Source organism: Anopheles stephensi, chromosome 2 (assembly GCF_013141755.1).
Source record: "Anopheles stephensi strain Indian chromosome 2, UCI_ANSTEP_V1.0, whole genome shotgun sequence".
In the NCBI taxonomy this organism is placed as follows: Eukaryota; Metazoa; Arthropoda; class Insecta; order Diptera; family Culicidae; genus Anopheles; species Anopheles stephensi.
The window spans coordinates 996,022-1,130,090 of record NC_050202.1 but is presented as its reverse complement, the minus strand read 5'-3'; the positions used below and the strand labels follow the sequence as shown (position 1 = coordinate 1,130,090).

The 134,069-nt window shown below is 46.2% G+C and overlaps 7 protein-coding genes and 1 long non-coding RNA gene across 18 annotated transcripts in view; 4 read left to right on the top strand and 4 right to left on the bottom strand.

Annotated features, from left to right (window-relative positions):
- Positions 1–6,698: 6,698 nt before the first annotated feature.
- Positions 6,699–7,556, bottom strand: LOC118508407. The gene is made up of 2 exons (XR_004905788.1): positions 7,449–7,556; positions 6,699–7,343 (listed from the first exon to the last, which is right to left on the bottom strand). It is a non-coding gene; the product is annotated as an uncharacterized LOC118508407 (long non-coding RNA).
- Positions 7,557–14,624: 7,068 nt separating this feature from the next.
- On the top strand, positions 14,625–15,745 carry LOC118508403 (enhancer of split malpha protein-like). The gene has a single exon (XM_036048164.1). The coding sequence runs from the start codon at positions 14,818–14,820 to the stop codon at positions 15,361–15,363; it is 546 nt and encodes a 181-aa protein (XP_035904057.1). The 5' UTR covers positions 14,625–14,817; the 3' UTR covers positions 15,364–15,745.
- Positions 15,746–22,297: 6,552 nt separating this feature from the next.
- On the top strand, positions 22,298–24,331 carry LOC118508392 (enhancer of split mbeta protein-like). Its single transcript, XM_036048142.1, has one exon. The coding sequence runs from the start codon at positions 22,732–22,734 to the stop codon at positions 23,461–23,463; it is 732 nt and encodes a 243-aa protein (XP_035904035.1). The 5' UTR covers positions 22,298–22,731; the 3' UTR covers positions 23,464–24,331.
- A 3,739-nt stretch (positions 24,332–28,070) lies between these two features.
- On the top strand, positions 28,071–45,111 carry LOC118508391 (hemicentin-2). 8 transcript variants are annotated; one of them, XR_004905787.1, is made up of 20 exons: positions 28,071–28,368; positions 32,030–32,390; positions 34,842–35,165; positions 35,244–35,411; positions 35,473–35,631; positions 35,700–35,776; positions 35,845–35,943; positions 36,012–36,171; positions 36,258–36,548; positions 36,616–37,433; positions 37,504–37,633; positions 37,694–37,948; positions 38,022–38,282; positions 38,354–38,494; positions 39,415–39,472; positions 40,466–40,593; positions 41,026–41,271; positions 41,560–41,654; positions 43,958–44,430; positions 44,727–45,110. XR_004905787.1 is itself a non-coding variant. In XM_036048134.1 (20 exons), exons 2-20 carry the CDS (start codon positions 32,327–32,329, stop codon positions 43,528–43,530), a joined length of 4,929 nt encoding a protein of 1,642 aa, XP_035904027.1. In that variant the 5' UTR covers positions 28,071–28,368; positions 32,030–32,326; the 3' UTR covers positions 43,531–43,569. The 8 variants fall into 8 exon arrangements, 7 of the variants coding, with proteins under 7 accessions (XP_035904027.1, XP_035904034.1, XP_035904033.1 ...); XM_036048134.1 differs by lacking the exons at positions 43,958–44,430; positions 44,727–45,110 and adding exons at positions 42,004–42,777; positions 42,850–43,569; XM_036048138.1 differs by lacking the exons at positions 43,958–44,430; positions 44,727–45,110 and adding exons at positions 42,004–42,777; positions 42,850–43,569 and having other exon boundaries at positions 28,072–28,291.
- A 3,569-nt stretch (positions 45,112–48,680) lies between these two features.
- LOC118503515 (UNC93-like protein) lies at positions 48,681–50,840 on the top strand. Its single transcript, XM_036036867.1, has 7 exons — positions 48,681–49,110; positions 49,175–49,467; positions 49,544–49,775; positions 49,844–50,003; positions 50,079–50,343; positions 50,413–50,575; positions 50,646–50,840. Exons 1-7 carry the CDS (start codon positions 48,857–48,859, stop codon positions 50,737–50,739), a joined length of 1,461 nt encoding a protein of 486 aa, XP_035892760.1. The 5' UTR covers positions 48,681–48,856; the 3' UTR covers positions 50,740–50,840.
- A 279-nt stretch (positions 50,841–51,119) lies between these two features.
- LOC118507399 (POU domain, class 6, transcription factor 2) lies at positions 51,120–103,172 on the bottom strand. Of its 4 annotated transcripts, XM_036045853.1 has the most exons (11): positions 101,922–103,169; positions 96,534–96,790; positions 58,146–58,380; positions 57,776–58,054; positions 56,909–57,701; positions 56,384–56,841; positions 55,227–55,407; positions 54,571–54,627; positions 53,336–53,419; positions 53,006–53,154; positions 51,120–52,940 (listed from the first exon to the last, which is right to left on the bottom strand). In XM_036045853.1, the coding sequence occupies exons 2-11, from the start codon at positions 96,723–96,725 to the stop codon at positions 52,804–52,806; spliced, it is 2,565 nt and encodes an 854-aa protein (XP_035901746.1). In that variant the 5' UTR covers positions 96,726–96,790; positions 101,922–103,169; the 3' UTR covers positions 51,120–52,803. The 4 variants fall into 4 exon arrangements, with proteins under 4 accessions (XP_035901746.1, XP_035901749.1, XP_035901747.1 ...); XM_036045856.1 differs by lacking the exon at positions 96,534–96,790 and having other exon boundaries at positions 101,922–103,172; XM_036045854.1 differs by lacking the exon at positions 53,336–53,419 and having other exon boundaries at positions 101,922–103,171.
- Positions 103,173–124,564: 21,392 nt separating this feature from the next.
- On the bottom strand, positions 124,565–127,356 carry LOC118503599 (transcription factor HES-1-like). The gene is made up of 3 exons (XM_036037052.1): positions 126,955–127,356; positions 125,878–125,973; positions 124,565–125,795 (listed from the first exon to the last, which is right to left on the bottom strand). Exons 1-3 carry the CDS (start codon positions 127,048–127,050, stop codon positions 124,854–124,856), a joined length of 1,134 nt encoding a protein of 377 aa, XP_035892945.1. The 5' UTR covers positions 127,051–127,356; the 3' UTR covers positions 124,565–124,853.
- A 4,667-nt stretch (positions 127,357–132,023) lies between these two features.
- Positions 132,024–134,069, bottom strand: part of LOC118504735 (rab-like protein 6) — a 3,491-nt gene continuing 1,445 nt past the window's right edge. The window contains exons 3-4 of the mRNA XM_036039610.1: positions 133,512–134,069; positions 132,024–133,436 (exon numbers count right to left, since the gene is read on the bottom strand). The exon at positions 133,512–134,069 is cut by the window's right edge and continues 291 nt beyond it. Of these exons, the coding sequence (XP_035895503.1) occupies positions 133,215–133,436; positions 133,512–134,069 (780 nt within the window). The 3' untranslated portion in view covers positions 132,024–133,214. The remainder of the gene's footprint in view (positions 133,437–133,511) is intronic.

Sequence of the window (134,069 nt, the reverse complement as noted above, 5' to 3'; positions counted from 1 at the left end):
TGATTTTGTGAGATTGCTGCCTATTCGGAACGGATTCATAGAGCTCACCAAGCCTGAAGGCACGCAGCTATTAGAGGCACAGCTTACATGATATTCCTGCTTTCGGACGAAAGATTCGATGGCTCAGGGAAATTGTGCAGTTTTGGGCCCGAAAATGTCTTCTATTTGAGCATCGCTTCCTCATAAGAACTCGTCTCGGCCAACCATTGCTGGCTTCTTTGACTGTTTCGAAGACACTGACCACGCCAGAATGGCTTTATCCAAAAATGATTACTGCATAGAACAGCTCGATCATCCTACGAAGGAGCAAAACTGCGTTTGGCACTTGATCGAATTTCAACACCTACCTGGCAACAAAACTCCCTCACGAGATATAACTACCGATAACGATTTCGCCCAAGACAAGCAACGCTGGGTCAGCACATGAATTCGTCTAAACAATCCTCCCCATCAGTCTGGACAGTTCGAAAAGAGTAAAAAACGTATGAAACAACCCCTGTCCCGACTCGACCAAACAAGCCTTGGTGGGAGGAACGGCGAGGAAAGAAGGAAGCCCGGGAGGAGAGGATGGTCAATCTCACCCATCCACCCACATGCATCGTACAACAAAACCAACCAGTCCACAGTGTCTCTCTCTCCCATTATCCCACCTCACCCACCCCATACATAGGTCAACGAGCATCATCGGCAGCATAAAGCGAAGTCAATTGCCTCGTGCCGTCGGAGCTCGTGCCATCCGCTTCACGGGGAGCTGGGACGTCCAACGGCGACCGGATTCGAAAACAGCGCACTCCCGCCGCGCTCTTCTCCGCGCGCTTAAGCACACCCACCAAGAAGAACCCCCAATAAAAGCGGGTAAGGTGGTGACCGATTGAAGCATGCCAAACACGCTTTTCGTATCGTTAATGTTGCTGCCACCAACCCGCCGCTCCTCACGATCAATACTGTGCTGCTTGTTAGGGAGAAAGAATGGAAGAGGTTGGAAGGGGGAATGGGTGAAGGTAAAGGAGGGGGTGAGGAAAACCGGGTCCGGCGAGCGGGCTTTGGAACGTGCGAAACAGACGAAGACTCTGAAAGCAACTTTGAATACGACGATCACATTCGCTCGCTCGCTCTTTCACGCGGCTTCTCTCTCGCTCGCGCGCGCCAGAGTGCGCAAGCGTGCTGGAATTGTCAGTTGGTTTTAAATATCAAAACATAAAATAATTATTAAGTTCAAGCATGCACGAGTATGTATGAATGTCGTGTAGACACAGGGAGGGGAAGGGAACAGATGGAACGGCCCCGGGAAGGGTGGAAAAAGGGCGCAAAAGTGGTACGCGCAGCCTATTCATAATAAAATCATTCGGCTTTTCTTTCACTCACTCAGGCTCAGCACGGGTGCACAGGCTGGGTCTCGTGTTTCGCGTCGTGTTATTGCTTCTCCACCACCCCAGCTTCTTCCGCTCGGCTTCGTTCCTCCTTACCGTACCGTATGCCCCTGCTTCCATTAGTGTGCGGGGCCCAAAACAGAAACGGAGAAGAGAAGAAGAAAAAAAAACAAACCGCATCAATATATGCGGAGAACGCGTTCGTGGGAAACTTTGCGCTCGGAAGACATTTTCCCACGAGTTTGAACTGTGGCTGGGGCAAGCAGCAGCCAGTTGGGCCCGTGCTGCACAGGCTTTTAACATGTCTCCGGTCGTGAGGAAAGGCGGAGGCTGGGGAGAGAAAAGCGCAGAGGAGAGTGATGAATAAAGAGGATTGAAAAGGGAAACACACAGCAACGTGCTCGCCGCGGTATTAACAGATGGCTGGCATCAAGCCTTCCCGCTCTCGGTGCTATCTCGTTTCAGCGCGTTGCCGACGCCGAGCGCATCGGTATCACGTGTTGAGCTCGAGCCAATTTAGCTTAATAAAACTATAATGTGCTGTCCGGCCGCGCAAGGGAGTGTGTGTGCGAGTGAGTACGCTGCCAAGCGCCAGTGTGTGTGCGAGTGAAACGGTGGTGCAGGACAGTAAAAAAAACTCAGTGGCACAAGCGCGAGTTTTTGTTTCGTTCTATCGTTCGCTCTCGTTCTAACGCGTGGAATATGCTGTGCCTACTGCGATGTGTGACGCGAGATTTTTTATTGCCTCTTCTTTGGGCCTCTGCCTCTGCCTGGCTTCTTTCCTCGCTACCTCTTTCATCTTCTTTCACGCACAGTCGTCCACACGTTCCCGGTAGCACGATTTAATGGATATTGTTTTGCTTGCTCTTTCGCGCTCCAGCGCCAAGCAGCAATCCTTTCTTCCGTGTGGCTGTTTTTGTCGGTTTGGCGTGGATTTGCTTTTCACGAACGGCGGGGGCTTTTTTAGACCGCTTCCTCTATCTTTTTGCGGCTAATGGAGCTACTCGCCTTTACTTAAAGAAAAGTACCCAGACAAGGAAAAGAAGATTAAATACGCGCGAGAGAGTGAGGCTGCATGCTACGGATAAGTAGCCAATGTGTTGCAAGTACGAAAGAATTAAAATCATTCACACAGGAGGAAAAAAAGAACCCCACACACACACACCCTTCTAAGGAAAGCTAAAGGAAGCAAAGAAATTTTGAAGCAAAAGAAAAGAGGTGGAATCGGCTCGCAAATGCGCATAATTAGTGTCGCTGGTTAGGAATGGATCCTTTTTTTTTTCCTTTATGCTCCTTTTCCGTTTTTTCAAACCCGGGTTAACGATTGAGACAGCTCAACGAGAGATGCGTTAGCACGATGCGTAATTGTTGGCGCAATATGCGCAACGATCGATGACGCATCTCTGGAACTTCATATACACCGTGCTCAGGACGGATGACGAAAACGGAACGGCCGTTAAGGATAAGATAGCGCTCGATTGTCGTCGCATGTTTCGGGGAAGGCTGTCGAAATGTGATACAGGGTATATAGGAAGATGGGCTCGGGGTGCTTATCTGATCACTTGTTGGCGTGAAACTTAAAACGTGGACCAACGGCAAACAAGTCGACTGAGATAAGCCGACAGGAATGTGGTTGTTTGTAGAGTGTTTTTTAAGGAGAACAATCCTTGAACTATTGGCTCTGTGTGGTAGGGTGTGGTATTTTCCCCCAAAAAAAGGATAATCAATAACTGTTATACTTAAGGATTTGAAGGATTAGAACATTAGGATATTAGAAACAAATATCGAAGAACAAATGATCAGGACGCAGGAAATAAAAATGGCTCCAAGTATATGAAGTGTTCGACTCCAAGGCCCACAGGTCCTCTAGTACTTGAACTACGGTCGTCTTCTATCTGAAAATCCCCTGCAACTCGTTGATTTATGTAGGACTCTGAAGATATAAAGTTGATCGTACGTTTTTAGAATAGCGGGAACATTATCTTTACTACCCTTACCCATATAAACTAATAAAAAATGTTAAAAACAATCTTTATGTGCGTTAACGCAGAAGGACCTCGGCTTTCTAGTTGGAGTCTCGCTCTCAGTCTCCTGATTTGTTAATCCTGTCCACGATCATTCTAACTAGTTTGTTAGGCTTGAAGAAAAGGGAATTGAGATGACCCTTGTCTAGGCAGACAAAAGCACCGAAGGAATTCCCAATCATCCAAACCTATTGGATCCGATCCTTGCTGATGCGTCTTGTAAGAAACGAAAACCAGACCCACCTCATACACTTGACACCGCTACGCTGCACATTTCGATTGTGAGTTCTCTCCCGCAGGCTTTCCACTCCTGCAGGGGCTTGTTTCCTAACAAATAAATTACCATTCCGTGCCCTTTGTCTGTCTCGTTGCCAGTCGAACCTCTGACAGGTTCGATAAGGGCGGAAAGTGTCAGGTTCGGGACCGTTCCTCTTGTTACCACTTGCTGCGTTTTTAGCTTCGTAGGTAGTCCGCTTTCGGTGTACCGGCGAGGCAACGACGGAGGTTTATTGGAGTGTTTAGAAATTAAGAAGAAGGTATTAATTATACGGCTAGACATTCGGAGGGACCAATGGAAATGTTGTAATTTGTGACTCTGTTGGTCTGGGGGTCGCTTGTGTCTTGGTAAAGTACCTCAACATTTTACTCACCCATCTTTGGCGCTGGCAAACCGCTGGAAGTGTTTTTTTGTGAATCCTCAAAATAAACCGCACAGCAACACTCACTGCAGAAGGAAACTTTGTAGCGTCGATAATGGCGTCACATAAAAAGCACACACGCACTCACATCCTGCCTCAAAACGTGTCTCCAAAACATAAAAGCGACGTGTTAAAGATGGGCAGCAGCAAAAACCACATTTTAAAACATTTCTCACGGCATCCAACCATCCAAGTGACGAGGACAAAGGATGAAAGGAACGAGCTAAAGACAACCCAAAACAAAACAAAAATGTAATTCCTTAAGTGGAGCAACAAATTTGCATGCATTTAAAGGCACGAACAAGGGGGCAACGTCGAAGAAGGACTCTCATTAAAAGTTAGAATAACAATTTGCACCCAAATATGAAGCCGAAGTGTGTCCAACGATGCTACCTTTTTGCTCCCGCTTTCCAGTTCCGTGGTGTTATTTGGCTATCACTTCTCATCTTCTTTTTCAGGCCTGTTGGCTTTAACCGGGGTAACGGTCGGTCCGCTGAAAACCTGTCGTCAATCGTTGGGCGCAGCTCGATCATAATATCCTTGTAAAAAAAGGCAACAGCAAACGGGAGCATTTGCATCCATTTTTGCCGATGCGTCACTATCGCTTTGACCAGCGAAGGTATGGCTTGTACGAATCTCGTCAGGCGAATCGTTTATATTATGCATGTCTAACCCTTGAAGCCACCGTCTTGAAGATGCCAATTAATATTGAACCATCGATAAGATCTTCTGTTTATACAGCCAAAATCCAAGTCAAACCGATTAATGAAGGTGGCAGAACAAATACAAGAAGAGCGATCTTCAGCGCTTCAATAGAACACCTCACCGGCAAAAGCAGCTCCAATCGATCTCTCCTGCTCCAATCCAATCAAAGTACCTTCTTTACATACAATTACCTCCTGCGCTTGTTTTAGCTCAAAGTAGCCCCTGCACTCACTCATTCTCCAAGGGTTAGCTAATGAGCATCGCTCGCCGGATCGGCAGCAAACCCCAACCCAGAGCACCAGGACCCATCTCTTGCCCTGCGCAAAAAAAGCATCTCGTGCCGTGTCCAAATTGGCCAAACGCCAGGTGCATCTTGCTGCATTTTCCCACTCGCTTTCGCTATTCGGAGCCCGGCCCCAAAACAGGGCACCGGGACGAGGGAAGGCTTTATTTAGTAGTTGCTATTTTCTGCAAACTTTTCTGTTTTGTTGCATATCTTCCGCGGCCTTTAAGAAAAAGGCGAGAAGTAACGCAAAGGAGTAAAGCCAAACTGAAAAAAAGGAGCACAAAAATAAAGATGCGATGGAGATGGGGAGCGGTTGAAGACGGGGAGCACAAAAAATCTTTCCAGAGCGTGGGAAACTGCGCCAGCGCACGGTTCTCACAAAATAAATAATAACAGTGATAAAAACAAGCGCTGGAACAAGTCAAGAACGCCCGAAAAAACACCTGCTCTGCCTTGTGAGCGTGTGGTGGAGTAAGGATTGGGGAGTATGGGAGGGACGATTGGGGCGTTTTGTTTTTTTTTTGCGAGATCTTGGGCATCTTCATCAAGGGCAGGACAACGCGGATTTTCGGCAGATCTCCGAAAAACAGACGCCAGTGAGTGATGGACTGATGGGGGTGGGAGGATAGTGCGATAGCTGCCGGAGATGATACTGACGTCGGTTCCGAAAATTTGCTACAAATTTCGTACAAAAAGGAATCGGCATCGTTATTTGTTTATTGTTTGGGAGCACGGTATTGGGGGTGAGTTTCTGATGATTGCGCCAGCCAACGTCATTGGATCGGAAGCGGAAGATCCCCTACCCTTTGGGTGGGTTTTTTTGTTGGGGGGTTAGATCCATTCGAATCGATCATTCCGTACCGGTGGATGCCTCATCGTCAGGCGTGTTGAAACGTGTTTGAGCGTGTCGGGAACACGGACAAGGCAAGCAAGCAAACAAACCATCAACAGGGTGCCCTTTCGGGCGGTTGGCACGTGTTGTGGTTCGGTGGCGTATAAAGCAATCACATACCGAACGGATTCGATGTGTTAATGTCGATCACACACCTTTAGCTGTAGCATGCATAGTTATGTTACTCCAAGATATTCATAGATTTTAATTATTTTGAATAAGTCACTCCTTACCTTTGGAGAGATAATTCGGAGAAAAAAAAGTTGTACTAATTAGGAAAAATAAATTATTTCCGCATAAGCCCTTTCCTCGGAGAACTCCCTCATTAGGATGGAAAAGAGATAAACATTATAATTTCCGAAACCAGGTCTTCTGCGGCTTGCTCAGGTCTTCGCGTCAACCGTCCGGTTTAAATTCCAATTCCATTCACACCTGTGCCACCGGGGGCCACTTTCACTCGTTCACACAGATTTTCTGAATAATTATAATTGCGTTTCCACGGTTAATAATCCTCGAGTTCTCCTTGTTTGCCAGTTCGCCAACTCGCAGTGTCTCGGAGGATTAGCACCTGCATGGGGCCCCTGCTAGGACACGCAAGGAGGACGCGCAATAAAATAAAACTACCAGCTACTTTCCCATCAAAAGCTCATCGAAATCACATCCAAGTAGCTGATGACGGATCCCAACTGACCCAATCAAACGGAAAAAAGAAGGTTTGGCGTGTTAATTTTTTTGGAGGAAGATTTATTTTGGTAAAAATGTTTTAAAAGCTGAACCATCCTTAACCAGAGGAACAAAAAACTAACAACAACGGAGGCTGTCCAATTTGACCGGTGTCCCTTCTTTTTATTATCGGGTCAGCAGTTATTGTAGCGGCCAATTCGAACGATTAGATTCGAGGGTTTTGGTAAACTTTTCTCTTGAAGGGTGTGTTGCTGTTTGGTCCTTTCTCAGGAGCTTGATCTTTGACCGTAAACGATCACGCTTGAAGCTGTTCATGGCGGTGGACAAGGATAACATGATTCATGCGTTCCCAGCTCCGTAACCTTTTTCGATCCTGTCTATCTGCCCAATCTTCAACTAACCGTGCCGTGTAACCGTAACTGTCGATTTATAAGGCGAACAAATTTCATAGTTTCCAATGAGCTTAAATTAGGGCTTTAGCAGGCTGTTACTTACGGTTACAGTCCTAATGAAAAGGAATCCAACACACAAACACAACAATTGAATAATGGCAATAAGAAAGAGGAGAAAAACACCAAACCCCGGAGGACCTGGCAAATAGGAATCAGCTTTTCCTTTCTTCACTTACCAACTCCCAGCAAAAAGGAAACAAAAACATTGAAGCATTTTTACACATTCTATTCGCTAACCAAAGAAAAAAAGTGAAAAGATAAATAAAAAGCGGAGAAAAGATTGTGATAATACCCCGAGGAGAAACCTCGGAACAGAATGGAAAACACTGAAACGTACGGTTTCCTGACTTTCCTGCGCAATTGATCGATTAGGACCATAGGGTTTCTAACGTTGTTCGGTGCATTCAACACGTCCCCGGCCTAATTTTCAGGCTGGACTTTGGATCTATTCTTTTACCGTGTTCTACCTTTTTCCTTTTCTCGGGCTAGAGCTAGGAGGAGGAAAAAAGTGGTTGAAAAATTACACCCTCAAGTAGGTCCGGTGGACTGCTGAAGGAGAAGCACCCGAGATAATGAACACACAAAACGACACAAAACCCACCAGAAATGGAATGGTGGGCAACAGTGGAAGCAAGAAGGAACCCAAATTGGACAGGATCGAACAAGTCGAGTCATAATTTTCCCGAGAATGTTTTAAAATGTTTCCTTTTTTTTTGTTGCTCGGTTGTTGCAGACCGTCATTCTTTTCGTTGCCCGTTTTTATTTTCCACCTTCTATTCTACGCGTTTGAATGCGTTTTTGTTGTTGCTGTGTTGTGTGTAGTTCTTCGGTTCTATGCGCTCAGTACTGTTCGAATGGTGCTCGTCCTTTCTTGGCCAACATTATTGACTTCTAATTCGGCGTAACGTGAAAAGGGATCGGGAAGTGCCAAGCCCCTATTATCCCGGGTCGAAAGGCGAACTCCGATGGAAAATGCTCCGAAAAGGAAAATAAATGAACGAAACAATTGGTCCGAGAATGCCGAGAGCAGAAAGGAGCAGCAGCAACACGGCAGCAACACGGCAGACAGAATCACAATCGGGGCCGATCTCGGGAATGGTAGATTACCCATTTTAGTACGTGCCACGGAAGCCTTCCCGGGCCTCTGCAGTGGAAGCAGAAGCAGAAGCAACGAACACGACCGACCAGCAAAAAGCGACGGATCGAGCGGGCGATCGAGCGGGCAGCGTCAGGAGATCTCGGTCGGTTTGCTTTCGATCTTGAACACGTGCACCCGGGCAGGCCAGAATCTTTGTGTTTTTTATTGTTGTTGTTGCCTCTTTTTCATCGGTATTTCTGCAGCCGACGGATGACTCGTCGAGGAGCCGAGGAGCGAGGTTAAGCGGAGGACGTGATCTGTGTGTGTTGTAACATGCAACGTGTGAGAATGGGTTCCATCTTCTTAATTTTGGAGGGTTTTTTATGCTTAAGAAGGAGTTGGTGAAGTTGTGAGGAGAGACGATACAAGGAGACGAGGAGGAGGATGCGTGCGGGATGCGTTTCAAGTTTGCTCATGTTCAGTAAGTCGAGACCCTCGGGGAAGAAGGATAAAAAAATGCATACAATTTTGAAGACCCAAAAAAGGAATCGAATGCTGAGCACAGGGTGATCTTGACTGTGGCGAAGAGTTTAAAAAAAATTAGGAACGTTAAAGCTCACCATGTGGGTAGTGACAAGCATGGTGAAATTATTTGCATAAGTTGTACAAGTCGCACAGAAATTGTTTAATAACTTACTCTTAGTCTAGCTTACTTAATTTGCTAAGAGATCCTGATCTGTTACAAAAGCCCTCACAACTATTATTAATCGAACGTCGTCCTTTGCCAATCAGATATCTAGGATATTCTGCGAATCATCTTGAGTTGAGTACAGGCAAAAAAGAAATTAAGAAATTGGTCGTTAGGTGTCATTCTGATGACATAACGGACTTCTAGAGCCTGGCGAGTTGAATTCTCTATCCAGTATTGAGATCTTTTCCCCTTTTTTAAGTTAAAGACATATCTTGTACGCTGATCAAATGAAAGGCAGTTTCTAATGCTAGATCCTTGAACTTTACTCAAAGTGGTGCCTGAGTTCTGATGTGATCTTCCTGCAATTCTTTTAATTTTTTGGTACCTAGCAAGATAAATATATGTCAAAAATTAAAGGATAAAATCTTAGTGTTTTATGAATTGCATCAACATATCTCCAAATTATGGGTTTAGTTTTGTTTGATATTGTAACAAAAAATATTATTTGAAGCTAAAATTGAAACATTTAAGTCACTTTCTCAAAGACTTGTCCCAGTTTAAAATTCCTTCACACTTGTCCTACCCAATTCCTTTACAGATTTATGATGAAATTATGATGCAGATTCACATGCCATCACCCTAACCTGTCCCTAGAGTTCTGGAAAATCCACCGTTCCTATCAGGTTTTCCAAAGCCGTCGTTGCATTTCCGAAAAACCTGCAGAAAACCTGTGACAGACACCCTGTGTGCCTGTGAGGTCGTCGAGCACACCCATCATCATCGTCACCGTCTCGTCGCCATCACACTCCTCCTCATGGCGATGGTGGTGCCGCATAACATATAACCAATATATATTTTTGTACCGTTCGTTCTGTCCTACCCTTCGCACCGTTCATCCTTTTAACTGCGTGCACGTGTTCAATGAAAGTGTGGGAAAATATATCGAAAAATCCGTCCTCCAGACCCAGTGCTGCAGTGTTTTATTATAGTTTCTTCTGTTCGCTTTTGCTCCTTTTCGCGGTTCGTCTCCCCGCGCTCCCTCCCGTTCTCTCCGGTCGTCCTCACTCAGGGGAAAAAAATGGATAATTCTTCTGCTCATCGATCCCTTATTACTCCTTATTAGATCTTCCTTCAGCATGACCGTGAACGATCTTCATCACGATCCTGTTTCTTCCACCCCCTGGTCCCTTCCCGCAATCCTCCTCCACACTCGTCCGAAAGTGACCAATCACGGGGAACCGAAGAAAACTGTAAACGGAGACGCTATGGAAAAGCGGACCGCCGGAGTACTGAAAGCAAAACGCAGAAAACCCAACAAAGCCTACAAATAAAAACAGTGCGGGCTAGGTAGGGATGGCTAAGAAGCGAAGAAGCAGAGAAGAGGAGACAACAGCTAGACACAAACATCATAAAACAACGCTCAACGCCGACAGCGACGGATAGAATTACCTCCGAGGGCTTCGGAGCCCGGGCATGGATGTGTACGGTTTGAAGAAGGATAAGATTGTCGATCCTTTCGGACGGGACTTGGGCAAACATCGATCAACAAGGATCACAACCACAGCAAGGGACGTGACTAAGGGCGTTCGTTTTTTTTCCCTTCCCGGACGAAGGGCGACGGGATCGGCGAGAGGTGGTGGTCGGGATAATAAGCCAACGAAAAGCGGACACTTGTTCGCATCGGAGCCTGGGAAAGTTTCAACCAACCACTCGGACGAGCGAAGGCGAGGCATAGAATTAGTGCGGGTGTAAATTGGGACGGAAAACCCCCGCCGGGATCGGGTAAGGCAAGGATCCTTGCTGGTTATGGTTGCGGTCCGGTTCCCTCCAACAAGGCTCTCAAGTTCCTGTTCCCGGGTTTCCAGGTCCCTTTCGCCTTCACGTGTTCATGCTTTACGCTTCATCAGGATCTGCCTCTTTCGTGTTTCTGGTTTGTTTCAAATTTGAATCCTTACTCTGAGCCGTATCTCCCGTCATCCGAGACGGACCCGACCGATCCCGGGGACAAACAGTGCTCGCATAGTGCACACCATTAAATTGTCAACTTGTTTTTATTGCATCGTTCGTTTGCGTTTTGTTTGAACGGTTTTTCCCACCATTCGAGGCAAGTGGCGGACGTCTAGGCAAAGGACATGGAAATTGTTTAAACAATTCCTTTGCTTGGAACGTACGTGATTCTAGCAATTACCCTGGCAGGGACCGAGGAAGGGACGGGAAGTGCCAGGGTACTGTTGGCTTTTCACTTGACACGAACCTGAGAGACGGTGTTCTCAACAGAACCAATTGATTTGCGTTGCTTTCCGACCCGTTCGCCCGTCACGGACGTGATTTGTTGGCGTGGGTTCATGTTGCTGGTGGTTAAACCCACCTAAAGAGCACTTAATCAGCGCGCTTATAACGTGCCTGTGGGTCACCAAATATTGACAGCTGCATGTGTGTTTTTTTCCCCGAGACTCTTGGGCCACTAGGAAATTGAGCATTAATTTCGGGGCATTTCGGGAGGGTTGTAAACTTTATTGCTTTGGCCCCCTACTTGCTTGTCACGTACATGTACGCGTCTGCTTACACACTTGTTACGCTTGTTTTCCTCGGGAGCAATGTGACGGTTGAAGGGAAACGATTGTTTTCCCAGGATCGAGGGTGAAGATCGGTGAATGTGTTTTCCATTTTTTTTTCTGGGGAAAAGTCGACAGACGTGCCTCACAGGGCCGAGAATGTTTTACAGATGGCTCATTATGCACTGCATTCTTGAGCACACGTTGTAACAAGTGGATCTAGCGTTTAGGAAAAAAAATCTCGTAAATAATCGAATGTTTGTCTGGGTTCGCGCTGCGTTAGCTTGGCTTGGGGTATAAAGGTTCTAAACAGTCAATAAATAAACATTCCAAAACGGCACATAGGGCTAATGAAGTCCTGCAGATGTAGAATTATTTGTAACAAGAGTATAAATTTAAAATGACAATTTAAAATATCAATGAAGAGCCAAACAAAACATAATTTTGGGTTAATGAATTGTTCTATAATGATAGAATGGGAGAATTATTAGGCTCTCGAAGCAAAGCAAGAAAGCATTGCTGTTTGTTGTTCATGTTTTAAGCTCATAACTCGTAATTCCACAATAATTTTGTTTTCTTAAAAAGGCGTGCTACCTTCCAAAAAGGATCATTGCTGTACACGCACTTAAATCCCACACGAGTTTCCCACCCTTTTCTTAATCCTTCCGTACAGCCGACACGTACCCGCAACGAGTGATCCTAGCGTGGATGCCCCGGTGTGTGGGAATTCACACCTCGTCAGGTTCGCCTGCTCGGTGGTTCGGGAAAAACCTGTCGTCGACCAACGTTCAACCACCTTTTTTCCCCCACCGAGTGAACGAACCAATGCAACGCACGTGTTTGGAGGGGTGGGTTCTGCTGCGTACCATCGGAACCTTGGGAAATTCCCTGCCAAGTGCGGACCCCTGTAGGAATGCTCCGAGGGGACCACAAGCAAAGTGAGAGAAAAACAAATGAACGGTTTGTGTGTTGAAGCTCAATTCCTCCCTCTTTTGGGTGAGGTTAAACTCCATGTATCAATATATACTATTGGACATCGATGACAAGAGCCGAACCGATGCGTGAGAAAAGGTTGTGTGATCCTTCTTGAGCATAAGAAATGGGTCAGGATAATGATACGGTAACCAGGATAATCGATTACGAGAGCGAAAGCGAGCGAACATCACAGCCGTTAGCGGTGATAAAAAGTAAACATCCAAGGATTCTCACAGCATCTTCGGTTTTAGGTGAGGGACAATCAGAACTCTGCTCGGACACTTGTCATCCAGCGCTATCCTTATCCCTTACGCCTACCTCTCTATCCTTGTGGGAACTATTGTGGTGTGGGAAATAAAATAAAAATTAATCAAAAACCCCTCGGGTCGCATTATTACGACCGTTGCATCTTCACCTATCGATGCACTTGCGCCTTTTCCTGAGAAAAAAAAGTCCTGGGAAAGGAGGCTTAACCTTCCCGGGAGTTTGTTGTCGCACAACCCGACACAACAACAAAACGTGCGGAGAAGCAAAATAACACACTCCGAACAGCTCAAACCTCGACCCGGATCGCTTCTCCAGTGTCTTGCTGCATCGTTCCTTGCGAAGGATAATGATCGATACCGTACGGGATCGAGCGAACGGATAAAAGCATCAACTATAAAAAAAACACGTGCAACAAACGCAGAGCAGAGAGGAAAAAAACATCCCAGAAAATGAATAAAACCGTTGCGAAGGCATCAACAACAGCCGAGAAGCAGCCGAAATTGTAATACATTACCATTTTCCAGCAACAACGAAAAAAAAACCAGAAAACTCCTTCTGAAAAAACACACACACACAGCCTATAAACCCACCAGTAGCCCAAAATCTGACCAAAACGCTTCCCGATTCGATTACCGCTTTACGATGAGAAATTAACCAAAAATGAAATGCACAAGAATACGCCGGGCGACGGAATACGGACCAGAAAGTAACAGAATGTCTGTAAACGTGGTGTAAAAAGGGAATGTCGAGAAAGGGAGAAGGAAAATAACACCCGTAAATGATTATCGTTGTGCCAAAAAGGAGTCTAATTGATCATGAATGAAAGTGGAGGGACAGAGCGGCGAAGCGGAGGAAGGATCAAGGGAGGACGAACTCAAAACAACTCACCAACAACAGACACACACACACACGGCGAATGAAGAAAGAAAAAAAACTCCCAATGGTGATCCGTTGTTCGATCGACGGGATGAGAAGTGCACGTGTTCGCATCTTGAAGGAACCCGATTGCGATCCTCGATTTTTCCCAGGCTCCGTGAATAGGCCGCAACAAAGCCAGGACTCCCGAAGGGCTTTCTTTCGATCACAGGCCCAAGATTGTGTTGTTGTTGTCCTGCGCTTAATGTTGCAGTGGTGGGTTTTATCTTCCGTGTTCCCGTCGCCGGGCCAATCCGCTCGCCCACCACCATCATCATCGCCGTCATCTCTGCTAGCGAGCGAGAGGGCAGGCTCAGCAGCAGCATCCTTGCGCGAACGAGAAGACCAAGAGGGACGAAGCGTTAACCGAAAATATAATCACCCTCGCTAGCCATCTGCCCGCTTTTTAAAGGCTGCTTTTTCCGTGTAAAAAGTGTCTGTGGGAAACTGTAAAAGATTTGAGTTCCCACGATTTCACGAAAAATCGCTCCGCTCCTTTTGCGCTGTGCGTTGTCCTCCTTCCTTTGCGCGATCCTCCCGCACGTACCCGCACTTGTCCTTGTCCCCGCAGGCCCACGGAGGGTGTGTTATTGAATTACGTGCAGGTCCTTTCCCGTACAGCGCAAGAAAAAAGGGTCCTTTCCCCCGATTCGCCCTTCCGCCGCCATTCCGTCGCACCCTCCCTGAATGCCCTCAACCAAAGCTATAGGGAAGGGATTTAGTCCGTGTGCGTGTGTGTTTTTTGCTTTTTTTCCCTTCTGCTCGGTGCTTGTTTGTTTCTCTTCTCGGTCCGTTCTCAGATTCCATGTTCGGGTTCGCGTTTTGGGTTCCGTTCCCATGGAAAGCCGGACCGAACACCTGCCTGCAACGGCGTGTCCTGATTCGTCCGTTTTTCCCGAACCTACGCACTGTCTGTGTTGGTGTGCTCTCGTTCACTTGCTCGCATGGGATGCGATGGTGGTGTTGGTGGTGGCAGACGGTGGCCGGAGGGTTGGGAAGGTTCGGCTCACTATATAAGCCCGGGACGAGCCGAAATTCTACATCAAACGCATTCGATCAGCTCAGCAGCGAACAGCTCAAACAAGTTCGATAAAAACGACTCTCGTTTTTACACACACTCAAGCTCGATAACGAGAAGTAAACAAGTTTGCGAGACAGCGCAACGTGATAAGTGATCAGAAACGCGAAGTTTACCTTGTGATAACAACCAACAAACAAACTCAACATGCATTCGTACGCCGTGAACAACAACGCCGCCGCTAACCTGGCCGCCTGCAGCAACAACAGCATCAACGAGAACCGCTACAACAGCGAGAAGTTGGCGAAATCATCGGCCGTCTACCGGTTGAAGAAGATCCTGAAGCCGCTGGTGACCCTGCTCAAGAGCAAAAGCCACAAGACCACGTCAGTGAAGTCGAGCAACGTCGATCAACGCCGCTCCATCATCAGCTACATAGATGACTTCGACTGTGACTACGACAACTCGGCCAACGAGCGTCTGGAGGCGGAACTGGTGGCCGAACTCGAACAGTGCCACGCCACCGATGCTGCCATCCTTGTGCTGGAGGAGCAACAGCTCCGTCTGCAGCCCGTTGTCCCCGAGGAACTGTACGTTCCGGTGCACTTTGCCCGCACCGAAGCCGGCACCTTCTTCTGGACGACGATGCCGGCCCGTGAAGTTGACGAAGACCTGATCCAACCGGCCCACTGCTACAGCGAGGAAAAACAGTACGCCCAGCAGGCTTACGCCGACCGTTGGGCTCAAGCCTAAGAGCTCGGAACAACCAACCGGGTGACCAACTCGCTCCACCGTTGCAATGATCTCCAGTGACAACACAAAGCAGCAAAGGTGGAGCTGGAAGGAACAACAAACTCACGATCTCTTCCGGGTGCTTCAGGAGCACCGTCCCCGCGACCGTCTTGCTTGCAGCCTGGCCAGCAAGAGTGCGTGCAAATGGGGAAGCCTGCAAACCGACGATGATGATGGTACAGCTTTAATAGGTTTAGTCTAGGGTCCGTAGCTTTCTTCGTACTTGTGATAGTAGGGTTAAAACGTGTCTTCCAACATTGTGATTGATCAACGTGTCTTCCAATTTTGTTTTGTAAGCAAAATCTGATAGATGATATTAATACAAAAACGCCTAAAACAAAAAAAAACTTTACTTGTCTTATTATTGCTTTTCGGGGAGGGGTTTTGGGGTTGAATGGGGAGTTCGGGAAGGGTTGCCTTTGGTCTTATTTTCAGCGAGACTCGAGCAACAGGTTGTTGTGATGCAATTTGTCCGAATTTTCAGGGTGAACAGTGTGACGTCAACAGGGTAGCAGCAGTGGCAGCTACAGGTTGTTTACAAACAAATACGCTTTTTTGTGTGTATTGTGATGCGCGGTTGCTCTCTTGCGCATTCATTGGCCTTTTTGCTTTGGCTGTGGAGAAAGACTTGAACGAGCGCTAAGCGAGGATAAGGTCAGCTAATTGCGCGAGTAATTGGGCAGGGTTTTGTTTCCTGTTGTCAATTAGAAAACGATATTCCAACTAGCTTTCACCAGTCCACTCTAGCTGGATTCCTATAAGAAAAGCCAGTAATCGTTTCTTGGAATTTTTCTGGGTGTTCCATTCCTTCTTAGGAGTTCCATTTGGGATTTAGGACCCGCCATTCCGGACTGTATACTTACCGCTCCAGGAATTTTCTTGTCCACGGCTCGTCGGCGTTGGCGGCATTTCTTGCGCTTATTCCTGTGAAATCTTACTCCTATTTGGGCGGGCCGGTATGATCGCTAAGTCCTTCCTAGAAATTCCGGCCCTAGCAAGGGGAAAGGCCGAGAGAACGGGCAAGAAAGGAAGCAACAAACAAAAAAGCGGAAAGGTCCTGAAACAACAAAAATGGACCTTTAGGATCTTTAGGGTTTCCTTCTTTTTGTGAAGCTACAATCCCACTCGTCCATTACCGCAGTTCATGCGTGCATAATGCACTTGACAGGTCCTTTTTCGGAGACATGGCCTGTTACTTGGTCGTAATCGATTTTCTCCGAATGCGCTTGCGTTGGTGGGAATGGCCGACCGTTTCTGACCGGGCGAGGAGATGTTTACACATGTGCATTTGGTGATAATTTGCCGGTATGGAACGAACGCTGCATTAGCGTTGTTTGAAGAGGATCGGTGGTTTAATATTTATTATCAGCATTTGAGATAAAATAGCGTTTAACAAGATTTTTTTGTGCGATTGGTGAGCTGGAAAACTTGCAACTAAGCCGTGTAGTTTTCAAAGCTCGAATTGGATTCAGTTTTCTATACTGGAACTAGACTAAGAGGTCAATAAAGTAGGTCAATAGAAGAACTTACATCCATTCGATCTGACTCTAGGTGGATAGTTAGTTCTGCTTACGGAAGTACGATCCTAAGGTGCCGCTAACCACTGGAACACTAGGCGGCTCCACGCAGGACTGACTAACTAAGGGTAAAATAAACTCGAGGAAGTCGGAACTGCCAGGTCAAGATCCCCAACGGTTTTGATGCTAAAGAAGATGAACCAAAAAAATAATTTAAAAATAAAATAAAATCAAGTTTTTTCATTCCTCCAGATTAACGCAGTTTGGAAATAGCACCTTTTTTCTAATGGAAAACAAATGTTGATGCATATTAAACCATTCCAATAGTAAACCAATTGACTACAGCGTTGAGTGACAAATCGTGTCAATAAGAACACAAATATGCGTTAATAGCGCGCCTTCAAGAACATGCTCAGAGATGAAGAAGGACGACGATGTACAAGGTTTGTGATGTTTACTGCTTATTAGGATAGCTCCATTATCGGTGTTCCTTTTGTGGTCCGTATTCCTCGCCGTGTTATCCTTAGAGGCGCGTTACAAATGTGTTTTTGTTAACTTCACCATAACCTCACAAAGCAATAAACATAAATATTAACCTGCCGGTAGAGCTTCATAGAGGAACGTTTCGTTTTTCTTTAAACTCATTATCTTATTGCTCCGATATTGAAAATTGTAAATAAACATCCGAAAATCGATTAATTAATTCATTAAACAAATGTTTATTGCTAATGTTAAAACCAATCCCCGCTTTAGGTAGACACACCTCAAAGACAACAACAAATCGCCAGACAACCTCACCCCAAAATGGACGCAATTTAGCACCTCGGTGTGGTGAATAAAAGCGCCGGCCGGAACATGGCGCAAACACTGTTAAACGCGCAATCTAATTCCCTCCAAACGGGGGCTACCCCATCATGTGCCGGTGCCGTTACATCATTTCCCTACTTAAGTCGCTCGCGCGGGCGCGCACGCTCGGCGATCCACGTGCGAGGCGAATTCGGGACAAGTTGGGTAGTAGCAGCTCACCCAAAAAGGAGTCTAACGATGAAAAGTGGGAGCCTCCATTTAATGCTTGTCTTCGCAAGCACCCTATCAACGGCAGCCACAGCAGCATCATCAACAACAACAACGCAACCAATTAAAACCGATCACCGGGGCGATAATAAAAACACATACGCCACGTACCAACCGCTCATCCCTTTTTGCGCCCTGTTTTCTCACCATCCCTTGTGCGGCATGTGCGAAGGGACCGTGAGAGCGTAGTAGCCGACACAGCCATCACCGCCACATGTGGTGTGTGTGCGTTGGCGAGCCGGGTTGCGAAGGAAGCGAGAAGGAGGAAAGACAGAGAGAGAGAGAAACAGAGAGAGAAGGAGCAAAAGTACTCTCGGACCATGTTGAAAATCATTTCGCTTGGTCTGCACCTGCCGCCGTTTCCCACGGATCGGATCGGTTTCGGACGGACGGTCTCGGACGGATCAGAACGTCATCGCCGGCTCGCTGCCGGTGTGGCGTATCGCGCGCGCTAGCGTCCCACGGTCCCACGGAAAGCTGCGCCTGGGTGTGCGCTTTTTTATCAGGGTTGTTTGTTATGTTGTTTTGGCTTTTTTTTTACTTCTGCCTCCATCCTCTTCTTGCTTCTGTTTATGCTGCGAGCGATGCGTGGACGGTGGTGGCACATGTACGAACACGTTCCGCGCCTCGCTCGAGCGTGTATGTGTGTACGTGCGGTTATCGTCCAACATTGCAAAATTGACTCCCTCCCCAAATGGCCCCCATGGGTGGTGGAAAATGGGCGCGACGGAATCGGCTCAATTCACTTCACTCGCCAGCGCTCCGCGAAGCTCCTCTTGATGGATGAGTTCGACAAACAGCAGCGTCCGCGCGCGCTCGTGCGTGTGTGTGTGGTTGGATCAAGGTGGAGCAGAAAGGGTAACTTGATCGTGAATCATAATAAACACGCGCTGCGGCTGCTTGCTTTTCATTGATGAATCGCCCTCACGGCGCAGTTCCAGCTCGCCGACCCGAGTATTTTTTTTTTTGCCTGGGTTTTGTTCGCGGTGGATAAGCGTCGGAAGATGAGAGGAGGAAAACGAGAGAAAGAAAGGATGATGAAACAGGCTGCAAAAACGCATGTTGTCAATCGGCAAATCGGTTGCATTGTAGCACGCGTTTGTGGCTGGCGCCAGGGCCCTGAGATGCAAATATTTAAATTGTTTCGCGGTTAGTTGATGCATTGCGTTTTTTCTTTCTTCTCTTGGTTGCGTTTGCTGTGGTCTTATTCTGTTTTGTTTTCTTCACCTTAGTCACTATTGTTTGCTGATTGTTTTTCAATTTTAATTTGTTGAGTTATGTTTAGTTCTGCAGACTTTTCATATTTTTTTGTTCCGGTTTCTTCTTTGTACTGTGCCTTTCATTTGAAGATACTTCTTATTTTTCTCTTGATTTCCTGTTCTACTATCATTTCATACAACTTTCAGTTTTCGCTTCAAAATTTCCTCCTTAGAGTTTGTCCTTATATGGAAAAAAAAACAGAAGTTCCCTCAGTCAACCCTCATTCCAATGCATATATAAACTTCCCTTCTGTAAGTATTCCCCCAAACCCATTTTTGGTTGACCCTCGTTTTCATTGCACTGCATCGCTTATCGTGGCACGCATGCATGCTGGCTGGCACGTTTAGACACACTTTCTGGCAGGAGCCTAGAAATAGTGGCGATCAGCCGTCTTACGGGCACCCCTAATTCTTAGCATGCTGCCGGCGGCACCTTGACTTTCGCGTGCACGATTGCGCACACGTACGCAGTCACACGGGGACCCGATTCTTGGATGCACCCTACCAGACGTAACGTAACGGACATTTTTCCGAACCCCTTGCACTGAAATGATTACGCCAGGAATGCTTAATTGTGCGACTTCTACTGCTAGCGGGAAGGCGACTCAAGTTTCTTGTGGCAACGGGCCTTCCACGCGCTAGGGTCAACAGCAGTTCGTTAGAAGAATAGGCCAGGACTCCTTAAAGTACAACCCTAGCTAGCAAGGATCAAATCGGAGCGATGTGTTCCGGGTGATGCTGGTTTTGGCTTTCCCTTTGCAACGAATATTTAGCTAAGACATTGCGCATTAAAGAATTTGTTTGCGCATCTGACGAGTTCCGAAGGGATAGTTGTGCAAAAACACAGTTGCAAGGGGGAAACGTCGTACTACGTTTTGGAAATGTTCATTTAATCTGTTTGTGAGCAACGGCATTTATTTTTAAAGCTGAACCATTAATAATTCTTGGGACAGTTTTTTTGTGTGAATAATGACAGGAACTTGAGGATGCTGTCTAGAACTTTAAGGACAAAAACGCAAGACTTACTTGTTAAATATATTTCAGTTTATGTCCAGACACATATCCGAAGTAATAAATGCAATTTTCTAAACGTATAGTCTCTGGAAAATTCACATCCTGCAGCAATTCGGGACTGTATTACCTTTACTAAACTGTATCTTGAATAAGTATGAGATCGAATCAGAGGGCTTCACTATGTTCTTTCATCTACAAAAAGCAATAAATTATGGAGACAAAACAACACCCATATCAGGAACCTTCTATCCGGATATTGCAACATGTGTTCTCCAAGAACCCTAACGCTCAAGAATCTCCACCCAGACATCGCTACACCCAAACATGAATCGATTCCAAAAATCCACCACGGTCATAAAAATTCCTCCCAGCGACACATTCATTCGATCGCGGACTTCGAACGCCAACACATTACGCAAACGGACACGTGCTGTATCGGATCGCGCTGAGCGTGTGCGAGCGCGCGCGCACGCTGTATCGCGACAAGAAACCCGCTTCCGAAATCGCCCACTTCCTAACATCACCCAACACGGCTCGGGCTCAGGTCAATCGCACGGGTACCCGCGTCGCATGCCGTCTCGTGGCTGCCGCGTGCTGTCCCCGTGCTGCGTTTTGGGCGCACGGACCCAAGGAACAACGACCAAACGACGAGTCGGTGGCCTTGGAATGGATGACCTTTGGCATGCCGGAAATAGAGAAATCCACGCTGGGATCTGGCTCGGGGTTAATTCGTTTGGCGCCGTCGGTCTCCCGCACTTCGGATAAGCCACCGGACGGGAACCGAAAGAATCTTTACTGCCAGCAACTGCGGCTTCCGGATCCGGAATTCTGGACGGGGCCACGGGCCAAGGCACGGGTCTCCACGATCGCCACGATCTCTCGAACCACGAGCCCAGCGTGCACGCGCGATCAGCGCATTTACAATGAAGCGATGAACGAAAGCGTAAAGATAGAACAACAACAAAAACGCAGGCAGGCATCCTCCAACAGCAAAAACGGGAAGCTCGTGTCAAACACACGCTTACGGCAGCGGCAGCAAGTCCGTCGGGGGGTATGATGATCGGATCGAAGCAAAATCGTGTTGGTTCCCACCGTTTTTCCAAAAAGCCCCGGCTCGAGATCGGAAACTGGCCCAACCATCTTGAGTATCTTGGTGGAGAGAACGGAGCAGGAAAGGCAGGAGGGGACAGAAGTCTTAGCGCGCACGCGGAGTTTTGGCCTGTGCCGCATGCGCCCCGGCACTTCCTTTCCCAGTAATTCAAAGCCAACAGCCAGCCCGGACGATGGTGCGGTCGGGTGCAAGGGGAGGAAAAGCGATGCGAGGATGTGGAAAGAAAGAAGCAAAAAAAGCCCGCGCACAAACTGATATGAAAAATACTCGGTCCGGCTCCCACGGTCGCAATCGAGCACGCACTCGATCGTGGGGTTGTTTGTACGGTTTCCTACTCTTCTGCAAGACCCGTGCGCACGTTAAGAAGGCGGCCGGGTGAGCGAGACCGCACGAGCAACTGATACATATATTTCCCGCACACCAAACCTCCGCCCGTTACCCTCCACCCTTCGCTGAGGCCAACCCCTAAGACTAGGGGATGAAGAAGTTGGTCCGAAGAAAGCATGGGGCGAGTAAGCGAGAGAGAACGAGAGAGAGAGAGAGCGAGAGAAAATGAGAAAGAAGCACGCATGCATGCATGCATACATTCATGTCTGGGCTAAGCACCCCTGGGCCGGGCCCCGGCCTGTGTCCGACCCCTGCGAGCCCACGAGCGCGGACCCGTGCGAACGAACGAGCGTAGAATGAGAGGGACCCGAAACATAAAAGCGACAGATGGTTACGATTCTCCGCCGTGTATATGTACACAGCAGCATAGCAGCAGCAGCAACACATTTGCAGGTGGTGCCGTTCCAGCGTGTGGGAACGACGATGCGAGCGAGTTTCCCACGGATCCGAACCAGCCAGCCAGCCAGCCAGCAGCAGCAGCAGCAGCACGGAAAGAAGGGTCTTGCGTCGTCGCATGCTGCCTCTCCGCGCCAACCCATCCGGGGCCCACGAACCGGCGGCAGTATATAAGCGCTCGGTGGTGGAAATTTCGATATCATTTCCATTCATTCGTCCGAACAGAGAGGACACATCCCTCAGAGCCACAGCTCAACAGAAGTCACTGTTTCGATTTCGTAAAATACGCCACGATTACACGAAGTTGACGTTTTGTGCATCAAAACATCAACAAAGTACAAAAGCAGAGAGTGAGAACGAGAACGAAACAAGCGCGCATTTAACAGTGACGGTTGGAGTTAAGCAAAGTGACGAATCGGAAGATTGAGAATAACGGTTTGTGCAAGTGCAAGTGCAGAAGTTAAAGAGACAAACCGACTTGAGTGAAAGTGTGTGCCTGTCTGTGCGTCCGTGTGACAAGCAATTGTGGTTAAGCCAAGCAAACAAAACAACAAACACACACACACACAAAATGGATTACGCAAATATGGTGTCAGAGTCGGCAGGACTCAACGGTAAACTGCAGTCCTCGCTGGAACCGCTATCCCGCACCTACCAGTACCGGAAGGTGATGAAGCCAATGCTGGAGCGAAAGCGCCGTGCCCGCATCAACCGGTGTCTGGACGAGCTGAAGGAGCTGATGGTGTCTGCCCTACAGTCCGAGGGCGAAAATGTGGCCAAGCTGGAGAAGGCCGACATTCTGGAGCTGACCGTCCGTCACCTGCACAAACTGCGCCGCCAGCAGCGTCTTGCCGCAAACCCCGTCCTGGATGCGGACCGTTTCCGGGCCGGATTCACCCACGCCGCCAACGAAGTGTCCCGCTGTCTCGCGTCGACGCCCGGCGTTGACATCAAGCTCGGCACGAAGCTGATGACACACCTCGGCCATCGGCTGAACGATCTCGACAAGGTGTCCCCACTGTCCGTGCATGTGGAGTCCGCCGGTTCCAACGCCGCCGGTTCCCGCAGCCCATCCGCCTCGCCCCCGATCTCACCGTTCTCGGCCGCCTCCTCCACGTCCGGGGATGTGCCCATGTACCAGATGCCGCTCACCCCGCAGTCGTACCGCAGCGAAGAGTCCGGACTGCTCGCACCGTCCACCACACCGTCGCCGAACCCGAGCGAATGTGACGACCACCACCATACCGGAGGTCTGCTCAAGATCCAACAGTCGGCCGGTGAATCCGTGTGGCGGCCGTGGTAATGCAACCACTGCAAGCAGCAGCAGCAGCATCCAAACAACGAAGTGGTGAAAACGAAACCAAAACTCGAACTCGAATCCATCGATCTCAACCGAAAAACCGGAACCACAATAGGGCGGAAGCAGTTGGATTTTGCGCAATGAAGTGTGGGAGGACAAGCAACGGTTTGCAGCTTTAAATAGTGTATTAGGGAACTTAGTACGTAAGGATCGCTCGGGCCGGGCGCTCTACGGCGCCAGCTCGTTTACTTAGGCCAGTGTGTGTGAGCGCATTTTTTTTTATTAATCGCTTGAGAAGGAGTTAACGTTTTTTTTTTTCATTTAGCATTTGTTCTTGTTAGTTGAATTTGTTGCGAAGAACAATATTCATTGTGATATTAATGTGTACGCGTCGATTAGCAAGCAGGAGAGAGCGGGTGTGAAAGACGGTTAGGAGAGGTGTTTTTAACGATGCATTTAAAAAGACAAGGACGCTTGTGTTGCGTCAACGCACAAACGCCCCAGTTTTAGCTGTAAGGACCGAGCAGGAGAGAGACAAGCATTAGAAAAGACTTGAAAGGAGTGATAGGAGCGGATGTATTCCAGTGTTTTATTTTTCCAACAAAAACTATTAGGATTGTGATCAGGACGAAAAAAGGATTGCAAAGATTTCCCTTCGCAAGCTGGGCAGCCAAGCTTCGAGGCATGACGCAATTTCTGTGATTTCAAACAAAACAAATCAAAAGCAACGAGAAAGAGGAAGGAGCGATGGCTTGCATGCCACACGAAATCGCAGCTAAAATGACAATGATCAATCTTAAAAAAAAAAGAAAATGGTTGAAAAAAGAAAACAACAAAAATACATTGCTCAAAATCATTCTACAAAACTTAATCCAATCTGGTTATTCTTCTTTATTGTTTATGGGATGGGGAAATAATTGGGAAAGGAAAGAAATATCACAAAACAATTCGAATCTAAAAAACGGATTTAAATGGGAGAAGGTGTTTAATTCCTAAACACCTGTTGGCTTGGGCTAATTAATTTGTTTTGATGAAGGAATTGGTAGGAATTTGGTAATTTTTATCTTTCCGAATGAAAGCGAAGCATGAATTAAATCTTAATAAATCTTTAATCTTTCATTTAATTTCTTAAAAAGTTATTCTATAATGTTTGGAACATTTTAGACAAGAAAAGACTTTCAAAATAAAAATAAATAAAAAAGATTTTGATAACAAAACTCCATAAAAGACTCTCTCCTTCTAAGCCATCGTCTTGCTACGCAACACAACTCTTTGCTGCAAATCGCACCTGATGAATAAAGCGTCAACAGTAGGAAAAAGAGGATCCTCGAAGGAAGAGGATATGCGTTGAAAAGATGAATCATCTCTTCAGTCAGGCTAAACCGTTACACAAATGTTTTTTTTTGCCATTCGTTGTGGTGGTTTGGGATTCGTGTGTAGGAATCATTTGTAACGTATTTTTGTGACTTTTTTTTTTTATTCATAAAGAACGGCCTGGCCGTATTGCTGTATTTTTGTGATAATGTTTTAAAAAAAAGATTAATTGTTTGATGAAATAAAATTTGTAATCATCTATCTTTCATCTTGTAAATGCTATCTCAATCTTGTAAAAATGCTATCTTTCATAATTCAAATTGAAGAAACTGCTTAATACAGAAATATGCTGCAGTTTAATTCAAATTGCGCAAAATAAACTCCGTTACAACACATATGAGGAATCGTGGGCGACCGTAACGCCATCTATAGGTCTTCCCAAGACACAAACCGTTACACACAGAGCAGAGTGAAACGGTTACAGGACAGCGCTGTGTGTTACTGTCGGCGTAACGCTATTACAGTGAAGGAAATATATTTAATTTCTGTTTAAGCATTTACCGAGAATTTGTTTCGTTTAATGGAGAGTTTTTATTTATTTATTTATTAATTATGACGGACCACGAAATTATTGTTTTTAATTCACGAAAAAAAACAATTAAACAAAATTAACTAGGTATTTCCTCCTAGTTATTTATATGATCGGTTATGCACGGAAGATGGGAGGTTGTTGTCCAATTTAATGAAGAGTAAATGGATACATTTGTTTGTAGTAAAGATGTATTTCCGAAAGAATCAAATAGCTTTGTTAATGTGTATAAAGGAAAGGAACGCTGGATGATTTGCTTTTAGTTTCAAAAGTAGATTATGGTGCTATGGTAAAGAAAATATATTTTATTGCAGGTATTCAATTTTCCTTTATTGATGCTAGTATCTCTCGAGATTTTTATCAATTGACCGATCAATTGACTTAGTTCCTTAAATATTCCTTAGTTACTCCTGCATGCGGAACAATTGTTCGACTGACACTTGATATTGATTCTTTTGTGTTAGCTACTGATCCCGCTACCATTCTACTCACCGGACTGGATCTTAACTGTAACTTTAAATAAATTGTTTGCAATAAATGGTGATACAACTAATTTATAAATGGTCACACTTCAAAGAAAGTCTTATGAAAAGGATTGGCCAAACCAAACTAAGAGCTCCTGAAACCGGTTCAACCTTTTATTTAAAGTAAATCCTACCTACGCAATCGAGACGGTGTAATTAAAATTTCGGAATTCTAATTGCAGCTGGTTGTTTTCGCAATGAACCCAAGACAGCCGTAAGCTGTAAGCAGAACGCGATTGAGAGAGCAATATTCATTGATAACAAACCGAAATGGGGAAGAGGCGTTCAACGGCCCTCACCCCAACCCAGAGAGTGACGCCAGCGACCAGCGAAGAGCGTGAGCTCATCCAGGCGGAAAAAGGCGCGCGTTCGTATCGCAAAGACGGGTTGTTCTAAGCTGAGTGTGTGTGTGCGCATTTTGTATTTTTCATTATCCCCTACTCACATACTCCACGTTTGGCATTTTAGTCCATGAAATGTCCAGCCGTCACTGTTTTTACGTCAGCGGGTCACTGTTACGGTTGGAAGGATTCCAGAATCTTCCCACGCGATAATCGTACCTGAAGAAAATGTGTAATAAAGCGAACCGAACCATAGCAATTCTGTTGTTTATACTTCCTTTCCAATATAATGCTTAATGAGCAGCGCGTCGTCTACGCGATGATTACCCGCAAGAATTAAATCCATTCCATTGTGTTTGTATTCGCGGGAACGTGAGCTTACTGTAGGATGCCAAATATTTTCTAAGCGCGGTCGCGCTGCCAATCAAATCAACGGTCGTTAGCACGTTCGGCTAAAGCAAAGCATCGCCCAATGCACCCACATCGCTCCCAAGTCGTTGACATTCCAGGTTGGATTTTTATTTATTGGACCACTGCGTGTCCTTCGTCCTGGCGGCCGTCCAGTCAGTCGATCAGCGTGTCAGCGGTTGAGTGTGAACCTGAAGGCACACTGCCCAGCCCTGGTCTTCTTGTTGTCCTTACGGCGTCCTTTTTGCGTGCTGCGACCAATGAACCCAAGAGACCGACTGAGGCGTACCGGGTGACGGCTGGAGGAAAATGCGCGCGAGCGGGCGACAGGGCAGCCAGACGGGGCAGACTAAAATAAGAGGGAAAGGAGCAGTGGGACAGCATTTTCCGAAGGAAAAACGCGCATACGAAAAACAACAACGCGAAGCAACAGCAAGCGACGAGACAAAATAAAAGCAACGTTTCGGCTGTTCTTGCGCGCGCTGCCACCTGTAAATGAGGGGAGCATACGTGAGAGAGGGAGACTGATCCAATCTCACGCTCACGGTGTCTCAGGAGACGCAGTCACTATGGGTTGCTTGAATTGTGTTGTTAAATATTTAATTAAAAGTATTCCCTCAAAGAATTATGCTATTCATGTTTTCTTATCTAATAGAATAGAATAATCTAATAGAATTCGTAACAAAAAAAGCCTTGTCGTCGTCCAAGAGACCTCGTATTAAAAGACACCTCGTGATTAAAGAGACGTAGACATCCAAAAACCTATTTATCCTTAGTCGGAGAAGTCTCGTCGCTCAAGGGAGCTAGTTACTGAAAAGCCCCACCGTCCGAGAGTCCACGCAACGGGAGAGGCCTTGGCGCTCAAGGGTTTCGGCTGCCAACTCGTGGTCCAAGAATTCATATTTACCTATAGACCTTGTTTTTGCAGAGGAATTGTTGTCCAAGAGATCTCGTAATCCCCGTAATCTCGTTAAGCAGGTTCGTAATCCAGAGCTTCGGCTACCAAGAGGCCTCCTAGTCTACAGGGCCTATTGTTCAAGGAGATTTATATCTACCAATATGACTTGCAGTCGAAGGAGTAACGTAGTCACATTCAGAGTCATTCCAGCCACAGACCGTCTCAAGTCTAGATTCGCCCCAGGAAATACGTTGTAATGGGAAAATTATGCTCCCCCAACATTCGATCGGCCCATAGTGCCGTGTGCCACACCGAGAAACAAAAGAGCGAAAATGCAGTGTGCTCATTGAAGCATGGTTTTTCCACGCGCCTATCTTATTCGCATTTTCCTTGGACCATTTCTCCCCTTTCATTCTCCGAACCTGCCCCTATTTTTGTTCCCCATTCTCACGGTCCACGGTTCACGGTTCTCTCCCGTTCTCTCGTTCTCACGTTCACGGTACGGTAGCCGTCACAGAACCGAATCCGAACAGACGGACCGAACCCGACCTTTAGTGCGTGCGTTTTCAGTTTATTTTCAACAGTCGATTAAAACGAAAGTAAAATATACATGCAGCGGGCGACGGCCTACACTGCTGCTGCTGCTGCTGCTCCTGCTACTACTGCTGGTGGATTACTGTGAGAGGGTCTGCCGAAAGCCAGACTCACCGTGAAGGGTTGTGAAGAGGTGGCACGAGAAGGATAAGCAAAGAAACGAGTGCGTGCGGTGTGTGCTAAGTTATTTTAACCGTTTTCCGATATCTATTTGCGCTCGAAAAATGTTCTGTGTGTAAAGTAAGTGATACAAGCGTACAACGCATTCGCGACCGAAAAGGATTGTTCTGACCAGAAAGCTTGCGTGCGTGTGTGGACGTGTGTGTGTGTGTGAGTGTGCCCTACGTTTTTCTTCCTTTCTCTAGACTGTGAAAAATTGTGGGCAGCGAAACGGCCCCAGAGTGTATCCTGTTTTTCTCGAGGGAAAACCAGCACTAATGATAACGCTGATTATCCGTTATACAACAGTGAAAATGGCCAAGGTCCTAGCAATGGCAGGACGTTGGGCGAATCCGTTCACCAAACCAGGCAGCACAAAGTGAGGTCGTGTGTGAATTTTTGATGCTCATAAAATCAATACCGAGCATGGAGATCTTGGAGATAGGGAGCTGAAAATTGATTTTATCTCAATTCGTACTCCCATAGCGTGGCAGGACATACAACACCATGCACACAAACACAACCCACCAGACCAGACCCGACCGTGAGTGAGTGTTTGTGTCTGCTGAGAGTGAGCACGAATGTGAGGAAAATGAGCGCGTTTTTCCAACGACAGTGCGGGCAAGAGAGAGAGAGAGCAAGTGAGCGAGAGAGCGAGAGTGAAAGCGCGATGAAGCGAAATGAAAGTATTTAGTGGTCGTACCAGAGTGTAGTGAGTTGGAGGAAAGGCTGAATTTTATTCTCAACACCACCACCATCACCACCGTCGTCACCGTGTGCTTCTGAAGGTTTCTTCTCGTTTGAGTTTTCTCCCTCCTTTTCTCTGTGCGAAATCTTTGGCCAAAAAATGTTTGTTTGGCGAATCGAGCAGACTGGAGCACTCCGATGTCTGGCCGCATTTCTTTGCCCAGAGCAAAGAGTTCTGGAATGTTTGGTTTTGCGTACGTACCAGGAGGAAGCGCCACGGAAGGAGATTTCCACTTCCAAGGAAATTCGACGTGATTTAATCGGATATGGGGATTTTCGTTTTCTCCAGCAAACGCACGGTAGGATTTTGGTATACCATTAAGCGCAAAGGTATTTTGCGTCAGTGTGCCACTTGCAGGTGGCCTTCAAGATGTGCAATCTTCTTCGCGGGAAAGATTCAATCAGCTTCAAGCGCGTACATTGCGAGATCGAAGCAGGACATGCTTAACACACACAGGCTCAAGTCGCGTGTAAATCCGATCTATGCTTGCGAATAAAAGCGGCAACAGTAGGCGAGGGAAATAAAATACACTCATCAACCGATTTAGCGTGGTGAGGCAAGCCGCTGGCGACATACAGTATAAATAGAAATTTTCTTTTTGCGCGACTGTGGACAAAAAACAAACGGAAACGGGTGATGAGCTAACCACCGATGTTGCATTGGCAGACCGGTGGACACGATGGTCCTGCAGACCGAGAGCAGGACGGTAGAGTGCGTGCTGTTATATTTAGACAATCCCGCAAACTGGCATACAACCGCGTGTGGAGTGCGTGCCAGTATGGTGGAGATGTTGGTGAATGGCAAGAAGGAAGTATGACAAAGAAGAACTCCGATTGGAACCCATGGGTAGGGGAGTTCCGATTCCACTGCCGGACAGGCGCTAGGATTATAGGCCCAGCATCCGGTCGATCAACTTCGGGGGCCATGCTCGGGGGCTTAGTGCGTGGACCTCAAAACCCTTGTCGATGGCGTATGACATTTGGAAGAGCGTTTGATTTCTTCTATTTCTGTTGTCGGCTGAAACGAGCACTCGCAGCATGCGTTCTTTCGCGGCGTATGTATTTCTTGTTCCGTTCAATGACCACAGCCTGAAGGTGTTTACATACCAAGGGAGATAATAAAAGAAAACGACAGCGAAAGGGACAACGCATTGGGACAGGAATGTCAAAAAGTATGTAGCGAACGGTAGAGATAAAGTTGTCAAACCGTGACATCTAAGTCAGCAGAGAAAGAAAAACAACAGCTCTTCTACTCTACCATCAGCACCAACTCAATCCTGACGTCCGACGACGTGCAAGAAGAATATTAGTTGATGTCATTTACATGTCCCTACGCCTCCAACAAATCGTCTTCGTGCTCTACACCTGCCTCAGTAGATCGCCCTAATGTCCAACGATTAGTACCGCTGTTCTCGACAAAAAGGAAGAAAAAATGGGGAGGCCAAAATACTAGGCCAGAACAAGTGTCTAATTCTACTCCATACTGAGAGAAACATCGCCTCGAGAGTGAGACGGTGAAATCGTAATCCTAGCCAAATCCTCTCGCTCTCTCACGCTCCTCATTCACATTAGCGTGTGTGTGTGGGGGTGAACCGTTTGTGTGTGTGTGTGTGTGTGTGAGTAAGGTCAAAGAAATTCATGGTGTTTTGTGGCCTCCTGCTAGTAGTGTGTCGAGAAACCTTACAACTGACCACACGGCCACAGCACCCAACAACGAACGAACAACCTGAACGAACAACGATCCCGTCAACGTTGAACGGTGAAACTGTCCAGCAAGAGGTTGGTTGTCTGGCCGGTGCATGGAGCCTACCAACCATCGAAAGAACAAAACGAGTCTCCGAGTGCTGGCTGATATAGGCCAATGGGAAATTTGATACCGTGCGCACATGAGCGGAAGTGTGGTCACATTCTCGATCAAGTGGACGAGTCTTGGTGACTTATGGGGTGATCCTGCCGAAGCAAAACATTGTGGTTTTGACAGGTGGAACGTTGTTTTGCAGGCAGGTGACAGGATGATAAGACGCGTGAACTCTGGTCGGCTACGTGCTTGAAATCCGGGAATCGAATCTTCACCGTGTGTAGAACGGCAAAGAGAAAAACAATTTTCCAGTGACCATGAAGCTAGAACACATCTGGCGCTACCAAACGAATAGTTCGAATCCGCAGCAATCGTCCAGCTTCAACGTTGCGGAAAAAGGGGCAAAAACGAAAACACTCATTTCCCAACCGTTTTGCTCGCGCGCGTTTGTGTTTGTGTGCATGTGTCATCCGTGTGTGTCGCTAGGGAAAATTGGGTGAAAATTGGGAGCCAGTGTGACTCGGTGCCAGAGCCGTGATGCGGTACGTCGTCTTTATCCTCCACAACCGTGCGCGAGAGAACAATTTTCCCGATTTTCCCGACCCACTTGTGCAAGAGAGCAGTGCAAACGGAAACCGTGTGTCCGAGCATTTGATTCCGACTTGGTTGTTTTTCTTTCGCGTTCTTGACGGTGTGTGACCGTACCATTTAATTGTAATTTGTTCACACACGAAACGAGCGCATAAAGTTCGACGTGCTTCGGTTTCGGAGAGTGAGAGAGTGAGAAAAGCGAACATAAGTGAGAAGTGAGAAAAGAAAATCACACTACAACGGAATGGAACAGAGAGAAAGAGAGGGAGAGAATGAGAGCGTAGAAGAAGGGATGAGAAACACAATCGCAATGCATTCATCAGAACATTATCCTTTTCGGAACAGAATTTATTTCATTCGATTTGTCATGTTCCCCCCCTCCCCTCTCCTCCCTCTTACTCTCCCGCCTCATTCTCCCCTAATTCCTCTTCATTGGCACATTATCCTTGAAATTGGTTTTCCACCTTCCACAGACCCAAAATCAAAACATCCCTCCCCATCCATCATTGGCCCGTGTTTCGGTGTGCTCGTTATAGTACCGATTTGCGATAATTTATTTATTTTCTGACATATCTCCGCGACACGCTCCGGGTCGCCGCTGTGTAGCCGGTCGGTCGACTGCTGCTTTCGGCTGATTATTTTTAGGAATGACAAACTACTGCTACAATTACCACGACGAGCGCAGCAGCAACTACTACCACTACTACTACAACTACTACTACCGTTACGATCCACTACTGGTACAACAACTGCAACATCAAGAGCAATAATACTACTACCCTACTCGCTAATCTATTCGTGTGTGCGTGAAAAGTGCGTGTGTGAGCGGAAACAATAGTCGCTCGCACATAGATGTATTTATTTGTTATAGATTAAATATTTGAATTTGAATAGTTGGTAGATATGAATAGTATTGTTATACTGAGTTTATGGATACTCCTGCACATTAGCAATACATCTTGTCAAGGTAAGTACTCGCTCTTAAGCTTTGAAATTAGTCCATCAAATCCTTCCTGATAGTTCCTTAATCTTTCAAAACAAAAATTACTAAGCACAGACAGTACTATTAGTAATTTTGCTATAAAAATAATAACGCGATCACGCTGAAGCTCTGTAAGGGCTGACGAAGTGCTTTAATGCTAAATTTAGTGGATTACAATGAAGAGCATTTGAACACATGTGACAGCGAAAGTTTGTATGATAATTCGGCACCCCTCCCCATCAAAAAGCACTCAGTTGGGCAATGAACAGTTATGATCGTCACATTATTCACCCTCGTGTTTTTATGTTGCTCGGTATGTTGCTACAACCTGTTTACACCGATGACGAGGAACTGTAGCACATTGGAGGGCAACGCCTCACGGGACCAGTTAAGCGAGCGAGCAAGTCCTGGGACGAGAACGTTTCTGCCGCTTCCTGCTATCGGTGGGATCGAGGGTGACCCAACGCTGCGCCTGACAACCGACGACCGGTAGTTAATTATTTGAACTGTGGCAGTAAAAGTTGTCGTGGAAAACAAGAGACCGGCACACACACACACACAAAAAGGCCATCAGAAGCATGAAAAACTAATGTCAGAGGTCCAATCCAGTGGACGTGGTGGCGTGAGTGTTGCACGGTGCAATCGAGACAGTTGGCTTCTATTGGAACCAGGGGTTACCACGGGCAAGGCCCGAAACAACAGAAGCAGCGTGCCCCGGTGATCAGTGGAGCATAAACGCTTGACGCTAGCTGGCTGGCTCTTCCTGCTGCCGCTTGTTGCTAATGCTAATGAAACTGTGGGAACTTGGACGACGCTTTTGCGTGACCCAACGCGAGCACGTCTTAACGAGAAGGTGGTCGTTTCGTACTCGACATACAGAGCTGGAAGAAGAAAAAAAATCGAGGGAGGCAAAAAACAACACCAGGTGGGTGGGATTGAAGCTGGAAAAGCTCCCATCATTGCATTGTCTTTTTGCCAGAGCTTAAATCTAGCCGTTTTTGTTTGGATCAGTTTGGTTGGAGAAGATATCCGGAACAGTGGATGCCAGCGCCGGTGGAGCAGCCTACGACTTCCAGATGAACGGGGAGCACGATATGGGCAAGCTAATGAGTAAAACAACCAGAATTAAGATCACTTCCAAGCACACAAAACAACGCACACACATATTGATTTCCGGCTGGCGTGTTCCAGGAAGGTATTCAGCACATGAGAATTTGTTTGTGACAATTGGACACACGCGTACCAGATGCAGACATAAATGTGTGTGCTAATAAATTGTGCCTCCATCAGGAGGGGTATGAGAATTAGAAATGGGAACATACATATACACACAGTCACCCACATTATCATTCCATTGGGGGAAACCTATCCACTTTCCACCGAAATTGCAGGAGCTTTCCCTTTTGTTTTGTTTCCCGGCCCCCCCCCCATATCTCGGGAATGGGGCTGATGATGATGATGATGATGATGTGTGGAAGCTGACTACGGGCAGGGGGACGGGAGGGATGTAGCTTCCGCTTTGAAGTTTTCCAATGCTTCCGGTGGAGCTGTGGTGGGATGTCGAAAAAGGGCTTTAATCACCGGCAGGCGTTAGGCTTTGCCGAACGCAGTCAAAAATTGTACCGAAGGCGAAGTTGTTCGCACAGGATGTGAGTGTTTTTGTTTGGGCACCCCGAGCCTGGAAACTCGCCTGTCTAGGAGCGTGTACGTGATCCGGTACCGTCCCCGGGACATGTCAGCTGGCTTTGCGACGCTCTGGGTTGGAGGTGATGTGAGAACAACGAAGTGTGCTCTTGACAGGTCCGTCAGAGGGCATGCTATTACCATTAGATTTCCCGCGTACCACCCCTTGGATGTCGCGAGGGACTGAAGGCAAAGAATGCGCCTTAATCACGTTCTCGGGCTTCGCAAAGGCCTTTCTCCCCAGCCCTAGCGCAGGTTCCACGAATTTACCTTAACGCAGTCACCTTTTCCGAGGCGCCTCGACGAAAGCGAAACCAGCGCCAACAATGATGACAGGTTCGCTGCGACTAACAGGGCTCGTATTACCGAACGGAATGTTGGCTGTGGCATAATTTTTGATATCCTCACGACGCGTTTGAAGAGCGTGCCAGCGTGTGTTTGGTTACCGGGTGCCACTTGACGTGTGATATTATTATGCAGGACGTTAAGGCAGATCCGACGAGACGGGCGTCCGAGTCACGGTTATTGCCCTGCGGCATCGGCCGCTGAAGTATTTGCTCAAGTACTTAGCAGAGTTGTGTCCTCCCATCCCTGGATGTCCTGCGGATGGATTGACAGCGTTATCTGAGAACTTAAAAGCTCGGTAGATAAACATTGCCTCCCAGTTCCTTCTCAAATCCCGCCGATTGTTAGTTTAATGTCCCAATTTTTGAAACTGATATTGATAATGTATTCGTTCACCGGCTTTCACAGATGAAAAAATATCCGTTCTAAGGGGCGAAAAGGTGGAACTAGCCTGCCCGATCGATATAGCGACCTGCGGCGAGCTGCACTCGCTGAAATGGTTCAAGGGAACCGAACGGATAGCGGTCGTGTCCGGTGATGGCGAGGTGGCCAAAGTCGAGGGCAGCTACAACGATCGGCTTTCGCTGTCGCACGAGGCCCAAACGAGCCGGCTCATTTTCCGCAGCGTTGAGATAGCGGATGAAGATACATATCTGTGCGAGACCACGTTTCTCGAGCCGTCGGAGCTGTGTGAGAACTCGGGCGCATACAGCGTAGCTTTAAACGTTTACGGTAGGTTCTTGCGATGTAACTCTTATGCTACGGGCGATTTCATCTCGTCGATATGATTTGTTTCGTATTTTCCAATAGCTGTGCCATCGGTTATTACACTGCAGGATGGCAATAGGAATAGTATTAAAAACGGTTCCCACATCGGACCGATGCGCGAGGGGCAGGACCTGCAGGTCGTGTGCGAGGTATACGGGGCCCGTCCAGAGCCTGTGATAAGTTGGCATCGATCGGGTCGGGTTGTTCGAGGTACGCAAGGATTCAAACCGTTCGCTGACCACAAGATCACTAACAGGTGTTCTTGTTTCAGATAATCTGGTTGTGGAAGAACACAACGGACTGTATACAGTCAAGTCGACGTTGTCCCTCACACTGTCCCGGCAAGAGCTGGGCGCTACGTACAACTGTCGCGTGGAGATGAAGGACCTCCGTCTGTCCGTAGACAACCAGTTTCACATCGATTTGCAAGGTGAGTGCGAGTGAGAGATGGAGCAAGAAGCTCATAGGTCACTAATGAGACGTTTTTCCTCGCCGCAGTACGACCCACAAAGATTAACCTATCCGGTGTCGAACATCACACGGTCCAAGGGACGAAGGTTTTGCTTCAGTGTCAGGTAAATGCGCAGTTGGAAGCTACGAAGACAGGTTTGGAGGTTGCTTACGGAGTGTCCGATCATTACAGGTCAGCGGAGCAAGACCAGCAGCTAATATGACCTGGTACAATTCATCCAAGCTCATCACGGAGGAATCCAGTGACATGACTTCAATTAATACCAAAACAGTGAGTGTTACAGCAGCGCCGTTAGCTGTGGAATGTTTTCAATAACATGCTCTTTGTCTCTTTCGCAGTATCTTCAAAATGATGGAACGTTTGAAACGATCAGTCAAATGATCTTTACTGCAACGCGCTTCGAAAACGGTGCGTCGATGCGCTGTGAGGCGGACAACATTGTGATGCGCGAGGACATGGATCGGCCACTGCACGACACGCTCACGCTGGAAGTGATGTGTAAGTGTTGGATACTGCTGGCCAAAACGGAAGGCCCACCACTAATGTCACTAACGCACTGTTTTTCCACTGCGTCATCGCTACAGATCCACCCGTGGTGTCCGTAAAGCCGGAAAACATAACCGTGAACGAGACGCAAGATTTTCTTATCTTTTGTGACTACGAAGCGAACCCGGCGTCGCTTGAGAGCGTCAAGTGGTATCGGAACAATCAGGAGATTAAGTTGAACAGCGTGCGTTACGAGGGTGGCAACCCTGAGCAGACGGCACTGCTGATAAAGAACTCGACGCGGCACGATATCGGTGCCTACACCTGCGAGCTTTCGAACTCGATCGGGTTCGATGTGTCTGACAATGAAGTTTATGTTGATGTTATATGTACGTTTTAGAGAGGAGTAGACCACAAAAAGGAGGTACTCGCTAATTTGTCCCACTCTTGTTGCAGATAAACCGACGGTGATGTTGACGATGGACCCGGAAGCGCCAGTGATCGAGAATGATCAGGCGAACATTACGCTGCTGTGCAATATTGTGGATGGCAATCCGATGCTCCTGACGAAGGTGCGTTGGTTCCTGGACGGCGAGTTCCTGAAGGAGCTACCAGAGTGTGAGGAGGAAACGCTCGGCACGGATGAGAACCTGTGCGAGGTGGATCCGAGCAAGATGTTGCTGCAGAACGTTGGGCGAGAGTTCATCGGGAACTACTCGTGCGAAGGCTTCAATGCGGCTGGCTGGGGTGATGTGAGCGATGAGAACCCGCTGGACATTTACTACGAGCCAGGCAATGCCTCCATGGTGCACTACCCGTACATTGCGATCAAACGGCGCAGTGTGACGTTTAACTGTTCGATCGAGGATCGAGGAAATCCTGCAGCTAGTCGATATCGTTGGTTGCGTGGTGGCAAACCGGTTCTGGATGTGGTCACACCTTCCTGGACGGTGGACCCAGTCGGGTTGGATTCACGCACGACGTTCTCCTGTTTTGCGTACAACGAAGGTGGCGAAGGATATCCGGCGGAAGTGAATCTGGAAGTGCATGCACCGCCAGCATTCATCCAGAAGCTGCAACCCTACACGGGGGCCCTATTTTCGACGACCAACATGTCGCTTTCGTGCCGGGTGGAGTGTATACCTTCGTGCACGATCTCGTGGTTCAAGGATGGAATTGGAATTGAGGAGAGCGATGAGCGGTACTACATCACCAACACGTATCTACCGTCGGAACCGGCGACGGGTGACTTTGAGAGTGCATACTCTGTGCTGGTAAGCGATCGGGCATGACTTTCTGCTGGTCAAGACTTGGGGCATAATATTATGATCGTGCCCATTTCAGCATTTCAACATGTCCGCCTGGCCGAACGGAATATTGGATCGGATCAAGGACAGCTCCAACTACTCGTGCGTGTCCACAAACAACTCGGCAGGACCGGGCGTCCGCAGTACAACCTATTTCGGAGTTGAATGTAAGTGTTTCGCTCCGTTCTTTTGGGGCCCGTCATTCATGCATCTCCTCTCCCTTGCAGATCCGCCCGAGAATACGAGCCTTTCGAGCACAACCATCTCGGTCGAGGAGGGTAAGATACCTCCGAAAATTGTGTGCTCTTCGCGAGCCTATCCCGAGCCCGCCTTTTACTGGGCACGCAACGGTGAGATCATTGCCAAAGGTAGTGCACTCATCGTGGACGAAGGTTTGCGGCGTTCCGATGCCGGCAAGTACACTTGCACCGCGTTCAACAAGCACGGAAACCATTCAACGGATGCGTACATCGACATTCATTGTAAGAAGGGTTGGAGAAGGCTCGCAAGATAAGATTGTCTGATGATGATGCTTTTGTTTCGTACTCCAAACAGATAAACCCACTTGTCAAATCATGCGGAAAGAGATCGAGGACGAGGATGTGCTGATTTGCGTTGCTACCGGCAGTCCACGCGAGTCCGAGTTTGAGTGGAGCGTCAAGTACGCGAACGACAGTCTGCAGAGCCATCGGATCAAGAGTGACTCGTACGAGAGCTATCTGACGCTGGACGATGCCGTGTCGGCGATGCGCATTTACGTGTGTGTTGCAAGTAACAATGTCGGTATGGGAACTCCGTGCGAGATTGAGGTTGCAGGTAGGCAAAGACAGTGTGGTGGCGAGGGCAGTGCACAAGAACACAGCATTATCCGGTGTGTTACTTTCCAGGATATGTTGCCTGGTGGCTTAAGGGAGATGTACTTACGCCGTATATTCTGATCGGAGCGGTAGCTGCCCTGCTGCTTGCGGTCATACTCGTCTGCATCATCATCATCTGCATCTGCCGAAGGAAGCGACGACAGGAGAAGTGTAAGTATACGCAGATACGCGCCACACACAAGAGAACAGATTGTTAGATCAAGACAAAAAAAAGAAAAGAAAAAGAGAAAAAGTCAGAAACACAAACGGCAACGAATGTAAACAGGTAGTACCGGCTTGGTTTTTACTTCCGTTTTATCGTTTTTGTCCCGTTTTGGTTTTTGGTTTGTTGGTGCGAAATTTGCAGTTTTCTTAGGGCTTTGTTTCTATTACCAACTCTTTGCTATGTTAAAATGACCAATGTTTGGAGAAAGGGACTTCGTCGAATGAATGAAATCTCCAAGCAAATGGTCGATCAAGATGTTTCTTGCAGACGTATCAGTCAAACTGAGTGCGTACATCGGGACCGAACTTCTACTTCACGAGCCAAATGTACAGCGCTTCGATTGACTGGTGTCTGAAATGTTCTAAATCTCCCCAATGTTCCTTTTTTCTCGATGTTTTGACCACCATTTGGCAGTCCAGTCCGTATTTGATTAGTCATTCTCATTTTGTGCTTTACTCACTATCAACCAAATTTCCACTAGTCAGTGTTAGCAGTAAGAAGTAACTTCCATTAACTATGGCTCTCGTTTCTCTGGCTGTGTTGTATACGTTTCATCACTTTTATCGTTGTAAATCTTAAACACTTACTTCCATTTTCGTTTTACGTTGTTTGCCTTTTGAAAAAAAAAAAACATTCATCAAACATCAAACAGAAAAAAGACATCGTTTTTTTGATTGCTGTTTGTCTTTCGCTCTCGGCTGTTCGTTTCGTTCGTTATGTTTTTGTGTACCTATCTCACTCACTCCTTGCGTTTTCCTTTAATGTGTTTTTTTTACTTGACATTCTTTTTTATAAATGTTTGTTAACTTCTTTCTTACTAAAACTTTCAAACCTCGTTTACGTGCGCGCGCCTTCTCACTAATAGCTTCTATGCACATGGAAGAAATCGAAGATGCCGAATTCTCATTTATGAAAGATCGCAGGTAAGATTGGATTGGATTTCGACACACAAACACATACACACACATCATACAGTGGTATTACATTGGTATTGCTTTTATGTTTGTGGTATTTTTGGTAATCGATTGCGGTTTGGTTTTTGGTGCGTAGTTTGTAGTATTAACTTGTCATAAGATGCCATACGTTTCAGCTCGGGTAGAAGCTTACGATGTGTACATATAGCAAATGCATGCATGGTTTTGGTGTAGGACAGTGGTGCTAACTGTAAGGTTTTGGAGGACCAACCGTCGCTGCAGTCATAACACTCGCTTAACAATACAAACACCAGCTAACAGAGCATATCCCTTGACGTCCTGTTGTCCAAATTCCTTCTCTGAAAGTATTGGAGCAAGTGTTGGTGGTAGACTGAACTTGAAATTATATTTTTAGTTGCTTTTATTGATTTCCCTTATTTGTTATGGGTTTGGAGATCGTACCGTTGGAGTTGGAGTATTAAAATCTTTGCTTGGGAGAAGGAACTTCTCTTGATTGCTGACAGTGTATTGAAAAATCGTATTAAAATTTGGTGGGAGCATAAAGTGAACTTAACTTGTATCTATTATCTACAAAATAAATAAAATAATGGAAACTAAATATTAAAAAGTAGCTATTTTAAACAATACAAAACAATTAGATTGAGTAACTAAAGTAAATAAATGAATAACAAACAAGCTAAGGCAGAAGAAAAACTAATGTTCAAAGGAACAGTTGCTTAAAATGGTTTGCCTTGCATTGATTATTTATTTTTGAAAATCAATTTGTGAGCATTAAGACCGGTTGGTGATGGAAGACCTCGCTTCATTAGCTTTGGTAGATAGAGTCCAGTTGGGTAGAGTCCGGTGGAAATCGAAGAACGTATTGGTTCCGGTATGAGTCGGTATGGCCCTCAGCTGTCGACTGGCATGATTTTGGAGTTGGGAAAGTTTCGTTTGTTTTCTTGTTTATCCCATCGTTGACCTACCCTCCAACTTCTTCAGGTGTCTGCAACGGGAGGCGGATGCTTCCGAGAACATCCGGCACTACGATCAGTCGCTCCGGTGGCGCATTCGACGATTTTTCGAAAAACGTAACAGTATCGATTTGTTGCGCATCTCCACGAGCAATGGTACAGTCGCTTGATTTTTCTTTTTATTTTAAAACCCTTTTCTTCCGTTTGTATGTGCGTGTGTGAGTGTATGTTTTCCCTCTTTTTTCCCTTTTGTTTTGATTCCTGTTCTGTGTCATTTTGATATGTGTATCCTTTTGTTTCCTTATCACTTTTCCTTTCCTTTTTTGATTCCTTTCCTTTCCTTCCGTTTGTTTGTTTGTTTGATTGTTTTGTGTGTTATCAGCTTTTATCTTATCTGTGTTTTTCTCATGTAATGTTTTCATCATGCTTTCTCGCTTTTGCTTTTCTTTTTCGTTTGTTTTTTTCTTTGTTTCTTCTCATCTACACTATTTTTCATGCTGGTTTGACATTTTTTAAACATACCTGTTTATGTTGCTGAAAAACGGCCTGCTGCTTCCCTGTTGGAATGTGTTTTATTTACGTGTTCAGTTATTACGTATGTTAAAAAGCCTCAAACCATACCCACCGAAGACCCGTCGCCCCCCTCCACGTCCACCCCAGCAGCAACTGCCGACAACAACAACACCACGACCACCGGCAGCACCACCGACACACCAACACTCGCACTACCAACAGCGATCGCGACCGTTACGGCCCCAGCGGCAGGAACAGCGGCACGGGGGGTCGATGGTGGAAATGCAAATGTACCGGAAGCTGGTACGGCTGTAGGCGGAGGTATGGAACAATCGCTGAAACATGTTGTTTTCCTTCCGGTTGTGTGTTTGTATTTTTAGCTTCTTGTTTTAATTTTAAAATCGCGCCTTCTCTTTCTCGTCCCACGATGATGGAGTCGTTCCGACTGCTTCCCACTGCGGGGTTCTAGGAGACCGTGCCGACGATGATATATGAAACACTTAAACAAACCGTGCTCTTAATGGATTTTCGGGAGAGACCTCCACTAATGTTTTGCTTTGTTCCGATTGTTTCTTTTCATGCCCAACGCGGTCGTGCCATCGCCAACAGTTACTGGAGAATCATCGACTGCTGGCGGATCCCAGATCGAACCAGGAGAATATGAAAACCTACCGTTCCATGGATTGCAAACACCGCCGAAGAAGGTAGGAATTGTAAATTGTTTGATTGCTTCTGTCTAAACATGGTGCTTTGTTTACTGACCTCGAAATGTGTGGTGACTTCATCTTGAATGCTTCTTAAGCTAGACATTTTGAGGTTAGTAGGTGTGATTCCGCGGTGCGATTCTTAATAGCGTTTATAAGTAGAAGCAGTCTTATGCTTGGAATCGTGATGATATAGACAGATTCCTTGCCATAGAACTGCATCGTGGAATCGCATCTGACGATTGATATCTGTGTATCGTTTGTATTGTGTGATATCTTACCATTACCATGTGCGTTTGTGTGTTTGTTTGCCTCCCATTTTCGTCCTAATCTACCCACCGCCATCCAGGCTATGCTGTGTAAAACTAACCTCGCGCCATCGCTGAAGCATCATAACAAAACGCTCACCCCATCCTGCTTCCCAACGCATCCGTACAATTACATCAACTACCAGAAGGATAGCCAGAAGGGTGGCTTGCAGGCTCCGTTACACCCTACCCTTCAGCACTCCGGACTCCCGCAGCCCCCGTCCATTGGTGAGCCGCCGAGTTTGGACGATTCGTGTAAAGCCAAGATGGCCGCATTGGACAACAGTGACACACTGTCCTCGCACAGCTTCACGCTCAGTGGAACACGTTCCACGAAACGATGCTCTGAGAAGAAGTTGATAGATCTAGAGACGGTCACTCCACTGTACGAGAATCTGACTGATTCGATTCAGATCCATGAGGCGACAACTCCGACACCGCTCCCTACGGTTCCACCTGGCAAGCCGCTCATTCTCGAAGGTCCTCACCAGGAACGGTATCGGATCAGTCTGAAGAAGCCGGGTCGAAAGGGTGGAAGTAGTCGTTCGAACAGCGCAGTCTCGAACAGTTACTACGACTGTATCAAGCCAATCCCAGCGCCAAGACATCGGAAGTACGCCTCCACTAATTCGCTCGTTTCGAAGACACACGCCGCAAGTGGACATGGGTTGAAGGCGTACGGTGGAGGTAGTAGCAGCCGGCTGGATCCGATCTACATGAACCTTCCGTTCGGCAATCGTCAGGGACACGAATCGTCGCATCGGCTACACTCGGACACGGAATCGGGCTCGGAGGGTCAGCGTGGCATCAATGATGTAAGTATTGCTGTGCCACTAACGTTGTGTTGCTTGCCTTACTAACTCTATACCGTTTGTGTCTGGTCCCAGTACCCAGTGGCAAACGATAACCACTATCTGGAGATAACGCAGCAACAGACGCGGATAGTGATCCCGAGGGAACTGTTTCCGGTGGATAGTCGCGAGCAGCAGGCCAAGATTAACCAGCTGCTCCGTAAGAGCGGTGCTCCGCCCGTACCACCGGCCCTACTAGCCGCTTCTTCGCCCAGCACCGCCACCCCGTCATCGTCCTCCTCCAGCAGCACTAACAGCCGGCGCCACATCAAGCTGCCGTTGCAGAAACATCATAGCTTTAATTTCCAGTCGTCGCAAACGGTCGAGGCCACGGTCCGCGATCTCAAGATCAAGTCGCACTCGATCAGCTCGAAAACGTTGCGCGACTACCGTGGCAGCGTTAGTCAGCGCGGCGGGCAGAGCAATGGCAATGGCACTGGCAGTAGCAACACACTCAACCATCATCATCATCATCCTCACTCCCTTCATACCGGAATGCTTCAGGAAAACGATAGCGAGAATGAGTACTACGACCAACAGGAACACGAGCAGCAACAACAGCATCGCCATCGTGCGGCGTCACACTTTCCGTACGACACTAGCACCGTAGCCTTTAAACCCATAACTCCCGTGCCAACGAGTACTACAGCAATAATAACTACCACTAACAGAAAGTCGGTTAATATGTGTAATAATGACAAATTTGCAATCAAATAAAACAACAAAAACCATCACCATCTTCTCTGGACTTCAAAATGGCTTCCCTGTTGGCTTCGATTTTGTTTATGTGTGCGTGTTTGTGTTTGTGTGCCCTTGTTTGTATACTAATGTACTAAAATGGATACTAACTTAGTCGACATAAATTCTCTCACCAATACAAGACAACGCAAAGGTAAGTATGTGCGTGCTCACGAGGATTGTCGCTCTCACATCAGACGCTTGGTTTTGATGTTTGTTTGTTTGGTTGTTTTGTTTCATGCGCAACACGATACAACAATTGCAGAATAAAAATTGTAATTTTAGCCAACACTGACCACTGACTCTGACCTCTGTGCCAATATCCCCCACAAAAAAAAAATGCGAGTGTGTGATTGATGTTTTAACTAAACTTCTGTGTCTCGACATCCTTTCTTTCCCGTTTTAGGCGAACGATACGATTACAGCCAAAAGCAATACGTACATTTTTTAAGGGCGTGTGCTGCACATAGAAACTTTTAAACTGTTTTTACGTTAAAACGAAACCAAAAATCGAATCATTTTTTTACCTTCGCAACAGTAATAGATTGAAGTTCAAGCGATAAGCGTTAAGGCTAAGAGCGGTATAGATGGATAAGTAAGTTTTGTCTATTATTTGTTGTTTACTGCAAAATGATAAAGCAGACACCAACGCGGTGAGGACAGGGCAAAACATTGGCGGAACGTGGTCTGTAACAAACGAACATTGGTTACCGGCACTAGAGTCGCAACACAGTGGGCTGCCCAGAGAAATAAAGTTGACAATTTTTATTTTGCAATGTATACAAAACAAAAAAACGAAAATGGCGCCTTAAGAACTACAAATTAAAGAACTAAAAAGGAATACTTACTGATACGATGACGCAGGAGCTTTTGGTAGTGGTAAGTACTAGAGGGTGCAGAATCCTTTCATACCACATTTCAACGTTTGCTGCTTTAGTATCTTCCGAATGATGATCACGTTGTTACTACCACTTATATTACTACTACTTCCACTGTTGCGTTTATGGTAGCGAGTTGAGTACGTTCGCTCGCTCTCTGACGTTTGCCGCCGTACCACTAACCGAATGCCGTTGAGTGTTTTTCTTTGTTGTGTCTGATGCACCCGCCGAACACAAATACACGCAGCCGTTTGCGTTCTACAAATATGGCCGAATCAAATCATCCTTCATCCACAGGACGGTATCGCTTATCCGGAGGACGTGATCTACGCCGATCTGGAGGAGAACAACTACGGTCCGATCAACTACAAGGCTGCTTCGATCTACAATATGATGAAGTTTAAGCGAAACAACGAATGAACAGAACGACAGAGAAGGAGAGAGAGAGAGAGCGTCTACTGCTGCTTGGATTGCTGCTTCATTTATAAGAAAAAACTCACATACACACACATACACACAGCTGTTTTGTAATCAATGTTGTTTTTATACTTTTCTGTACACAAGCAGTCGCTTCTGTCGCTTTTGTGTATGCCTAGAGCTTGTTGTTACGACGGTCTTTCCTTCCTCCGTTATTCACTTAATAAAACATGTGAAATAGTTAAGCGTCTTTAGCGTTTTATACGAAAAACAAAACAATGGAGTCTTTGTTTGATTACTGTACCTGGGACAACTCGATTCTGATGCTTACCATATGGCTGTAGAAATTTGTATATTCGAACGTGTGCGACGACAATTCAATTTGCCTTCTTCTAATGACTTCTAATGTACTGCACCGAGTCCTGCCGAGAGACACTTGTTCTTCACTCTACCCTTAGCATATTCTGCCCGGACACACTTGTTCAATTACTTTCCCACTTGCCCAGCGCGAGACGTGAGTCCCATTTCCCCGAGGGAAAATACCAGATATGATCAATCTCCTTCGAACGGCAGAGTGGCTGCCTCACTGCTGATAGAGTTGTAATGGGAAAAGTGTGCCTTCGCCTCGGCTATCAAGCGGAGGAGGGTTCCTCGGATCTGTTTAGGCGTTAGAGTACATTACCACAATTGCAGATTTGTTGTTGTTACAAAGCAGAAGGCCCGGGAACTTAATTGAAACGACGGCAGTAAAGTGATGCTGACTTGTACTGGAATTGGGGGTTGGAATTGGCTTGGTGGTGATGATGATATCTGGCACTCGACTACTTTTATGAGTCCATTAGGGTCGACGGGTTTGCTGGCTTTTTGGAGGTGTAATGAGATTAGCATGCTTCAAGCTACCGCACTTATGGGAAATTTGCATCAAAACAAGTTATTATCAAGCTACAACCCATCTTCTGCAAGTGGGAGAATCAGTTTAGGAATAAAAAAGATTTCTTCTGTGGTTTAGTTTATTTTAAGCCAGAATTTAATTTTTTTTTGTATTTTTGATTGTTTAGGGAATTCAGCCTACACTCTTGAAAAGAACCATGATTTTTATTTTATCAATTGCTTATTTTATCACTTGTACACCTTCTAACTTTTAAGTATTGTATTGTTTTAGGCTTTTCTTTTCGTATTTAGAAATAGCTTTATCGGTTCCATTTTGCTGGACGTTTGATTATAATTTTGTCTTAAAAATTGAAGCCTTTTGCAAGGAAATTGAATTCACTTCTGCAAAATGGCACAAAAAATTGAACTAATGTTTGCTGAAGCCCTTGGTTTTCCCGTGCCTCATCGCGAACGACGAAAACGACGAGAAGTATCCAATTGCTGGCGGGTTTTTGAGCTCGGGCCGCATCAAGTGCGTCCTTTTATACTGTGTCCTGTCGCGCATCCTGAACCACGGGGCTGACATTTCTTACGGCGCAGTGACATTTGCGTCCGAGTTTTCTGCAGTCAGTCACCCAATCCGCCCCGTTTTTCTTAACGGCTCAGTGGCAATGCTATATATTGCTGGGTCGGAGTCCCCGGGAGATTTCTCCGGGGGATTCCCGTCCGAGCGAAAAGAGCACTGTCGTCTTATTATGCACCATATGTTCATGTATTTTTTACACGAGTTTCAACAGGGCTAGGAGATACATTTTCCAGTCCAAGGGGATGCAAGAGTCTACTTGCGGCACCGGCACTCGATAGCGGAAATGTCGTGGAGATTTCGGTTCGTCCATAAAGTGACCAATGTTTGAGAGCGAATCTCATTGGCCGATGGGACGAACAGCTCAATAATGGATAGGCAATCGATGGGCAATTTATTAACCCTAGCACTTAAGGAAGGATTGCAGGTTTCAAGAGGGAACCACCAGGAAACACTTTACAGTTCGATCAGTGCTGGCAATAAATTCTTGCAGATCAACCATATCGAATCACACTTTGAGAATGTATTTGCGGGGAGTTTAATTTTAGAAATCAGAGTATTGTTGGAAAGATAAAATTGTAGAGTATGTTGGAATTTTGAACATAATAATAAGCTTCTTTTTATCACAAATTTTATTTAAAAAGAATATTTTTTTATCAAAGGCTAACACAACTTTTGAGAGAAGTATAACCCATGACAAATTGTATCCTCCGTAACGAAAAACCCCATCCATGTTGCCAAGTTAGCGCCATCACCATCAACGATAATAAATGTGTATCATCATCCAAATATAATTGGAAAGGAATTGCAGTTGGATTAGTGAGGCATTTGCACCATTCCTAAACCACCAGCACCATGCAATCTCATCCTCATAAACCACCCTCGTTAGGTTTGGCCACTTTGGCACTACATTTACATCGGTGTGGATAATATTTGGTGATATTTTGATCCCTGCCGATGGGTAGGGCGTCTGTGTCTCAACAAAGACATCCGGCCCTTCCGTCAGCCACGCATGATACATTAATCTTGCCGTCCTCACGGCCGGAGGTTTGGACAATTCCTGTGGTAAGGTTAATGCAGAATTATTCACGCAAAGCGGCATAACGCACGAAACAAGAGAAATGTTTTGGCCGCGCACGTGTCTGAGGCTTTCCGGGCCGTTTCCGGGGATGACGTCAAGCGTTGGCGTTGGGTGGAATGGATGCCGAAGAAGGAAAGAAGGTTTGCCGTTGCCGATGTTAGCACTTCCTGCCTTTTTTTTTTTGCAATGTCGGCTTTCGACGCCACATCCGATCGGTGATGTTGCACGACATTAGCCATGGTGTTGAGCTGTCGAGTGATCGGGTTTGGTTTGGCATAAGTTTTGGAAGTTTTTGCTAAAATAAAGGATAATGTTTATGTTTTTGTATGTTTCTAACTGACGCAGGAATATTTCTTAGCACTCATAGAATAACCGTGGACTACATCAAACTATTCCTTCTTGCTTGATTAAACGAAAAGTGGTTGAGTTCCGGCATTTTACTTAAATTACGAAAATCTTCCGATGCATTGTCTTACGATGAAGAAAATATTAATTAATCGATAGTTGTTCACTTCTTCATGCCATAAGAGCCTAGAAACTGTTAAAATGTTTCGACAGATTTTACAACTAATTACAGTGCTGCAAGTAACATAGCATAAAACGCGTGAATATGTATGTTTTCAACCAATTGTTTATGCTGCGAAGTGGGCGTGGCTTTCGTTGATGTGCCATATGATGTGCTTTTAACTCCCATCACAAGAGGGCGCTGTACGATAAGGTAAACAAGGGTTGTTCCAATCGACCGGGAGCGTCTTTTTTTGTAAGATTTCCCTGTAAGGTGATTCAATAATGGTGTAAGAAGTATTTAATGAACGTTATAATATGCATTTAATTAGCACCATTAATCATTTGCGTTAGAGTTCTAATTATTCCGATCGCTAACGGGACATTCAAGGTAGTGTTCCTGCTTTAAGTGATGCAAAAAATGTAATTAAAGCGACATCGATCTCGTGCAACCTTATAAACGACACCGTAAGGAAGTATCCGAACGATCTTGAGCCGACTCATTAATTCAATCGTATTCTCAGTCGCGACACCGGTCGATCCGCGTTCCCGAACATTTACCTGTTTTAGAATACATTTTAATTCTTCGTCATCCCTCTCCATCCCCACGGCGACTTCGAATATAGCACGAATTTGTACGACCGGATTAGTAAAAGTCAAACTACCCGGCATGACCTTGTCTCGTTGTAGCAGAGTGAGCTTCAGAGCGACCGATTGTAAGATTCGTGCCAAAGGCCTGTCGTCGGGCTTGGACCACAAAAACCGGCCGAGAAGTTTTAGAAACCTGTTTTAATCAGTTGCATAACGTAGGCGAGCACAGACCCCGGACATCGAGAAGGGAGAACTCTGACGTTCAGTGTGATCTTAACGCTGCCTCCGGTTGGGCGCTAATTGGTGTGATTGAGCTCGTGTGTTCGCGGCTTGTTAGTGGGTGGTGTTGTTTACGTTTTGTTGTTTTTGTGCCGGTAAACAATGCAGGAAGGAGTTGCGACAGACAGTGTTGCGCTGGAAGCGATCGAGAAGTTGGGTCCTCGGGAAAAATGGCGCATTGTGAAGAATATTGCAGTGCTGGGAATTGCATTCATGATTCACTTTACGGCGTTCCATGGGACGTCGAATCTTCAGAGCTCGCTGCACAGTGATGGGTCCTTGGGAGCGTACACGTTGGCCTGCATCTATGGATCGTTAATTGTGTCCAACCTGTTCCTACCGGTGTTGGTGATAAGGTGAAGAACGGCCATGGCGAATTTTTGAAGTCATATTGAAGATGGGAAAATCTGTTCTTCACAGGCTACTGGGTTGCAAGTGGACGATCGTGGTGTCTTTCGTCGCCTACATGCCCTACATCGCGGCCCAGTTTTATCCCTCATTTGCCACACTCATACCGAGTGGTCTGGCCGTAGGGTTCGGCGGTGGACCGCTCTGGTGTGCCAAGTGTACCTACCTCTCCATCATAGCGGAAGCCTTCAGTATCGCCACCCGACGTAAAGTCCGCACCGACTACTTGATCGTGAAGTTCTTCAGCCTATTCTTCGTGTTCTACCAGCTGGCGCAAGTGTTGGGCAATTTGATATCATTCACCGGTACGTGCGCTCATTCCCTGCGTGATTGCCTTGAGCCAAATTGGTACGCCATGTAAATCCCGCTCTCTTTTTGCAGTACTTTCCTACGGAGAGGCTGACTCGGCAGTGAATGGTACAATTGAATCGAGCGTTAACATATCGGTCACCTGTGGGGCGAACTATGCGGCACCAATTCACCAAGAGGCACAGAGTGCAATCGACCTAAAGAGACCCGAACCGGAGCAGGTGAACCGGCTGACCGGGATCTTCCTAGCGTGCATGGTGGCGGCTTCTGTTTCGGTCGCTTTAGGTGTTGATTCCCTTAAAAGGTAAGGACACCCTAGCACGAAAAGTATGATATCAACTCTGAGTATAGTCTTTCCCGTGTTTGATGTAGGTACAGCATGGTTCGCAAAACTCCCGGGAATAATATATCTGGCATGAACACACTCGTCATCACCTTGCGGCAGCTTAGTCACAAGTATCAGCTACTACTCCTGCCAATTGTATCGTTTATCGGTATAGAGCAAGCGTTTATCACGGCTGACTTTACGAAGGTAATAGTAGTACATGAGCTCATCCCTAACAATCAACATTGACGGCGAGATCTCGTAATCTTCGATTCGTTGCAGTCGTTTGTGGCCTGTGGGCTTGGCATCAGTTACATCGGTTACGCGATGATAAGCTTCGGGCTGGCGAATACTCTCGCTGCTGCCTGCACGCCATACGTCACGAAGCATCTGGGCCGCCGGATGCTAATTCTGGTGACGTACGTTTTTCATGCGGCTCTGATCGTGTTCATGCTGCTCTGGACTCCGACGAACGAGTACTACAAGTATTCCATAATCGTCGCCTGTTGGGGGTTGGCCGATGGAGTCTGGTTGATTCAAATTAATTGTAAGAAAAGCCACCATAAGTTGTGTTAAGAAGGGCGTTATTGGACTGTTTTCCCGTTTTTCGTTGCAGCTCTAAGCGGTATTCTGTTCCCGGGAAATGAAGAGGCTGCGTTCAGCAACTTCCGTTTGTGGGAAGCGTGCGGTTCCGTTATAATGTACTCAGCCAGTTCGTTTTTCCCGACCTTCCACAAGCTGCTGTTTGTGCTGGGAATGATGACTGTGGGCACAATAGGGTAAGAATTAATAGTTTATGTAGTGTTTCCTGATCAATTACAATGATTGTTTTCTTTGCTTCAATCACAGCTACGGAACGATAGAGCTTATGGAGTACCGAGCGAAACGAATCGATCCGGAAAAGAACTTTGAAGTCGTTAGTCAAGAGCCACAAGACAGTTAAAATGCGATACAGTATTAAAATACCATGAATATCTCAAAATTGTTCCTGTTTTTCGCTTTAGAACGCACAGAAAATAATAAAGCAAATGTTTAGATGAGAAACATACCGTAATTCTTTACTTGTAGCATAACTGGCTGCGTACGTGTAAGACGGATGCAGCCAATCGATTTGAATTTCGGCGGACGCAGCCGTTTGCTATAAAATATCATACATTCAAATTTTAGAACGCTTGTCTGATGGATTTTGTTTGCAAAACGCTGCATATTCATTGTTGCTTGGCTATTGTTTTTTTAAAATTCAATAATTCTTTCAAACACCAATCCGCTCCTTTAAAATTATACATTACACCACCAACAACTTCACGAGAATTTTACAAAATGTTGCTTGCAAAATGTATTTTCTTAGTTGTTGTGTTTTTTTTGTGTTGTTTTTACTTATTTACTCTCGGTTTACAGGGTTTACCTTAAATATTACATTATAACGCTCGACTTGATATGACGACCCGCCCAATGACTGTTGCTGTGTTTGTGTGTTTGTTTGCCAGTTTTTACACGGATTACACTGCCTCGTTACCTTGACAACACGACACGACGGATAATAATGAGCTGTACCACGATCTTTCTCTCTCTCTCTGTATCTCGTCCTCTCTCTCTCTCCTCGATTTGTCTGTGTGTGTGGCTGTGCCTCTGGGGGATTTTACTTGTTCCTTTATTTCAAACTTTTGTAATAGAATTAAATGCATTGGTTTTTTGTTTACTCGTTACTCATCTTTCTGTCTAAACATTCCAGCGCTTTATGTTTTGCTTTCGGATGTGATGTCTTTTTGAATCGGTTATAGTTTTCTTCCTCTTGTTTCCTGTTTGAGATTGTGTAATTCACGTCTTAATAGTATAAGGTGCTTATAGCTTTGTCTCTCGTTCTATGATGTGCTTTGTGTTCTTTGCCTGCTTCCTTGTGGAGTTCGTTCCTTTATTCTATTTGACACAGTTTTGTTCTTTTCCTACCAACAGATATAGATTCTTCGCGTTGCATGAGTTTGCAGGGACAAACGTTAATGTTTTCAACATAAATCCATACATTTACATCTTCATCTCTAAGCTTCTCGTGTGATGGACTGTCGGTTTTACAATAAACACTGGCTTTTGCTGACTACATAAATGCCTCTCTTTCTATCTGTTTCAACAAAAAAGTTTGCTGGCATAAAGTAATACACACATGTAGGTGATGAGGAGCTGGCTGCTTGTACAATCTGTGCTGTTGAGAGGTATAGGAAACAAACTGCAAAACGTTCTGTAAACGTCTTCTGGATCTGGACTTTCTGCTCTGCTTTGTTTGTGTAACGGCTTGTCTTTTTATATAATTATTACACACTCATGGCTATGGTTGGATTTACGTGTACAGTGGTCTGAAGAAGTATTTTACAACGATCGCTAATTTTGATGTATTCCTGTAATGTAACATGTCCGATGTGATGTCCTCTTCGCATGAGTTAGAGAAGGATCAGTTGAGTTTTGCTTAAGGACTCTGCGGGTAGTTTCAGTGGATGCAGTGGTTTTGCCTGTTTCATTCTTGTGTCTGTGTGCTGGTTGTCTTACTATAAAGATTAGGAACTTTGGTTTCACGAGTTCACACAAGATGCGAAGCAATTATACGAAAAAAGGAGAGCTTTTGCTAAACCGAAACCTATCTTGAAAGGGTGGTTTTGAGGGTTTCTGTTTGGAAACTAACACGGAAAGCGGTAGAGAATGAGCAGACTCGGAAGATTTAAACAAGTCTTGCTATCCATCCCGAATACCTTTGTTCAGCAGTGCAAAGCTACTGTTTTGTCAGGGTGAGGGGTCGTCGACAAGAAAGTAACTAACGAAAAGAGAAGAAAAAACAATTCCTTCCTCCACAAATCTCCACAATTAGATCGTACGTCCTAGTATCATGCTACGTATCCTACATATGTATACATACTCAATATCGGAATGGCACCTTACGTTATATGGCTATGGTTCGCGATCGAAGTCGCGTTCGTTCGACTCCCACCATCCGTCGTCCGCAAAGGATGTTGACGCGGGTTTAAGTATTCTCCATCTTGAAGCTCTTGGACATCATCCGCACGGTGTTCTTGAGCGCTTGGCGTTTGTTGCAGAACCAGATGCGTATAACTTCCCGCTCGTAACCGAGCTGATGGGCTAGGCCGGTTATTTCAGTTCCTGAAAAATAGATTAAGTCGTTTAGCTGGACTGCTGGAAGGCTTAAGGCATCTCGCGCCACCTACCGGAAGGATGTGTGTTCCGTTCAAAGTGACCGTTCAGCAGCTCGAGCGCTTGCGGCGTAAAGGATGTCCTTCGTTTCCGCTTCTTGGACGGTTCCACACCGATAAAGTCTGGCACGTGGTTTTGGCCCGATTTGTACCTAGACGAATGACTGAACGGGTTTTACAATCGGAAAACGAAAGTCGAGACATTCGGCATATTGAAAAAAGAAGAGGAAAAGCGTGCATTAAACGGATGAAACGGTCTTGGTACTTCTAGGTGCACAGCGTGCATTCAGGTGCAATATCGCAACACTACCAACTCTCGCTACCAAAAACCTCTGTTGGTCTTACCTTTCCTCCGCTTCCTTCATCCAGCGCTCGAGCACAGGTTTAATTTTTTGTGCGCTTTTGGGTGTAATGTCTAACTTTTCAAACCTGTTCCCGGGCGATGTGAGTGTGTTTTTGTGTATGTGTGTGTGTGTAGGTGAAGAGAAAAGAAGGAAAATAAGAATAAAAACAAGATGTACTTATAGAAAATGAAATTGAAGTGGAAAATCAAACAAAACCATAACATACCATAACCGTACACAGTATATACCCTAGTGTTCATACTCTAAAGCCAATCAAGAATCAAGAAAACGGAGCAAAAAGGAGCGGGGCAATATGAGAAGGAAGAGTAAGAGAGGATCATATGAGCAGAGGAAGAAAAGGTATGAAAGATTGCCAGGACATTGATCAAAAATTTGCAAAAACAATGTTTGCCTTTTTTTTGTTACTGTTGATAGTAAACTTTTTAGAAACGAACTAAGCAATACATAAAGTTAAAGTTACAAAAGTAAACAATGAAAAAAAGGGGAAAAAGAAGATAAATAATCAATTTACAAGCCAATTACAAAACGATAAACACAAAACAAAAAATCACAAAAAATAAATTGAAAAAACGAAAGTGAATAAAACAAAAAGGGGAAACGCTTACCTCTGGTTAGAATGTACAAATACGAAGGTAAAAGTATCAACATGTATGTAAAAACAATTACCAAACACTTTTTCTAGCAGAGTAAAAACCACAAACACACACACACATGGAAAAGAATGGAATTGTTGTTTTTCTTCTCTACTTCTTAATCATTTCCAATTGCTTAACAACCCCAGAAGGACAGTTTGAACTCGATTGACGATTGATGGTCTAAAATTAAACCCCATTGTGTCCGGTTTGATTTACGCTCATTAAAATGTTAATGGTTTTTAATTTCGTTCGTTTAAACTGAATGGAATGCTGGAGATTGGGGAGAGGACCAGACACAGTTGGGGTGAAAAGGGGTAACGGGGGGTGTAGTAGATCTTTCTTACCTTACATGTTGTATGTGGGTTTGTGTGCGCTTGTTAGTGTGTTTCCAATAATTTCTAGCTAACATGCTTAACTACATTTACAAAATAGTTGGGCTAAGATCGCTGAAGCCAATTGAACCGAAAACAGTGCGTTGATAGGTAAGGAGCAAGTGTAATATGTACAGAACGGAATGAAAAACCAAGAGCTAGAAGAACACAATATTGCTACCATAGTTGATATCTCAATTCATACATACATTTGCTGCTGCTGCGATGAAAGTTGCGCTGCACAGTACATCTGGGCGGCTAGTGCGCTGGTTTTTGGCGAGTAGATGTGTACCATTTGTGTTCATGATTGTGTGAAAGAGTGTGTGCGTGTGTGTATATATTTGTGTGTCCGGAGCGCATTCGGAGCGTTGTTGTTGTAGGGCAGGAATTGGCAACATCACAGTTGGTTTGATTGTGTTTTTAGATTTTTGTTTTGTTTTGTTGTAGCAAACAGAAAGGAAAACCCAAAGATAAAGGAAGAAACAATGTGAAAGAAGAAACAAACGATAAGTACATTGAAAACGGAAACTAGTGCGTTGCCAAGAGCCAACAGGCCTGCGTCTGGTTGATCTTTGTCCGCACGCAATGGCGCGAAACGAACCAATGTCCTGGCAACGACGTGTGCTTGTGTCAAACCGTCGGTTGGGTTTGGTTATCGGGAGGAGTTAATTTAGCATAACACTAGCTTAGCTTGTCTTGAGCAAGTAGTAGTTAAGTAGCTATAGAAGACTCTGACATCTCTATATCTTTATAGCAAAGTTCATGTTTGTCTCCAAAAGTTTCTAATTATTTCCTTTATTGCTTAAATAAACGATAGCTCTCAACTTTTTGGGCTAGAAATTAGCTCGATAAAACAGTGAATTACCTGCAGATGGCACTCTGGCTGTAAGCGGGTCCCTCAGTAACGGACAGCGCCTGACCGACCTGGGTTTGCGTGAGCCCGAGCGACAGTCGCCGCAGTTTGAACGCCTTGGCGAACTCCTTGATGTCGTCCAGATCGATACCGTCCACCACGTTGCAATTAGTTTGATTGATTGTTAACTCATCTGCAGGCCCCACGAGAACGGGAGTGAGAGGCAAGAGAGAGAGAGAGAAAGAGGGAGAGAGAAAGAGAGAGAGAGTGAGGGAAAGAAAATTAAACCAATATAGCACTTGGAACTCGGAACGGCTCGGACCGAGGAGGCTGTGAACTGGGGCAACAAGGCTGGGGCCCGAAGAGATATTATTATTGAACTCGCGTTATTGGCAAGATGGCCGGGCAGGAAGCACAGACCCTGCCGCATCTACTCACTGACATCACATCAGCGACCGTTAATGTCAACCGCCCTGTGCTTCCCATGCGACGGTGTGGTGGCCACCGAGCAACAAATGTTCTACAATCATGTATAATGTAAAAGACGCTCGACCCGACGCTCGACGTGTATGTGTGTGAGTGGACTGCCGCCCGAAAGTACCAGGAACGCGACTAATAAAGCACATTAAGGGAAATGTTTAGCGTAAATTAAGCGTTAATAAAGAATGTCAAATTAATTGACTCGAAGAACGGGGCTAGAGCTCTGGGCCCAGGGAGAAGCCAAGAATAACAGAAGCTGGGCTGATGAAGAATTGAACACGAAATGACATATGCTTTGGTCGGTCTTCCCCATGGTGCATGAGGGTATCTGGGTTTGGTTTTATGAACACAAAGAGCAACTAAATCTTTCTTTTAAAACCCAACTCAAACGAACCGAAGTGAAGTAAATTGTAGAGGGGTTAGGGTAATATCAAGTGGATTCCGAACAATAATGAGAGAACCGATCGAGATTGGCTCGCGATCGTGGTGGTAAAAATTCAGTTTGATGACGTCGGTTGTCCGCCTTGTGATTAAGATTGATTGTGAACAGATACAGACGATTTTCGCCCAATTGAGCGTCGCCGAAACGCATTTTAAATAATAAAACAGTTTGGAGAACATTTAAAGAGAGAGACAGAGAGTAGCAGATAGGGACAGCTAAAATCAGAAGAACTAAACCTTTGGCTTACTTGGATGCTCTTCCAGAAACTCGTGATTCGAGGCCTCATCGTCGTCATCGTCGCTGTGCGATAATCTGCCGGCGGACCCAGCAGGACTCAGTTTGGGCGGTGGCGTGCTGGTTGCACTGTGATGTGGTCGCTTCTGAAGTTGATGTACGGCCGTGCTGCCGCTACTGCCGACGGTGGATGGTTTGTCTAGCTCCAGGTCGTCAACCGATGGTGCTCGGTGATGCTGCTGCTGCTGCTGCTGATGTTGCTCTATCAGCTCCAGATCGCAGGACCCGGGTCTACCGGTCGATCCTGGTGCAGATGGTCCAGAGGAGGAGTGATTGTGGAGCGGTGAGACGGACGAGTGGGGATGAGTAGACGATTGTTCCTTGGGTAGAGCTAGACCGGAGCTAGACGACCCGGCAGGCGATAGCTTCGATTTGGATGCGATCAGATCGCTGCCACTCGGTAGACCAAGTCTGATAAGTAATCCAAACACATCCAACGATCAAGATGAGAATTACTGCGCCTGTAAAGCACACATACCTGTTGATTGCACTGTCCGAGGGAGACCGAGGGCTCGTTGCACTGATGGCACCGCCGGGAACGTTCACCTGCAGATGTCCGTTACTAGAGTGGCCACTACTGCTGCCCGGAGTGGTGCAGTTCAGGGTGGCCGGCGGAGAAAGGGTACGCTTCATCGGTATCGATTTCTCGTAAGGTGAGGACGAACAGGAAGCATAACTAGCGGGCCGGCTGAGCGTTGACACTGGCGGAGAAGACGTGGCCAGTGAGATCCGCTTCGGAGAGTCACCGGATTGTAGCTTCGTCCGATGCTGGATGTCAGGCGTCATGCGACCACCTGTCGCATGTCCGAGAGAGTTAGAGGCGGTGGAGGACGACAACGAGTGACTGGATTGCCGGTGGGTATCGTGGGGCAGACAGCTCGAACCGGAAGCCGAAGTGGCCGACGAGGACGAGGTGGAGTTTGGCTTAAACTTCACATCTCCAAGGTGATGGTGATGATGGTGGTGATGGTTGGCGTAGTGCAAACCTTTGGGGGAATGTTGTTGCGATTGCTGCAGGGAATGTCCTCCCGCGGATGCGAGCAATTGCGTCGAAAGCAACCCAGAGCTGGAGGATCCCGTAGCATCGCGGGGAGTCACAAAAAGGCCACCGCTAGCGGCGGCAGCAGCAGCGGCCGCTTGAGCCGCCTGTGAGCTAAGCGTTTCGCTGAGTGAATTGTTAAAGTTCAACGACTGCAGCAGGGCTTCACTGCTCATGTTCGATATCACCTGCTGGCCGACCGGGATCGTGAGGATCGTTTGGGTGGCAATACCTGGCAAAGACAGTAGTAGGACTTTCCTTTACCAGACTGTCCCACCGTTTCGGAGCTCCGCAAACAAAACTTACCTTGAGACGTCGGTATGAGCAACTGGGCACCTTGGATTCCTTGCATAATCTGTCCCGACGCCAACAGCAGCTGTGGCATCTGAGGTGCGGCCGCCGCAATTGGTGCCGCCGGCCCTAACCCCAATACCTGCGGGCTGTGATTTTGACCCGACAAGCTCAGGTTGAGTGGCGAATTCCCCAGCAGAGGAGACGTCGGGAGTCCCAGGCTCGGGCCTAACACGCTCGCCCCCGTTAGCTGTGCTAGACTCTGAAGTTTCTGTAGATTTAACATGTCTTGCACTGGAAGAAAACACGTCCCGGGGGTGTGTTAGTTTGACCTTTGCTCCATCTTTTCTGCAGAAAGAGGGGATGGCGTTCGATATGTACTCACTAGTTCCATTAAGGTGTACTTGGGCGGCAGCCACGGCAGCGGCGGCGGCAGCTGCTGTCGTCGAGGTCGCACTCGGACCGGTGGGCATCGAGAGTGGTGACATCTTGTCCTGGGCGGTACGCAGGATTCCGGCCGGTTTGTTGCTGCTATTACTACACCGGCCGTCTAGATCGGTTGAGGTCGGGCTCAGAAATGGACTGTTCGACCGGCTACAGTGATCGCTTCGTCTTCTATTCTGTTAAGTAGAAAAGAGAGAAAAAAAATGTTAAAAATTCTTTAGATCTATTAACAAAACATGTCTCCATTCTGACATGTGAAATGATATCATAAATTGGTACAAACATAAAGGATAAAACAATTATATATTAAATCTATGCCAGATTTCGCATTTATCCTAAGACTCGACATTTGCACATAATGTACACTAATACGAGGTGAGTGAGAATTAAAAAAAGAGCAGTACTGGCGCTTGACAGATGTCTCTGATTTGCGACTTGCGCGGATGAAGGCGGGACTAAATATTTTTGCAATAGAGAGAAGATAACCGCAGCAAAAAAAGGTGGTTCTTCAGAGATTTGAATTAAAAACGAACCTCACAATCATGAAGCTGGAGTGAATGTGCAAATTGCTCTTGTTGAAGACTTTATTTTTCATAATTTAAAAAATATTCTAAATTATGATGGGACCTTAATATTTTTCCAATTCGTGCGTTATTGAATAAAATTCTTGGGAAATTTTGGAGAAAAATTTCTAATGTCGATTAAAGCCGATTTCAAATCTAACATATGTGTTGTCGGACGTCGATAATTATTCGACGAAATATTATAGCATGCAAGAGACGGGGAACATCCCAAAAAAAATCCAGAAGTCGATTAATTTTTATTTTAACCACCCTCGAAACAGGGAGAAAAAATCAACCTCCCCCGAAAAGCGTACACAAAGTGCCATATTTGGTTAACACCGGGACGCCGGGTGCCAAATTTTACCCCGAAGGCACAACAGGATTCGGATCCACCGATCGGATGAACGGGTCTACCGGCCCAGAGGTGATGCGTGGAAATGAAGGAAAATCTGCAATCAAACGTCAGCGAGCAAACACTCATTTGCAGTGAGGGAAAAATGGACCGAATGGTCGGTAGCGGGTTCGATGCGATAATATTATTGACACACCTCAGACTCACGCGCCCGGCACCCTTCTTGTGCTCTGTTAGAAAAAAATGTGCGGAGAAAAAACATTTTCCAGCACATACACACACACACACCTAGAAGCACATGTTTATCGACCTTAGTTAGTGATGAGTTGATTTTTAACTTCAGCGCGTCCGCCACGTCCTCATGAACCTCCAGGGCGGTTTTTGCTCCATGCCTACCAACCTCCAACTTCTCCTCCCTCCTCATCCTCCTCCCATGGCACCCACACGCGAATGCTCGGATGACGATGGTCCAATCTATTTTAATTATTTCACCAAATTAATGAACGAACTGGCCCGGGATCGACCGACCGGGGCCAGTTGAAGTGAACGAACGGCTCGAGAGCCGCTATGTCCAGCGGCAGCATTATTAAGTCTCCGGTGCCGGTCTCGTCCCTTTTCCCTGCTCAATCAACCCCCTCCCCCTCGGAAGCATGTACATGTATGTGTGTGTGCCTGTATGTGAGTGTGAATATGGGGATAATTTTGCTTCCAGTTTTTTTTTTGTTGCAAATTTGCGATATTCTTTTTTTGTCTTTACCAGACCTCGGGCTTTTCTTTCGCTTCGCGTACCGCTTCACGGAAGAGGGGTTGAAATGCAGGAACTTAAGCCGCCCCAGCTGTACTGGACGGGCTGGGTTTCTATTGCAAGGATACAGCAACAGCGCACACACAAAAACAAGGACGACCAAGCAGACCTGCCTAGATGCATCGCTCGGATTGCAAAACATCGATAAGTTGCCGATGTAATGAGGTGGGGAGGGAGGGACGATGGGGTTGGTGCACATGGAAGGACGATGATTGCCTTCAAGGGGTGGACATGTGTGTGTGTGTGTGTGTATGCATGTTTGTGTAAAATATTTTCGAACCTAGCAAGCGCCTAGAGAAATATGATTATCGTCGGTATGGCGAGAAATTCAAACAACCCTCTGAGTGAGAGAGAGAGAGAGAGAGAAAGCGAGAAAGATAAGGGTGCTTTTTTGCGTTCGTGTAACACCACCCATATCTCCCTCCCCCCAGCACCCACCCAGCCAGAGAGCTGTCTTTACTGCGAGTCAGGAATCATGATTACTCGCCGTATGCTCTCTGACGATTTTCGTTCTGGATCGTTGTCCCTGCCTTTTGCGACGTGGTGGAGTGGGTGGGATAAAGGAGAGGTGGGGAAACCTGCACTGCCCTTATACCTATCGGCGGTATATTGATGAACGATGAGGGGACGCGAAATTCCCCCGTCCCTTACCCCGCCTAATGTCCACCTCCACCCCGATTAACCCAGATGGACTGTGTCCATCCATGGACTAGGAAATGAGGTAAGCTTCGAAAAGATCAGCGCATTGGAACGAGTGAGAAAGCGAAATAGAGAGAGAAAGAGAGGGCGATGAAGAGCAGTAGATGTAAGGGAAAGAACCCTCTCGCAACACCCAGCTCCAGCTTACACCTGTCTCACCCTTATCCAGTCGCATAATAATCGCCATAATGATATAAGGCGTGGGTGTTTTAAATTCAGTTACCATACGTCTCTCTTCCAATATGCGCGATGTGTGTAGATTTTTATTTTCTCCACTTTTTTTGTGCCTCGTCCTTCACCGCCCTCTCCCTCTTCTCCACCTCTCACACCATATGTCTCGCCCTGTAAAGTAAAGCTCACCCACAAGCTAGAACACGAACGAGGAGATGAGTCGATGTTGATGTTGATTACGATCAACAATAAAGTTGAAGCCGGGCTCTAGGTCTTCATCGTACACTTCGTTCGCCGTGTACGTTCGTTGGCTTGGTGATTTGGGGGTTTTGCGAGGCAAAGGGGGTGGGGTGGAAAAGGAAAACTGGACGCGCGAAATTACGCGCGCACATTGAAGGCAATTGCGACGGGCGAGTGTACAAAGCGTACACCAGGAGGCGAGTTCGTTTATGCAAAAACGGTACGAACGATACCCCGAGTCACGGGGAAAGTAAAGGAGAAAATAAAAACTGTGGGAAGGAAGAAAAAAAAAAGAGATTGTCGTACATTATAGTACACAGGAGGGGAAAGAATAATCATTTTGCTGGTGCAGGAAAAATTCAAATGAGTAAATTAACCCTTCATTGAGGATTGGAGAATACTCAAGTAGATGGCGATATTTTGTACATGTTTTGACTTTTTACGATTCAAACTCTAGCTTTTAATGCGACAAATCTTATTATGCGCGATGTAAAGGTTTCGATCCACCCATTGGAACTGTTTAATCGCTCAGAAGAATGTTTCAAGTGAATAGTGGAATAGTGGAGAAGTCCACTGTGGCTCTTTTTGTCACATAATATGACAAAATATGTCAACAAAGTGTTCAACTTAAACCACATTTATCGCTCAAAACTTTAGCAAATATGTGAGGATGCATTATTGTGTTCAATAAATCCAAGTAGCATTATCTCCGACGTCAGTTACTCGAATGTTGGACAGCAGCTCTTTAAAAAAAGTTTTCTAAATAAAGAACCTCCCATGATAGACCGATAGACATCAGTGATAAATTCTAAGCCAGGAAATTGGTGAGCTTTCAACGACTTAAATCAATCAACAAATCAATCGTCCAAAAGTGAACCGTTTTTAGTTAGATTGAATGTTTCAATCGAGCATCACTTGAGGGTTAAGAAGAACAAAAAAAAAGGCCTCTCCATACGGCCATATTTCCTCGGCCCATTGGGAAAACAGGGCGCGAACGAGGACGCGATTTACCTTCCCCGAAGCCGATGGGTGATGGCGAGTTTGTGACATTCGTTTGTACGCTGCCGGGCCCGTTCGATGCGACTGCGGACGACGATAGACGATGATGGTTAGACGTACCCAGCCCAGCAGCCCAGCAAATGACCAGATGTCGGACGGACATCGCGGACATCGTTGTCGCGAAATAGACCCTCGCGCTCCTCTTGCGCACTTCCCTTCCAGCGATCACAAAACGAGGAGAAAACTCAATCCAATATGTGTTGTTCCTCGCCACAGTGGACAGACGAAGACGATAGCAGAAGTAAAAAAAACAACCCGTTGACAGGACACGTCCCACCCACCAGACCAGGGTGGCAAGGTGTGTTTGGAAGTAGAGGACGAATTTGACTTTTTCATTCCATCAAGGGTGCTGGAATGGCCACCTCGTGCACGTTCCCCTCCTAGTGCCTCCCGTGGCTCGTCCCACTGCTCATAATGTGTGCAATGCTAATGCTTTATTACGTTGACTGCCTTTTCCCTTCTGTTTTCCCTCTTTTCCCACCGCTGCAGCATTTTTCCCTCCTTTGTATTTTTTTCGCGTTCGTTGCTTAAACGCGCTTCTCATCCTGGCTGTTGCGTGTGTGGGGACAGTTTTTGAAATGAAAAACGCAGGACCCACACACAGAGGCACACAGACACGTTACAGAAATGAAGCGTTTGCGCGAACTTTACGCGACCATCAAACTCCAACAAAGAGGGTGATATGGTCAGGTGTTTGTGTGTGAGTGTGAGAAAAGGGGGTGCATAGCAAATCACTTCATCCTCACACCCCACCCCACACACACACACACACAAACACGGGTGGTGCACTCCATCATGGTCCCAAAACGACTTAGTCCCGATAGGAACGATGTTGTAAAATGCAATATGGATGGAGCACGATTTCTCACACCACCTCATTGGGTCATTGGAGTCTCCAGGACACCAATGGGTGCGCTCCAAAAAAAATCTCCCATACGTGTGTGTATGTGTGTAAATAATAACACGAAAAAAATAATAATATCGTCAGTCTCTTATGCTTGTGTCCTCATTCCGGCGCGCACATCGATTCTTCGCAATCGCATTTTCCATTTCCACCATATCCCTCTGTGTGTGTGTGTGTGTGTGTGTATGCGTGTTTGGGGATGCTTTGGGCTGTGCGAGAAAAATTCCACAAAACTAGCACGGACTGCTGCCACGTGGTTTTAGCTTCCTTCGCGCAAAGAGTTATGCGCGATGGTGTTTTAATTTATATCTGCCTTTCTGGTGCTGCTTTTTCCCCGGCTGTTTATTTGTTTGTTTGTATGTTTGTTGGTTGGTTGTTTTGTTGCTGGTAGAGCGTTACTTTATGCCAGATGCAAGATGGCGGAAAAGAGGGGGGAAGGGAGGACGATAGTGAGCAGGTGGATCGTAATTCCATTTTTTCCATAATTTCTTTTCGCCCTGTACTGGACCTGATCCACTTTCCAGTGTAAGCTTCGGACCGAGGAAAACTTTGCTCACTTGTGTATATTATTTCGGACTTTTATTTTTGTTTTTCCGGTCTCACTCATCCCTGCAACTCCATCGCACAGATTTTCATTCGATTTTCCTACACTCCCTGCAACGGGCGAATTTTTTATGCTCATATGTGTGTGTCCTTCGGCGTCGTGTCCATATTTCACGCCTGCAAAGGTGTGATTCGGACAAAATATTGCAGCCGTTATCAAATTTTCCCGTACTGCAGCTACCACCCCGAAGGAAAAGGGAGGGATGGTGGGTGGCTTAGAAGTTGTTTTCCACCGTGCGGAAGCTGCGACGTGTGTTCGCGAATATTGATGGCAGCTTAGATGGTCGTACCGGTGTGGGCAATCGTGTTGGAAGTTTGGCCATGTGTGTGTGTGTGTTTTTTTGCTCTGTTTGGGCCATTTTTTAGAAATGGGAACCTAAAATAAGATTTTTTGCTTCGCGTTTCGTTCGCGAGTCCTAAGTCCGTGCAATGCGCGAGTTTGATTGGATTGGGCGTAGCGGGATTTGGCTATTTTGCCACGTACATATTTTAACTTTTTTGCTTCCTCCATTTTGTTACCATTTTCCCCGTGGTCGTTCGTCGCACAGGATGCTTTGCATGAATTAATATCTTCGTTCGAAATTTGTGCGCGCCTGTAAAATGTAACATCGTTTGCATCGTTATGGGGATTGTGTGTGTGTGTGTGAGGAAGTCGTTTTTTTTGTTTTGCTATTTGTTGACCAGTTTGAATTTAGAGTATATAGCTGTTATACTGGTAGCACGATAAAGGGTGCCACATCATACACATTCTCGGCCGGGTTTTAGGTAGGTTGATCGTGTTTTATGGGGCACCGACATCATGTATCGTTCTTGCGCATGTTCTCCATTTATGAAACATTCGTAGCAGATTTCATGCAATTTATGCAGAACATTTTTAGGAAATGATCATTAAACGGAAACGGCATGAAATTTGCACGAAAGCTAGCTCTTCTTTGTTGTTGTGAAATAATTTAAATTAGTCTCGTTCTTTTAATTAAAGGAGTTAAAAAAATGTTCTCAGTGAAGCTAATACATTTTTAGATATATCTTCCACTTGGTAAAATTAAAATATCATAATGTGTTAAAATCTAGATCGCCTTCCCGTACGTAAAGCTGACTACTTTACTACGGGTAAAATTGAGTTACAGAAAGCCAGAAATGGCAGGCCGAGACCTCTCGAGGTTGTAGTGCCAAGGGAGAAGAAGAAGAATGTGTTTACTAACTTTTACCTACATCTATCATGAGTATGAAAAATATTAATGCTTTATCTTTTTACACAACGATTCCTGTGAGCTTTATTACTACAAAAAGATTAAGGATAATAGACTGGAAAAAAGGGAGGAAGTCATGGGGTCAATAATAATTGCAGGATGGGCCTGATTTGAAATAAATGATATTGAGGTTATTTTATTATTTTGTCATTTTTGTATTAGAAATTGGTTGACTGCTGAAGAATAATTGCATTATTTCATATGAAGCTTCGATTTAACAATATTGGAATAATGCTCAAAAATTACTCGAAATCGTTCTATAAGACTGAAAAATAACTAAAACTTAAACAAGTCCCACTAAGTATTCCCTCAATTGATTTATTCCCTTAAGTATCCCAAGTTTGTTTCATTAAATATAAACAATATATTGTTCCTCTCAAACGCTCAAAAATTTCACCCAAAATGGTGCTATAACAAAAAACATGAAATAACATTACCCGTTCAAACTGCTTGCACAAAGACTTCCGCGAATTGATTTACTGTAGCAGAGCTGAAGGATAACATTCGCTTTGCAACGCGAAAGAAAGGGAAAAATTAAATCGCATCTCATTGCCATCGGAGCTTTGGGGCTTGGGGTCGGGCGACCAGTTTCGACTGCTGCTGGTCCTTTGGATACTCGCATATATGTGTGCGTATGTCCAAACACTAGCCTCAACTACCCAGCCAGCTCCGGCCTTCAACCCTGCCGATGCAGGAGACCCAGGGACACACATCGTCGTTGTTGATCAGAATCGGTATTTTTTAGTCCGGGGTGGTTTGGACTTTCCGCGGACCACATAAAGAACGAGAAAATCAACTCAAAAACCATCCTCCCGAAAGCCAGAAAAAAAATATTGCAGGACCTCCTCGTCCTTCCAAGAGCAGCAACGGAAGCTGAGAAAACGAAAAACGAAAATCGCACACAACACACACACACATTGCATACACTCTCTGCGTCGGTTTTATTTTCTCACCACAAAAAGAAGTCGACGGCACCGAGTAGATACCGCCGATGCCCTTGCTTGCTGAGGATGGAAAATAAAAATCCGCGGCACGGCAGCCACACGGGGCTCTCGCTGTTGATATATTTGTGCAGTCCGCGCGTTTGTTATGTATTTTCTCGACGCTGGCATCCCTCCACCCCTCATCCTCCCACCCGGGGTGTGCATTCTCGCGTATCTCTCGCGGTCCCGAAAAAGAAAGCAAAACAAGAAATCGCGCACCCCGAACTTCTGAAAAGCTGTCCCGCTGGACATCGCGTCGCAGGACATTGCAGGACACATCACCAACGAAGGAAAAAAAAGCAGACTCCCATACATGGGGGGAGCGTGTTTGTGTGTGATTGGTGTGTTTGAACGTTAGAATTTCATCCCTTCCACCAACGGCTCCTTTCCCTCCCGCCCCTGGTATTTTCCAAGTCACAGGTTCGACGGTGCGACACTGGACGGTGCGACACACCAAGAGAGCAAAAAAATCGCTTTTCGGATGGAAAAGATGACCAATGCGATCGATTCGGGTGGCTGACGCGGATGAGGATGAGGAAAATGAGAGAGTTTGCATATTTTCCCGGCATTTTTCACCCCCTCGTCCCGATCACCCCACCCCCAAAATTCCTCCCCCTTATTCCAGTAGGAGAGCCAGCACTAGATGCGGTCGTTTGCAATGAGCTTTCCGCGAGCAACCGAGCATTTGGGGATTTTATACGTATGTGTGTGTGTGGGTGCTTGATTTTTTTCTGCATTATAGTTTGATGGAAAAAGGGGGTTGGGGTGGAAAGTCATAGAAAGGCGAGTAGGCGATATTTTTCTATATTTTCGTTTTCCGATCACCGAAAAAGTGCAAAGTTAAGCGCATGTGGGGTGGGTGGATGGTTGAAAAAATACATACAAAGAAGCGAGAAAAAACTGCAGCGAAAAAAAAAAACAACAAAAAACACATAACCAAACCGAAAAAAAAACATGAAAATGAGAAAAAGAAATTGAGTACGAATAGAAAAACATATTCAAAAAAACCGTTGACTGACACTGGGCAAAAGAAAAAGGAATGTGGAACAAAACTCAAACATGCACACATGTGAAACTGCGCTCTTAACTTGGGTGCTCGCGATTCGATTGGATATGCTGCCTTATGGAAACTTTCTGCTGTCCTGTGGCTCTGTGTGAGTCACAGAGACCTGGAGCGCCGGGAAATAATGAAAGATAGCCAAGCACTGGGTGGCTAGTTTTCCCTAGTTGGAACGCCGAAAAATTACGCGCAATACAACCCCACGCCATACGAGCGGCTGCCCACCCGCTTTCCTACCCCATTTTCGCGGATCTCAGTTTAGTCGGTTTTCCCTGTTGCCCTACGCGGGCCGATGAATAGGCCGTCCCAAATTGACGCACCAACCGGGCAAGCCTCGTACGGCATTAGGCACGTTTTGGGTGTGTGTGTGTGTGCGAGGGAGTAAGTGTTGGGAGAAAATGCTTTTTTATTGCAATTTTCTTACTCTTTCACTGTCGGTGGGTCGGACCCGTTTGCGCTGGAGATGCATTTTCCTGGTGCGTGTGCGTGGTTCCATGTACGCCTTGTCGTGTGAATGTATTTTTCTAGCAGCACAAGAGAGCAAGCAATAATCACTAACATACACATCTGGACCACCTCCCTCCTTCCCTCCTCCCCAGTGTCACCTTATCCTTGCCTTAGAGAGGCAATAATTTTTTTTGGGAGAATTTTAGGCAATCCTCCTGTCGACTCTCTCGCTATCTCTGTCCTCACTGATGAACGCCATGTACCGTTCGAGAGGGTGATTTTTCCAAGTGACCGTTTGCATGGGAACCTTTCCCCTTGCCCCGCTCCCTTGCTCCCACACCCATTAACAATAACGGAAAGCAATTCCGTGGCTTTTTCGCTTTTTTGCCATCTCCCCGACAAAAACCAGCGGACAGGTGGATTGCGATGCGCCGGTAGAGTGGTGCAGGCCGGGAAGAAAATAAAAATTAGAATCTCGCCAGCGTGTTTGGCGACCCCGGATAGGAATGTGGCCAGAGCTATCCGTACGCTCCACCTCCGAAAGCACATTTATATTTAAATAAATTTTTATATCGAACGTATCCAGCCTCTGAAGTTGAAGCAGCCGGCGAGGAGGACACAGCGACAGACCACTAGATCGGGAGGGCATTTGCTTCGACTCGAAGTTGGCGAAGTGAGGCCTCAATTTCTCCTTTTCCTATCTGAAATGTGTTTTTCACCAACAGACCAACGACCACTTTTTTTAAGTACCCAATGAGCAATGGTTGCCAGAGAGAGAGAGAAGGAAAAAAGGAGAAAATTAACGAACAAATGGTCATTTTCGTGACCGGTTTCCTTTCGCTCTTCCGGAATATTTGGACGAGGTATTCGTTGCATACATTTGTACATTTTTTTCCTCGCACAGAGATACTGAGTGTATTGGGTCGCTTTCGAAATCGAAGTCGGTTCCAACCGGTGAGGACTAGCTGACCAACTCCAATCCCCAATTTTCCGAGGTTTTTGTAAGTATGATGGGTGGCAGAAGCAGCAGCGCCAGTAGTAGCTTAATGCTTTTTTATTTGACGTGTTCGCTGCTTCCCATGCTCCGGTATTCGGAGGACTGAATTGAAAATCTGGACTCAGAGCGCTCAGAGTGTGAGGAATAAATACAGTTTGATTTAGCTTTCCCAAACAACAAAAAGTAGCGAAGCAGAGAGAGTCGAGTTTCGCGAATTTGTGCGCGAATTAGAGTGAGTTCTTTCTGCACATCCCCCAACAATCCCCAATTTTTATTTCCTGGCTGATCTCTTTCCAACCCAAAACAAAAAGAGGATGTAATTTTCACGCTGACCATCAACCGTTCGCGCTGGTTTGTTTTTATTATGCACACAACACACACCGGGAGAAGGGGCCACGCGCCGTACGCGAATCGTCCGCGAATGTCATTTGGCGCGTAAGGAAAGGGCGATCGTCATCGGAACCCCTCCTCCTCCAGCCATGGAAAACGGATGCCTTTTTCGTAGTTTCAAAGTGTGTATCTGTGTGTGTGTGGAAGGATGCATCACGCGAGCGAGAGGTCGCGTTTTATGGCGATTTTCGGACCACGACCACGGCGCGCATGTATTTAGATTAATCTTCCATTCCTGGCCACCCTTCTGGCTGGGATGGGTGGGATGAAAAACGTTCACATTTTCGCGGTAGTTTTTTTTCTGTTTTCTCCAGGGGTCCAGAGAGATAGGGCGAGAGAGTGAGAGAAAAGTAAAACCGTATCAAAGTAAGTGCTGCAACGTTTGAGATACGTTATTCATTTTGGTTGCCGTTTTTTTATTATTTCCGCCACGGACTCGGTTCGCTTTTTCCACCCATCCATCCACCCACCCATTCACTCACCCCCTTAAAAAGCAAAAAAAAAATACTACCCCTTTTTCTATCGCGATTGCTGCTTAGGGTGATGTTTGGGGTGGTCCACCGAATGTCCCGACCGTAAATGGCTTTTTCGCGAAAGTGTACGGAAGTGCCATCGATGAGGTTTTGTTTTCCTTTTTTCCGACCCCCTGGCCCTCGGGAAAATGAAGGCGGCGATGGGATGTGTGGAAGGGACATGGGGACAAAAATAGATGATGCCGGCATGGAGTTTTGCACACGTTTTGGATTTAATTTTAATTACTACGCCATCGCGCGGATTGTATTCGCTTTCGTATTTGCCGGGGCTGACCAGGGTGGGCTGGGAGTGTTGCCTATTGTTGCCGAATGTCCTCGTAGGATTTCCCGCACCCGCTCGCACCCTCCCACCGTATGAATCTTTGTTCAATAGACAGTGGAAAAATTCTCCCACCGAAACCACCCGCTCCCATGCCAATAAAATGCAAAGAAAAACGAAAAACAAACCCGGATTTTTTCGGGTTTTTTGGTGCTCGGTTGATCTCCCGGATCCAGCATCCAGAGGAAAAGTTAGGATCTCTTGCATCGGTACGAGTGGCCCTTCCAATCCACCAGTCTCTCCACTGATGCTCCCACTCGATCCACACCTGACGTACACGGTATGTATGTGAGCTGGATAGATAATAGAATGAGTTTTTCGAACAAAACCGGAAGCGTCATTGTGCAGCATTTATGAGCATTTAGATTAGGATCGATATTTTTTTCGCACTTTTATCCGGCGACCGGCGATGACGGTGGCGACAGCAAGATGGAACAAATATGGAAAAAGACTGCTTCTGGTACGTGGAAAAAACACACACACAGAGCAGGAGTCCTCGGACGCTAGTTCTGTTAATCAGTGACGGAGCGGGCAGGGAGAAGAGGATCTCTAGAAGGGTTAGGGAAGGGAAAATAGAACAAAATAAATGTAAAAAGCCATTCGGCGAATCCATTGTGCATTATTATTTGCGCAAAGTGGAGCATAACGGATGAAAGATTTATATAGACGGCAAACAGTTCCCAGTGGTCCTCGAAAGTCCATTTTTTCCACGGTGCTAGACGAGCTAGAACGGCCCGGTTCTGGAGGATTTGGTTGGTGCTTCTTTTTCGCGCGTGTGTGTGTGCGTTTTCCCTTCCTCTCTTCCCAGGTCTGTTAAATGTATTTGTGCAAATCAATGATTTACGTACGTACGGTGCGAGAAAAAATATGAATTCCCGGTGACATTACGCTGGGAACGTTTTTAGGGAATAGTTTCGAATAGCCAGCAATCTAGCAAAGTCATCGAGCCTGAGCTGGTGACCATTAAAAGGTAGTAAATTAATTCGATTTCATAGCGAGATGGATCGAGTCTCTAATGGTGGCACAGCAAACCCGTATGGACGAATATTAAGCAAATATGAAAAGCTTTTAGGTCAACTCGGAGGTATCTTGCAGAGTCGGGAGCTGTTTGCATTTGCCAGATTGGATGAGTTCTCCTGTAGTGCAATATTTTAATCCAACTTTTCGTTGGAACGAAAGTGATTAAAAATTGACCAGCTTCCTAGAAATGACTAATTTGCCAGATGCACATGCACTTACAGAACTAAGCTTGCTAAGCTACAGCCAAATTCTCACATATATTATCAACATCTACAAATCCAACGCGCAATAAGCTAATGCACATCTGCATCTGGTCATCTGGTACAATGTTTTGTTTTCGCGCAGTAAATGCTCGTTTTTATTTGCCACGAAATGCGCGAGAAAAACCACAAACCGAACAGCCATTCGCCAGGAATTCGCGCTATATTCCACGCCCTGCACGCTCGGAACGAGGACCCGCCGACGCCAGGAGAGGAGGAGGACATGGGCAATTCCAGAAGACTTTACCGCGAAAGTTAAGTAAGCAATTCATTAGTGACCACCTACTTCTGTGCACGGGTCAACTGCTTCCGGAGCCCGAATCTAGCCGTTCTTGACGTTGCCGAGGGATAGAGCGAGAGAGAGAGAGAGAGAGAGAACGTGAGAGCACGTGAAATGAAAAATGCGCGATACGAAAACACGTGGACGGCAGTAAAAAGTTGGGGAAAAAATTCGTCCGAAGTCGACGGAAGACCGACTTCGTACCTCGCGCACCACCCACCACCACCGCCGGTGGGTGGTAAAATAAATATGAACCATGCTTCGAAGAGATGACAAATCATATCGGTAGACGTTCTTCGGTTCGTTCGCCAGCCCACACAGACACACTTCGGGATGCATCATCATCAGTATCATCATCCTTTCGCAGTCAGCAGCGGCGCAACAGCGTGGTTGTCGTGCGTTTTTTTCCTCCGTTGTTGTTGTGTTGCTTTCTGTTTCTATGCTCCAACCAACATACCGGGCAGGCCTGAGTATTATCTCGCCAGAGCGCGCCAAACAGCGAGGGACGAATAGCACACATACAGAGCGCGCGTGCATGCATATGCTTTCCAACCCTTTTCATCGTTTGCGAACGGTGGAATTCTCCTGCTGATTTTTTCCTTCTCTAGCTCACACACACGCACACGGGCGCGAAAGATGGGGAGCTTTTGACATGTGTGAGAGATTTCTTTTTTTGCATTGGCCTCTGTGTCTTCCCGTTCGTGTGTTTTGGTTGCGTTGTTTTTACAATTTCTCCTCCATTTTTCTGTTCAGTGCATTTATGTACGCGACCCGAAACATGTGCTCGCGAGAACTTTTTCTTTTCCCCGCGTGAGTTTGTGTGTGCGTGTGGGTGGGTGTGTGTGCGAGAGAAAGCGGGACGGAGAGACAGAGCGCACGCGAGTGAGTAAATAAAGCAGGCAGGCCCGTGCTGGATGCTGTGGTTGTGTCCAACGTACATAGCGCCGATGGGATGGCGTGGAATGGCGAAAACTCGGAAAAGCGAACCAACGCCGCGAAGATGAAAACGGAATCTGACGAATCAAGCCCCACGGGGGTGTGGGAGCGAAATGTGCGAAAATTTGTGCGAGGGAGGGCAGGATGGAAGAGGGATGGATGCAAGCTGGGAGGCTGATAAAAAAGATTTCAATGCGCGGGATGTGACGAAATGGTGTTTTAGATTTGGATTGGTTTTCGGGAATGTTGGCAGTTAAATTGCTTTCTGCTCAGAGTGGATGGAAAACAATTTAAGTTTATAGGAAATGTGTACCAATTAATTATGCATTTTTGATTTAGCATTTTTGATTTAGTTTTACTGCAACGAAATTTCACAACTAGAATATTACACTTCGGAATCAATAAAAAATGAAACAGATTTAAGAAGGGTTTTGAATAAAATTTAAAATATGTTTTAACCTAAAATTGAACTAGTAAGAAACGACAACGATTGTCCACAATATTATGCACCAAAAATAGGTTCGGGAGCCTTCTACATGTAAGCCTTGCCCACTGGTCTACTGGAAAATCGAAGTTGTAGAATCCAGTTTGCCTTTTAATGTTCGCTACATCAAGATATAGCGCCTGCAAGATGTCTTCGTACACGAGATCAGTTGGTAGATCGTGTTAGCTCCTTTTATTAGACTCCCCGTGTAAGGCTCCTAGATAAGCGGCCGCCAACTATACTTAAGGTTGTTTCCGACATTGATCGAAATAATCGGTTGACAGGCGACGGCACTGAATCGCATGAGGTTTGCAAGACTCCAACCAATGACCGCTGTGCGGTTAAACCAAGTGTAAAGAAAAAGAGTGAATCAGGGACTTCTTACCCTTCTTCTTTTACTATCCTGTGACATTCCGTATTCCTATGCGGAAGATTTGTGAAATTCGTGAAGAATCGTGTTAAATAAATATTAAACAAAAATGAACCATATTTATGTTTCACAGAAAAATCACCTAATTTCAAGGCCCAAATATTCCCTCCCAGCATCCTTAATCTACAATTTCTAACCAAGCGCATCTTAAAATACAGATTACTCCAAAAAAACACACTCACTCAAATCAACCTCAACAGAACTTTCCATCGGAATGGAGTGGTAAAATTCTTCACCTTTTTCCACCTAATCCCAGCCTCTTGAATAGTGCCTCGGTGGTCGTTCATCGAATCGTAGATGCGATAAAGCTTCTCAAACGCATCCAAACAGCCACCACCCACCCGACGCCGACGCTGACGACGACAAAGTACTCCTTGCTTGCTTGGCGAGAGCCGAAAGTCGAAAGTGTATAGTTTTAGAAGGTTGATATTCGTACTGATTAGTATTGATTTTATATGAGCTCCTTTATTTATATGCACACCAGGTACCGACCACCTTCCTTGCCCACATCCAGGTGTGGAATCCTTTCAGAGCCACACAAAACGAGGGACAAACTCAGGCCAGCACGGTCCTGCACGGTACTTATATATTATAATTTCAAATAACGTCCAAAGAGTGCTCCAATGAGCTCTTCCTCTGCCAGCGACTCGCCCCCGGCACGGCGAATGAGACCGAACGAAATTGGAATATTGAGGAAAAAGGTTAAGTTAATGCATATGCACTCGTTCGCTCGCTCACACATACACACACACACGTCAGCTTCGTCCAACCCCCAGTTTAGCCAAACCCGGACTCGAAAATGCAGAAATATTTGCTCTCTAATTGTACACGAGCTCGATGTCCGTACGGTGAGGACGGGAGGGGGAAGATGTGAAGTTGGCGGGTGGTGGGGAGCCACTCCTTACACCCTTCTTTTCCATCGAAGGCGAATCGAAGTGCATATAGAAGTGCAAGAAGGAGCAACTACTCCTTGCTCGCCCGTACCGGAAGCATCGGCTTTGCTATAGCTGTAGTTGTTGTTTATGCATTATTATGTATGACCCCGGCACCGAAAAGGAAGGGTGAGCATTTCGGGGATGGATTTTCTAATTCTTACACTTTCAAACACCCCGCCTGTTTCCTCTCAAACCCTTCTCCCTTGAACACCACCCATTGCAAATTATGTACATTTATAATTGCACCCATATCTGCAATACAATGCTAATATCAATTTGATTGCATCTGTGTGCAACTTTGTGCTTTGGAGCCGAGGAGTTTACCGTGAGTGTGTGCGTGAGACGTGTCTGTATGCCCAACACCTCTCACCCCCACGGGACGGGGGCACGGGCAATTCGTCTTTCGGCAAAGCCCATCTCTCCCCAAGCAAATGTTTTTTTGCTTTGCCAGACCGAATGGCGCAATACTTAATTACGGGTGCCGCCTAAGAAGTGAGTGCATTTCATAATCGGAATAATAATAATGCAATCGATGGGCTGGTTTCGCATGTATAAATCGGGGAGGTTTAGAGGGTTTTTTTATATTATTTATTTGCCGATGCAGTTTTCCAATTTCCACTCCACAGGCCCAGCTGGTGCCGGCGGGCGTAAGGATTGGCGTTGCATAAAATATATCCGGCTTGCGAAAGGATGAAACGATTTGGGGGTGGTTGGGCTTTACATGCATTTCGGCTTGGCAAGAATGCACCGGACGATGCACACAAACACACATTAGATGCGGCTCATTTTGTGGTTTAGTAAACAACACAGAGAGTGTGTGTGTGAGAGAGAGAGAGAGAGAGAAAAAAAAAAGAAGATGCGGGATTTGGGCGCAAATAAATACTTATATATTTTATTCTAATTAATTTTCTTGTGTGATTAACTTTTTCATGATTCAATAAAACTTAAAAATCCATGAAAGTATGAGAACATTTGCAAACATAGTTTTGTTTCAAAACTGGTTAAAATATTGCACTTATAATATATAAAAATAAAAAAATTAATGAATTTAAATCCATACAAAATTTGTAAATATCATAAAACTTATTAAATACTTAGTTTGATAAGTATTTCATAAATTTGTAAATTTATTTTCCAAACATGAAAATTATTGATGATAAAAATAATTCCTTATTCATCCCATTTTCGAATTATTTTAGATAACACAAAGCTACCGTGTAGTTATCTTCTGCCGTTAATTAAGAAACATGTCTCCGGCATCGCATCATCGGACACAAAGTATTGGAGCCTTCATGGGGCGCTCGGGGTTCTTATTTAAAATAGTTTCATTATCTACAGTCTCGCACTGCCAGTTGCAGCTGCACAGAAGTACGTGCTACATCGGTGCATCGAGTGCATCAAAAATCGCAATAATGAATCTAGCATTCGAAATCAGGCTGGGACCTCTTACTGTGCACTGTCGCTCGATTGACCTCCTCCCCTCCCCCCTTCCTCGTCAAGTGTGTGTGTGTGTGTCTGTGGAGGTGCTCTTCCAAACTTCCTCCAGAACCCAACCACAGTTCCTGCACGAAGACGCAAAATGCATCTCTTCCAGTGCCGAGTGCTCCGGGAAAGGAGCTTTATGCTAATTTCACAACACATCCTGTAGTACGCCCCTTCTCACCTGCTCCTACTTCCTCCTCTCTGGGAGGGGGGAAGGGAAAATCCCGAACAACTATCGCATAAAGAGTTGGCCACTCACAAGCTCTCCACACACGGCAGCACCCATCATCCTTTCCTATCCTTCCCAATCGATATACGGTCATGGATGTGGCAAAAGATATATTTCGCATGAAAAACGAGCAGTTCGATCTTTCCACAAGCTTGAGCACACGTACACACACACAAACACAGCTACATGCATCTGGCACGCTCTCCATCGAAAGCATCCAAACGGTATCCCCCGAACGAGCACGCGACGTCAGCTCGGAAGGACTCGGTGGCGGTATAATGCAAGTTGTTGTGGCGATGTGCGTATTGTGCGATTGTAGTTTATCCCGGCACACATACAGTACGTGTACGTGCCGTGCCACAAGTACGACATGGTGTGTGCCGTCCGCTGAAGGCGTACGGCAAACCCAACCGGCCCAAGAGAGTATCGCACGAGTCCTGTCTTGCTTGGTCTTGCTGTGCGACCGCGTACACGAATGAAAGAAAGGGTGAGCAATATAGTCGGGGTCGGAAAAACCTGGTGGTGAGAAGGGGGAGGGGGGGGGGAGGCTGGTGGAGTTTTCCATCGTCGTAGATATAATATTGAACAAGTTTAATAAGCTTGTTTTCTAAACATAATTAATGCATTATAATTTATATCGTATTTTGCAACATGCACACATGGGCAAACGGGGATGGAAGCGGCGGCGTTGGGGTTTCGACCACATACACATGCACATAAGTAGTGGGTGGGAGAGAGGGGCGAGAGACGAGAAGCCGAGTGCCGGAAGAAAATTGAAAACTCACCAAAAATGTTGAGCCACCAGCTATCAAGAGGTCGTTCAAGTGAGGAAGTGTTGTCCCAGGCGTGCCATGGGAAGGAGGATGGGGAATACAGACAGAGGAGAGAAGGAGGTTAGAGAGGGCAGAGGGGCAAGGGGGAAAGGATAGTGTTTGCCGATAGTTCCCACATAGGACGACTGGGACCAGTTGGGGACGGGTTAAAAGTGAAAAGCAAGAAAAGCATACAGCGAAGACCAAGTGACCGGAACTCGGGGAGACAGTGCTGGGATCGTCCGTACGCGTGAGGGAGAAAGAAGAGATTTTCTGCACCCCTTTCAATATCCCCTCTTTTCCACCTCTCATCTCCCCAGACTTGGTGTGGTATTAGCATGGCGACTGTATTTCTTGCGCGCCCAATGAATCGAACCGGCCCAGTTCGGCCCAGGACCAGGAGTTACGGTGAGCGCCAAAAGGTGGGATTTGGTGCATCGAGCACAGGACGGGGGAGGAAATGGAAAATCCCTGATGGAAAACTATGACGAGCATCGACGACGACAACGACGACGAACTTCTGGACTTCTGGGCAGGCACTGACCGGTGCGTCGTCGTCGGCAATGGCGAATGGAAAATAAGTATTTATTCGCCAGGTTGTCGGTCTATAATTGATAGAGGGTACGAAAAATACATGCGTACGAAGGTACACTACTGTGGCTTCCCGTGCACGTGAACGGTCCGGTTGAATTTGCATTTACCAGCCGTTTGGAATTGGTTGCATTAAAATGAAATTAATCAAATGTTTGTGCGTATCAAAAATGCAAAGCCTAGATAAATTATTACTTTGTGGGTGTGGGTAAAAGTTGGTAAGATGCTTCACATAGTAATAGAGTCAGATACAAGAAATCCGCAGTGAAACATGAGAATGTGAAAAAAGGAGTTGAAGCATGAAAAAAATATTTAAACAAAAGTCTCAGAATTCTCAGTACATCTCAGTTATTCTCAGAGAGGTAGAAAAATTGGTATTTTATATTCCAGACTATCCCAGTGAACTAATTTAAGCGATCAATTGAATTCCTTTCTGAGTTACATTTATCCTAGTTTAATCCTCACAAACTATTCATAATAATCAATCGCGCAAAGCTTGTCTAAAAATAATTCTGCTTAAATACCAGAACAAAGCACGACCAGGCTAAGCACGCTAATGTAAAATAATTTGTCAGTCACTGTAACACATTACAGCTCGTCTCGATTGCATCGGCTCAGTGCACCATAATCCCGGAACCCCATCAATCCATCTCCCGGCGTCCCCTGTTCTCTCCCTCCCGCCATGTATTTCTTCGAGCACGGGAAGGCATCACATTGTAGCATATTAAAATACCTACCGGATGTAAGGATGGAAGGTCAGCACACGGAAGGAATTGTTTAAACCATGCAACGTGCCCACCAACCGACGTGTGTGTGTGTGTGTGGAGTGGAATTTGAAGAAGTGCATGTACTACTTTTGCAGTTGTTCGCAATCGCAATCGCTCCAGAAGTGCACACGCCGAGTGTCCTCGGCAGCAGCAGATCGGTCTCGCTTTGCAGAAGGAAGCCTCACACTCACACCAACACACGTAGAATTTGCGTGCGTGTTGCTCTACCTTGATACCGATGAGTTCCTCTCCCGGTGGCTGATCTATAAAATAATTTTGTGTTTAATTTTAAAATCGTAAGTAGTAATGTCCATCCCCGGATCCGGGACTATGCACAGCACGACTGTGCCCGTACTGGAGGATTTCGTCGGACGGCAAATGAAATTATAGAGTGTTCGCTTCCAAGACCTACTCCGGCGTAGCGAAAGGGTAGTGTATGGGGTCGGGCGATTGCGAGGGAATCATTGGAAACAACCTCCTCCACAAGCCATCCGACCGGGCGTTAGGAAGAGCATTGCACGAGGGACGACACGTTGTCGGCTGTTTTTAAATGCAACACCCTTGCTGCTCCTGTTGCAATCCTCATTTACCGCCTCCCGCTTGGCTGGTGGGTGCGCCGGTAGGGGTAGGCGATGGTGTGGAATGCATGAAAATACATAACACTCCAGAACGGACACTCACACAAGAAGAAGAGCCTGGCGCTTGTTCGAGACGGACATGTTCGAACGACTCCTGTCAGCAGAGGGCGCGGCGTGTCGCGGGAGTGGTGCGATGCTGGTGGAAAGTAGTGGGCCAATGCTCGAATCGAATCGAAAGGATACGGCTGGCCACCGATGAAGCCCTGGGCACACGTACGCCGGCACACGTACACAAGAAATCGCTCATATGAGTGTGTGTGTGTGTGTGTGTGGGGAGTTGTGCAAGCAGGCGGCTTCTCCATCGTCGTCGTCGTCGTCGTCGTCGACGCCGGTTGGAAGGACTTGCCTTTGGAGGACTCCGACTCCCGACTGCTACACATAAAATGTACGATGAGGCACACTCTCGCACACACACAGACACACTAGCCTGGCCCACACGAAGGTAGCATTAATATTTCGAAATGAAGCTCATTTGCATTTAAATAAGGTGGCGAGGGTTCGTTCGAATGCGAACTTCTCGATCGGGTGCGGTCGGGTCGGGTGAAGTCCTTGGGTCGGGAGGAGGGCGGATCCCTGTCGGACGTAGGGGATGTGGGGTGGTAGACTAATTACTGTAACAGTATGAAATTTAGGGTAAAGATGGTAAAAGATGTGTTGCTGCTGCTGCTGCTGGTGGTGGTGGTGGTGGTAGTGGTCGAACCTGGCGGTGATGGGACTCTGCCGGCGAAGAAGCGGGGTTTCGCATAACAACATAAACCATGCATCGATTCCGGAAACCTACCAGCGCACTTCCACGTGACCCTGGCCACCCTCGCCACCGTTGGTCATCCTAGACTAATGTCTAATCGATTGGGAAAAGTTGGACAGCCAGCGGGCGAGTGTGCCAGCCCACAAAGCACTGTGAGGAACAGAGGCCTTCTATACTCCCCGCCATCGTTGCTCCGGTGCGCAACACTTGGTTACTTCTGCCCGAGTCCTAGCTGATTGTCAAGTGATGTATGTCTGGGTGAGTGTGTGAGTGCGTGGGGACAAATTCTTCTTGGAGCTTTTTATGGGTGTATGTGAGAAATTATTGACCGACGCCTGCCATTACTGAGCACACCTCTCGGGCGACGATGCACATTTGCATCCCATTTTCGGGCAACCCGTTCGGGTCTCGATGAGTGCACCACACTAATTAAAAACTTGTACCTTTTCGGATGGCTACCTTTCTGCCTGATGAGATGGGCAAGAAGGACCACCCAACTATGCCGATCTCACCCAAGTGCACAGAGTGTAAGGGTTCTGTTGTGTGTGTGTGTGTGTGTGTGTGTTTTTGTTGCTGGTATTCGAAAGAAATCTCAGAAATTCCTGGGACATCCGCGATCGCTCGACTCACGTCTGCAAAAAGGAATACATTAACCGCGTGGACGTTCCCCGGTATGTTCAATCTCCCATCAAGTACTCGTCAATAGTTCATCTCGTAAAAAGGGCGACTCGAAGCGATGGGCGAAAGCGAAAAAACAAACCCCCCGAAGCTCAGCTCACAATCGAGACAAGATCAGCTAAAGCGCACCCCGACTCGAGCTGCTATTTATTTCGATTTATTTTACTCTGTTTTGACCTCTTCCATTCTACTGGCGTTGGGGTTTGGAGTTTTCTCCTGTTGTGTGTGTGTGTGTGTGTGTGTGTGATTCGAAAATTTAAACATTCAAATGAGAACCAAATCGTTGTACACGGTGGCACTTCGAGTCGGCATCGGTCGGACAGGATCGGGAAAAACGCGACGGGAAACACGGTGCTCTCAGGGCACTTCTTCATGAGACAACAGAACCGACCCAAGACCCAGGCACGAACACAAGAGGGCAAAAAATCAAACAAACTTTTATTCCAATTCCCTTTTCCCCGCTTGTGGCCACCTTCTCCCCACCCTGCCCCCTCCCACCCCTTTCCCACCCACCGTGCCATCCGGTCCGTTTTCCATGCTCATTCTTCATTATGTTTGAGGAAGAATAATCAATTTTATTGAATTTTAAATGAACTAATTAAAATTTTAAAAGTTGCTGCTCGCTCCAGCCCGAATGTGTTTAGTGTGCATGTCTTTATTTTTCCCCGTCCCGGGCAGCCACCCCCTGCAATCATCCTGCCCACTTCTGTCTACCGAACGGGTGAGGTTAGTCCGCGCTAACTTCTGGCTTTCGGGCACAGACACAGACAGGCGGGCGCGGAAAACTATGTCTACCGTTTGTGTCTCTCCAACCTCCAAAAAACGGGGGCGCAGATCCGGGGCTTATCTTTTCGCCTTATGATGCTGCTTTTCCCCCGTTTGCGACTGTAAATCGTTTCCACCGAGTCGGACTCGCATCGTCTTTGGCTCACGCTTCCTCTCGCGCGGCTTCACTCATTCTGCATTCAGGAATCAATTTAAATTAAATCAACCATTGACAAAACAGTCACAACACAGCAGTAGTAGCAGCAGCAGCAGCAGCAGTGCCAGAACATCATGACTTCACGATAATTCTTCATCTGTAAGCGTATGCGGCAATAAATTACCCTTCGCTTCTTTGGCAGTCTCAACTCCAGCTGGATCCCGGGAATGCCTCGGTCCAGGTGAAGGAACGAAGCGTCCGGAGTTCAGTTTTGGGAAACTGGAAGTTGTTCCATCATTCCGAACGTTCTCCGATCGAATCTGCTCACGTGTATGTACATCTTTGGCTCAATCCTCACCGACTCCCTCTTGCCTCCCAAGCCCTTTCCATCGAACCGAAGACCGAGTTGAAGAAACTTTAAGAAGTGGACCATACGAAGTAAACGGTTTTGATATGTACATACACAAATTCAAGACATCTGATTTCCTTCCTTGCACTGACCAGCCACCGGACAGGATGCAAGATCCGGGAACTATATTGGTGTAGGGGTATGGGTATCCCGGATCAGGCCATTGTTCTTCTTCCTGCTGGAGCACTCTTTTCCATCCGCATTTGCTATACATAGGAACCACACAGCTAAAGTTTCAACGCTTGCATTAGAAACCCTCCTGCCCTCTAGACAACTTTCAACCCGCACCACCCGAGTAGCTGGTGGTCGGCCAGTAAATGTACGGACCAGGGCGATAGAGCTATAAATTGAGACGAAAATCAAATTATACAAAATCGCAAGAAAAGTAAATTTTAGGGGGATTAGTATTTCTCATTAATGCAAAACTATGGCTTAATTGGAAGCCATACACAATATTTCCTCGACCGGTGTGTCAAACGCACACACACACACATACACACACGTGCCGGGCGTTGTATGTGTGCTGCCACTTGGAACTCTCTTGCTAGCCCGGGTCTATGTATTATCGTTATCATTATTTTCATTATTTCCTATGTAGTACACCGGCCAGCGTTTAAGATAGTTCCCATCACCTTCCGCATCATCATCATCATCATCACCGTCAGCATAGCCATCGTCGTCGTCAGTGGGAGAACTCCGGAGGAGTCCGTCCTGTAGTCCGGTTCGATTCCTTCTTCCCCCCCGACAAGCATCTTGCCCACCCAACTCCCGACTTACGAGTTGAAGATTCCCAACAAGGACGACGACGACGATGACTGCTTCCTGCAGTCCCCAACCAAAGTCGACTTGGTTTCGGGCGAGATCATCTTTACTCTTTCCGAACCCCGAAAGTCCAGAGCTCCTCGAAGGGGGTTCGGTCTCACTGCCGTCCATGCGAATCCCAAACTTTCCATTCCAACCAACATTCCTTGCCCGATTGTGCCCGAAATATCTGGCTCTCCAGCTTTCGCAGCGGTGGTCAGAGTTGCCGGGTCCGTTCCAGGATTGCTTCCCATCCCGGACGAAGGACATTGTCCAGCTAAACATGCTCCTTCCCTCCCTCCCCCTCTCTCGCTGTCTCTCTCCCTCTGTCTCACGCACCTCACCTTGGCCTGTGTCCTGCCCATTCGAAGGAACCAAAACTCCCGGACAGCGCCACCTTTCGCTCTAGTGCGTCCGTCGTCTTCGTGTGTCAGGCCGTCCGTCGCGGCACCGAAAGGCGGAAGGGAAAACATTATCTAATTTCCAGATTTGCCTTCGCTCTACAATAATAATATGTAAATCTGTTTATGGGTGCACGAAAGGCATCCCACCTTCCGGGATGTTGCTGCCCCCCTCGATGGAAGAAGGGCAGCGACCAGGCGGCAACAGCCAACCAGGTTCGCTTGCAAAAGCTTTGCGGTTTGCTCGAGAAGAAGGTTCGCATCATCATTGGAGACGAAGGTTCATTCGAGGTTCATGGTTAATAGGGTGACTGGATGGAAGGCGATGGGGAGGAAATGGTGGTAAAGATTCTATGATAACACTCGTCCCCAAAGAAGGCAAGAAGGAGCACAGACAGCCTGGAGATGCCTGGCCGAGAGGAACGTTGGACGAAACGTCCCACAGTTGGGAGACGCAGAACAGGAAATGCTCCATGTACTTCCATCTTGGTACCGTTGCGGCCAAGATGGGTGGCATCGGGTGCTGTGGAGGGTCGGACGGATCCCGAGAAGTGGTTGCAAATGCTTAAAACCCCGAGACAACGTAATTGTATCACTGATTAGTAATTTAAGGAGGAAGCGCACCGAATCGTAGACTCGCACTCACACACCCAAGCAGCTCACCGTTAGCACCGTTTGACAGTTTTATTCGTTCGGTTGCCCTTTTTCACCTGGCTGGGAGGCGAGATTTATGTATCTTACTTGCTAGATATACTCTTTAAAAGTTTCGGACGTTAAAACAAAGCAGATTGCAGAGCATTATTACCTCCTCGGAAGACGCTGGTTTTTTAAAGAGAATGCTCAGAAATAAGTTATTTCCGAGCTACAGATTTGGAAAATTCAAAAATAATCTTTTTTACGGAAATTGACGAAAACAAAATACGAAATTGAGGAACAAAGCAAGAAAGGAGGAACTTATAAATATAGTTAATAGCTCGCTAATCACATGTTTCCGAACACACACCAAAGATCAATCAAACCCAACAACCCTTTCATTTGAAACCGCAAAAAAGGCCTCCAAAAACCTCGTGATTCTTCTGCTGGTGCTAATTCTCCTCTTCGTCGGCTCTCAATTTCGAGCTCACCAGAACTATGTCAATCTTGTCCATTTCAATCCCCCCTAGTCATCGGCCGGGTTTGGTGGGCCCAACCATCGGTATCCATTGATATTCTCTTCGTGGCATAAGGCATTTCGCATTAAAATGAATCAACACGGATACAGATACAGCGCCTCATGTGAATGGTTAACCTACAAAGAAGCACACATCCACAGCATATGTGAAGCGAGGGAGAGACAAAACGGCAAACGGAATGACTTGATCGAATAGCGTGTTAGTCGTTCGGCAAATATGCATTTAACACACAAAAAAAGCCCCGAGTCGCTCGTAAAGTCGGGAGGCAGAAAAGGAGCGATTTCAAGATTCCTTTCCACCGTGTTGAGTTGCGTTGCGTTGGGCTACAAAAACGGCACCACCAAATCATTGGACCCAACTTGGGCTTGGCTCTAGGGCGCGTTCCGTGTGTGTGTTTGTGTGCTAAATAATTAAAGCACCCACTTACATTCCATCGATGATCGCGCATATAAATATGTTACAAGCACACTCCCTCGCTCTCCCCAGCTCCACCGCTCGATCAACCCGTCGAGAGAGCCTGCCCATATTCTTGGCCTCCGGAGTCCGGGTGTATGTTAAACACAAAAGAAATAAAATCCAAATTATCATACAAACCCCACCCCCTAAGCAGCCTTCTTGTGTCAATCCGCTCGTCCGATTCGCCCTGCGCATTAACTGCATCCATCCGTTGCACCGTCGTTTTTTTGACTTCCAACCCTTTCGGCGCAAAAGTGTTCTTCCCGAATCGAACGGTATCAGCCAGGCATAATTGTTGTTGCTGTTCGCCCGTTTGAATGAAATGCATACGGCAAGCACTCAAAATCCACGCACGGTAAATGGCTTCAAAACCCGGGCCCACAAATAAGAAGGCGATCCTCAAAGCCAAAATGAATTAAATAACAAAAAATAGCACTATTACTCCGAAAACCCTCGAGTCCGTGGATGGGATGAGATGAGACAAAGCGTTTTGTGAAGGAAAAAAATCCAGCAAAAACAAAAGCGAACCAATGTTCGCGAAAACCGCTGCCCAATGGGTGCAGATCGCGAGCCGAACATATTAAATAATTAATTTTCTAGAGAGCAATAAATAATTTGAAAAATTCGCCCTGTCAAACGCGGGCTGGCCGAGGCCTTCGTTCGGCATTCCGCGGGTGCTCCGCCTCGGCTGGGTGTCAGAATTCGTTTCGCAGTAACAAAATGCGTTCGTCTCGCGTGGTTTCTCGGCCAAAGAACGGAATAACTTCAGTTCTGGGTCCGAGTCCTTCGCGCCTGACAGGTACGCGAAGCGCGGGAAACGCAAAGAACTGAAGCAACAACGAAAAACTCAAGACAAAACATTAAATCATCAAAGCAAGAGGAAACGAACGATGTATCGGTGTGCGTGTGTGTGTGCGTCTGTGAGGCTTATTTAATTAATACTTATAAAAGTTCACCTATAATAATTACTAATTATATTAAGCAGCCTTCCCGGAATCCTGGAGCGTCGTGAAGCAAACGAACGGTCGAAAGGAAACGGTCGAAGAAAACATAAATCGCAAGAATGGCCCTATGCATTTATAATTACATGGTTATAAAGAGAGAGAGAGAGAGAGAGAGAGAGAGAGAGAAAGACACGCACACGCGGTTTTTTGCGTGCATTGCAAATTGCATTCAAACGGCGGAATTTCTTAACCCTTAAAGCGATCCAAGCTAAGAATAAGAATCATTTGCTAATTTTATAAACATAATGATAGTTCTTAATTATTTTAAATTGTTGTTTTGGATAATAATTACAAATGAATTGAATACTTTGCGCTCTATTTCTTGCAGGTGTCTAAACTGTAAAAATATCCTGCAGACCATGACAGTTTGAGTAAATAAAATTTCACTTATCACCTCTTCATCGAAAATTCCACAATCACTTAAACTTGTTATAAAAATCAATACATTTCAACTAATTCTATCAAAACTGCTCTCAAGCATTTGCCACACTACACTGCTATGCACTGTTGCATATTGAACAGAGAAATATGAAAACGCACCGAACAAATACCGATCCAGCCCATCATCAACAGTCAATCGCTGGAACCGGCCCGGTTACGAGCCACAAAACAATACGCCGTGCAGCAGTGCCAAGCACCATCAACGCCATCGTTCGCTCAATCATCACGGCAAACACGGCCGCCATAAGCTAATAAAAGTCGTCTGCAGAAGCACTGCTCACACACACATACACGGCACCGAAAACACACGCCCGCAAATAGGAGTAAAAGAAAATCTCCCCTGATTTTTAATACATATAACAATCAAACAAAACAGAAACAAGAAACAAAACAAAGCAATACTGATGCACAAGAAAATACTTCAATCTGTTCGAACACAAAACAACAAAACAGTTGACAAATAAAAGCAAAAAACACAATGCACGCACCGAAAATAGAAAACAATCAACCAGAACAAATAACAAGCGCCTGCCCATATGCAACCGGCATTGCCGGCTTCCCATCTACCTGGGAAGTCGGTGTCGGGTGTGTCGTAACCTGGCTAGGTCTTCTGCTCGGCCAGGAGAAATACATTTATGGATATTATATTTCTACCAAGCGGAAGCTTTTTTTTGGGGAGGGGGGGTTTGGCGTTTTGGGTTTTGAGTTTTGGGTCCCACTTTTCTTCTGCTTCGCTGGCAGCTCGAGGGCATCCTTTTGTAAAATGTATTTGAGTTTGGAACTTTTCGCTCTGGAGGGCTACAGTTTTGTTTTTTTACATTGGAGAGTCTTGTCGGGTCTGGCGCTCCGAGGCGCTTGGGTGAGGTAATTTGAGGAGCTCGGTGCAAATTGATTGATTTTTATAGAAAACATAGAAAATGCATTCGTCAGTGATGGTTCGCTATCTTCTGATAGTGCATTTCTATTGAGCCAACAGCTCGCTTCAATGCAATCAGATACTCTCCATTTTGTGAAAAAGTAACGCACCTAAAAAAACCCCAAAAATTATCGTTATGAAAACAGATCATAATAAGAGTGGGATCGGTCTCGCTAGCAAAAAGATTATTGTTTTATCCAGTCAGGGGAAAAAAAAATCTCGAGTTCCATTGGACACGGGAAAAACTTTGGCGTCCATCTGTGGCCTACGAGTGGATGAGAAATATGCATTTTCATGCACTTCCGGCCGACCATGAAACAAAACGGCGGACCGAAAATACCAACCGCGTACACCGGGAAAAAGACAAGAGAAGGCAGAATACGGTACGCTTACAGTTGGACTACACTTGCTTCCTTCTCGCAGCGCTAGTAGCAGCAACAGCGGAAACTGTATTCTTTCCATCGTGCCCAGACTTGGCGATTGGAAAATTGGTTGGTTTGTTTATAAAGCGGGCAGCGACACTGTGCTGTGTCCCAAACAGCATAGAAGTGGCTCGATTTTCGCCTTCCATCGAGGATATGTGGCAAAACTATCTACCGAACTGTGTTTTACGCTTGGTGTGTGATAATGTGCACTTTTTTTTTAAATATGCAAAAACAACACCACACCACACCCATCGAGCACGTAAGAGCGTCCTCTAAATGGGAGACTCTGACTCAAATAATAACCGAGTGTGTATCACGTTTTCGCCGGATGTGTTTGTGTTCAGGATCGCAAACGATTGTGAGATTACGAGTACGCGCGGAAAATTTCCAAGCGAGAGTGTCCATCCATTTGTTATCTGCCGTTTGTTGGCTGCTTCTTTTTTTTTACGTTGGTTTCGAGATGGAAATTTGCATTTTAATGTCCTTCGATCGTGTATCGTCGGAAAGAATTTGCGATTGCGATGCTTCTTCTGAAGCATTAGTTGACGAGGGATGCGCTTTAGAGTGGAGATTAGATATTTATTTTGGAAATCAAAAAAAAAAATTTCTTTGGAGAATGCAGTTTTTTGCCCCCAAAACAACAAAGGGTAGCGTTTGCTTTTATCTAAGTAAACATGAAAACAGGCCCCCAAAGGTAATTGACTGCTCGAATGGATAGAAATTATTCTATTTCCCGCTGATGAATGCCGAAACAAGCTATTTCGTTTATTTTCTCAATAAATTCACCGCTCCTCTTTTGCTCGTCTCTCTCACTCCACGCTCCGATATTGCATTGTCTGCATCGGTCAGCCATGTTTTTAGGCATTTCATTTCATTTTCAATTCCACCATCAAACGTTGGTCCTCGGAAAACACACAAAAACCTTCCCAACAAAATAGTACAATCGATAAAAGACAAAGAACCCGAAATTGGAAACAAGTTATATACTGACTCCGCGTGTGTGTGTGTGTGTGTGCTTATTCACGCACATCAGGCAAAACAAAAAGAAACACAACCAATCTTCAAATAATGCCCAACGTTCAACAACAACAGCAGTGGTTCGCAAAAAAAAAGAAAAGCATAAAACTCCCGGCGTGGTAAAAAGACAAGAACGACAAAATAAATATCCAATTTCATCGGCGAGCGCGATTTTTCGCCTGGTCCTAGGAAAAGCCCCGGACACCAGAGGATCCGCAGCACAGCACTTGTGTATGCGCTCGCTAACGAAACGCAAATTTTCCCTCTCGAAGCTGGGCTCAGAGTCAATCAGTCGCTTCACCGGGACAACCGGGCAATCCTCATCCCTCCTCGCACACACACACACATACACACACAGAGACACGTGCATCCAGTTGCGTAGTAAATCAAACGGACTACTGTCCAGCGAGATGTGCATATCCTGATGCAGAGCATGTCCGCCCAGCACTCGCCGAAACCCCGACCAACCGACTGACCGGGGAGAAAAAACGACCAGCAAGACAAATGTCTGCCAGGGCTCGATAAAAGAGGGGAGCGATTGGGAGTAGGGAGAAGGAGAGAGGGATGGAAAATAAAGAAAGAAAAGTCCCGAAAAAAATAAAGGCTCTACTGTGCGGTATAATGAGAAGCAGTGCACTCAACACACAGCTACACCGAGCGCCTGGGAGTAGCTTCGATCGGGCAATATCGACGATGAATTGATGAAGAAAATAAATGCGCCCTCCAAACCAAAAAACAAAACGGCCAAACCGGGAAAATCGCAAACAGGACTCTCGATGAGGGAATCGACCTCACACACCAGGAAAACGTAGCCGAAAAGTGTGGCAACAAAACAAAAAAATCGCCCCGAAAAGAATAATGCCATTCGCGATTCTCGAGTGCACGCACCGAGCAGGGTTACTGCAGGAGGCCGGCAAGGAAGGAAATGTACAAAACACACACACACACACACATGGCAAAAAAAGGAAGATCTACTCGAAAGTGGACACCATCGGGGTTGTGTCGAGTCTGTCTCCTCCGATTGTGTTGCTTCGGGAGGGCTAACGCAAAAAAAGCCAGAACTTCAGCGAAAAAAAGAAGTCACGCTAAAACCCCAACCAGACTTCAGCCAAAACGCCAGTTTTTATTCGCGCGGCAAATTTTAAGCCATCCGCCCAGGTCCCGCTGTCCCGGGACAATTTCCACACACACATACTGGCTCACAGGGGAGCCATTGTTAGCCTCCCGCACCCCCACAACAAGGGGACAAGAGGGACACTCGCGGGTTCGAAAGAAGGGAAAATACATAAATTTCTAGTCCGTGGAAAACAAATGCAGTACCCTAAACATACACACCCCGAGCACCACCAATTTTCACCCAGCCAAATATGCGTGTTTGTGCTGCATCTCCTTCCACCTCTGGGCACTCCTCCTCCAACAGCCTCCATTTCCCATCTTGAGTCCTCGCTCGCACTTGGACTGCGGATGACTTTTTTGACCATTCGACTCAAACCGTCCGAACGTCGCGCGCCATACACGCCGAAGCCTTGTGCAACAACACCAGCAGGACAGAATACACGGTAAAAAATAGAAAAGCAACAAGAAAAAAGAAGCGTTAAACCTCGAATTCTGAACTCGAACCCCCCCCCTCCTTCCCCCCTCTAGCAAACACACTCACACACACTGAATAGCCCCGAAAAAGAAAATAGAGCAAATTTTGGTAATCAGTCGATTTGCTTCTTTTCTTTTTTCCTCTGCGTGTGTGTGTGGTGCTGCTTCATGCGCTTTATTTGCGACCGGTCATCAGGCATCTATCGGCCCGATTTTTCCACCTTCATCCCTCACCACAAGGACATTTGGTGGCTGCAGTTGGTGTTGTCCATTCGGCCGACCGCTCAGGAAGACTTTTTTTTCCTTTGGGCCGCTCTCTCTCTCTCACACACTCGCTAGGTGTGTGCGTGCTTTGTGCCGATATAACACCCCCTTGCTCCTCTTCCCAAGGCAAAGGATCTCGGAAAAGTCAACTGTCGGTTCTCTATTTTCCACCAACTCCTAGACCCGTGCGCCACCCCACTTCGCTTTGTGCGCAGTCATATATAAATTGGAAAAGCACACACATCGAGGAAAAATCGCATTCATTCAGCAGGCGGGAGTGGGGTAACGGTGGATGGGTAGGGGTAGGGAAAAGTAAGGAAATTGAGTTACGTCAGGGCTGAACCGAACCTGAACCAGGGAATCGGGGTTTGGCGAGTTAAAACGTCGGGGGACTGAAATGAAATCGAAAAATTGTACATGAATTCGCGAAGAAAAGGAAACAAACAAAACCATTGCAAAAATCGCCCCAACGCATTCCACCCGCTATTACCACCCTACCACCCACTCTTACACACACACATCGATGAAACGTCGGTTGCGTGGTTCGCGATACATTTGCCTACTTTATAGGGTTCGCCGCGCTGTAACGTCACCGTTACAGTAGTAGACAGTTGTGCATTTCAAGCGATCGGGAGGAAAAGCGGGAAAACCTTTTTCGCGAAACACTCTACCAACTCCTGCAGCCTGCGTTTTTGAATGTAACGGGTGGCGAAAAGGGTTGATTTCGTATGTTTTTGCCAGGGTTCGCTTCATCCCTTAACTCGCGGAGCGCTGAGCGAATCGAGTTCCTTTTCCACAGCCATACTCTTACGACTGGGCTCCCGCTTTTTCATGCCATGCCATGGATATTTTTTTTATTCCGTTTTCCCCACCCTCTACGATCGGTGTGAGCGTTTGACCGTACGGAGACACCCGCGAGTGTGTGGTCATTCGTGGTGATTTTAATGCTAGATAAACATTTACTACGGGAACGCGAGAAATTTCCGTATTTTTTCGACCCGTTTTATCAAGTTGATTTCCACTTTTTTCTGCTTCCTTTTTTTGTAGCATCCTCCCGAAATGGATGCTTTTTTTGCACTGAAAAGGGGAAATGAGGAAAAGTGTAGGGAAATAGGGGGAACAGGAAAGGACTATAGCAGTTATTATCCCTGGTGCTGGGTGCAATTAAATCTATCATTATAAATAATGTTTAGACGGCGTCGGGTTCGTCGGGGCCACGGCAAAGGATCGGGTTCAGTTTTCCCAACTGCTGGTGGCGACAGCTCCACACCGTATGGACCGTATGTCGCCGTGGCTTCGTTATTTACAATTTTTGTTCTTCTTTACTTTCGCGCCATTGTAGTACTTCAACAAGGTTTATCTGAAAGGTTGATTTCAGCACGTTTCCTTGGAGTTTATGCGCGGTTAAAAAGGTGGGTAATTGATGAAAAGATAGTCGAGCGTGTTGAAATTTGTTAACGTGCAAAAATGGGTAAAATAATCTAACAAATGGAAAATTCACTTCCTCTCTGATCGCGATCGCGCTTTTACGGACTTCAAAATAACTCAGCGTAAGTCTCCCTCATTAGAGCCAGTATTTGTTCCAAAAATTCTTGTCTTCTGCTCAAAATCGATACAGATCCCGAAAGTGTCCAGAACCATCTAACAATGTGCAAGCTATGTGAGTATGCGTGTCCGAAAATGTCCACAGTGTCGATCAAGAAAGCAAGACACCGAGACCGAGATGCATACGAAACGAGCGAGAAGCAACGTACGTACGTGCAATGTGGGTGAGTGAGCTTAATTATGAGTAAATTAGAAGAACAGTATATGCCAGTAATGCCTGCCTGTGTGTACACTGCGGTGAATTGTGCGCACACGTACAAAACTTCCACCCACCACCACTTTATACCCCCAACGCCTCCTCCATCCCTCCCACTCCCGCCCAAAATGGCCAAGGTTCGAAAGGGGGCCAACGACGACGACGAGATGGCCGAAAGACATAAGATAGATAATATGCAGATAACTCGACTCTCTCGGCCATATTTCTTCTAGCCCGCATACACACACGCACACACATGTTTGGCCCCATCGATCCACATTGCACAGGCGAGCGGATAAAATGATATGATTCGAAAGATTGTTCGGTTCTACGGGCCTCTCTGCCTGTGTGTGTGTGTGTGTGATTGTAATGTTGTTAAGCTTATTTAAATTTTAAATTAAACCCAACGTCGTCGTCGTCGTCATCGTCTTCGTCCGTCCTGCCGGACATCCACCGCCGGGCCTTGGCCGACAAACTGCACTCCCTGCCAGCTGCAGCCCTGGCACGGCCTGCACTCTAATGCAATGCCGATGCAGCGCCGGCTGACGAAGCCCGGCCCGGTCCGGACCTCGGCTAGATATTGTCGTTTAGAGCAAGTTTGTGATCTTATTATCATGTACCGAAATCTGCTAGATATTGTTGGCAGCAGCTTTCTGCTAGTCCGAAGCCCCGTAAATGGATATGACGATGTTTAATGTTTAATTTGCTGTTGGAGAAACTAGGGGCGGGGAGGATATCATTCCTAAAGGCTGTGGAAGCTCGCTGATGTTCTCATTCTTTTGCACACAAATGACACATTAGAGAGCAATGCTTTTGACATAAATAAATCAGGATCAGGTACAGTATAATAGAACTATTTCCATTTTTGTACCATTAAAAAATCTTACGGTGATGGTTTTCACACAACAGGACAGGATATAAAACCTCATCACGATCGTCTCCTTGGACGCAGCCCCCTTGCTGAATTAGGCCAATGACATGTCAAGACCTCTTGAGGTTGTAAAGAATCTCCTCTTATGGTATGCACGATTCCATTAAATGAATGCAAAGGTCCAAACTGGCTTGCATTATTCCACTATCCAAATGAAGCATTCCCCTAAGTGGTTAAACAGCTAAAGGATATAGATCAAACCCCTTTAAACTTCTTTATCCCAAAATCGAATAGGTTGAAAGATAACGAAAAACAGACTTGATTATTGACTATTTCTCAGTAGCGTGCCATGCTGTCTGTTTCTGTCCCCGATCGAGTAATTGGCAAAAAGAAAACGTCACCGAGACATGGTTAGAATTGAAAAATTCGTATCACAAACTTCTGACCACGTCCAGGTCCTCCACCCTCGAACATGTCAACCTAGTTCTTTGGTACAACGGCAGGGTGTGTCGACAAGCATAACAGAATTCCACGACACACTCGCGGCGGTCCACAGCAATGAGGCCATCAACACCAATCGAGCCACAGCACGGCAATTTCGGACTTCGGAATGGCTATTTGCCATTCCGTTCGGCTACTTGTTACGAGGTGGCGATTGGCTATTTATTTTATGTTGCGCGCATACTTCCAAATTGCAATTCTCCTCTTCTTCATCGATCGCATCCGTTTGACGGCAAGGGAAGCCACTGCAGAGGCGAAGATCGAGAAAGATGTGAAGTGAGCAAGAGCGCAGGAAAGCGACAATGTATAATTCTAAAATAATTTAACGTGCCATTTAATTCATTACTCATTTTCTCTTTTTCCATTATTTATTATTTATTATCGTGTGTATAATTTTCTTACCGATGAATTTTCTTCCCTCGCCTTCTGTCGCAGGTTTTATCCCACCTTTTGTCTCCGGCGAGTGAGATTTTGCGCGATCTCGATCTCGCGATCTCGCGAGGGGTGGTTATTAACTGAACCGGGCGCGTTTCATTACATTTCTGTCGTTGAATGTAATATGGCAACATATAAATTAGCAATCGGACTCTGAAGAGGGTTGGGGTGAGTGGTGGGTCGAGGAAAGAGCGACCTCTACGCATGCAGTTCCAATGTCGGACCCGGTCCGGCAAGCCTGCAACTTCGCGAAACCACAGCCCAGCCCAGTGCCAACCCAGACACACCGAAACACTCGAGACGGATGGACGGGATCGAGTCTCTGTGAGTGTGTGTGTTTGCGGAGCTTTTCTTCGAAATCAACCCCAAACGAAGGACGAAGGGTGGCGTGTGAGGGTGAGGAAACGGTACAAGAAGCAATGAAAACAAAACACGGCCCAAGAAATGACAGAAAACATAGGCAATGCGCGAAACGGCGAGCTGGAGGAAAGCATAAAAATTATTTAGTGGATGAATTAAAATTATATACATACACACTCACTTCTGTTCGCGAAGCGAAGGCCCGGCCCTTGCCACCACCCAAAATACCCCTAACCACCCCGCCTCCCTCCTTCTGTCCTGGCTCTGTGCGAAACGAGGCAATGAAGGAGTAGCCGTATGTTGCAGTTATAAAAATTTATTGAAGAAACGTAGGCGTGTGTAATTTGTAATTAATTATTAATGAGATGCATATGACGTTTGAAGACAGCGAACGAGCGACGGCGTCCGAGGCCCCGTCCAATTTAGACCAGGCGTGCGCGTGCGAGACAGAGAGGGAATGGGTCATGCTAAAAACAACGACAGCAACATCGACTAAATGAAAATAACATTTCCAGGGGCTAGCGCACTAATACACGCCGTGATACTGAGCCGCTCCGAACCAATACCAGCCATCCTGGTCCACCACGCCAGAGATCGGAATACAAACTTGCGTATTAAATTATATCTTTCGACGCACTCGCACACGACCCTGTGGCTCTCACCCTGCCCTGCATCTCACCATAACCTTTCTTTAATTGTCCCGCCAGCATCGGGCCGCCCTGCCTCTTACCACCGGTTACCTCCTGTCACCAGCATACATGGTGCATGAGTCAGAGCCAGCCTGCAGCCGTGTGCCCGTGTGTTTCGTTGTGTTAGATATTCATTATGCGACTTCAGTTCTGCTTCGTGGGTCGCATTCAAGTGGCTTCAAAACAACCTTTTTGTCCTTTCTTTTCCAGTCGCAGGAGGGAGCGAGAGAGAGAGAGCCGGAGAGGGCCACAGAACGATCACGGGGGCGACCGCCAGCCGGCTCAGAGAAATAAAAGTAATTTGTCATTTGACACGATTATCGATTATCGCACACTTGTGGTAGGTGCTGTGTCGTCGAAGACACCGATCGTCGATCGATCGTCGAGGGTTCGATTAATTGATCGATCGGTTTTGTGCAAGGGATGTGTACGAGCGATGGTGGCGATGGTTGAAGTGTTGCGCGAGTGCTGAATCAGCGGTAGTAGATTACATTACTCGTTATGTCCGAAAACTAGCCACCTAATGTCTGTGACCATGTGCGACAGTCGTTAGCGTGGTATTAGTCGTTGCAAATGCTTGGCATTCGAATGTGCTCATTGAAGCAGAAATTATGACGCTATGACAAGGACGTGACGGAGCAAGAGCGAAATAGATCAAACATCAACCCTCAAAGAGACCTCTTTTTATTGAGGATTGATGTAGGCTGTCTAACTTAACTCCGGCTGCTTCCTGAAACGTTGATCGTGTACGTAGCTGAGACTCGTGGACTCCAGTTCTGCAGGGACTATGGCAGAGTCAACCAAGAGATAGAGCGAAAAATTCAAATATCACAAATAGCTCCAGAGATGTCCAGAACTCCGGAATTGGACGAGGTTCAAGTGATTTAGACTTGAACAAACTAACGAATAATAAATCTCAGTGCGTCAAACGCATATCTCTATGCAACGCTTAATCAGAGCTGTTTTACGCAACAAAAGAGGATTTCATTTCCTTGCTGAATGGTGAGAAGAAAACATTCTTCCTTGCTTTTTTACCTATTAAAACTTCTTCACTTCACTGCTCGATTGGCAAATCCATACAGCTATAAGCAGCCAGAAGCACATATGTACAGCTGCTCACAAGAAATGCACTAGATTATATAAATTCTTCGCAAAACTCCACTCTTGGGAGACACTCCCATTACCCCACTGGCCCTGCCCTTACCACCATCCCCATCATGCCTGCATATTATCTATTATCTATGACCTTCCTTCCCTTTTGCAATCTTCCCTCAGCTCATGCGAGCCCCCAACCAAGCACTTTTCTCCACAAGTGCTAAATAATGTTTCTTCTTATTGATTTGCAAAACTTTTGCGATACAGACACAATGCGGCACACACACACACGGACGCACGCACAGACGAGCGCTTGCGGGAAGATAGTTTATCTTTCAAAATTGCAAAGTATAGTATAACATTTGCTGTTTTAATTATAAATCAATTGCATTTTGCTCTTTCACTTTTACATGCACAACATAGCGATCCGCCTCGGAAAACCGAACCCGAACCGTACCGATGGGGGTCGATGGGTGGGAAATGTGCCGGGAGAGCATATTTTAGTTGCAAAGTTGCCACACAAACTTGATGTGTTGCAGCCATGCACACAAACCTCCCTCACAGATACATATTTTGTTCCTCTTCCGGCTGGCCACATATGTGCATCACCTCTGTCTTTGTTTGTGTGTGTGTGTCTGTTGGGGCACAATAGGTGGGTTTTCCGGCTTCCTGTTGCCAGTGTTTTACTGTGTTTTTCTACCCCTGTTTGCTTCCATGCACCACGCTGGCCCGAGTGCATTTAAAGAACGAAATGGAAATTATTTACTTTTCCCAGCGCTGGCGTCGGGCTGCACAAGGTAAGGACCCCTTCTTCGGTGAGGTGGTCGCCCCGTCGTTGGCTTTGCTGTATGTTCTAATTTTGTGGTAATTTAATTTTTAATGAAGACGTGTTTGTCCGAACCTGCAGCAGAGGGACTCGTGTGCAGGTAATTGAAACCTATTGCTTCGTTATCAACGAAACGACATTAATGAACCGACTTTTTCGATCAATATCGTTCCCGCAAGCGTCCGGCTGACTAGCCCACTTGCTTGCAATGCAGTATTTTTTGTTTTCTGTGGTAGGCAAATTAAACTGAACGGGTCTCCTTACTTACCTCTATTTTATAGCTAATGATTCGATCACCCTTGTCCGTGGCGCCGTAGTGCGCGGCGATCGCGTTCGCGTACTCCAGTTCCTTCCGGACGGTGCTAAAGTCATGACCGGCTCCTTCGCATGGCATGCTGATTCCTAACATTCCACAGTGGCTACTATTGTTGTTCTCGGGGTCCGCTCCACCGTCCTCCATATTCCATCGTTTCGTCTCAGCAAAGCATCGCCGAAAGTGGGTACATCATCGCCGAGGAACAAGTGCTGCAAAATGGGAGTGACATTGTGGCGTTAAGCAGTGTCTCCACCTACATCCGAACAGGGTTATCGTTTAGGGGTTGAGGTTTTAAATGAATCAATCAATTCCAACAGCTCATCTGGTAGAAATTTTCGCCAACAATTCCAACAAGCACATTTTACATTCGCGAAAAGGGCTGCGCATAGTCCCGACCGGCGACATAACTCAAGCGCGACATACACACACCTCAACAGAATGCGGTCACCGCAACACCGGGACTGGATTTGGCCCCGGCAGGCCGACGGTACTGAGGACAGCAATCAGAGCCCTCGCTAAGTAGCAGCAGCACAGCAAAAAAAGGAGAGCACTAGAACGAAAATAAAATGCAAACCGACACACCGACTCAGGTCAGCGCAGCGTGTGCAACAAATAAAAATAATACAACAACAAACACGCTGAAGCATGCGAGGAGACTCCAGTTTTAAAATTAAATCACATTAACGGTTGGACATGCGAACACACACACACACACACACACATACCGGTAAGCCTATGCACACGCGGTCAGTTGGTGTTTTGCGCGTGGGCAGTCCGGGTTGGAATGAATTAAGAATATGTGATTTCGCTTCACCTTCTCTCCAACCCCTGTCCTTTCGTCGACCCCCTCCCCGAAGTCTGCTCTCGTGTGTCCTGACTCTGGTTGGACCAAGGTGGACCCAGCAACTGGCTACTGCCCTTCTGAGAATCGACAGTGGACGTTGGAAGGAGTGAGAATATCGCTGCAGCTCACGTAAAATGGCAAATTAAATTAAGACAACTTTTGCTTCCTTGTCGATGCATGGCGGCTGATAGAAAGTAAGGAACTGCTCAATGAAAGTTGCAGCGCGACAGCAAATGGCTAGCTGCAAATGCATAATGAAAGAATTCCAGCTCCGGAGTAAAATCTACCTACCAAAAAGAGTCTATTTCCGAGAACTAATGTCAGTACATGAACTGGGGAACTTTTTTGATAAGCGTAGCAAATCAAGAGCAGGGCAAGATATGGCCAGCATTAAGCAGAAACTTGCTCTCCATAAATCAACACAGCGGGCTGTGTGTGTCCTGCAGGAGGCGAGAAGTTCGGCTCTAGGCGCCCCTGGCAGCATTAGCTAACGCTGCCTCGGCCAAAGAAATAATGTCCGGACGGCTTGTCGAGGACAAACGCCCGTCCCGAGATTACTGATCAATAAATCAGCGGCTAATCACATGGAAACAATGTGCTAAAACCGGCATTCCGAAACCGGTAAAGATAGCGCACTTTGACGCACACGGCGAAACCGTCGTCTGTCGTCTACGCGGTCGGCTGTTTCTGGTGCAGCTGTGTGGTGCAGTCGCATTTGCATGGCATGCTGTAATTCGATATAAGACTCCGCATGTGAGTGTAGTAAGGTATGTGAGTGCTTGCGTCAAATGCATTGCTTAATTACGCATCGCTCGTACGTCACCGTAATGAGCTTGGATGTAAGTGATTAATATTGTTTCCAGTCCGGTTCGTCGTTCTAGAAGTCCCCATTCGGCGCTAGGTGCGCCATCGAACACTGGGCGAGGGTTTGACCGGGCCTGTTTTCGAACCCATTCGAACGCGTGCAAAAACAGGGGGAAATAAAAATTATACTTTACTAAAACTTCCACAAAAAAGGGTTGAAACCGAGTGTGCTTGTGTGTATTTGTGTCGACGCTGGTCGGATTTGTGAGGCGTCTGAATTAAGGGAAATTACATTTAGGAAAACCCGAAACGAAAGGCGGCGTTGTGACCAGGCGTAGCCGAAGGGGTTTAATTTTTAATACATTTCATGCCTCTGCCGGTGATGATTAGATTAATTATTCGATAGCCTAATACGATACAAATATTGGTAAAGGATATTAAACTGTATGCTGGTTGGTACATTTATTAAGTTAAATTGTGTGCTTGAACAGACTTTATGAATTTTGGAGAAATCCATGACATTGCGAAAAATTGAAGTTTGAATAATAAGTTTCAGCAGAAACCAATTCAAATTTAAGATGTACCGTATTATATGAACAAATGACTGCAAAAAAAAATTAAAGGAGTTTTATGACAATTGACCAAAAACTGGCAAGGTTCAAATACAGCATGACCTACGAATGGACAACTGAATAATTGCTGACACATGAACAATATTAATTTTTCATTTGAGGCAATTGGCAGCTTCAATGGAGCGACACAAACATCTTTGTATTACAGCTCTTTGTAACTGGTAAACATTCCCGATTGACAGGAGTGTTGACAACGTACAACATCAATCCAGACCACTTTGAATGCAGCACAACCAACGGAATGCCGAGCTGAATCACGTAGAAATTCCGAAGCACGAAGCAGGCCAAAATGACGGATAATGACTAACTAATGATTGGAAATAAAGACTGACGTGCGGTCCCTCAAACCTGGGCAACGCTGGGCAGTGTACCGTTCTAAAATTGGTGGAACGAATTTCCCGCCGCTTTTCCCTCGTCCCTCGACTACTAACTCAACCCGCAGCCGGAGCAGAAGCCGGATAAAGCATATTCGTTTGGCAACCCAGCTGGCTATTCTGGCGTCCTTTATCATCGGAGGAATATCGGAAGCAACAGCAAGGTCCAACACCGACTTATCGTCTCACCCGTCCTGTTTTACCACCTCGCACGAAACTATGCACCCCGTTTCGGCATGCCAACCCATTAGCCGATAAGGTCCCCGAAAGGAAAGCCCGAAAGTAAGATTGCTACTAGTGTTATTTATTTTTTCGGACCAGATACTCCTTCCCAATCCCCGGGCAGAGTGAAAAACAATCGAGACAACAATCAGTGCTACATGGTCGAGGGAAAACGGGTGGCCCAACATAAATCCACACGTGCTGCACACAAGTCCCGGTGTGGAGGCTGGTGGAGGTTAATTTGCACGCGCCCTACTCCCGCCTACTAACCGTGTGAGGTCCGTGAGAGCCTGAGATACCCCAGTGTTTCGACTGGACACACGAACACACTCAGCCCGTACGGGGACCCGGCTATCTAATCGAGAGGAGATTCAGCAACATCACACCACCACCCAAAACCCGGGACTCGGGGAGTGTGTGGTCTCCTCCAACCCAGCTCTCCTCCCCCCCGAGTGCGTGTGTTGAAGGGAAGCATATCAACATCAGTAGCAACAGCAGCACCGAGCATTAATTTCAATTCCATGTTTCGGTAGACAACGCGGTCACCGGGGTTATCCAAATCTTAAAGGCACCTACCTACTGCACTTAATCGGATGCACATACACACACACACTCACTCAAACAGCTCCCAAAACTGGCCAACCGGTGGGGGAGTCGAGCAGGAGATGCCTTTTTCCAGCTGCGAATGGCGTTCGAATGGGATATTGGGGAAGTGAAAAGAATTCTGCACCTAAGCGGTGCGTTTGAGAGTGCTGGCATGGACTGTGCAACAAAAAGCGGCAAATTGATCAAGGTGTAGGACGGGGCAGATAATTTCGTGAAAGTAAATCTTCTGCTGGAGATTATCGATTTATCGTTGGAATAATTTGTGCAAAAATGGTGAGTGTGTAACAAATTTTAAATTAATGTCTGCAGAGAGTTTTGTGCAGTTTGGTCCTGATGGAGTTGAAGTTAATGTGTGAAACTATTCGTATTTCAAATTCGTATCCTAAAACTCTTTAGTAATATTCTCAAATGCTCTAAACAAACCTCACAATTATCGTTTAATTTAATGCACGCTAATTAAACATCCTTTCTTCTCGATGGTAAATGTTTAGCCAACCTCTTTTGTCGCCCGTGTCTTATTATGCCCGCGTGAATTATGATGCTCGTATCGCATTAGAATCGCAACAATGCAAGGCCCGCGAGAGTAGCACGGTGCAACTCCGAGTTTCGGTTTCGGAAAAACAAAGGCTGACAAACATTAGAATTTTGGAACAGTGAGCTTTTCGGTGGCCGAATACCACACCTCGCACATAATAACTATTAGAAAGAACGATGGACCAGGTCGTGTGTTTCTTGCAGCAAATTGAACCTCGCACGGGTTCGGTGTGGCATAAATTATCCCTATTCAACTCACTGTGGGGCAGGAAAGTTTGGAGCAACTTTTGCGACGAAGTAATGCACATTGAAAGGGAAAGAGAGAGCAAGGAAGGTGTCGCACCGAATTTTGTTACAATAACTATAATTGGTCTTTTTAAAATGGTGTTCTGGGTACGATTTAGGGCGATCGATTTAATTTAAACAGTGGGTTATTGCCTGTGTTCCACTAAGCAATGGATGACCTCTTCTTTTTCAACGGTTAGTTGCAATTTAAAGGATGTAATTCTGAACGTATTTAACGACCTATAAGACACTTGATTTATTCTGTAAACCTTTGTCCATAAAATTTTCATTGCTACCACAAAACGAGACGATTGTTGTTACACCACTAACGTACCGGAGCCTTTTTGCCCACCTTCAACCGTACATTTTCACAGAACTTGTTCCCACGTGGGTGATGCTGTCAACTTTGGGCCTGAGCCACCAGACGACCATTTTAGCGCGAAAACCGACCCGAAACCGATGCGAACGACCGAAACTCCGAAACGAGAGCAACGAGAGCGCACACAGCAACAAAAAAGAAAGAACCTCCGCTGGCTAACAGGGGGAGCAAAAGTGTCGGGAACTCCAGCGAATGGGGTTCACACTGTTTTTATATACTTTTCCCGGCACGTGCACGCCGCACGTGTGGCAGCGCGATGGCGAATTCTATATAGCACATGCATACATTTATTATCCGCAAACGTCAAAATTTCCGTGTATATAAATATGTTTGGCTCGTCCTTGTCGCGCGTTCTGCTGAGCCCCTAAAAAGCGACAGCAGCAGCTGAACAGCAGCAACAAGCTCGGCGACCGGCATTTTCAACCGGATGGAACTCCCACCCACCCGACCAGCTGATGCGGTACATAGTAAGAGTCGCTGCACGCCAGCTCTCGGGTTCTCCCCCACCGAATCTCCTACCGAATCCCCGGAGCATGGAATTCGTCCGGCACTTGTTGGAACGCGTTGTCATTTGACACTTGCTGCATCGTAGCGCTCACATCCAATCCTTCTTCTTGCACCATGCTCGACATTCTTCTCCAACATTCCACCACAACTCACCTGTCTGGCTCACGGGCTCTGGCGCTGACGAACGTTCCTCGCTGGGATGTAGCTGTTTCACGGCAACCCCTTCCTTTTCCGGGCTGAATCACAACAACCGATCCGACTGCACTTACCGCTGCTAGCGGATACGTCTTCTTCGTCTGTCGATGACAGCGCGCGTGATGATGATGATGCGTGAAAAATACATAAAAACTATCGCGCGCGCGTCAAGAAGCAGTAGGCGACGATATTACTCCACGGAAGCGTTAATGAGTAGCACAACAACGCGCAGTGAACGGACGACGACGTGTGGCCACGCTTTGACAATCACATTAGCATCGGTTTCACAGCGTTCCCGACATACACACCGAGCCCGAGACTTCACGTGGGCGAGATACCTCTTCCTTCACTCCACTGCCCAAGTTAGTGCTGGCCGCAAGTTAAGAAATTAGCGTAATTGTAGTTTTATGCTAAGCGCACGGGTACAGGGAATTCCTACTAAGTACTTAAATTATTCACATCCACATATCCCAACCCAAAACTGCTACTCGGACACTTGATTGAAACAACTTATATTACACTTCCACCAGGTTGTTTAACATTCTTCTCCTTAATCCGGCACATTAATCTTTTGTTTTTTTTCCTTTTCCTTTTGCTTGGCAAACTCACCAAGCTTAACTTCAAACTGTTCCGTTCACCTTCCACGATTCATTGCCTTTGCCCGGAAGTTGAACACTTTCACTGTCAATGTAACGCTGCAGCAAACCGAAGGCGCTCAATTAAACAATCAACACACACCGGATTGAACGAAATCAGCTGGCGTCTTGCTGCTCGACGATCCCAAAATTCGGTGTCCTTCCGCCGAAAAGGGTTCACAGCACACAATCACAAACACTCACACAAAACTACTTCACCACCAAAGAACTAAAGGACCAAAGGATATGTCCGATTATCCGTCGTCTTTTATTCCACACAGCACCCGGTGAGCGATCCGTCCAACAACAACCGCAGCACCCGACAATCCCGTAAAACCGGCACCAGCAACGCTACAAAAAGCCGATACACACCGATTGGCCGGCCCCCGGGAACAGTGTGTGTGCGTCAGCTCGAGACTAAAGACTGCGACTAAACTAACGGTCGCGTTAAGGAGTGTTATTATGCTGCTGCTGCTGCTGCTGCTGGTGCTGCTGCTCTACTCCGCTCAGCTGCGAACCGAACGGCGGTTGTTCGGCTTTCCAAGTGACGTTTGGTTTTAATTTTTCGCCCTTCGCTGCTGGGGTGTATTTAATTTTTGTTTTGTTTCGCGTTCCGGGTTGCATTGGTGGTGGTGGTGGTGGTGGTGGTGGTGGGGAAGGGGTGAGAGGCACGGGCGGGTGAGTAGAAACAAGGGTTGGTAAAAGGGGAGAGATACACATGTGTGTCTATTATTCTATCAACATCATCACACAATAACGCGCTCTCGGCGCGCTCGTCAACATTTATTGAGTGTGTGTGGCGCGTTCGGGCAGGGCGAAGTGTGTATTAGTCATTTTATAATTATAATACATAATAAAACACGAATAAAATACCCACCGCCGTTCGCGTCGAGCGTTATTGTGTGTGTGAGTGGGTCGGGGCGGTTTGTGTTTTTGTGTGAGTGCGCGAGGCTATTTCGAACGACGCATACAAATTCAGCAGCACGCATGCTGCTTCGATTATTATTTCTTGCTTCGGACAGTTGTTTTTCTTCCCTTGGCTTGTTTCTACACTATAGCGGGCTCGAGAGGGTAAATTTAACCCAATAAAATATGGAGTAGTTTCGGGTGAAATTTATAAAAATTTGAAGTTTAAAAAAAGTTCCCATTCCATTATAAAAATATTCAAACTTTCAATAAATGTTCAAGTTAATATAAAAAGGGCCTAAGTAATTTAAAATTAAACTTCTAAATCATCATGTAAGAAATTGTTATATTATGAATAATTATTCAACAAAAATGGTCAAATAATTACGCCGTGTCACACCAGTGCTTCAATAAGTATATGTAATCAACTCTCTAAAAAGCCGAACGGAACGACGAAAACCGAACCGAATCACCCATACAAACGCATGCTTACTGACACAATAAACTTCGCCACCCTGCGCAACCCTACCCCTCGCCAACCCCTCATTCTGCCATCCTACGGGGTGCGTGCATTAATGCAACTGCTTACTCATTCATACAAATTCGATGCACAATTTAATTTCTTCGCCCCTCGCTCGGATCGCATGCTTGGAGAGCGGAGAGCCAGCTGCCAGGAGAGCGAGAGAGAGAAGTTAGCTACTCTCTCGTTTTCATCGTTTTTTATCTTCTCTCTCGCTTGTGATCGTGTTCGGTCCTGCTTGCATCAAATGCACTCCGTAGATGCAACTGCATTTGTGGAAGTTGGTAAGTTGATTTGTTGTCATTTTTATCTCTTATTGTACCTTACAGTTTCGTGTGTTTGGTTACATTTACTTCAAATTTATGTTTCGTTTTTACGATTTATGTTCGTTGTTTTCTTTCTTTTTATTTTGTTTGCTTTTCTTTTGTTTCCTTCTTAGCTTTTCTATAACAATTATATTCTTTTAACGTTTGATAACATTGTTTTGATTATTTTTCTTCGTAATCTAGTATTTTTAATAATTTTCCTCTATTTATTGTACACCTCCCATAATTGTTCACCAACCCTCCAACGCTTTCCTCATAAGCCTACACACACTTTTAACGTGTGTGTGCGATGTGTCCTGGTGTGCGATTAAAAAAACGAAGGCATATTATTTATCCTTCTTCCAAGCTGCAGCTCAGCCCATCTTCCAAAGCTCCAGTTGCAGTTGATTACTCAAACTCGATGACGTTCTTTCGTAGGCTTTTCCGAAGTAATTTTTCTCCCATTCTCGCTCTCGCTCACAGCAGCGCGGCATGGCTTCTTCTCACTTCAAACCTCCAAACGACGATGAAGATGATGATCGAGGTGAACGTGGTGGAGGTGATGATGGTGGTGGTAGATTTCATTGAGAAAAAGGAAAATACAACCGAGCATATTCGCCTACATAAACCCCCGCTCCGTGCTGCATACATAGAAACGTTACGCTCGGTCTCTCTTTCGCTCTTTGTTGCTGTCACTGTCGCTCTCGATGGAAGTGGCTGTCATGATGTTTAATTGCATCGTACTGTCTCGCTTTCGTACACGTGCACCAACACTTTCTCAATTCACACTCACTCTTTCCACACTCACTCACACTCATACAAAGGCAACCAGGACTACGAAGAAGCACACGTGGAAAGGCGCGCGCCAAATACGGCGGTCATCGAGCAGATTGAGGTAGTGCCACCGGGAACAAAGTGCCACCGGGGTGCTTGGCAAAAAGGGTTGATCCGAGCGGCAAACGTTGGCGAGCGCCTGCGCCGGATCGTTTGTAAACATCGCGCGGGAGCAGCGAGATGCGAGCAAATTAAGAACGAAAGCATAAATTCAAATTACGAGTCCTACTGTCCGAGGCTCCTAACGGTCGCAACTGAAACGGCCGTCGAAGAAGCGGGTCCTTGTGCATATTAGACAGCGACTATCAATTAATTGGCACTTCGTGTACGGGTTGTGTTTCTTGGTCGCCCATGAAGTCACGTCTGCATCACATGGGGTTGCATTATCGAATGGCATTATTATTAATAGCTACTTACGGCGCACAGAAACGCTAATGTAGGGATGTCGCTGAGAACAGGACACCTGTGAGGCCGATTGGAATGGATGGAAATTAATGATAGAGAGAGAGAATTTCGATGGCAGATGTTTACGAACTGTGGAGTCTAAAAATATTTAGCAAAGTAATGAAGGAGTCTGTCTCGCGTCTGATGATGTTAGGATTTCAATAATGTCATCTTCAATTTATGGATGCTAACAATGCCCTTCTCGTTCGATTGATTTCACAACCCTAATTGAGAAAGTAGCTTTCCGTGCCATTCGTAAGTGATCGCTGATGAAAATGATGCGCTTATAATGTATGCTCGAGTTATTGAAGAAATACATCCGGTGTCGAATGTCCTCAACGCAGCAGCTGCCAGATGGATCGTTATCGTTGCGGTCATAGATCAAAATTCTAAATTCGACGCGATTGTCATCAACCTAGCTCCGAGGCCGGGCATGAAGATGGGGTGGCAGAAAACCCAAAGAAAGGTTGGTAGACGCGACCATTTCTATGCAACAATCCTTATCCTCTTGCATCGGACGCCATACATTTGCTCCATTACCATACGTGCCCCGTGAGGAGCGTTATGTGACGGGACCGAGTGGAACCGGGGCACCGAGTTACACCGAGTGTTATAATAACTGAATTTGAATTATACGAAATGAAAATCTCTGACAGCTTTCCGCCTTCCCGATGCCGATCCTTCGCGCGATCATCATCCTCATCGTTGGCCACCGGCTTCAGATGGCTTCAGGATATAGCCGCTCGCACAAGGAAGAAGCAGCACCAACTCTCAAACAGCCCGAGTGCCCGACTAAAGGGAACAACACCGGGAAGAGTTAATCCCACACCATTGTCCGCACGCAGCAGGAGGAGAAAGGGGTTCTGCTTCCGGGGTTTTGTGCCGGGCCGTCGTCGCCGCCGTCGTCGTCGATATCTCGGGCTCTCGGGCGAGTTTCAGAAGGCGTCCGAGAAGGACGACACAATGCCCGACGACGCTCACCTAAAAACACCCTCAAAATTCTATTAAACTGTACACCACATTAGCATATTCTAATTTTGTACTCTTCTGAATTTGAATATAATTAATTAATTAAAATAGATTTACAATTCTGGTGACGGTTTCGGGGTAGCCGGATTGTGCGGGCTGAAACCGGTCGGTTGGCCGGTCCGTTGGTCGTCTCTCTACCGAAAAGGGGTTATGTACAGCACACGCACACGTACACCGGACCATCGGTCTTGTATGTGTGCGGCGCATACAGGTCAGGTTCAATGGAGTAAGAAGTTGTGAAGGTGACACACGGGAGGGACACACTTCCGGTTCCGCTCCGGTCCAGCTCGGGGTGCAGACTTTGAATTCTTGGCCGCATCCATTCCGAACTCACTCGCAAGGATCCAAACGCTGAAGCATCTTCGTCTTTACTGGGTGGCTACTCTCGATGTGCCTGTGATTGTGTGTGTGTGTCTGTGCTCGTTCAAAAACAAATCTCCATCCCGATCCCGAGAGTCGGGGCCGATTCCGATGTGTGTATTCTGGTGGTCAGCGTCGTCTTCTTGTCTGATCCACTAGGTTCTCACACTCCCCATGCCTATTGCTGTGCTGGCAGGCAGGCACGTTGTCGAGCTAGAACCACGATACTGTTCCTCATTTTAATCGCATCCTTCTGGCTCATTCACCCACAACCACCCACCCACGCCAACATTGCGAGAAGATGGGGGATCCTTGCTTGGATATGATTCTTGCTCATCGCAGTCGAACGGAACATTGAATTTAAACTTAGTCTGCAGCTGGCGGAGGGATACAGGAGAATCCTTGGCAGAGGACGGATGCAGGATGGAAGAAATTATAAACAAAAACATCACCCATCGCCAGCAACAATGGAAGGGCACACGATGGATGGGACAAGAAGCAAGATTTCTCGCCCCCCGTGACTTCATCCATCCGTCCAACGCTTGCCGTGCGCTCGACTCTAGCTCTAATGATAATGATGGTCCGATAGGATGGCCTTCGTCCTTTCCTTGAGCGAAAGTAGTATGTAGGGACTGGACCAGGCCTTTCGTCCAACTATCCATCCATCCATCCGGGGCCAGCAAGAACATCCTCTCTTCACCAACGTTCCAGATCCGCTTCCCCAGGTCCTCGAGTAGTTGGGTCCACTTCTTGGTGCAAATTATGTGTCCATCGGGCAAACCACTGCAAACCAAACACCCAACACACAAACATCCATACATCGGGATGAGGAAAGTGGGGATGGTGAGCTGGTGCGGGGAGGAGGAATAAATATGCAAACGAGGTGCGCTGCTTCCGGGAAGCAGCGTTTTTTGAGAAACACACGTACACATTCTACAGGATGAAAGATGACCGGTGCTGTAAGATTACAATAATTTCTTGTGTGACGAAGTTCCGGTCTCGGGCGATGTTTTTGCGTGTTAGCATTGGGGTGGTTGGTTGGTATTGGAGGCGGCCGATAGAAAAGGAAGGAAGCTCGTTTCATTAGCCAACTATGCAAAACACATTATTAGCATTATGCTCGTCTGGGCGTGCTTGGGCTTGGGCGTGAATCGGAACGAGCAGAAGGCTCATTACAATGAGCTTAATAGGAAAACGTTTGGAATTGTGTTGAAGCAGAGTGTGTGCAGAAGTTGTGTAAAGGATGGAGATATTTTTGTCACTGTTGCGCTGTTATAGTTTGTGGTAGTTTCTATGGAATACGTTCAAAAGCAATAAAGCAATTAATATTAAAGGAAAAGTAAACATTTTCCAGTGATTTACCTTGCTAGGTTGTGCTTTTGAAAAAAATGCGCCTGAAAGTATGCAATTATTAGCAAGCTGTTAATTTCTTTCATCAATTGCATACATTTAGGCGCACTTATCAAAAAACACTACTCAACGATTAGCTGTCAATAAAGATTCAAATCTTTAAGCTATTTTTAGTGAGAAAATTCATTGAAATTTATTTTCAACTATATTTTGATCGCATATTACTGTATCGTACAACAATTAAGAATTTAAAAAGCTAAAATCAAACAGATTTAATACTCTTTTCCTGTAATCTCAAACTTATCGAGTAGACGATTTTTTAAAATGATGTAATTTCTAATCAATCAGCACCACAAAAACCTATTTAGCATGATTAAAAATTGTTCAATTTACCTCTTATCGCTCATAACAACGATTTCAATCGCTTAAGGTTAATCGTATCGTCCATAAAGCTACATAATTGAAATTAGCATCTCTGTACTCCTGGCCCCGCTGCACTGTTCGCTGCAGCGGAAATATCGAACCACCGACCGACAGGAAAACTGTCGTACAAATAATGAACATCGCGTACAACACAATGATAATAGCTATCATAATCACAATAACGGTTCTGTACAAGTAATAACTCATTCGGGTGTCCTTTGTCGGGCGTTAATCAAATGATAAGTTGCATAGGCAATGCATTTTTTTACCCCATTACCCCATGGTGATATCATGTAAAGGGATGGGGTGTGAGGGAAGGTCACCGATTGGTCGATTGGTATGCAAACGATTTACATTGCTTTTCGTAACTAAAAGAGCGCACACAGCCCGTGTGGACATTATTAAGCAAAATTTGTAAAAAAAGGGCACAAATAAAAAACCGTGATGGGGAGACGCAGTGGTGATGGAACATGGAGGGACGTGATTCGATGCCAAACCGAAAACCCCTTTTCCCTGGCTTCGTCTCGGAATCATAATTGATTCAGAGCACACCACATTTTTAACAATGCGATTGACCACCGCCCATTCACGCCGTTGGTAATGCTTTATGGGCAAACGGCAAATGGAAGGTTTATTGCAATTGCAATATAGTTTGCCCGGTGCATAAAAGGTATCAAATCGGGACACACGCGTTCCATTATGAGCTCCATATGTTAGCATAATTCGATGATGGTTTGTTGTTAAACAAATTGATAAACGTGCTGCTGAACAAAGGCAAGACAAATTAAAAACTTTTTCCTTTTCCTAATAGTTTTTAGAGAGATTCAGCTTCGGTGAACTTTAAACCTTGTGGCAAGGACAAATCACGCTAACATTAAGCTACTTAAAGAGAACTGCCCTTTCTTTTGCTTACTCCCAATAACAACTTCTACTCTTAACACTTCCTTATTTCTCGTTTGCTGGAAATCGCTTAATCTTATCGCTCCACATTGGATCACCTCATTAACCACAAACATTCACTGCCGCGATTAACTAGGCCATCCTGTACTCCGTGACGGTGGGAGTGGTGGTGGTGTAAAATTAAGCGCAGATTTTCTTTCTCCCTCTCTTTTCTAATCCGCTTTAAGCACCGGGAGCAACATCACCAATGCCATTCGGTAAGCGGGATGCCATAGCAGCCGGGCGCCTCCTTTCAGAGTTCCTACCGATCCTCACCGCGACCTTATCGATCGACAAGCTAACATTGTGGAGCATTAATTAACCTTTCAAAACCATCCGAAGGGGTGATGTTTACTGTAACTTGAATTGGGGAGTAGTTAAAGATAAATTCTCAAAATAATTTCATAACAAACCAAACACTTATTTCAATTCAAATAAAAAATAGACAAAAACAGGAATAGTAACTCGAACTTATTTAGAGTGACCGAACGACCGAAAAAAAAAACAACTCCAACACCAACACCAACGTTTCGAAACAAGCAACATTAATTCGAAAGCTTAAGAGAGCGCATTAAAATCTTGGCTTCCTTCGTGGAATACTACGGCCCACCTGGTATTTGTGAATCAGCAACAAGAAGCATCATAACATAATTTAGTCGTTCGTGTAACGCTCCTTCCCGGCTTCTCTCCCATTCCCCGTCTTCTCGACTCGGCCCAGCCAGCTACCGAGTTACAGTCGGAACGTCGAAACAAGCTCCAGGAGGTGTCAATGGTCCACTAGTTTATGCGTCGTGTTGTTCGTGGAAAAAAGGGGTGTGAGAGGGTGGTTGGTGCGGTGGAGGAAGGTGCCTACGGGTGGTGCCACTAGCTGCACCATAATAATTCAATAATAATTATAATTTCTTCTTCCATTTCTCATTTCTCATTAATAATAATTCGTTCGCTTAAATGTCGCTCTGCCCCCGTCCAGGCTTGTTCACGGCGTTGGCAGGAGGTAGCGAAAGGAGCAGAAGGGGATGGGAGGAAAGGTAGCAGGACGACGACTAGTGCGAGGCTTGGCCGACCCAGATAGGGGATGTAGAGTGTACAGCAAAAGCTTTGACTTTCCCTCGAACGCATTCGCAATTGTAAGGCGAGGAGTGTTATAGGACAGTGACCGTCCGTTTTTTGACAACAGCGCATTAAGAACTTATCTGTTGAGTTAAAAAGTACTTTTAAATAGTTTAAGTGCATTTCTTGCTTTATTGTCGAACACTATAAGACCGCTTCGCCTACCGGGCCTACTGCAGAAGGTTCCTCAATACCGCCCAAGGTCCGTGACGCCACCAGAATTTGATGAGCCATGACCCCATTAGGTAGCTCTGCCCTGGCAATGATCACAATTAGCTATACGAACCAACATTTTATTAGACTAATTTCTTTCTCAATCTTCACATCTTCAGAACACTATTTACAAAATCCGTACAGCACTGTGGGCGCAGCATGGAAAAGCAGACAAAATTAAAACGCACCCATCGTTGGCACCTTTGGAACAACTCGCGTTGGCCCGCTTTTGCACTGCCACTGGCAAGGGGATATTCTGCATTCATCGTTCTCGCAGTGTGTGTGTGTTTTTTACCGCATTTTCCACTCATAGGTTACCCATACCATTTGACCACCCACAAACCACGCTACCAACCCAAAGAAGGCACCGGTAGGGCTTACCCGGGCTCCTGTTCGCACCTCGGACCTCAGGACTTCGGAACCGGGCGGAGGAATAGGCTTGGAACGTGGCAATATTTTTCCTCCTATATTTAATTTATTTATTTCGATTCCTTTCAAATGTTATAGTCACGTAATTAGGTGATTAAAACAGAGGGCGGAGTGGGCTTCCCCGTGTGCCAGGTTACCGGCAGAGCTTCGAATACCGGCCCGGCCCAACCACCGTCCAGGGCACTGGCAGGCAGAAACTCAATTAGCAATTAAACGTGGCATTTTTCTTAATTACACGATACTTTTTCACTAATTAATAGGCAGGGCGAGGGCCACGGTGGAACAGGGTGGAGTGGTGGGAGGATGGAAAAACACGCTTGCTTTCATTCGCTTTTCTTCGGCGGGCTAAAGGCTCTCTTGTTTCCTTTCGTTCGCTTTTTTTTCTTGTTCGAGGTGGCTTCCGATCCAAATGAGTGCTTCTTGCTCCTGACGGTCCTCGCTTAACGGGGAAATACCCTTTCGTCTCGATCGACGTTCGATACCGATGACTTATACTCACCGTATATTTATTCTGAACATTCATCCCATCGTATTCGTATGCGCATTCGATGAGGACGTTTTTTGCTTTTCGTTTTCCGTTTGTTTCTTCCCACTGTACCGAGGCCAATTTCGCTCGTCGATGGTTTTGCATACATTATGAGACGGGTTTCACTGGGAAAGGGACCAACCAAGTGGGACGTGTGGAGTGAGGGGGACCCGATTACGATTCTCATTTGCTCGCAAGCCATCGTTCCCGTTCGCTTTCCTTCAGGTTTGTCTTCTAATGTGCTAATTTCACGAGTCAATGAAGACTCTCTGGTGGCCTTTTTACATGGCAAGCGCATTTTGTTCTCTTATTTTGTTGAATGAGCATAATATGTGTTTTGTTTCGTGGAAGGTGTTTATCGGCTAATCGGGCGGGAAAAGAATGGAACAAAAGGAAAAGGCTGCAACTGCTTCATGTGTGGTGGAGCTGGATTAAAATCAATGTTCTTGATTTAATGACGAGTTCTGGAGGCAAAAGGGAAGTAATTAAATCGACAATTCGGTCTTTTATCGTACGCTTCACAATTTTGTTCTTATTTTGATTGAAATTAAAGTATAATATCAATGTTGTTCTTATAAAAATAAAATAAATGGATAGCAAATACAATATCCCTGGGCATGTGCTCTAGCCGTTTAGATGTTGTATGCAAATTGCATACTTTCAGGCTTCAAACATAGTAAGGGCTCGAAACTGAAAGTATGCAATGTATGCACATAGATGAAACTATGTATTAGGTTCATTCCTATAGAAGCGTGTGTTTCTTTAAACCTTCCCACAGCAACGAAAAAGAAAAGCTTTCAAAAGCCCACCATTGTTTTCCCGATACAAAGGGGAAATTGAATTTCAGTTTGTCGAAGCAACGGACGAAAGCAATCACACTTCGCTGCTGCTTTCTCAAAGCGAGAAGATCAATGAAATCACGAAGTAGGTAGGTGCCAGTGCTCCAGTGCCAAGTAACTCTGCAGCAAGTAACCGGATACCGCAATTGCCGGTGAAGGAATATAAAACATTTTACGGGCAAGGCTGCACGGCGAAACTACAAAAAAGGTAGCTACGAGAAGAACTCTTCCTTCCTATGAGAGGGTATCTTGAGATGAGACCCGCATGTCCGAGTTTTTCCGCTTCCTGCGCACTTGCTATTGTTTGCTTAACACCTATGCTCGATGGGCGCCCACACGAACACCGTCCCGCCGAACGGAAATCTCGTCGAAAGTGAATGAAGTCAAGCGCAATAGCAAAGTTAGCGTGCCGGCGTGCTGGACCCGTAGCCTCTCCAAATCTTATTACGGTTCCCGGAATGTGCCTGTGCCTACTGTTGTGACTTTATGCGACTCCATCCTAGCGGGCACTGGCGGGTGAAACAATAGACATTCCTTCCACTGTAAGGGATGATCGGGGTGAAGTGTGTTGACATGGCGTTGTGTGTGCACAAAAGGCTCAAGAACGCACACTCCCAAGTCACACTCTGGAACTCTGACGCCAGAATGTGTAAGTGTGCAAACACACACACACACAAACCCGGACACACATGAAGGCAAACATTTATGCAAACAAACACGTGCTATTACAACACGGAGGGACTCGCATGGGAGAAGCGGGCGGCAAAGCAACTAAAACAAGAGCAAAAGAACGGATGCTCTTAGGGCAGTTCTTTGGTCCGCAGCAGGATTCGCAGCAAAGAAGGCGAACCGTAAAAAAGGACGGTCCTTGTAAAAGATCGCTTCCGGGACGCCGTGGGACAGATAGCGCTCGAACGGCCGTAGTAGATGGTGTGTCTTTGGGCATGAAAGAAAGAACTCCACCCTTAACCGGGCCGCTGCGGACAAAGTGGGCCTGGTCGGCTCTGGTCGGACCCCGGGCAGCATGCGGACGACGACGCCTTTTGATTGAAGTGCAATTGCCTTTGTTAATTTTATTTCTTGCGGCTCTGAACCGTGTGCCTCCATATTGTGTTTCTAATTGTGTTTAAATAATGGAGAGCAAGTGTGTCGAGCCGGTGTCCAAGAAAAAAAGAAGGGAACAGGAACAACAAAGCGTTCCTGCCAGCCAGCTAAAACATAACAAAAAGATAACAACAAAAGTTCGTCGTGAGTGGCCGCCAGTGACATGAGTTAGTCCAGCGCCTCCGGTGACGAACTCCAGCAGGACTCGGCGAACAATGCGCTTCGGGACGCACGTTCGATGGCACGACACGGAGGGCAGACGACGGCTCTTGTGCATCCTGTGTGTGTGTGTGAGCATGTTCCTAGTAAGATGCATATGTAAGATGTGCATCTGTGCTTTCTTTTTTCCCCCGTTTTGTACGCCATTTTTCGCTATTGTTGTTGTCAGTTGTGTTTGATAACGCTACGCTGGGCGATTTGGCCTCAGGAAATGCATGCGTTACAGGTGCAGATGCTTACAAATCCAAATAGACTTCGGGGGGATAAGAAAGTGCTGCAGATAACGATGCGAGGGATAATGAGAACAGGATTACAGGACAATGAGACTGAGTCTGTCGTGACAATAATTGTCAGACATCATTAATTTGGTCTAATTCTCGCATGCGATGAAACGACCTGCATCAAATAGATCAAAAACAACTGTATCTCATGAAAATCACGGATCGCCCCACAAAGTTCTCCATTTAAATTCCCACGATCGAATTCTCTGCTTTTGTTCCATCAAACGACTAAAAGAGCTGGCTGCCAATTTTTATATTGATGTTCCCACAAAGCGATGAATGTATACCGCAGACATTAATTATGGCTGAACTTATCCAGGACAATCATACAATAGTACGATCAAACCGACGGATGCTGTCTCCATCGCTCGTAACCACCGTAACTACAACCGAAGCTCGCGACGCCTAAATGTATGCAAAATTAGCATTTGTCCAACTCTCGCGGGCAAACCGGCGGGCCCAACATCATCATCATCAGCAGACCAACAGGAACCAGCGTCATCTTTTTCTTTGGGTATTTTTAATTGTGACCGGACAGCCCTTTCCCCCTGCACTCCCCCCCCCCCTTCGTCGCTGCCCCTGAGAAGAAATACAAGAATAAAAAAAGAAAACAAGTATAAATACACTCCTTGCCGCATCGCGCATTGCCGTCATTCGGGGGCTTGACGCGTGTACCGAAGCGGGTGGTTGCATAAAATTTGAATACGATTAAAACTCGTTTTAATTATATTTAAAGGAGTAAAAGCTGTAAATACTCTCCTAACCGGGGACCACACTGTGGAATGTAATTTTATAATTAAACCTCAATTAAGTTTGTATGCAAATCATTTCCATATTTCATGATTTTTAGCTCTCTCGCTCTCTCTCTCTCTCTTCTTCCGTCAGTGCTTCGATCCAATTTTTCGCACAGAAAGTCAAACGGAAACACAAAAGCATACGGTTCATATTTTTTGGGGAAAGCAGGTCCTTTCCGTGGCCGCTTTTCCGGTGTGCGCGACCGAAAACAAGCTGCAAAACCACGCGATTGCTTCGGCTGCCACGGTGACACGATGGTCCGGATGGTCCGATGGTCAGACTTTGTTCTTCAGACTTTACCGTGTGACGTTTTGTGACGGGACGACGAGATCTTCTAGTGCTTATGGGGGTTTTTTTTCTCTATTTGGCCGGTAGGTAAGTGTTTCAATATTTCATTTCACTGTTTTCCATCACTCGGACACATTATAATGAACCCTTTTTACATCGTCATCATCACTTCGCGTTTCTCTATGATAAGCGAAGCTGTCGCCGAAGCGGACGTGAACCCTTTCGAGATAATTAAGTGTGTGGAGTAATATTTTAATTTTTATTAGATAAAATCCACTGAGTAGATTTTTTCTTCTCCAAGGAAGGGTTAATTTGCTAACGAGTTGTTAGAGAAATGGTGGTTTTGAAGATGAAAATGGATTTATTAGACATCAATAATTGCTTTTTATGGTCATTTCATCTAAAAGACACTCTCCACGAAGGAAATCCTTCTCCTGAAGCTCCTAGTCCGACGTTGCAAAAGAGGAGTTATTGTAGTTGCGTCTAAATCTAACGAACAATGCCGGGCAGCCTTTTTCGTTACCGTGTGCGTTGTGCGTTGATGAAATGGATGCTTCATAAATTAATTTAAAAAATATTGAATGCACTTTTTTAATTTATGTCCATAATAATGGAATATACGATGAGGTGCCCACGGTACGAGCGTCCACCGTTTGTTGCCTGAGGTCCCCCCGAGGAAAAAAGCCTACCAGTAGCAGCAGCAAACCGGTGAGTGGCCATTTCATATTTCTAATTGAGATTTTGATTTTTCACCCCGCGCTGCGGCTCACCACCACCATTGACCGCAGCTTCCCTTTTATGTGGCCCGTACATGGATGAAGGCCATTTTTGTTAACTGCACCGGACTGGTCGCTCGGTCGGTCGCTGTCGGCAGTAAAAGACGAGCAAGGCTTTTCCTTTCCCCACAAACACGCACAACTACGCATGAAGTGGATGGTTATTTTCTAGATTTTTGTGCTCTTATTACAGCCTGCCCGTGGAAAACAAGAAAACTTTCCAACCTCACAAACAAAACCAGTAAGTACGCGGGTGCAAAAACTCCATCCTATTTGCAATAGAAAAATGCCGACTAGCCCCCGAACGTCCGGTTGGAAAAGGAAAGCCTCACGGGCCGAGCGAGCAAACGAGTAGCTCCGATGGTCCGCCGTTTGAAGCGCAGCACTTGCGCTCCCGTTCGCTCAATGGAAAACCATTAAACGCACTCCAAAACTCGCGGACGCGCTAAACGCATGCCACCCAACAAAAAAAACACACATACAAACCTCGTGGCCTCACCAGCGTCCTCACCAAGGATCGCCACTGTAGGAGGCCGTTTCAAATCGACAGCGACACACACACACAAAATGGGGGACCGAACACCGAACGAACTCTAAAAACTAACAACATCCTCTTGGATGTCCTCCGCGGTCCCGAAATGGCCGACAGATAAGGAGTCCTGGTGCAGTTTTGCAGCCTCCCACCGACACGGCGCAATAAAAGGCGTGTTGTGTGCTGCTACTAGTCGCCATTGCCATCATCATCATCGTCGTCAGCGTCGTCGTTATTATAGCCCCCGCCCGTGAAAAATCGCAAAGAAAAACGAACTCGATCGCCACCGTGTGTGTGTGTCAGTGTGTGGGATGCGGTCAGACGTCAGCGTGGGCACGAAAAAGAAGAAGAGGAAAAAAGGCAACAACACTAGGAAAAACTAATCCCACAAGCTAAACGGGTGAAAAAGGGAAATGATACAATAGGAAGAAACAAGCAAACACACACACACACACTTTTCACAAAAGAAGACAACAAGGAGTGGGGTTTAGCGAAGAGCAAAGTGTACAAAGGAAGGTGGAAAACAACAGGAAGAAAAGGAAAACAAGTGCGAAAGAAAAAAACAACACGCACACAGAACGTTAAACAACTACAAGCAAAAGAGATAACCTTAACATGACAAAGCGATGTAGCAATGGGAGGAATATAAAAAAGGAAAAACTGGAAGCGTGTGTGTGTGTGTGTTTTAAGCAGCGAATAAAAGAAAAGCAAACGAGCCGCGTACAAGAAAGGACCAAAAAAAGAAAAGCTCGGCAAAGCAATCTAGGCACAGGCACAAACGCCCTTTTTGGGGAGGGAAAAGAATAGCACTCACGCACACACAAACACACACACATGAGTACGGAGGATTGGGAAAAAAACGCATCGGGTAAAGCCTGCAACGACGCAACGTAAACGCACCACCAGAAGGATTACACAAAAAGAAAAACTTCCGTGGCCTGGCCTGGCCGGCAGAAGAAAAAAAAACCCGGGCCTATGTGCGTGTCGGGTCGAGGCCTAGTTGACCATGTGCATCAGCATGTCGCTGCGTGTATGTATTGGCCGAAAGGAGCGAAAGGATGCTGAAGGACGAAAAGGACGAGAAACAAATCTAGCGAGGCGTTTGTTTCAATCGTTTTTCTTCGAAACCACTTGAAAGCTGACCGATCCAGAGTTGGGGAAATTGAGGAGGACACACACACACACACACTAGAGCACCCCAAACTGAATGCGTTCGTTTGTCCTGCAGTTTGATCCGGGAGGGTTGAATAGCAATACCGAGTCCCCATCACCGGGCACTGAGCAAAAAACTGATAAATTCTGCCCAAAAGACTCCACTTCCTGTGTGCCCGTTACAGCGTTGGAGGCTATTTTTTTATGTTTCGCGGGGTGAATGAGGGAGAGAGGGAACAGACGTAACACACATTCGTTGAGGAGAGAAAAAAATCTTAGCCCCATCATGGCACCCTCTCGGCCGGTTCCGTGGCGCGACATGTGCGTCAATTTCCCGAAGCCTCCACCAAAAAATCTGCATCTCCGGAGTTTTTCCTTTTTGCCACTTTGCTACAGGGGGAAAAAAATTGCACCCCCCAAACACACACACAGATGGGGAGCTCGCTCTCGCTCTTCATCGATATTCCAGCATCTCTTTCCCTCCCTGTTTTCCACGCTTTTCCCAACCCTACGGTTGACAGGCTCTGGGACTGGCCAGCAAAACAAAAAGCGCGCCTCGAACCAATCGACGTTCGACCGGCCACCCGACCGACGGTTTTCGGTCCCGGGGTTTGCAATTTTTTCTTGTTCGTTGTGCCTCTCACACACGCGAAAGCATCGGCGAGCATAAAAAAGAAAATCCCCCCCACAGCTCCTGGTCGAACGAACTTATGCCATATTATATTGACCAATCGACATCCACTAGCGGGCAGGTTCTGCCAGGTCCTGGTGGTCCCGGTGGTGCAGCAAAAAGGAACAAACTAAGATGCAGCGGGACGTGCAGGGGGCGAGTAGGGGGGGGAAGGATGGCAAAGAGCGAGAAAAAAATAAGCTGGAATAAAACTGTGCACTCATATTTGTATTATGTATGGCGTGGCCAGGGCAAAGGCGGGCATTTTTCTTGCAACCGTAGACCGGACGCCTGCCCAGGAGCGGTGTTTCTCACAAGCGTTCATGTATTTCCACTTCGTACGGTACGGTATTGGATCCTGCAAAAGGGACACCCGCCGCCGAAACGCGTTTGGTCATTTCGACAAAAGGATGAGAAATCCATCTACCACGACAACGATAACCGACCGACGCGACCGGGGAAAAGGCGAACGATGCGAACGGAGCGAACGCGGGACAAAAAATATAATTTAAAAAAGCAATAGTTTTGTTTGTTATTATTTTATTTAGCGCATTGTTGGCTCCATGGGTGTGTTTGTGTGCGTGTGTGTTTTGATCGTTCCCGCTCATTCGCTCGCTAAAGTATGTAGAGATGCTGGAGCCCATCTGCATGCCATCTCGCTTGCTATATGTGTGTGGCCACTATGAAGGCAAGGGCAAAAATCTAAATCGAATAGAGAATGCATACGAGCGTTTGCTCGCTTGCAGGCGCTAACGTACTCTGTCTCTCTCGCTCTCTCTCTCTCGCTCACACGCTTGCAAACGTCGCAAATCAAAGAGGTGTCCCCGGCACTGGACACGATGCTGCTGACGATGATGACTACGACGACGATGACCACGACGACCACCACCAGGACGACGGTACACGTACGTAGCAGCGAGTTAACATATAAAGTAGTAAGTGTTGCATACTTTTTGGCTTTTAACCATGTACATCGTCACTTGACAGTGTGCCCTCTTCGCCGCTCTGACGCGCTCCCTCTCTTCTCCCCGCCAATATCGGGTTGGGGGCAAGTGATGGAACGAGCGAACGATCACCGTCTCGTCTGTCGGTGCAGAAGGATTCGAACGGTGTGAATGTATGCTGCGAAGGATGTGCAGCTTGTCGGTTGTTGTACACTGCATATGCTTGCCCTGCTACCGGGCTTGAGCTTTCTTTTTTTTGTGCGGCCTATTTCACTCTATGTTTCTTGTTTTCCTAAATAAGAACGATGCCCTTTTTTGTTTTGCTGTTCCATAGAGTGCGCTGATAAGAAAAGTGAAATGTAGGTGGTTAGAAGTCATGGCGAACGAGCGAGAGAGATCCACTTTTCCGCAACGAGCGAACAGACGAACGAATGGTAACAGAAACAGTTAGCATAAGCACTGGCTAACCACTGGCAGTGTGGGCCCACACGGCGGGCGACTGTGTGGAAAGGACGAGCCGCACACACACACACACACACATACACACATACACAACACTGGTGCTACGCAGAAAAAAAAGAAAGAAAGTCGGATCATCTAAATTAAAAACGCAAAGCAACTCGAAAAAGCAAGCAAGACACACTCACTCATTGCATACATGCAGGCGCATGGACAAACGGCCGTCCAGTCTGTCTGCCTTCTCGCAACCGCCACGGAGCCGTTCACCGTTGATCATCATCTGATATAATATTTATGCTAGTTTATTTATTCATTCTTTATTCTCATTTTTGTGCCTTGCCACGCCGTGATCGAGTCGCGAAAATCGAGTTTTTCTTCGCGCGAGGCGAAATAAAAAGGCGGTTATTACATACACACAGGCGCATTTCGGGCGATTGTTGCAGCGGTGGCGACGCCGGCGACGGTTTTCGGGTTTGGTTTTAATGCGCTCGGGAATTTTGTTATCCTTTTATAGGATTCCTTGCTTTTGTTTTCCGTGTCGTGTTATTTAAGAAGTTCTTGTTTGTCGATTTTGTTCCTCCCTATCAGAACAACTTTACTCTAGCTTTTTTGTGAGGTATTTTTGGAGCCTTCTGGTTCGGTATCGCCGTTTATTTGGCTCTTTCTGGTCGCCTTTTAGACCAACGAATGTCTGCTGTCGGCAATCATAACACATACTGTGGGCCATCACATGCTGGAACTGTGGTCGGTTCTTCTGTTTGTGATTAGTAAGAAATTTGATTTTAACTTTTGCTTTTCGTGTCTTTTTTTTTTTTTTTGCTGTACACAAATAGCCTTCCCCGGGAACAAATATACATTTCAGAGAGCAAAAAAAAACAAGCGTATCGCATTGGAAGAACAATTTCACTTCAAAAGCATAATCTCTCTTGCCGTTTGCCTTTTTGGTGATGAGTTGATATGCAATTAAGAATTCGATTTCGGATGGCGATTTGCTTTTATTGGAGCTTTGATGAAAGCTGCGTTTTTTCCTGGACAGATTAAAAATTCAAATCAACCACTATCAAACAAATATAGAAAAAATGTGACGAAATATTGCAGGTTATAACTAAAATTTTAAAAATGTAATGCAAAAATTTGGAACAAAACTTGTTTCCCATATATTAACGAAATGAAGGACACAATTGAACTGTCCACAAACGAATAACAGTTATCTTAAGAATTGTACATCACAATAAGAGCAGTTCGTTTTTAAGCAGGCAATACCGTCATGCCGAAAGCGGGGATCGCTTTGGAAAAAATGTATATTTCTGTACAGCTACAGATTTTGGGATTATTGGATTTTTGTCGCAAGGGTATAATCAATTTGTAACTGAAACTTAAGAAATCTTCAAATAAGCGTTTTTGTTGTACTTTTTCTTAAAATTTAGTTGCTAAATCATTTGTCCCCCAGTAGTTGTTTACCCGGAGTCCTGTAGGAGAGAGAGAGAGTTTAGAGTCATACACCTAAATGTATGCAATCTGTACAACAGCCCTAAGGTTTCCCTATTAAACACACGAATCACGTTATGTTTTAATGTAATTAATTGTATCAAATTTCATGTTATGATTCGCCAACCATAAGTATGATCCCCCCTTTCTCCTGCATCCCTTCTCTCTCATTTTCCCTCACGATTTATAGCAGCGAAATCCCAACAACAGCAACACCACCCGAACCAACCGAATCTGAAACCACTTGTTGCTCCTGTTTTGCCGTATTATATGTGAATAAATATATAATAAAGAATCACCACACCGGCTCATTGGAGTGGGGTAAGAAGTGGTAGAAGCACCAATTGAAGTCGTACCGTGTGCTCCGGAAGGATCCAGGATTCTCCCGATTCCAACGCTCGCCCCAGTAAAAACAAACCCGAGCTTTCATGTGTAGCAGAAAAGTCGCAGAAAATCCGTGACCCCGGTCAAACGAGTGAAAGATTAACCATCTCCCAACCAACCAACCAACCAACCAGTACAGCTGATGGCTTGGTCGGGAGGTCCTCACGCTTCCCAAAACTCACGTGGCACGAGCCGTCGCTGCTGGAAGTTTTACGGCAGAAGAAATGCGGATGAAGGTTAAATAATGGTTTCCGTCCCTTTTGACGCTTGTTTTATTTGGCATTGCACGTGCTGGTGTCTCTGTGTGTTTGTGTGTGTGTGTGCGACGGTTGGGTAGTGTGAATGTTTTGATTCTTTTTCAACTCTTCGGTTTGAGGTTTTTTGCCCTCTTTTTTTGTTGGCCCGCCATAATAGCGCAATCCCGTTTTCTGACGGCTCGATCCACAAATAATTCCTCAACCGTGAACGGGGAAAATTTGTACAAACTTTTCCACCAGCAAAGCGACCGACCGACCGTCCGACCGTCTGGTGGAAATCTCATTGCCCCAAAAACAATCAAACATGTTAGGGTTTGGGGCGCGAGAGTAAGGGTTTGAGCGGTACTTCCACTCGGTCCTCTTTTTAAGTCTCCGATTCCCTTAGCCGTTGGAGATACTAACCAAAGGGACGCGGAGTTGGGCAACGTGAAATGAAGACTCCTCTTTTAAGAACCGCCACTTGTCACACACTTCAAGTGGCTTTTGGCACTCCAGGCTTCAGGGACAAGAGTGAGAAAAAGAGAGAGAGAGCGTGCTAACTTCTTTTCCACGGGGATATACAGCCCTAAAGGATACACCGGCACAGACCGACGAAAACGTTTAATCGCCGTACCGAGCGTTTGGAGGAACGTGCCATGGACATGTGTTATTTCGCTTCGTCGCTTTCAGATGTCGCTTTTGGGGAGGACTAGTGGGACCAGTGGGAACATTTGCAAAAAGGTAGGGAAATTTAAAATATTGTCCCTTTCTCCCGCTTTTCCCCCGCGTTTTTCCTGTCAATGGGATGTGAACTCTTTTAAATAGAAAACCACAATATTCAATTGTGGTACTTTGAGGGACTCCTGGGAACCCCTGGACACCGATCGTCCCTTCCCTTTTGCGTACCATTTACCGGTGAACGGTTCGTGACCGGTCCGGAAACTCCGACTCTGATCTCTGATCTCTTCTCTCCGCTCCTTCCACCCCGTCCGCTGCCGATCATCCATTGTAACAGCACGGTGTCCGTCACGCTGAAGTTCGAATGTTGGAGCACCACAAAAAAAGGATCCGATTATTAGTTAAATCGTCCTTCTGATTCTGATTCATCGGCCCTGCTTTCCACCAGCGACATTAAATCATCACTACCACACCGGTCGGCTGCCGACCTAAATGAGGTGGAAAATTACACCTTCCCTTCGCCAACTTCACCACCCCGTACTCCTCCCCACATCCTGTGATAAAGATTGTTTTAAAATTTATTCACCCACCGCCACACTTCCGGACTCCGGTGTGTTTTAAATACCGATCACGAACATTTAAAACAAAACGGCATTGGGTAGGAGGACGAACGGGAAAAAAGACCCTCAACTCAACACGATTTTCCATCGGTGACATTCAGCAGCGGTGAGTCCACGGCCTTTCCCCACCAGAAAACCCACAAACCGTACCGAACCGATCGAACGGATTGAATACGGAGTTCCGTTTCCGTTTAGATTATTTTATACATTTCCCTGACGCTTTTCTTTTCCACCTTGCTCGGTGCCTCCCGCTTTTACTATCATTATTGTTGCTGTTTATGTCCATCGGCCGGCTTTTCACTGTTTTACTGGATTTTTTTTTTGAATTTCCCACTCATTCCCGTAGCCCGCAGTCGATTATAATGTCAATGTTTTACTATTTACCTCCACACGAGGCAGGCCCGAGGCCAGTGGTTGTGGTCGAGTCTGCCGAGACTTTTCGGTTCCGGCCTTCCGATGTGGGGCAGGGGACATTAAATATTTAATTAATATAATTAATATCGTTCACTTTATCTTTATTTTATCTCTTTCGCACACGAACACACACATCCTCACCAACATGCCACCTACCACGGCCCATCCCAAAACGGCGATAAATGTTATCGTAATTAATAGTAACAATATTGTCATCGAGCAAACACTCCACACTCGACCGGTATGCCAATTGTCAGCAGTACGCCGCTGGAAAACCGCTCGAAATTATGCCACGCGGTATTCCGATGTGCGAGATTTTCCTGCACTTAATATGAAGCCTAGAAATGTGTTACGGTTGATTGGGGGACGTTAATGAACATCGATAGTGTAGTACCAAAATGGCTCAAATTAGGCGTATAAAAACCTTTAAAAAGTAGTCTAAAGAGATGGAATTTTTATTTTAGTCTAACTTCAGACGGAACGCTTTGATTCGACGAAAGTATGCAATCCGCATGACAGCTCTTTTCAATGATATTTCGAGCAGTACAGTGGCGATTTTTAGCGCATTACGCCTAAAGGTATGCAATGGCTGTTTGAAGGAAAGGTGATTCGATGGCGTTTCAAATACTAAACATAAAAAAAACTTACTATACGCATTACTTACCTTCAAAATATCGATTGATGTAAAATATACGAATTTCCAAGTCTTAGATTCCTTTACTTCATATCACAATATTATATTTAGATCAAACACAGCGCAACAAATGGTACGCTTTCTCTCACTCCTTATCCTATATCCCTGACCCATCTTTGTGTTAACTCTTGCAAATCCCTTCGTCTTACAGCTCTAGCCGTAACGCCATAGTTAAAGCTCATCTTACTCGTATAGTTAAAGCATTCCGTCCAGGTTTGTTGTCTTAAAGCTTTGAGTTGAAATCGAACGGCGAATAACCGTGCCGAAGATTAGTTTTGCCGTCGGCGCCACCTTTTACCAAGGTCGCCACATTTCACCGTTCGGATTATCCTTCCCATCATCGACATTTTCCTTTCGTTCTTGGCCTTGACTGCTTTCGCCCTGTTCTTCGTGGTCTTCCCTCTCCATGCTGATGTCTTCTTCGGCGGCACTCGTCCTGGAACGTTTGGTAGGCACGAAGGGTGAGCTGCTGAAATGATGTCCCAACTTCCCCAACCGACTTCGACTCGGCTGCTCTTCCGGTGAGGGCGGTGTTGGAAAGATGGACAAAAGACGGTCCATATTGTGTTCGCTCAGTGTGCCCGTTTTTCCCATCGGAGTTTTAAGCGTCGTACCGTCCGCCGTTCCATCACCATTCGTAGGGCTCGCCGGTGGACTTGGCACGGTAAGAGCAGTGCTGGGAGGTCTATCCTCGCGTGAGTCTTTCCCCGGTGGTCCAATATGGGGCACTGGAGGTTCTTTGCCGTAGCCGGCGAAGGAAGGATTCGGCAGGGTCGCACCACGCAGCGGTCCAAAGAAGGGAAACGGATGGAAGGGAATCGTCGATGTTTCGCCGGTGGGAAAAGGAATGCCCGCTGGGAACATTAGCGACAGGTTGTTGGCAAAGGTACGGTTCAGCAACCCGTTGCTGTTGTTGTTGATGTCATCCGGCGATTGTAGTGGGACGCCGGCAAACCCGAACGGTGCTCCAACCGGGAACGGTTTGCCCGGTTGAAAGGTGAGACAGCTTTCGAGGTGCTTTCGAACACGCGCCTTTAGTCCTTCGTCCACCGATCCGAGCGTGTCAAAGTATTTGCCAATTTCGTCGATACACTCTCGGTAACCGTTGGCGAACTTTTCCGGTACCGTCGGATCGACGGCCATTGCCACGTTCAGTCGGCGGCGCTCGATGTCCTGCAGATGCTTCACGGTCAGGTCGAGAATGTCCGCCTTCTCGAGCTTTGAATGGCGTACTGGCTGTGGAAAGCATGGAAATGTTAGTGAAAGTGATGGAAAACGAGTGACTAAATGCAAAAAAAGGGCAATTAGCAATACATACGTCCTTTTTCATCGCGTCCAATAGCAGTGACTTGAGATCGTTTAGATAGTTGTTGATACGAGCGCGACGTTTCTTTTCCATGATTGGCTTATTTGTCTGTAACAAAGGATTATAGGTTTATTTTAGTTAGTTAGAACGGTTAGAATGTTCATAAAAAATACAATCGAGATATTGAAGCCTTTGAATTGCCTTTAATTCTGCGTGATTGCCTAACTTTAGGCGCTCATACGAGATTTTTTCAAAAAGTTAAGGAATGGTTGTTAGCGTATTTCGCGATTTTATGGAGTCTGAATGACAACATTTTATTCTTATTATGCTGCTACACATGCCTTAAATGTTATTATATTATTTTGAAACGTGTGTTTAGTTTTTTTTAACAAACAACATCAAAGCTGAGCAGGATTTTTCCATCTCGACGAATTACGGTTAGCATAAATGACGATGTTGTATACTTTGTTTCAGAAAAAAATTAAATATGTAACACAACACAACTAAAGCTTATACTTTTTTGAATTCAACAAGAATGACCGGATCGTATTCCATTAAAGCGTATACTTGTAGCATCACCATAAAAAAGAGTTTTGGCCAATGACACTCTCACAACACAACATATTTACAAATTTCTGTTAAATTTTTGACGCATGACAGACATGATGAAATATACTAGCACAATCCTGTAAGGTAATCAAATGCTCTAATAAATCTAAAGAGTTTAACAACATCACGCAAATTAAACAATCATTTAAAAATTCGCCAAAAGTTATGCAATCCGCATTACACCAATTTTTTGTTTTTGATGGATTTTATGTAACGTTCGTCCATTTTTACATATATTTTTTTATTTTTAAAACCTTTATGTAACTAATTCACTCTAACACAGCCTGGACAACTTAACTATTATCACTGTTTGGTAATTAAAAATAGGACAACATTGTTTAGGCTAATCACAACTCACACAATCACAAAAACCTCGAATGGAGCCTTCTTCACTTATCACATTATCTCTCTCTTCTTGGTTCTTCATGCTGCACCACCACCCTTTATTTCAACAATATTTGCACACATTTCTCAAATTACCTTTCGGATTTCAGCCTTTATCCGGCGCAAATAGCTCTCCGATGCGTACTCATCGTGCCGATCGTGTGGATTACTCATCTTGCTTGGATTAGCCATTTAAGTCACTTGAGCTACTGTTTTCTAGTTCACTCTTCGTTTGCTTGTTCACTTAATACAAGTTTCACTGCCTGTTGTTTCTATTTGATTTCGATCACTTTTTCTTTTACAATTCACTGATTGTTTCACATAACTTTCATCATCGATTTACACCGAACGAAGCACTTGGTTGACACTTTAGAACATTTTCCCCGAGTGTCGGCAGACCAGACTCCGACACCGGCGGCATTCGAAACGAGAATGCCGGAACAACGGATCCGTACCAGATCACATTCCCCCGTCATCCGTCAGACGGCGCACATGGTTGTGCACATTATAAACATTATCATGATTAACAATTTAACCAAATTCCCCTGCTCAGGTCCTCTTCGCCCTACTCTCCTCCGTGTGTTTGTGTGTGGTGTGTCTCTTTCGCTTGTTCTAGCTGCGAGACCCTCCCGTTCTCGCACCGATGTTGCATCTTGGACCCAGGCACCAAGGCACCAGACGTGGGTTCGCTTCGTTGGTCTTTTCCCACGCCGCGACGGGACCAGCGTTGGAAGTTGCAGCTGACCCATAAACCTTCGCACGCACACACACACACTCACACACGCTAGCGCAATGGCCCTCCGACCCTCGTGCGTCGACAGGATGTAAACAATCTAAAGCGACCGAAGAAGAGACTGGAGCACGCACACACACACGCCCGACACGGAACGGTGGGAAAAAAGGGGGAAACTTATGCACTTATGCTGTGAGCATAGGGTCCATCAGGCTGTGGGAACTTCCAGCGCAGCCAACGGAACTGGGAAGAACGATTCTTTTCTCCCGTTTCTTCTCTAGCCGCCTTTCGTCAGCGTCGTGCGTGTGTGTGCCGGTGGATATGTTTTTCTTTCCCTTTCGGGCACCCTCTTCGAATTTCCAGAAAAAGGGACCAAATTCCCACACTTTGCGCTACGAGGCATTCGTCCGGAACCGTCCAACACCGGTGGCATCGGTGGTGACGAGCAGGGGAGGGCCATGAGCGAAGGGCCAAAGAGGGAGGAGAAAGTAAAACACGGACAAAGCGAAAATACCGTCGCACCTTGAAGGCCACATCTTGTCCATATTCTCCTGCTTCCTCGCTTCGGTCCTCGGATAGCGCCATCAGTCCCTTGGACCAAGAAGTCTCGCTTACCTTTTGTGGCTTCCACGCTTCCGGAGAACGAGTTCTTATGCTTTTATGTTGGGAAGTTGTATTTGTAAATCATAATTGAGATCTTGTTACGAAATCGAGGCTCTCCTTCCTGTGTACTGCCACAGAGACACGCGCTTTTGCTTCCGCCGGCGAGCTGGGCCGAAAGTGAATCCCGTTGAAAAAGGAGATCGACGCACCGTTCCAGTTGGGGGATGAATGTGTGAAAGTAGCAAAGCTGTACTGCACAAAAGCCGGAAACGTAATTACCGACGAAAAGTCATTGAACTCGTGGCGGTGGCGATCGTTTTGTGATCGTTTTTTTAAATTTAAATTAAGTCAACTTTGGCACTAGAACTTCAGAAAGACTTGGGAGGACGCTGGTCGCTTTTCTGAGCCCCGTACGCCATTTTACGAAGACGGGGCTAAGATGGGATTTGATACCAGTCCTACGGTATACCATTATACCCTTGATACATTCCTAAAGGTAAAGAGGGAATTTAAGCGACTTTTATAAACATTACTATCAAGTTTTTGAAGTATAAAGCATGGTTGAAATATTGTTTTTGTTGGTGACAATTATAATACTTAGTGGTTGTTCATAGATTACGGATAATAAGTTCTAGATAATGTTTTATTTTAATTGAAAGTTTTATTTCATAAAAGGAATTTTACTTAAACTAGAAAATATCTTATTTATTGTAACATTAAAATAATCATCAAAACATGTACTGAAATTGTATCATTTATTGAAAAATTTCGTTTAATTTAGAGAAAAAACCTTAATTATTAATTCATATTCAATAAGATATTTTCCCGCTTACTTAAATCACCCGTAGCAGATACAATTAAAAAATAACTCAGCTCAGATCTTTCTTATTCGACCGAAAAACAAGCGAGGTTCGACACCTTTGCAAGCAGCAAAAATGATCCCAAAAATGGCCTGGATTTGGATTTTGAGTAACAGGAGAGCATCCTACCGAAGAGGTAACATGGAGATACAAGCCGAGATATATTTTCTCTCACTTATTCGTACACGTCATATGCTTTATCAAATACTTTCTCTTTCATTTGCCACGGTCGAGGCATCGGGTTCAGTGCGTGAAAGAAAGAAATAGTTTTCTCGCTTCCTCGTGCGGATCGGTATCGATCTCTTTCCCCTTCGTGATAAGAACAGATACTGTGATGTCAGCTGCTATTTTCTCTCGTGATGATGCCTCCTCATTTGGATGCTCTCCTGTTACTCAAAATCCAAAACCGATCCGATCCGAGAGCAATTTGCCGCGATCCAGCATCGAAAATAGCGAAAGAAGGAGGAAGGAGACTGGTTCTCTCGCTTCCTCGGGCGGATCGGTATCAATCTCTTTCCCCTTCATGATAAGAACAAATACTGTGACGTCAGCTGCTATTTTCTCTCGTGATGATGCCTCCTCATTTGGATGCTCTCCTGTTACTCAAAATCCAAAACCGATCCGATCCGAGAGCAATTTGCCGCGATCCAGCATCGAAAATAGCGAAAGAAGGAGGAAGGAGAATGGTTCTCTCGCTTCCTCGGGCGGATCGGTATCAATCTCTTTCCCCTTCATGATAAGAACAAATACTGTGACGTCAGCTGCTATTTTCTCTCGTGATGATGCCTCCTCATTTGGATACTCTCCTGTTACTCAAAATCCATCGAAATCGAAAATAGCGAAAGAAGGAGGAAGGAGAATGGTTCTCTCGCTTCCTCCGGCGGATCGGTATCGATCTCTTTCCCCTTCATGATAAGAACAGATACTGTGACGTCAGCTGCTATTTTCTCTCGTGATGATGCCTCCAGAGTTGGATGCTCTCCTGTTACTCAAAATCCAAAACCGATCCGATCCGAGAGCAATTTGCCGCGATCCAGCATCGAAAATGGCGAAAGAAGGAGGACGGAGAATGGTTCTCTCGCTTCCTCGGGCGGATCGGTATCAATCTCTTTCCCCTTCATGATAAGAACAAATACTGTGACGTCAGCTGGTACTTTCTTTCGGGATGTTCCCTCCAGAGTTGGATGCTCTCCTGTTACTTGAAATCCAAAACCGGTCCGATCCGAGTGCAATTTGCCTCGATCCAGCATCGAAAATAGCGAAAGAAGGAGGAAGGATACTGGTTCTCTCGCTTCCTCCGGCGGATCGGTATCGATCTCTTTTCCCTTCATGATAAGAACAAATACTGTGACGTCAGCTGCTATTTTCTCTCGGGATGATGCCTCCTCATTTGGATGCTCTCCTGTTACTCAAAATCGAAAACCGATCCGATCCGAGAGCAATTTGCCGCGATCCAGCATCGAAAATGGCGAAAGAAGGAGGACGGAGAATGGTTCTCTCGCTTCCTCGGGCGGATCGGTATCAATCTCTTTCCCCTTCATGATAAGAACAAATACTGTGACGTCAGCTGGTACTTTCTTTCGGGATGTTCCCTCCAGAGTTGGATGCTCTCCTGTTACTTGAAATCCAAAACCGGTCCGATCCGAGTGCAATTTGCCTCGATGCAGCATCGAAAATAGCGAAAGAAGGAGGAAGGAGAATGGTTCTCTCGCTTCCTCCGGCGGATCGGTATCGATCTCTTTCCCCTTCATGATAAGAACAAATACTGTGGCGTCAGCTGCTATTTTCTCTCGGGATGATGCCTCCTCATTTGGATACTCTCCTGTTACTTAAAATCCAAAACCGCTCCGATCCGAGTGCAATTTGCCTCGATCCAGCATCGAAAATAGCGAAAGAAGGAGGAAGGATACTGGTTCTCTCGCTTCCTCCGGCGGATCGGTATCGATCTCTTTTCCCTTCATGATAAGAACAAATACTGTGACGTCAGCTGCTATTTTCTCTCGTGATGATGCCTCCTCATTTGGATACTCTCCTGTTACTCAAAATCCATCGAAATCGAAAATAGCGAAAGAAGGAGGAAGGAGAATGGTTCTCTCGCTTCCTCCGGCGGATCGGTATCGATCTCTTTCCCCTTCATGATAAGAACAGATACTGTGACGTCAGCTGCTATTTTCTCTCGTGATGATGCCTCCAGAGTTGGATGCTCTCCTGTTACTCAAAATCCAAAACCGATCCGATCCGAGAGCAATTTGCCGCGATCCAGCATCGAAAATGGCGAAAGAAGGAGGACGGAGAATGGTTCTCTCGCTTCCTCGGGCGGATCGGTATCAATCTCTTTCCCCTTCATGATAAGAACAAATACTGTGACGTCAGCTGGTACTTTCTTTCGGGATGTTCCCTCCAGAGTTGGATGCTCTCCTGTTACTTGAAATCCAAAACCGGTCCGATCCGAGTGCAATTTGCCTCGATGCAGCATCGAAAATAGCGAAAGAAGGAGGAAGGAGAATGGTTCTCTCGCTTCCTCCGGCGGATCGGTATCGATCTCTTTCCCCTTCATGATAAGAACAAATACTGTGGCGTCAGCTGCTATTTTCTCTCGGGATGATGCCTCCTCATTTGGATACTCTCCTGTTACTTAAAATCCAAAACCGCTCCGATCCGAGTGCAATTTGCCTCGATCCAGCATCGAAAATGGCGAAAGAAGGAGGACGGAGAATGGTTCTCTCGCTTCCTCGGGCGGATCGGTATCGATCTCTTTCCCCTTCATGATAAGAACAGATACTGTGACGTCAGCTGCTATTTTCTCTCGTGATGATGCCTCCTCATTTGGATGCTCTCCTGTTACCTGAAATCCTAAAATCGACAAATTTTCGGATCGTTTTGCAGCATCGGGAGAAATCAAATCGGAGCAAAACGGGAGGGTGTTTCGAGTATTTTAAAGTCCTTCGTTTTCAGAACTTTTCTGTTTATTTGTCTTCTGAAAATGATTACATTTATTTGGAAATTGTTTCTCAATAGTTTCAAAAAGCTTACAGTAAATCAGAAAAGCCAAACAAATTCAGTTTTTTGCTTCAACTTCCTCATAACCCCTCCGGTTGCTGTGGGCTGCAGCATGCTCAGGTTACACCGTGTCCTTTTTTGCCCATTATTGCCTTGAGAAACGCCGTGCCCAACGTTCTCACATCACACCACACCGTGTTCTTCGATGTCCCTGCTTTTTTCCCTTTTCAGCGGATCCTTTTTCACAAGGATACCTGCCTCGAAACGACGAAGGAGAATCCCTGAAACGAACCACACAGAACGAAGGGCCGGGAAAAACACAGAGCGAAAAAACAAACAGCGCGAGAACACGCCCGAAGTAGACGAGAAGTGTGAGAAAAAGTTAATCCCTCTTACCGGAAGCCCTTTGTATGTGCGTCCCGCTTCATCGCATTGCGGTTGCTTCAGTGCTGTTCGCCTCTTCCTGCACGACGAAGCAGTCGGATCTTGATCCACTTGGCTAATGGGAAAAAACGCGAAACTGGGAAATGGTCTTTTGATGTGGTAACATTTACGGAAACCACACACACACACACACACTAGGTACTCATTGGATATCGAGCTAAGGGATATCGATGTGGCCACTCACTGCACTTGCAGCCGGATCGTACCGGCAAGCACTAGACGAAACCAGCAGCGTGCGTGGTAGTGGTCGTTTAATTAAATTGTGTCCTCGATTTTCACAGCGAATCAACGAATAAAGGGACAAGTGCTGCTTCATTTGCTGAAACAAGCGAAGCAATGGCACCTAAATTAGCTTCATTAAGGGCAAGGGCGGGTCGCGAGTTCCTTCACCGATCGGGCGTGCTTTCCTCTTCGGAAACGGCTTCAAACTCTAGTCCCTGGGAGAGAGCAGGTTGGTCTGGCAGGCTTGGTTAAAACATATTATATATTTTTAGTAAACTTTGTAGTACGCTCTCCTTCATGCGTGCCTCGGCGCTCGTCTAGCCCCGCGCAGAACCAGCAGCAGCAACGGGAGCATCCGTACGGTAGTGTTGTTAGTGAGAGAAGCTTAACAATTATTATCGTGGAATATAAGAATCGTAAATTCGCGTGGAAACTGGCGACACTGGGCGTTCGACTGACACAGTCCACACCGTCCGGCAGTTCGAGGAGTAATCTCAGAGCGCTTCATAAGCATCGTCGTCCACCACAGCACCACCACCACCAGCACCGTCTGCACCGTTGTCGTACGCCGCATTCGACTGCATCTCCTTCAGGAACTCGTCCACGTGGCTCTTGCGTTTGCTGCTCCGATGGTGCTTCCCGTCGCTGCTACGACCACTGTCGTCCTTTTCTTTGCTCGACTTCTTCTTCTTGTGCTTTTTGTCTTTATCCTTCGACTGGAACGAGCGATGAGAAACGGGAAAGTTAGCAAGGGAGGACATTTTGGGGTGTGTATCGCTTGTTTGTGTTACCTTTTTCTCCGATGAGCTCTTGGAACGGTTTACCGAGGAGGTGGACACGACATCTTCGCCACCTTCCGGCGATCGGCGCTCTTTCGTGTCGATCATCGACCAGCCTTCGTAGTGTGGATTCATCTTATCCTTCGCGCCCGGTGTTATCCGACCCATTTCCAGCTCGACGCTCAGCAGCGAAAGCTTCCGTTCGCCATCATCCTGGTCCTCCTCATCTTCCCGCACCTCTTCATGATAGTTGGCAGTTGGCGTAAGGGCCACCGATCCACGCACTGGCTCACTTCGCAGAGGATTCACCGGCATGCTTTTCACAGCATTTGACTCCGATGCTTTCTCTGATACATCCGCCAGCTCGGGCACCTCACCACCACCAGTATCTTCCTCGTCGAACCTCGACACGAGCGGATTGTGTCGCTCATCCTCGTCGTCATCACTTTCAGCGGTCGGTGAAAAGCTGGACGACTGCCGACCTGACCCAGCATCAACCGTATCCTCCAGGAACGATTTATCCAACACACCTCCATCCGGACAAAACTCATCCACGTTGTCAATCTTCCC

Excerpts from the sequence above, each read along its gene's own strand:
- LOC118507399 (XM_036045853.1), bottom strand. The coding sequence starts at position 96,725 with ATGGAGGACGGTGGAGCGGACCCCGAGAACAACAATAGTAGCCACTGT. Across the intron at positions 58,381-96,533 it reads TCATTAGCTATAAAATAGAG|AATAGAAGACGAAGCGATCA; the intron begins GTAAGTAAGGAG and ends TCTACTTAACAG. Across the intron at positions 53,155-53,335 it reads ATGAAGGAAGCGGAGGAAAG|TCATTCGTCTAGGTACAAAT; the intron begins GTAAGACCAACA and ends AAACCCGTTCAG.
- LOC118508403 (XM_036048164.1), top strand. The coding sequence starts at position 14,818 with ATGCATTCGTACGCCGTGAACAACAACGCCGCCGCTAACCTGGCCGCC.
- LOC118508392 (XM_036048142.1), top strand. The coding sequence starts at position 22,732 with ATGGATTACGCAAATATGGTGTCAGAGTCGGCAGGACTCAACGGTAAA.
- LOC118508391 (XM_036048134.1), top strand. The coding sequence starts at position 32,327 with ATGAATAGTATTGTTATACTGAGTTTATGGATACTCCTGCACATTAGC. Across the intron at positions 37,949-38,021 it reads TGCGTACATCGACATTCATT|ATAAACCCACTTGTCAAATC; the intron begins GTAAGAAGGGTT and ends TACTCCAAACAG. Across the intron at positions 39,473-40,465 it reads TCATTTATGAAAGATCGCAG|GTGTCTGCAACGGGAGGCGG; the intron begins GTAAGATTGGAT and ends CAACTTCTTCAG.
- LOC118503599 (XM_036037052.1), bottom strand. The coding sequence starts at position 127,050 with ATGGCTAATCCAAGCAAGATGAGTAATCCACACGATCGGCACGATGAG. Across the intron at positions 125,974-126,954 it reads TAAAGGCTGAAATCCGAAAG|ACAAATAAGCCAATCATGGA; the intron begins GTAATTTGAGAA and ends CCTTTGTTACAG. Across the intron at positions 125,796-125,877 it reads TGGACGCGATGAAAAAGGAC|CCAGTACGCCATTCAAAGCT; the intron begins GTATGTATTGCT and ends TGCTTTCCACAG.
- LOC118503515 (XM_036036867.1), top strand. The coding sequence starts at position 48,857 with ATGCAGGAAGGAGTTGCGACAGACAGTGTTGCGCTGGAAGCGATCGAG. Across the intron at positions 49,111-49,174 it reads CTACCGGTGTTGGTGATAAG|GCTACTGGGTTGCAAGTGGA; the intron begins GTGAAGAACGGC and ends TGTTCTTCACAG. Across the intron at positions 50,004-50,078 it reads TCACGGCTGACTTTACGAAG|TCGTTTGTGGCCTGTGGGCT; the intron begins GTAATAGTAGTA and ends GATTCGTTGCAG.